Source organism: Vulpes vulpes, chromosome 10 (genome assembly GCF_048418805.1).
Source record: "Vulpes vulpes isolate BD-2025 chromosome 10, VulVul3, whole genome shotgun sequence".
NCBI classification, from domain to species: Eukaryota; Metazoa; Chordata; class Mammalia; order Carnivora; family Canidae; genus Vulpes; species Vulpes vulpes.
The window spans coordinates 35,851,243-35,968,379 of record NC_132789.1 but is presented as its reverse complement, the minus strand read 5'-3'; the positions used below and the strand labels follow the sequence as shown (position 1 = coordinate 35,968,379).

General features: G+C 44.1%; 1 protein-coding gene across 2 annotated transcripts; it reads right to left on the bottom strand.

The window, feature by feature from the left end:
- Positions 1-52,675: 52,675 nt before the first annotated feature.
- On the bottom strand, positions 52,676-100,953 carry MINPP1 (multiple inositol-polyphosphate phosphatase 1). Of its 2 annotated transcripts, XM_026014772.2 has the most exons (5): positions 99,760-100,953; positions 96,138-96,335; positions 91,440-91,537; positions 82,143-82,276; positions 52,676-56,308 (listed from the first exon to the last, which is right to left on the bottom strand). In XM_026014772.2, exons 1-5 carry the CDS (start codon positions 100,940-100,942, stop codon positions 55,912-55,914), a joined length of 2,010 nt encoding a protein of 669 aa, XP_025870557.2. In that variant the 5' UTR covers positions 100,943-100,953; the 3' UTR covers positions 52,676-55,911. The 2 variants fall into 2 exon arrangements, with proteins under 2 accessions (XP_025870557.2, XP_072579679.1); XM_072723578.1 differs by lacking the exons at positions 82,143-82,276; positions 91,440-91,537 and having other exon boundaries at positions 53,171-56,308.
- Positions 100,954-117,137: the final 16,184 nt, after the last annotated feature.

Below are 117,137 nucleotides of genomic sequence, written 5' to 3'. Positions count from 1 at the left end.
ACTTTTGTATCGCTTATCTCTGGAAAAATAAATAGAAAGCTATTAGCAGTGGTGACCTCTGTGTAGGCAAATCAGGGGTAGCGAGAAAGTTTAATTTCCATGGGATAGTCTTTTATACTATTCAAATTTTTTTTTCTACATACACATGCTTGTATTAAATTTTAAGAAATAAGACTGTGGAAGCCCGATCAGTAGGGAACTAAGAAAAATCTGCATCTCACCTGTATGAAAGCAGAGTCGTGAGTAATAGAACTCGTACTGCTCTTTGTTTTTTTGTGTTTTTTTTTTCCTAGCGAAAGACGTTTGCAATCAGTAAGCAAAGCAGCCCCCTTGGGATGGACAGTTTGCCACCTACGCTTGAGAGCAACGTGCCAAGGGCCTTGCGGAGGCCGCCGCACCGACCGTGGCCTGCCCGGAGTCACCACCGTCCTGCTCGTTCCAGGTCAACCCAGGAGAATTTCTCACTCGACCCTGAGAGAACGAATGTGTGGCAAAGGCTGGAGGGAAAATGAGCTCATCAATGTAGCTTCAGGCGTCTATCGGTGGCTGCGATTCAGCCAATCACTAAAAGCCGATGGGAGCCAGGACGTGCACAGTCGCGGAAACATGAGTCGGGAGGGCACCTGGCGGGCTGGAATCAGGTGTGAGTCTTGTTTTTCTGGGGGAGAAAAGTGACAGCGGATTGTTCCCCGGCTGCCCCCTGGGCCTGGAGTCCGGGACCCCAGGGGTGCCAGCGTCTGTGGGGCTGCCTGTGCGGAAGGCCTGGCCATGCGGTCGTGCGCGGGACCAGACGAGCAGCGAGCTGCACCCTCTGCCCAACTGCTGCTAGGACCGAGCTGTCCCCTCGGTGGCGGCCGCAGCCCGGAGAGTGTAAGCTCAAGGCGACCGGCCACAAACAGGCCACCTGCGGGGCCGAGAGACCCCGGGCCCGGGCGCCGTCATCTGGGTGTCGGACACCTGAAACCAGAGTGCACCTGACGCGGCTCGAGGGGCGCTGCGACAAAGTCTGGCCTGGCGCTGTGGGGACCGGACAGGCTCGAGGATGCGGTGGGTACAGGCCACAGGATCTTAGCGAAGAGCTGAACGCATCCTCTCATCCCAGCAGGCCGCACTCACCCAAGGGACGCGAGCTGGCTACCAGCTGTCCTCTACGGTCCTCTGCCCCTCCGGACGAAGAGCGATTTTTAAAACTATTTTTCCCCGATTACCAAAAATTAGACTTATTCATTGTCGAAAACTAAAAAAACTATTAGGAAAGGCCAAAGAAGACAGTAAAAATTACTCGGAATCCTCCATCATCAACCAAAGATAGTCACCGCGACAGTTTTGGTCAATACCCTTCCGATCTTTCTCCGTGAATTCTTTCATTTATTTTTATCTTTATTTTTTTTACAAAAATTGAATCACACCGTTTTGTAATCTGCCTCTTAAGCTCGACAGTGCATTACAACACTTGCCCATGTTTTTAGATGTTCTTCACAGACCCCGTAATCGGCCACGTAATTTATTTACCCAGGCTTCTCTTAGAGGCTTAGGCTGCTTCCAAATTCTAATCAGTATATGCAATACGGAGACGACGGGTGCGCCTCTGTGGCCACCCTGGTTATTTCCTTAGGACACGATTCCATCCATGTATTTGCCAGATCAAAGAGTTCACATATTTTATTTCTTTTTAAAGATCTATTTATTTATTTGAGAGAGAGAATGTACACGAGCTCACGTTTCAGTTTTATTTTTTATTTTTATTTTTTTAAAATATTATTTATTTATTTATTTATTTATTTATTTATTTATTTATTCATGAGAGACACAGAAGGAGAGAGAGGCAGAGACACAGGCAGAGGGAGAAGCAGGCTCCGTGCAGGGAGCCCAATGTGGGACTCGATCCCGGGATCCCAGGATCACGCACGCTAAGCCGCTGAGCCCCCCGGGCTGCCATCACGTTTCAATTTTAACCCCAGTAGGTGAATATTTTACAGCACACGCTTTACGTTCTGGGGGTGGGGGGCGGCGGGGGGCAAGAAACTCCAGGCCACTGGGAACCAGAAGCTGCTTGTGCTCTAGCTGGAGAGGTTAGGGCCCTAACGAGAGGGTGGGAGGGAGCGGGTTCAGCAGGTCGGGCAGGCCTGGCACCAGCAAGAAGGACCTGGGTACATGGCCTGCACGTGCTCAGGGGTCACCAGCTGCTGCCCCGGCAGCGAGGCATCGGGACAAACAGCAACCTGATGAAGCCTGCACTACCTTCTCCTACCTGGGGCCATCCATTGCGCCACCTGCGCCCAGGTGCACCCCCGACCCCGCCGTGTCCCTCCCAGAGCTCCTCGCGGCCCTCCACTGTCCCCCCAGGCAGCTGTCCCGTGGCCTCGTGCCCCGGTCAGGACCAGCCTCCGTGGCAGGAACGGCCCGCAGGCCCCGCTCTGTGCCTTGCTCCTCACTGTCCCGCGTCCCAGGGCGACATCCTCCTGCGGGGCCACCTGTGTCGCTGCGGCGGCTGGAGGCGGGATGCCCCTGGCACAGGTGTCCCCGGGGGGCCCTCGTCTCACTGAGCCCCCCCCCCCCAGCAACACGCCGGGTGCAGGTGTGTCCCCAAGCAAATGTTAGGGAATCGTCCTTTTCAGGCATTAAACCTGTGAGATGGCACAGCAGGAGGATCGCATTCAACGGAACCGGTCTCCTTGGCTGTGTCTGATTTTATTCTGTCCTGGAGCCCAAGCCCAGCCCTCCTCCAGGAGGAGGACGGGCTCCTGTCCTCGCGGGGGGGGTGGGGGGGTGGGGAGGGTCTGCAGCGGGCCTCAGCCTGCGTGCAGCTGGTCAGCATTTTCCTGAAAGGGAACAAGACTTTTACTTAAAAACAACAAAAAAGGTTGGGACACCGAGGTCTGGGCACCACGTCCTAGTCAGGGCGACACAGGAGATGACCCCCCCGTGGAGCTGCTCCTGCCAGGTGCCTGTTGGCAGCGCTCCCGCTTCCTGCGGGGACCGGTCCTCGCAGCACGTGCGCTGTCCCCACGGCACTGTGACCGTGGCCCCCCTGAAGCACCGCGGCCCAGGGCGCCCTCGTTAGGTTCTCCTCGATGGCGGCCCATCCGCACTGGGCTTCCTTCCCCGGGTCCTGACAGCGACCCCACGCCGCTGGAGGGTCGTCACCTGGAGGGGACCCGTCACCAGGGGCACCTGGGGGCACGCTTGGTTCAGCGTCTGGCTGGGCAATGGCTCTGGTCAGGCTTAGGTCCTGCGATGGAGCCCCCCACCCCCCACGCTGAGCGGGAAGCGGCCTCGAGCTCCCCCTCGGCACCCCCCGACCCCACACAGTCTCCCTCCCTCTGGGATAAATACATAAAATCCCAAGGTATTTCAGAGAGAGAGCGAGCACGAGTGGGGTGGGAGGGGCCAAGGGAGAAGCAGACTGCGTGCGGAGCAGGGCGCCCGATGCAGGACTTGATCCCGGGACTCGGGTCACAACCTGAGCCCAAGGCTTGCACTTCGCCCACAGAGCCACCTCCGTGCCCCTGAATGAATCTTTTTTTTTTTTTAAAGAAAGAATGTATGTAGGTAAGAAGGAGTAGGTAACGCAGCGCGACACACATCAGCCGCACTGGGCCACGCTCCCGGAGGGTGGGCCCCACGTCCCCCGTGGGCCGGGCCCGGTATCTGCTGGATGCCAACACGTATGAAGTGGGTGCGGGGCAAGTAGAATGTTGAAAGTCTTTCACGGTGTTATACGGTGACGACGGCCGCTGTACACGTTTACAGCTGTTGAGTCACCACGTTGTACCCCCGGAATTCACGTCACATGTGTGTCAGTTAAGGCCACAGGGCAGCCAGATGCGAGCGGGCGGCCCGACGCCTCCAAACACAATGCTGTGTTCGACGGGGACGGAGCGTTCCAAAAATGAAAATACTGAAACTAAACCTTACGGGTGCGGACAATGAGAAGATGAGCAGCTTTCTCGATAGTTCTAAAGAAAGAGGAAAAATGACCATGTAAGGAGCTTTTTGCTGAGGGGACACTTGAAAGAACAGGCACAGCAGAAACCCAGGAGGGGCCGGGCCCCAGGGGCGACGCAGCGCCTCGAACACCTCGAGGGAGGCCCTAGGCCAGGCTGGGCAGACGGAAGGATCATGGCCCACGACCCCGGAGCCAGAGAGCCAACGGGGGAGCCTGCGTGGGGACGGCACAGTTGCAGCCACTCGGGCACCACTTCGCGGTCCTCTTTCCAATGGGGGTGTGTGGAGTGCTCACTGCAAAGAGGGGACCTGAGGCTCCAGGTGCTGAAGGAAACCTGAGGCCGTGTGGCCACGTGAGCCCACAGACGGGAGGCCGAGACTGTGGCGCCGGGGCTTCAGGGCCGCTGCTGGTCACCTCTGTCATCTCGTCCGTCCTCAGCGGCCGTCCCGGCGCCCAGGACAGTACACACGGCCCTCTTACCCACGCGACCTCCCTGTGCCCAGAGGTCACACCTCCTCAGGAAGCCCTGCGCCCTCACGCCTGCTGGGTGCCCTCACCCGGTGTCCCGGGGACGTGGCCCTCTGGCACGGGCCGCCCGTGCGCCTGAAGCCTTTCCCCACCACCCGCGAGCACACACTGGGTCTTGCTCACAACCCCCCCCCCCCCCAGGTGCTCGGTCCACCCGGTCGTAAGAGCAGCGGCCATAATCATTGTCTGAGATGTTAGAGTAGGTTCCCAGGTCTCTCTGACAAAGCAGCGGAGACGAGTGGCTCAGAACAACAGAAATGTCGCGTCTCACAGTTCTGGGGACTGGCATCCGAAATCTCGGGGTTGGCAAGGCCACGGTCCCTCCAAAACCCGCAGGGGAGCCCTTCCTTGTCTCTGTCCTTCCGCGGCGGCCGTCTGTCCTCGGGGTCTGCTCCCTTGCAGCGGCACTCCTGCGATCCCTGCCTCGTCACCGCACAGCACTCTCCCTGAGCACCTTCCCGGGGCATCCTGATGAGGACGCTGGCCGCCCTGGGTAGAGCCCGCCCCAGCCACCTCTTGTTAGCTTGATCGCATCGGCAAAGGCGCTAGCTCCAGGTGAGGTCACATTCACAGATCCCAAGGGCCAGGACTTCGGTATATTGGGGGGGACACAACCCAGCGCAGATGCACCAGGGGCTTACTGCGGGTGGGGAGTGTGCTCAGCGCTTCACAGGCAGTAAGTCACTGCCTCCTTACAAAGCCCTTGTGAGGTCGCCTGGTCACCTTCCCCCTTTGATTGACAAAGACACTGAGGTGAAAGAGCCGAAATAATGTGCCCAAGTCCCAACCTCCAATGCACAGAGGGGACAGGACTTTCCTCTCCTCTCCTCTCCTCTCCTCTCCTCTCCCCATTCCTCTTCCTCCTTCCTCCCCCTCTTCCTTCTCCTTCTTAGAGTAATTAATTAGAGAGCTAACTTAGGGGAAAGGCTTAGACACTGTTCTGCAGACTTGAATGTGCCTACAAATCACCGGGAGATCTTTAGCTGCTGATCCAGCAGGTCTGAGGTGGGAACAAAGGCTCTGCCCTCCGACCAGCTCTCAGGTGCTGCTGCTACGGCTCATCTACAGGCCACACCTGGATCAGCAGGAGCCTTTGGTCCCCAGGTACTAGCCAGGGGACTATGAACTTAGAACCTACTGATGTAGAGTCTCTGAGGTGAAGCCCAAGACTCTGTATTATTTTTTTTTTTAAGATTTTATTTTTAAGTAATCTTTACAGCCAACACAGGGCTCAAACTCACAACCCCAAGATTAAAAGCCACATGCTTTACCAAATGAGCCTGCCAGGCTCCCCCAGGAATCTATGTTTTTAAAGATCTATTTATTTACTTGAGGGGGGTGCTGAAGGGGGCGGGGAGCAGAGGGAGAGGGAGAGAGGAGTCCCAAGCAGACTGTGTGCCAAGCACAGGGCTTGATCTCACGACTCTAGGATCAGGACCTGAACCAAAGTCAAGGGTCAGACACCTCAGCAACTGAGCCTCCCAGGCACCCCTAGGAATCTGGGTCTTAAGGGAGGTGATTCTGAACCAGGTGATTCCATCCCGGTTTGCAAACTGTTGCCCTGGAAAATTAAAGGTTGATTTGAAGTGGCCTGTCGCAAAGTACTTTCCGCTCACATCTGAGGTACGTGACGGCAGGTGGCACGCTGAAAACTGGTCGAGGGACTAGATCCAAAAAGTATGTCGACCCGGAGGCAAGTCCCTTAGATGAGTGGTCTGACCGTGCCCTAGGCGACACGTAAGGGAATGACTTGGATAAAACCAGGCGAAGTGGGCTCAGCAAGGCTTTCGATGGTGAAAGAGGCAGCTCACGTGGGGAATGATTTAATAGGCTGGGACACTGGGCTCCAAGTGGTAAGATCCGAAGTCGTCACCACCAGGGAAAGTCCTACGTTCAGGGTTGTAAAATGAATAGTAGAAGGAAAGGAGGAAGAAGGCCTGGCCTGATAATTCTGTACACAAAAAGGACCTAGAGAATTTAGTTGATCGCTGGTTTACTAGAAACCAATAGTATAAAGAAACCGATAGAACATCTCGAGCGAACTCAGCGTCTATTTGTTAATAGAGAGAGGGCAGGTGCCCAGACCAAAGGCGGTGACGGGTCAGGGCTCCCTGCCTGGGTCACAGCGCGGTGGGGAGCCGAGTGGCGGGAGCAGCCTTCGATTGTGCGGGGAGGAGGCTCAGGTTGGTGTGGGGTCAGCTTGTCGTGGGCCCTTGAGCATCAGTGAAAAGTAGGGAAACGATCTTGAAATACAGACAACAAATGAATACTCCACCTCCAGCTAAAAACACGTGGTGGCTTGTCTGGAGAAGAGCGACCCTGTGCTAAGTAGCTTTAGGGGGCGGAGGCGGGATCAACGGCCGGAGGTGGCAGGGAGGCGATGTCCTGGTCGGCGCAGGCGGGAAGGACAATCTCACCCTTGACCTGGCTGATGGCGTCAGAGGCACTTGATTGGAGAGGCAGCGCCCCCACGTTCCTGCAAGGGCTGGAGGTGCTGGGTTAGAGGAAGGATTCTTTCTGGAGCTCGGAGGGCAAGGCTAGATGGCCTCTTGGCGCTTCCACCTGAAAAGGGTCTGGGGCTTCGAGAACGTGTAGAAAAGGATACATTCCCATGTTATCAAAGGTTTGCCTCATCTCCCAGAGGGCTTTGGGTTTCTTTCTCTTTCTCAAAACTAGAAATAATTGGGCAGCCCAGGGGGCTCAACGGTTAGCGCCGCCTTCAGCCCAGGGCGTGACCCCGGGGTCCCGGGATCCAGTCTCGCGTCGGGCTCCCTGCAGGGAGCTGCTTCTCCCTCTGCCTGGCTCTCTGCCTCTCTCTCTCTGTATGTCTCTCATGAATAAATAAATAAAATCCTTAAAAAACCAAACTAGAAATGATTATGTCCAGATCTAAAATCCCTTTATGGTGGTTTGATGTTGCTGAAAATAACATCTTGGCATAAGAAGAATATTTGTCCTCTCATTCAATATATTTTGATTAAGTACCTAATATTGGCAATAATTAATAATGATAACAGCCAACATTTACCGTGCTCTGTGTCAGTCTCTGGCCTTAGCACAATTTAGCCCATTGAACCTGGGCCACGACCCGATAAACTATTTTACTCAGACGAGGAAACTGAGTCACAAAGACATGAGAGAAGTCTTTTGAGGGCACACAGCTAGAAATGGCAGGGACAGGATTTGAACCCAGACCGCCTGGCTCCGGGAATGCTACTACTGCGACCACTGCACCAAACTACCTCTTTCGTGCTACGTTATGAGATGCAGTCTCAGGGCTGACTGTCCACTAGGAATAATTTCTGGAGTTACAACACTTTTAGCGGTCAAACGGGGTTTAATTTCTTTTAAAAGCAGAAGAGAAAAAATGAATTTAGGGTTAAAATTTAAAAAAATTTTTTTCATTTTTTTTCTCATTCCATCCTTCCCCTCCCCCACCAAAAAGAAAAAAGAAAGAAAGGAAAATTGTAGGGCCCATGATGAGCCATTATAATGGTAGGAGGCCTGTGTGCCCAAACAGCACAAGGCCCTGAGAGTTTTACCTGTAGGAATTTTCAAAACACAAAATTTGTGCTTTTAAAAAAATATATGTATAATTTAAGCCTTTTTTTGGCAAAAAAAAAAAAAAAACCTATTACTATTTTTAAAAGCCTACAAGTCAGATCAGCTGCTGGCTGGGTACCAAGCTGTGTTCCTTTCCACCTCTACCTGCCAGCCTGGTGGTGCACTGGCTACAGCTGGAAATCTTTACCAGCCCGTGGCGACCTCTGTGCTGCTTTTCTGCGGGAATTCCAGGACGGGAGGCGGGGAGGCAGGGACAGGAGGACAGGAAGCAGTCCAGCGTGGGTTGCTCAGATGAGCTTGGCCTGCCAGAAGCGGCTTACTCAACCCCCTTGCTAGAATTGCAGCTCTCAGAGCAGGGGTGAGGTGGGGGGGGAGGGGGGGAAGTAGGCGATTTGAATTAGGGCAAAAGAGTGCAAAATCCATTTTGTCCTGGAGGAGACAAGCTTGTCTGGAAAGGAAAAGGGTTTCCATAGAGACTGATGCGCCGGCCTTGGGGTTTGGAAGGCGTCCAGGCGGCCGGTTGGGGAAAATAACATTTACCCTGAGCCCATGAGGCAGAAGGACGCAGGGCTGCTGCTCTGTGGTGCAGAGGTGAAACCCTTCCTGGAAATGGCAACGATACAGGCCCGGAAGGATCCTCCAGGAGAACTGGATCCGTTGAGCAGAGAAAAAATTCTAGGCACAGGGTTCGCAAATGTGCGAGACCCCAGAGCCTTAAATTCAAAGTGTGAAAGCTACCTAGAGTTGAACAACCCCAAGGATTGGGAAAGATAAGTCTTTTGTAGCACAGACCTTAAAAATCTCTATTTTTGCTGTACCCCGCTCTGCAGTTTAATTAGCATATACGCATAGAACTCCACACCGAGGGTAAGCGTTTGTGAAAGAAGCATCTTCTTGGTAGGTGCTATCTTGGTGGAAGGGGCCTCTACCGCAGCCCTACCCCACACTTTGAGGGCCTTCCTTGAAAGTCTGTAAGTCCCTTCTGGTCCGGGACCTCGACTCGAATCCCCTTGACCATGCACCCGTCTTCTCCCACGGGGAGTGTCCTCTGGCCTTCTGCCCCAGGCCCGCAGGGTCAACCAGATGCCCCTGGGAGCCCTACCCCTGGATTCCTCCCAGGGGCCTCTCTCTAGCTCCAGAAGAGTGGCCTGAAATGCTCCTACCTGGGTTCTTGCATGGAATTGTGCTAAATAGTGATAGCGCTGGGGAAGAAAGAAAAGAAAAAAAGAAAAGAAAAGACACAAAGAGATGTTCAATGGCTTGAGATAAAATTCACACACCACACAATTTAACCACTTAAAGTGTACAACAAAGTGTTCTTGCTTAGAGATCAGGAATATCAAAAAGTTAATGTGCAAATGGAGGCAACTGCTTGCCCATGGGGGTGGAGCAGGAAGTCAACGAACCCCTGAAAGACAGGCCGGGGTTTGCGTATCTACAGACAAGGATTACGTTGCACTGGGATCAGTTATCTGCAAATTACAGAGCCGTTCAAGTTGCTCCGCAGGTTCGTAATCAGAGGAGCCCTTAGCACCCTTGACTCTTCGGCGGCCTTGTCCTTATAACACCCCGGGGACGCCCCTAACTGAACATCTATTACATGCTGGCACGGTGCCAGATGCTTTAAAAACCTGAGCCCTGGAATTCTGGTGGTGAGGTAGTTTATGCTCATTTTGCAAATAATACCGCCGAGGCCAAGAGAGGAAACGACACACGCGAGGCCGTGGACCCAGCGGGGAGCAGAGGATATTCAGGGGTCCCGCGTCGCAGCGGTCGCTCCAGTCGTTTGTGCTCTGCGCGTCCTGCCTAAAAACACCGTGGCCTACTCCATGCTTGGGAAGCTCGACATCTGGGCTTCAGGCATAGCTCTTCTGTTTAGGCCTCTGATCCATTTTGAGGTAATTTTTGCACACGGCATGTGGCAGGCATTCAATTTTGTGTTTTTTCAATCTGACTCGCCAGTTGTCCTAGCACATTTGCTGAAGATACTACTCTCGGCTCCGCTGAGTTGTCGCGGTTCCTTCGTCAAAAACCAACTGACCATAAATGTTTGGGTTTACTTTTAAACTCTCTCTCTCTTTTTTTTTTTTAACTCTCAATTCTACTATAAAATAATAAAAAAAAATTCTCAATTTTAGTCTGTTGATCTGCATGTCCCAGGATTTGGTTTTTGTTTTTATAAAATCTTTATTTATTTATCCATGAGAGACACACACACACACAGAGAGGCAGAGACACAGGCAGAGGGAGAAGCAGGCTCCATGCAGGGAGCCCGATGCGGGACTCGATCCCGGGCCTCCAGGATCACGCCCTGGGTTGAAGGTGGCACTAAACCACTGAGCCATCCGGGGTGCCCCCCCATATTTGGTTTTTAATGTATGTCACAGCTGAAAAGATAGCTCACAGAAATTCTTAGATCAAATGGAAAAAAAAAAAGCATCACTGGCTCCATTTACTGCACATTTCCTAGCACGTCCACCAATTATACAAACCTCTGGTTAAAGACCTGACTACTGAGTTTCCATCTTTTCCGACATCTGTGAATTGATCTTGCAAACCAATAGTACAGTGTTGCTTTTTTTTTTTTTCCTTTTTAGCACACAGACACAACACTAACTAATACTCTTCATTTTAGAGCTATGTTGATCCATAAGCTATTTACTAGTGTGGTTTTAAAATTCCCAATATATGGGAGGGGAAGAGTCTTTATTTCTTGTGTTCATGCAAAACTTCCAATTGTCTTCTCTTATAGGGTCAGGACACATTAGCCCCCTGGCAGTGATTTGTGGCCGTGTGCACAGAGTACAGCCAAACACAGAAGTTCACCTGGGACTCAGTAGTCCAGGATTTCACTGGGCCTTCATTACGTACGCAAGACTGACTGCTTGACGATGGCCCAATGGCTGAAGCCAGTCTCCTACACCGTGTGACCCAAAGCCTCCGCTCGACATCACATAGTTGGTCTTTCTGGCATGACTAGCCCCTCACCCAAGACCAGGGGGTGCGGCCAGCCACGTCTACCCCAGACAAAGACCCCCCCATGATGTATGACACAGGCTACCCCTCAGAAGTCAGGGGGGAAAACCAGACCTCTCTTTGGCAAGGTCAAATTCTTTATTGCACGGTGCTCCTGCGTTTGAGAAAACTGCATTTCCTCCAGTTGCTGAGTCAAAGGTTCTGCATATGTCTAGTAGGCAGAGCTTGCTGATGTGCTGGGCAGTCCTTCCATAGCCTTAGACATTTCCATCTGATCTTAGCAACTGTTGAGAAGAGTAGATATTAACATTTCTCACAATAATGGTAGATACAGCTACTCCTCCTTTTAATTTTGCTTTTACCTCGTATACTTTGAAGCAATATTTATGTTATTAGGTACAATACACTTAGAATTATTATATTCTTCTGGTGAATAAGGCTTTTATCATTCAGTAATGACTTCCTGGCAACATTTTAAAATTCTAGAGGCACCTGGGTGGCTCAGTTGGTTAAGTGTCTGCCTTTGGCTCAGGTCATGACCCTGGGGTCCTGGGATCGAGCCCTATATTGGGCTCCCTGCTCAGCAGGGATCCTGCTTCTCCCTCTCCCACTATCCCTTCCCAATTGCTTGTGCTCTCACTTTAGCAAATAAATAACTAAAATCTTTAAAAAAAATTTTTTTTAAATTCTAGCCTGTTTTGACTGTGATGTCATGGCTATATCAACTTTCTCTTGGCTAGTATTTACCTGGTTGGCTTTGGTTTTCATTTTACATTTTTATTTAAGTTCCATGACCGTATGTAGTTAACATACAGTGTCATGTTAGTGTTGGGTGTATGATATAGTGATGCCTATGTCACCGCACGCTCATCCCAACAGTGCACTCCAGAATCCCCATCACCTGTTTAATTCATCTCCCTCCCATTTCCTTTCTTTACCTGCTTATTTTTTATCCAGTCTTTTACTTTCTACCTTCCTCTATTCTGCTGTTTCTGTTACGTCTTTTGAAAACAGCACATATCTGGATTTAATCTTTTATACAGCCTAACAGTCCATGACATTTAACTGAAAAGTTCACACCATTGACCTTTTTTATAATTACTGATTTATTCGGATTTATTTTTGCCCTCTTCTTATTTGCGTTTATTATATGGCTTTCTGCTTGCATTGCTTTTTTATTTTTCCTATTGTCCTTTTCTTGTCTTCTTTTGGATTGATGAAAGTGTTTTTCTTGTTCCATTTTTCTGTCCTTTATCAGTTTGGGGCACACTCATTCAATTTCTATTATTTGGGTGATTACTCCTAGAATTTAACCTACATACTTAGAGTAAATGTAATCAATGTATCTCTCTTTAAAAAGTGCCTTAGGATCCCTGACTCAAAACAGCCACCTCCAGCTATCTAAAGTCTCCGCAGGGTTGCTTCCATTGTTCCTGCTGCCTCTCATTCCCCGGTGGCTTATTTTCTTGAACATTCTTTGTGGGTTTTTGTTTTTGTTTTTGTATTGAGCCCAAATTTGTTGTGCTCTCTGTTGAGAATTGTGAGAGGCCTGACTTTGAGGACACATTCCCTAGGAAATCCTTTGCATTTGCTTCTCCTGGGGACCAGGGAGCACTCCATCCAAAGTTACCTTGTGTCTTCTCAGCCGTTGATAGTGATGTTCCTGCCTAGAAATACCTGAGGCCCTCAGCAGGACCATGTTTACTCACAGCGAGCCCTACAGAAGTCTTCCCCCATCACCACTGGGGCCAAAGGTATGTATGGCCAGACTGGCCCTGTGGTCCTTTATCGGGAGCCTGCCATGAAGGCGCACACACGGGTCGAATCTTTCTACAATGTCAGCTTTATTCAATCATAAAGCAAAATTAAATCACAATTATTAAGCAGGTTCTGGATTCTGAACTCAAATGACATTTCACTGTGTGATTACCCTTGGCTTCTCACATGGCACGCGGAGTGGGACAGAAGACAAACTGCACAACAAACAAGATAACAGGAGGATGTAGGAAGGAATGAACCAATGCGAAGTCCGTCTGTGGGTGTGGGGTAAGATAAGGCCTCGGCGGGTCCGGGTCAGCTCTTGGCACTCGCCGGTTCCTAGGTTCAAGCAGGGAAGGATCTCGGTTCTGTTCAGAGATTGATCGGGCAAAGCCTTTGGTGGCAGTTGCCTTTTTTATGTGGTCAGACACAGAGAGGTCAGGTCTGAAGAGTCCGATGGTTTCCTGCAAAATCCTCCCCTTTCTACAGGGATTTAGTTGGTTCGGGGCCCCCGCAGACCTTCCCTGGTTCTGCTCATTGTCGGTATTCGGGTGTCAGCAGATGCTGGTCCCGGCGACCTCTCCTAGCTGCAGGCCTGGAGCTGCTCACACCATTGTTCAAGCAGGCCCCTGCTGGACATGAGAGACTCCATCTTGCTCTCTACGCTCTTACTGCGGTTGGAGGACACAGCTCAGCAACACCATCAAGGAACCCCGAGGAACAGGATTTATTACTCACAGGGCTTGAGGGGTGCATGGCATGAATACTCAGAGGCCATGCAGTAAGGTCACAGATCCAGAAAGAGGAAGGGAGCATACACCTGGAGCTGTTTTTGTTTTTTGTTTTTTTAAGATTTTATTTATGTATTTAAGACAGAGAGAGAGCATGAGAGAGAGAGCATGAGCATGAGTGGGCTGTGGAAAGGAGCAGAGGGAGAAGCAGACTCCAAACTCAGTGTGGACCCTGACATGGGGCTCAATCCCAGGACCTGAGGTCACGACCTGAGCCAAAGGCAGATGTGTAACCAACTGAGCCACCCAAGTCCCCCACCTGGGGTTCTTTTTAACAGGATTTGAGAATGAGATGAGTAAAACTTCCCAAGGTCACCCTCTTGGCTAATTTCAAGCAGAAGAGCAGAAATTAGGGTGCAGGAAGGGAGAAGTGGGTCACTCAGGTGGCCAGCTAGCTAGGTGCCCAGGGGCCTCCTAAAAGGGGAATTTCATGGGTGGGGTGATATGCTTCCTTATCTAAGTGTTTGACTCACAGCTGCATCTTACTGCTTGCCGTGGATTCCTTTGAAATAAATGCCTTTCCAATAAAAAGCTTGAAGTCAGGCGCTTACAGTACAGAAGTTCTTGGGTGTTTTTCTATCCACTCTGGGGCACCAGCAGCCATCTCCCTTTAGAGAACACTGTATGCAAGTGAATTCCCATGTCACTGTCATCATGCAAATTTAAGAATCAAACATATTAGTAATAATGATATGTTCAGACACTATTTAATCAGTGCATCCTAAATTCCTAAACAGGGGGCACCTGGGTGGCTCAGTTGGTTGGGCGTCTGACTCTTGTTTGCAGCTCAGGTCATGCTCTCATGGGTCATGGGATCGAGCCCCGCATGGAGCCTGGTGCAGGGATTCTGTTTAATTAAAGATTCTGTCTCTGCCCCTCCCCTGGCTCTTGCTCTCTTTCTTTCTCTAAAATGGATAGATACATCTTTAAACATAAATAAATAAATTCCTAAACAAGAAGTAAAAAACCACTACCCTTTAGTATCTCTAAGTAGTAATTATAAGGAAAGTATGTTTTTAATAAACAGAACTTAGTGTCCCCTTCTGTCAAATGGAAAGTAGGTTTAAATGAGTCTTTACATGAGTCTATATCTTTTTCTAGCTATGTTTTTAAAAAGAGACATGGATTGGGGTGTGTGGGTGGCTCAGTCAGTCGGGCATCTGCCTTCGGCTCGGATCATGATTCCGGGGTCCTGGGATGGAGCCTCACATCTGGCTCCCTGCTCAGCAGGGAGTCTGCTTCTCCCTGTCCCTCTGCTTCTCCCCTGCTCATGCTCTCTCTCTTTCTATCTAACAAACAAAATCTTTCAAAAAAAGACATGGATTGCAGAAACTATGATTGAGCCTCAAGAATTTGCACAATCCATTGGCTGCCTCTACCCTGTAAACTGTGTCACACACTTAAAGATAATCTCCCTGTGGTATTTTCGAGCCTAAATTCTTCCTTTAAATTCTTTTTAAATTTCTTTCATTCTTTCTTTCTTTTTTTAAGATTTTATTTTTAAGTAATCTCTACACTCAACCTGGGGCTTGAACTCGCAGCCCTGAGCTCAAGAGTCCCATGCTCCACTGACTGAGTCAGCCAGGCGCCCCAAGCCTAAATTCTTATGGAAACACCAGCAATTGGGTCTAGATGAAATCTGTACCCAATGTGTCTTTACTTGCTCCTGCCAGTCTTCTGTATTTCACAGCTCCAGTCCACTCAAGACGGTAGTTACTACTCTGCGATGGGCTGTACCGGGGATATAAAGGTGAACAAGGCAGGAGCCCACAGTCTAGTAAGGAGTAAATAATCAGTAATCACGAGGAGAAACAGTCTGTGATAAGTGCTCTCACCCAGCAGCTAAGTTTTATGAAACAGAAAGGGAGGAGGGACTCATTCAAATGGAGGGTCAGGGAATGGGCTGCAGGAGAAGCTCGCTGAGAAGAACTAGACAGGAATTGGCTTTCCTGACAAAGATCCAGTTCCCTTATTGATCAGGCCCACAAAAGAGAGTGCTGCCCTCCAATCGAGAGTAGTTAAGAATTCAGGAGACCTTTTACCCACTGGGGAAAATGGGACCCGAGCCAGGGAAACTTTGGCTGGATTCAGTTGGCTAAACAGAGGTTTTCAGAAATGAGAAAATTGCAAGACTTAACTCCTGAGCTTTACTCCTGCCGTTTCACGGAACCCGTAGAATGGGGGCTTTGGGCCACAGGGGATCGGTCCAGCTGAATATCGCCTTCAACCAGGTGGGCAATTATCTATCAATCAATCATGTCCCCACAAAGGAGCCTCAGTAAAAATTCTGAACACTTACAAAGTCCAACTCATTCCTTTGGCTGATTTTAATCTGTCTCCTTCCCTTGTAAAAAAACCAAAACAAAACCAAAAACAAACAAACAAACAAACAAAATCCATAACCATAGAGCTTTCAGTAGGTTCTGGAAGTCCTTCCGGCAAATCAGTAACCTGAGGCTGGTTTGGGGAACCCCGTGAAGGCATAGTTGGTGTCAGAAATGAGGGCAAATTTGGAGACTATTCCTTTTAATGTCATAGTTGGCTGACACTCATTATATAGTTCCTGGTGTCAGACGTTTGTTTGGCTAACTCTGCACAAACATTCACAAAACTCCAAGTACCAAGCTATAGAATCTGTGTCAGTGAAGTTCAAGAATCAGTATTGTGCAGGGCTGCCCGGGGGGCTCAGTTGGTGGAGCATCTGCCTTCGGCTCAGGCCGTGATCTCAGGGTCCTGCTCAGCGGGGAGCCTGCTTCTCTCTCTGCCGCTCCTGCTCCCCTGGCTCATGTGCCCTCTTTCTCTTTCAAATAAATAAATAAAATCTTAAAAAAAAAAAAAAAAGAATCAGCAGTATGCAGATCACTTTTTCTGACAACAATGCAACTGACTAAAAAAAATCAACTGAAAAAAAAGGAAGGCCCTCCAATATATGGCAATTTTAAAATCACACTAATTAAATAGCTTACAGATCAAAACAGGAATCACATGGATATTTGAAAATATTTGAAGACAAATGGTAGTAAAAATAATACCCAAACATAGAGATGCAGCTAACACAGCTCTTAGAAGCAAATTTAAACACATTAGGGGAAAAAAGCTAAAAAATGAACATCATCCAACTTAGGAGTAGAAAGAAAGGTAGACGAAGTAACAAGTGACATAAAAAAAATCAACAGATTATATTATTAAGTCTTAATTAACATACTCTGCCAATATGGATGTGTAGCTTACAAATATTTGCTGCAAAGAAACCATACATAGGTTGAAGAGGATGCTAGTAATGTAATCACAAGTGAATAACAATAGAATCAAAGAGCTGACTTGTCTCACACTTCCTAGTACAGCTTTTAAGAAAGAAATTGAATCCTCCCTAACCAAGGAAACAAACATGAGCTATGGAAAGATCATTTTGTAAACAAATCTTTCAAAATGTTTTGATTATTCTGCAGTTTTTGTTGCTAAAATTACAAGAGTGCAATAGTACCTTCTAAAAACCCTCATCTTTGCACTTTTGAACATATGGAACAAAAATTTGCTAACCTGTTTTAAAAATATTCCGAATTAAGAGTTTTAATGAGTGTTGTATCTATGTGTTAAAAGGAGAAAAACCCGCAATACCTCACTATTGGTTTGCAAAATCATTTCACAGACATTGGAAAAAATGGAAGCTCACCAGCCGGATCTTTAACCAAACACTTGGGTAATTGGTGGATGTGATAGGAAATGCTTAGTAAAAGGAGCCAGTGATGCTTTTTTTTTTTTTTTTTCCATTTGATCTAAGAATCTCTGTGAGCTATCTTTTTAGCTGTGAAATACATTAAAAACCAAGCACTGGGGGGCACCTCAGTGGCTCATTCCATTGAGTCCAATTATTGATTTTGACTCAGGTCATGATCTCAGGGGCATGAGATCGAGCCCTACAGTGGGCTCCGTGCTGGGTGTGGAGCATGCTTGGGATTCTCTCTCTCCCTCTGCCCCTTCCCCCACCTTGTGCTTTCTCTCTCTCTCTCTCTCTCTCAAAATAAAAACAAAGTACTGGATGTATAGATCCAGAACATAACAGAACTGAGAAAGTACCATCATAATTCTACAGGGACAAGAATATTTCCCACAAATATGCTAGAATAATGCACTGTCCACATGAAAGAATGAAGTTGAACCCCTATAACAGGCCATGTACAAAAGTTAACACAAAATGGATCAAAGACTGAAACATAAGAACTAAAATTACAAAACTCTTTGAAGAAAACACAGATGTAAAGCTTCATGACCTTGGCTTAGGCAGTGGTTGTTTAGATATGACACCTAAAGTGCAAGCAACCTCCAAAAAATAATAGATAAATTGACTTCCTCAAAATAATACCTTTTGTGTTTCAGAGACCACTATCAGAAAGTGGAAAGGATAACCCACAGGATGAAAAAAATTTTTTTTCTGTAAATCATATATCTGATAAGGGTCTAGTATTCAGAATATACGAAGAACACTTATTACTCAGCAATAAAAAGATAAATAACTCATTGTAAACAGGGACAAATAATTTGAAGGATGTTTCCCCAAAGAAGATATGCAAAAGACCAACAAGACCATGAAGAGAGGGACACCTGGGTGGCTCAGGGGTTGAGCATCTGCCTTTGGCCCAGGCCGTGACCCCGGGGTCCTGGGATTGAGTCCCGCGTCGGGCTCCCTGCAGGGAGCCTGCTTCTCCCTCTGCCTGTGTCTCTGCCTCTCTCTCTGTGTCTCTCAGGAATAAGTAAATAAAATCTTTAAAAAAAACATGAAAGAACATGAAAAGATGGTCAACAACATTAGCAATCAGGGAAATATAAGTCAAAACTACAGTGAGATACCGTTCAAACCCACTGAGAGGGCTATAATAAAAGATGGACAGCGGCCAGTGTTGTTGGGGCTACAGAGAAACGGGAACCCCTGTAACATGCTGGCAGGATTGTAAAATGTGCAGCCACTTCAGAAAACAGTCTTTGAATGATTAAACACAAGGTCAGCGTATGACTCAGCAATCCCCAGGTTAGGCGTATGCTGTACAGGACAAGTGAAAACAGATCTCCTAGGACGTTGTCCGTGACACCCAAGTAGTGGCAACAACTCAAAAGGCCAGTGACTAAAGAAGAGATAAAGAAAAGATAGGATATCCATGCAATAGAGTATTATTTGGGCATGAAAAAGAACATGGTACTGATACGTGATACGACATGGACGGACCTTGAAAACACTGTGCCAAGTGGAAGAAGCCAGGCGCAAAAAGCCACATGTCGCATGATTCCATTTGCATGAAATATCCAGAACAGGCAAATCCATTGAGATGGAAAAATAGATTAGTGGTTGCCAGGGGCTGGGGAAGGAGGGCCTGGGGAGTGACTGCTAATAAGTGTGAGGTTTTTCAGAAGCACCGAAAATAACCTCAGGTTACTTGGTTGGCGCTGATGGTTGCCTCACTTTGAGAATGTCCTAAAAACAACAAAATTGTATACTTTTAAGTGGGGCAAATATTTACAGCACATAAATTACATCTTTCTCTCTCTCTTTTTAAAGATTTTATTTATTTATTCACTAGAGATACCCAGAAATAGGCAGAGACACAAGCAGAAGGAGAAGCAAGCTCCCTGCAGGGAGAGGGGACTCGATCCCGGGACCCTGGGATCATGCCCTCAGTGGAAGGCGGATGCTCCACGGCTGAGCCCCCCAGGTGCCCCTGAATTACATCTCAATGGAAAGAATGGTTAGAAGAAGACAAGTGTGGGGCCACTTGGCTGGGAAAAAAAAAAAAGACAAGTGTCGTAATAAACTGAACTAGCCCCAAATTCCGTACTACAGGATCATAGTCACAAGCCCTGTTCTCTTAAAGAGAAAGAAGTCTATTTAAATAACCATATTGTTGTCTCTAGCAAAAGCAACGGTTTTCATACTTTTACTAAATAGAACACAATTTAAAAGTGCTCTTAAAATAGTTTAATCTGGGAGCTCCTTTCCACTTGCTAGATGGGGTGCTGCCCCATTCACGAGTCATTGCATAAAGCCAGTGAGATCTTCAAATTCTCATGGTTGAATTTGTTTTTTAGCACATCTGGCGGCAGTGGAATCCGAAGCGAGCTCCCGATGGCACGCGGGGCTGAGGAGAGACACAGGCCCGGGCGGGGACCCGTCTTGGAGTGCTCTATCTTCCTCCGTGTTTCTGTGGGTCCAGGACAGGCCTCCCTGCGCTCTGTTCTCTCTGCCCCGAGCTCCTGCTGTAATGGCTTTCCAGCGAAGGGCAGGGCAGGCTGTCGCAATCAGCTGCAATCCAGGCCCAGCTGAGCCGGCAGGTGGCTTGGCCCAAAGCCACGCCCCCTCGCCTTGCAGACCACAATGCCCAGGTGTTGGAAAACCCCCAAGCCCATAATCCTGCCGGAAGATCCACCCTCGTGGAACTGTGGGTGGTGGTGCCCAGTTCCTGACCATCAGTGGGGAGTCCTCAGTCTGCAATCCCAGTTGTCGACGTCGGCTGCTTCAGTCCTTTCCCCAGGCCAAGGCGAAGGGGAACTTTGGTTGCAGGCTCTACGCAAAACAAACAAACAACAACAATAAAAAAAAAAAAAAAAACCCAGGACACATGGCAAGAATGGAACAAAACTGCCTGTGTGGTCTACAGACTTTGGATATTTTACTGGCCTCCGTGGCATCACTTTTCCAGTCTTGAGCTATAGAGTCACTTGGGAATTAGCAAGAGGCATTCACCACTTAGGATTCACTCCCTACTTCCCTGGTTAGGACTAAGTGTGAAATAATCAGGGACCTCTCCTTGACATCTCTTAAAAATACCGCAGAATCTGTTGCTAAAACAATAGTTGCTCAACAAAAATCCTTAGGCTCTCTGGCTGAAGTCATTCCTGATAATAGGATAGCAGTTATCTTTAGGTCGAGCAAGGAGGTGTCAGTGCTGTGTCCAACCACTTGCTACGCCTGGACAAACCCTCCTGGGGATGCTGGAAGTCAATCAGCTAAGATCCCTGAGCAAGCTATTTGGCTTAAAAGGATGATTCCTTCAGTGGGGTCTTCGACTTGTTTAATTTTGACTGGTTTAGGTCTGGGGGATGGTGGTCCCAAGGGACACTCTGGACATTGGGAATTATCCTGTTTATTTTATTATTTTTTAAAGATTTTATTTATTTATTCATGAGAGACACAGAGAGGCAGAGACACAGGCAGAGGGAGAAGCAGGCCCCATGCAGGGAGCCCGATGTGGGACTTGATCCCGGGTCTCCAGGATCATGCCCTGGGTCAAAGGCAGGCTCCGCGTTGGGGCGTCTGTGGTCAGCCCAGGCCGTGACCCTGGGGTCCCAAGATCGAGTCCCACGTTGAGTCCCTGCAGGGAGCCTGCTGCTCCCTCTGCCTGGGTCTCTGCCTCGCTCTGTGTATCTCTCATGAATAAATACATGAAATCTTAAAAAATAAATAAATAAAACAAAGATTTAAAAAAATCAGTATGCTGAGTGAAAGGAGCCAGACACAAAACAGTATAAAATAAGTAAAATCTTTAAAAAAAGAAATAGAAACAACTAGTTTTTAATGAAGCAATTCGTTTCACAGAGTAGAAGCACAGATTTGGGGAATGAGTAGATCTGAGGTTCTCAGGTTTCAAGGTAAGTTTTTGAAAAGCTGTGCTCTAACCTGGTATGTAAAAGTTTTTTTACACAATGGTTCACTTAAATAGATGAGAAGTATATATGTATTTAACATAGGCCTGTCATTTTTATTGTCATTTTGGACTAGCATTAGCAACTTTACTTTGTGGGGCTAACAAGATCTAGAAAACATTTTTGCTGATTCATTTGGCCACTAAAGGTTTCACCAGCACACAGTGAAAATCTACTTGTAAAACAGGTTTTCCAGTGAACAGATTTTGAACGTAATTCTGCTTATGACACAAAGGAAGCTCTGGGTTTCCTGATAAGTTTATTTTCACCATGACATCTTGATAGAACAATTCCTCCAGAGGACACACACGAAAACAAACTACCTAAGACTTATTTATTGCCTGCCAATTGATTGTTAGCAAGACGCATGACTCCTTAAAGTGCTGCGGGAGGGAAGCTCCTCAAACGGTATGTAAACTATGAGACTCTAAGCACAAGGAACAGGTTGGTGGCTTTGCATCACATGGATCAGGTTGGTGACTTTGCATTCACTCCGTGGGATTATCGAGTTGCCAAAGTTCCAATTTATCAATGATCATTTCAGAACATACTGCTTCTGAAAGAAGGAACAAATCAAACCCTAAGAAAAACAAACTTTACAGGGTAAAATATCATTTGGGGGCATACGGAGAAATGGAAAAAATACAATCAGCAATGATGAAATTATCAAAGCAACAGTTTGTCTTATTTTTTTGTGAAATTGGCCCATAATTGGATGCATCCACGGTAGTAGGCCTAAATGTCCGCCCTACCTCAGAACCAGCCGTTTCATATTTAGTTTTGTTCCATACTGAACAACAATCAAGCAAAACTCAAGGCTTCTCCATGTGGCCTAAAGAAACTCAAATTATTCATCCTCAGCCCTCCCAGCGAAGCTCAGGTTTCAGACTAGAATTACTAAGAGGGAGAGAAAAGCTCCGTCTCCTCTAAATCCAAATGACAACTTTAACCCAATTCACATTGAAATCTCAGATTTCAAATGTTGGAGACAGAGTTTACTCTCATTTCTTGTTACCGGTTTGTGCCACTGTTTAATTAGGCTTCAGATCGTTTGCCTGCAGATGCCAAGAGTCCTGGCCACTGTGACTCTGTAGGTGTATAGTCTGGGTCTGCCTTGTGAAAAGATTTCTCCATGAACCTTTCATCAAGACCAACAGTTCATGGTTGATGCACCCTCTGGGCTTTCTACACTAAAGCTTGAAGAGGAGGAAAAAGGGAAGTGACTTCCCAGCACCTCTCTAGAGGAATACACTTTCTTGTAACTATTTCTGAGCGTGTAAAATGCACTTTAGAAACCTCTCCATTTCCTTCCCATGTACTGTCCTTTGAGAAGATGGAAAGTAGAGAGAGGAGTGTTCTTGGTTCTCCTTCCCTGAGAAGCTTCTAGCTCTTAGGACATTTATTTCAATTTGATCCATTCATACACAAACACTTATTGTTCACTACCTATGAGTGCTGTGGTGAGAGTAAACTCCCCAAGGATGATATTCTCAAACTCCTCAAGGAAATAAATATTTTTAAAAGATTTTATTTATTTATTTATTTATTTATTTATTTATTTATTTACTTACTTACTTACTTACTTATTCATGAGACACACAGAGAGAGGCAGAGACACAGGCAGAGGGAGAAGCAGGCTCCATGTAGGGAGCCCGACGCGGGACTTGATCCCAGGACCCCAGGGTCACGCCCTGAGCCAAAGGCAGACGCTCAACTACTGAGCCACCCAGGCGTTCCAAGGAAATAAATTTAAGTGAAAATTTAAAAAGCCATAAGACGTGAAAGTTTGAAACAAGAACATGCTACAATTAGAATCAACTAGAAACATTAAAATGAAAGACACAGCTGTGGAAAGGAAGTATCCAATAGATGAGCTTCACTGCAGGCTCTTCCCTGCTAAAGAGTGAAGAGTGAACCAAAAGGTCAAAGTTTATCTACCGGAATGCAGCTCAAGGGGATAAAGAGAGTGAAACTATTAAGGAAAAGTTCAAGGAGAACAGGACAACACATCCAGACCCTTCAATATATATTTAAGAAGAGTGTCAGAAGCAGAGTAGAAGGAAGAGTGAAGAGGTGGTGTCAAAGAGAGACATACGAGTGAGAACATCCCAACCCTGAACAGAATAAAATGAGTCCTCGAATGGAATATTTCCATGAAGTGTGTAGCAGAATAAATAAAGAACACATTCTTGAATATATCACATAAAATTCCAGACTATTAGAGATAAGGTGAACATTCTAAAAGCTATCAGAGGGAAAAGGCATAACATCTAGAGGAAGTGAGAATGAGATTATCAGCAAGACTGAAGGCCAGGACCCAAAGTAATTTGGGACTCAAAGTCTCTATCTAGTCAAATTATCATCCACGGGCAAAGGCAAAATAAAGACATTTGCAGACAGATCCACAAATACCTAAAAAGTTTACTATCCAAAGATTGTCTCTGAAAGAACTACACTAGGGTGTACTCCCACAAGAAAAAAAGTGAATCTAAAGGAAGGATGCAAAAAGTCACTGCAGACAAATAAATCATTAAAAATATTGGTGAAAATCAAAATAAACTATAACTTTTTTAAATTCTGTGTTTAAAAACAAAGTGGAACCAAAATTTTATTTTATTTTTATTTTTTTAATTTTTTTAAAAGATTTATTTATTTATTTATTTATTTATTTATTTATTTATTTATTCATGATAGACAAAGAGAGAAAGAGAGGGGCAGAGACACAGGCAGACGGAGAAGCAGGCTCCATGCCGGGAACCTGACGTGGGACTTGATCCCAGGACTCCAGGATCGCGCCCTGGGCCAAAGGCAGGCGCTAAACTGCCGAGCCACCCAGGGATCCCCACAATATAATTTTAATTTTTAAGATTTTATTTATTTATTCATGAGAGACACGGAGAGAGAGGCAGAGACACAGGCAGAGGGAGAAGCAGGCTCCCTGCGGGGACCCAGGTGTGGGACTTGATACTGGAACTCCAGGATCACACCCTGAGCCGAAGACAGACACTCAACCGCTGAGCCCCCCAGGTGTCTCTGGAACCATTTTTTAGAGAGTAGTAACATGCAAGTTGGGAGCAGTAGGGAGAAAAGTAAAAGAAGCTAAGTGTCTTATTCTTTTTGTTTGGAGATACACTAGTTATATTTAGACTTTCAACAATTCTGCATAATATGCTGCATAACACGACTCCAAATGTTAGCAACTTAAAATTTAAAAAAAAAACTTTGGGATCCCTGGGTGGCGCAGCGGTTTGGCGCCTGCCTTTGACCCAGGGCGTGATCCTGGAGACCCGGGATCGAATCCCACGTCAGGCTCCCGGTGCATGGAGCCTGTTTCTCCCTCTGCCTGTGTCTCTGCCTCTCTCTCTCTCTCTCTCTGTGACTATCATAAATAAATAAAAATTAAAAAAAAATAAATAAATAAATAAAAATAAAAATAAAAAAAAAAACTTTTACTTTCTCATAACTTCCCGTGCATTATGAATGCCTCTGGCTCAGGCTGCTGTCAAGGTGTCTGATGGAGCTGCGTGCCTGCTGGAAGTACTATTTCTCAGCTCACTCATGTGCTTGATGGCAAGCCTCGGTCCTATTGGCTGTTGGCCAGAGATATTGCTGTGGGCCTCTCCACAAGGCCACATGCCACATGGAAGCTGGCTTTCGCCAGGGTGAGAAATCCAAGAGAGAGAGAGAGAGAAAGAGAGAGTGTCCAAGACTGAAGTCATGGTCTTTCTATAACCTGATCTCAGGTGTAACACCCCATTATTTCCACCATATTCTTTTTGGAGGTAAGTCACTGGGTCTGGAGCACACTCCAAGGGAAGACATGAAAAGCAGCACGTTGGGCCATGCTCCGACAAGCCTATTTATTACTGAAGAGTGATTGAGTAAACTGGTGCCATCTTAGGGGCCACCTAACAGGCCCCGCAAACCTAAGCATGTCTGGATCCCAGTGATGGGCACGGTGTAGCGACCCCTGCTACAGGCTGGTTGGTAGATTAAATAAGGAAACACCTGTGCACCTCCCTACCTTTATGTCTTTGCTGATACCCTTCCCTATACTTGGAGCACTAACCTTGTATCCTCTCATCCAAAACCAATCTATCTTACCCTTTCAAAGTCTTCCTTTTCCATGAAGCTTTTTTTAAAACAGATTTTTTTAAAAAGATTTTATTTATTTATTCACAATAGACACAGAGAGAGAGAGAGAGAGAGAGAGGCAGAGACAAGGCAGAGGGAGAAGCAGGCTCCATGCAGGGAGCCCCATGTGGGACTCGATCCCAGGTCTCCAGGATCAGGCCCTGGGCTGAAGGCGGCGCTAAACCGCTGAGCCACCCGGGCTGCCCAAAATGGATTTTATTTTTTAAGTAATCTCCACACCTGATGTGGGGCTCGAACTCACAACCCTGAGATCAAGAGTCACATGCTCGACCGACTGAGCCAGGTAGGCACCCCTTCCATGAAGCCTTTTGTAAACCCTTTGACCATATGTAAGTATTTCCTTGTACTTGTGTCATGTTCATAGTATTAATCATTTTCTGTCTTGTGCTTTAATTTCTGAATATTTATTTCTCATTCATAACCTGAATTCCATTTAGAACACTGCCTAACACATTGACGCTCAGTGCCTTCATTTTAATTAGGAGCCAAATCCTATGGGTAACAAAGCAGAGTATGCAGGACTCCTCCCTTCTCTGTTCCTCAGGAGATCTGGGAAGATGTACAGAAAGAAAGACCAAAAGGTCTTTTGGTAGCAAAAGGACTCCCCCTAACCCTTATGTCCCCCCAACAGTAATAAGCAGAACAGTACAGGGGCACCAAGGAATGAAAATACATGCCCTTACCTTAGAGGTAAGGACTAAAGTTCCAACCTGATGAAATGAGTGAGCTCAGCGACCAACAGAGAATGGAGATGTACAAGGGAGCTGCCCTGCAGGCAGATCAACCGCAGACTTTTCAGTCATATGGAACTACTAATGGAAGAGAACTAAGAGGGTGCCAGGAAGACTCAGGGCTGGATGCTTCCGTAGCACGACAAGGGTATTCAGAGCTTCCCATTTTTGAGTTCCTACTGCATGCCAGGTACACTAAATGCTTTCTTTATATTATCTCACTGAATCATTACAAGGCGAAGAAACTGCAGTTCATTCAGACAGACTAGCTACCTCCTCCCAGGTCCGCAGCTGGTAAGTGGCTGATCTGAGATTCTAGCACAGGTCTGTTGCTCTGGGAAGGGTGATACTTGTTTCATGTATGCATGCATTTATCTACCTCCCACCGTTTGTTTCCATTTTATTCCCATGATCTTTTCCTTGCATTTTTCTTCGTTCTCAATTACAACTTCCTCTTTCCATGTAAGAACTGGAGATGTTACAGACCTACGCTGGGTGTAGAGATTGCTTAAAAGATAATAATAAAACCTTAAAAAAAGAACTGAAGATATTGCTCATAAAACAGGCTACATTATCAAGAGAGTGAAAAGATGGCCCATGGAACGGGAGAAAATATTTGCAGGTGACATATCTGATAAAGATTTAATATCTAGAACATACAAAGAGCTCTTACAATTCAACAAAGACAAACGATCCAATTAAAAAATGGACAAAGGACTCAAATAGGCATTTTTCGAAAGAAAACAAACAAATGATCCAAGGTGCATGAAAAGATGCCCCATCATTTGTCATTAGTGAAATGCACATTGAAGCCACAATGAGAAAACATTTCCAACAACTGGGATATAATCCAAACATGGAAAATAACAAGAGTTGGTGAGGATGTGGAGAGACGGAAGCCCTTACACGTGACTGGTCGGAATGTGAAATTGGGGCAGCCATTGCAGAAAACAGGTGGTTCTTCCAAGAGCTGAACACAAAATTGCCATATAATCCATCAATTCCACTCCTAGGTATATACTCCAAAGAACTGAAAACAGGGCCTCAAACACTTGCATGCCAATGTTCACAGGAGCCTTATTTACAATAGTCAAAAGTTGGAAGCAACCCAAGTGTCCATCGACAGATAAATGGAAAAACAAAATGCAGCATATACATGCAATGGGGTGTTGTCAAGCCATAAAAGGAAAGAAAGTTCTCATACATGCTACAACACGAATGGACCTTGACAGCATTATGCTAAGTGAAACAAGGCACAAAAGGAAAGATATTGTATGACACCACTTACATGAAATATCTAGAAATATCTAGAATATTACATGAAATATCTAGAATAGACACATTCACAGAGAGAGAAGGTAGATTAGAGGTGACCAAGGTGCTGTCGGGAGAAGGGAATGAGGAACTATCACTTAATGGTACAGAGTTTCTGCTTGAGTCAATAAACAATTTTGGAACAATTAATGGTGACGGGTGCATGCATCATGAATGTAATTAATGTCACCGAATTGCACACTTACAAATGACTACAATGGCAAATCTTACATTTTGTATGTATTTTACCTAAAACATAGCTTACAAAATCCCCAGAGACGATATTGCTGTACAACGAAGACCGGATTAAAAGTCTACTAACAAAACAGACTTGAGGGTATCAGAGAAGACAGTCTGGTCTCATTGGTTCGGTCTCTGGAGGACGTAGGGGGCTGCCTCCTTCCCTCCTGGTGGTTGCTACAGGGTCCTGGCGATGTCAGATCCTCTGGCCTCTCCCACTTCTCGGGGGATGAGAACCAGCGGACAGGAGGGCCCCCGGCTTCTCCCAACGACTCGAGCACATGGTACGCGCATTCTGACTAGTGGCCTTCTCCATCCTGTGATGGTGTCACTCGTGTTATAACACAATGATGGGACCTCAGGCTGGATTGGAGGCCTCTTGCTCATCTGTAGAAGAGGCTTCAAGATGTAAGATGGAACTTGCAGTTGGCTGAAGCTGGCCCAGAAGACTAACAATCAACTCAAGACTCAAATCAACTTCGCTTGTTTGATCTTTCGACCATGATCTGGGATGGGGTCCCCTAAACATCCAGTTGATTTGAATCCTCTACATTAACATGACTCAATATTATAAAGCAACTTTTCCAGAAGAATAAAAGTAGTACAGATCTAGGCTGGTGACGGATGTGCTTGAGGCTTCATATTTGGAGAGAAGACTCACAATTGCGTTGGCCTCTGAGCTGCCGCCTCTCCCCACATCCGCACAGTAAGATTACACAGAAGCCCCATTAATTCCCCACCACTAAATAACTCAGGAGTCTCTGAGAATAAACTGGAGTCCGATTTAACTGCTCTGTACCACGTGAGTGTGAAATCCTGTGTCCCGTGTCCTCTCTCACGGGAGCGAGAGGAAATTCTCCGACATTTGACTCGGAGGGCACAAAACTAAAGCAGAAGTGAAGCCTGCTGTGTGCTGTCTATACAGTGTTTTCACACCCAGTTTGGTCTGAGATGACAGCTTGAGGACAACTAAGTAGCCACCACATGGATCCGCATCGGAGAGCCTATGTTCCCGTCTAACGTCCGTGGTATCTCCACGCAGGGAACTTCCAGATCTGTTGTGTTTGTGGAGGAGAAGCACTTCCAGGGCTGTTTTCTTCTGTCGCACTCGGCGGCCAGGACTGTCTCCCCGGCATCTGGACCCTAGAACGTGTTCCCTACACGAGTCGCTCTTTCTCTGTCTGGGGGAGACCTAGAGACTGTGAAACATTCCGTGCCGGCACCTGCCTCCTCGTGGGGCTGCTGGTCTCCCCTCTATTAGATGCCTGGCCCTTGGGGCCGGAGGCCGTATCCCGGCGCTATTTCAGTCCCATGCGCAGCTCAGGACCCGGCCCCGGGGTGGCTCAGTGAACGTGTGACACGTGGATGAACTGGGCCACATGCGTTTCCCCAAATCTACCCCAACGTGTCCACTTCCTCATGTGGCCCTTCCTTTAGCACCTCTTCCGGCCCCTCATGGTCCTCCTCGCTCTCGGTGTCTATGTACTCTTTCTTCGAGGCCATTTCCACCCTCACGTTTTCCAGGAAGGCTTCCCTAACTGTCCCGCCCCTGGGTGAACCTGCACCCCTCTGCTTCGGTGTGTGTCGCCTCTTGTCTATCTACAGATTTTCTCTATCAAGGGCTGTCACTAGGCTCCTTTGTGCAGATTAGAGAAAGGTGTCCTTCTGGACAGAAGCACTGGGGTACATGGATTTGGGGACAAAGAACAGACAGGTTTCCGCCCTGTTTCAGCCCCTAGCCCTGGGCCTTTGTGGGTGAACCATGTGCCCAGTGGGCGAGGGTGCTCTGCCACAGAGGCTCCTTCCAGAACCAGACCACCACTGGAGCAGCACTGTGTTGAACATCCCCTCACACCTTATAAATCTTTTTTGTCTTGTTTTGAACCCCTTTTTATATGGCCAGACTTTTGCCCACCACAGCCTCCGCTCTCTGTGATGAGCGTTGTTATAGCTGCCAGTAGTTGGTACATTAATTTGTTGAGTCTCATTAGGTACTAGGTTTCTGACTCAATAGGACGGTTAAATGAAATGCTGACAGTATCTGAAAAACAGAGACAAAATTATGTGAACCAGTACACCTCAGTACCTTCTACAACAGCTTTATTGAGACATAATTTGCATCGCATAAAACTCATACCCTTTTATTTTCTTTTAAATTTATTTGAGAGAGAGAGAGAAAGAGAAAGCAGGGCAGAGAGGGAGAGAGAAAATCCTCAAGCAGACTCAGTACTGAGCACAGGGCCTGATGTGGGACTCGATCGCATGACCCTAGATCATGACCTGAGTCCAAACCAAGAGTCAGATGCTTAATTAAGTGACTACACCACCCAGATACCCCAAAATTCACCCTTTGAAAGTATATAATTCAGTGATTTTTTTTAGCAAATTCATAGTTATGGAAGCATTTCCACCATATAGCTTCAGAATAAGAGTTGTATTTAAAAGAAGAAACCCCATATCCATTAATATCCAGTCTCCTTTCCCCTCTCCTTCCAGCCCTGAAAACCACTAATCTTCTTTCTGGATCTTTCTCTCTGGATTTGTCTATTCTGGACACTTCATACACATGAAATCACATGAAATGTGATCTTTTGTGCCTGGATCCTTTTCACCCAGCACAATGATCTCGAGGTCAATAAATACTGTACCACGTCTAAGTACTTCATTTCTTCTAAGGCTGAATAATAGTCCATTGTATGAATCTACCACATTTTATTCGTCCATTTACCAGTTGACAGATATTTGGGTTGTTTCCATTTTGGGGCTGTCATGAATAATGCTGCTATGAACGGTCAAGTACAAGTTTTGTGTGGACAGGTGTTTCTAATTTTCTTGGGTATTTCTAGGAGTGGAATTGCTGGGTCATATGGTAACTCCATGTTTGACTTTTTCAGCAACTTCCAAACTTTTTTCCAAAGTGGCTGCCACATTTTGCAAACCCACCAGCAATGAGGGTTTTTATTTCAGCACACGTTTCCCTATACTTGCTATTGTCTATCTTTTTAATTATAACTTTATCGGTGTTCGCAAAGTGGTTTTGATTTGTAGTTCCCTACAAATGCTGTCGGTCTTCATAAATACTCAGTACGAGGAGCGAGGCCTCAGAAACAACTAGACTCAGGGTCGCAGATGCGGCCAACACTCCCTCTCCCTCCTACCACTTGCTCTGCTTCCCTCTGCAGGTGAGCAAAGCAGACCACCTACTTGCACACGGCTGCTTCCAGCTCCTGCCACCAGAGAAGGCTTGTCCCTGTCCTCAGGAAGCTCTAACTCATCTGCCTTGGGTCAGGCACTCAGGATCAGATGAAGAGTGAACAGGAAATCCACGTAAGAGGAAAACGCAGCAGCTCCCAGTGGAGCCACATTTCTGGAATGGGGAAGAGGGAGACCAGTTCCCAAGAACAGGGAGGTATTCCCAGTAGAAAGAGGAGTCACTAATAAAAAGCTGTATGTGTCCATGTCACTATTGACTTTGAAGAGCAAATGGTATTAGATCTTTGACCTCTTAACCTTATATAATGGCCTTTGGGTCAAAAGTCTTAGAGTTCTTTACTGACCTGGATTATTGCCAAATATAAAGGACGGTATAGTTATCATCTTAATAATGCACATTAGTGATAGCGTTGGGGTTGGCTACTTCAATAATAATATCTTGGTGCAATTTAAGGTGATAACAGTTTTTCAAGGAAGCGCTGTTATACTAAACTACAGCATCATTCTGTTTGTATGTTAATTCTCATTAACTTTACTGAAAAGGATTCTGAGGAAGGACTTAACTCAGGAGTCACACTGGCAGCTCATAGGTCTGATGTCACCTTGATAGCATTTATTCTTTGACCTACAGAGTGTTGTTGTTTTCTTATTAAGTTTGAGTTAGTTTCCGATACTGAAAAATCTGGAAATTTCACATAGAAGTCTGGTTTTCTAGCTTCTCGCAAAAATCGCACAGTCTGGCGGCATTGGGCCCAAATCCCGCACAGAGATGGTGAGGAGCTGATGGTAGGAGAGATGACTACCTTAATCCAGAGCGTGCACATCCCAGCTCACGGGCACTGCCATTCCGCTCCTGCTCCTCTGCAGGCCCGGGAGGTCGTAACCCCCATTGGAGTTACTGCCTCACTAGGCACTAATGGTCTCTGAGGGACAGGATGCACGCGAGGGATTCGCTTCACACTTGAATGAGACAAAGATCTCTGTAGGCCCTTAAACTTTGTGATCATTCTACTTTCAAGCTCTTGGGTAACATGTAGGGAGACACCAGAGTCAACATAAATTCTCTGTGAGGATCCAGGAATCTCTGCATTAATTCTCCTTGCCACCTCTCAGAGCAGGCAAAACTTGGAACTTAGCAGAACTCAGTAGTTCTGACCTCTTAGCCCTGGACAATTGTAGGCATCTAATGCCAATCTCTATTTCCTCGCCAGTTGCCAACGATGGCTAATAATATAAATACACTTCCGATAATAGAAATGTGGTTAACAATACCACACAGCATATGTGAAAATTGCTAAGAGAGTAGATCTTTAAAGTTCTCATCACAAGGAAAACAACTTCCTTTTTGGTAGCTGTGTAAGGCGATGCGTGTTAACTAGACGTACTGTGGTGATCAGCTCACAGTGCACTCGAATCCGGCATCACGATGATGTACTCCTGACGCTCATGTGTTATATGTCAGCGTCAGTTATATCTTAATAAAAAATAAATTTAAAAAACACGTTTTTAGCTCGAAGAACTCTATGTGATCTAAGGCCATCTGGTTATTATCTTTCTCTAATCGACTGCAAGAAGTTTATAATCTCTCCCTTATAGCCGAGTCAACCCAACAAAGCTGGCAGTCTGTATATTCCAACATAGTTCCTTAAAATTTGAGAGGTCAAAGTCCCGGGCTGTCGTGTCCAAGGACTGCCCGGGGTAGACACTGCTATTCCCCCCAGATTCGCCTTCAGAATGAAGGATTTGCTCCCACAGAGGCTGGAGTGCTGCTGCGACAGGTCTTCACCATCAGCCCTAATCAAACTGCCTTACCCAAGGTCATGCCTCCTTCCAGGGCAGCCCACATCCAAAGTATGATCCGTGGGCCCCTTATCCCAACATGGGATATCTAAAGGGCCACCCCAGCCCAGGGCTCCTTGCAGAGTTGTCTGAGGCCCTTGTTGGGACTGTGCTCAAGTCCCCTTCCGCTTCCTCTTGCAGCCCTGCGACCCTTGCACAGGGGTGGATGGCGGTCTCTCCCTGTGCCTTATCGCTGTCTCGGTGTCAGCTGTGTGGGAGCCCAGCCTGTGGAGCTACTCTGGAGATGGTGGCCTTGGAGTGCCACTGCTACTTCAGAGAGGAGGGAAAGAAGCCAGGAGAGCCGTAGCCCGGGTTTGTATTTGGGAGTACGCAAATCGGAAAGCGCAGAAGGTTTCTGAAAGCCCAGCAGAGAAATCTCCACGGATTCTTGACCACAACTTCCAGGGAGCAGAAGCCAGGCAACCCTGATTACCCTTCTCCTACATCCTATTAAAATACTCATGAAGCAAAGAGAGCAGATAAAGACACTGCAGTGGCCTTCGAAACGGGAAGTGCCGCGGGGTTGTGTGCCAGACGCCCAAGTACCAAAGCCTGGAGTGAGGCTCCAGAGAACAGAGGGGCTGCAAGTGGGGGAAGGCGGGCGGGGCAAGTGTGGGCAGAACTTCTCCTCTGGGTGGTGGGGAGGATCAACAGTGAAGGCCAGGAGCTCTCTCTCTGGGAAGGGCCCAGGGCCTATCCCTTAGAGCGGACAGATTCGGAATAAAAAGAAATCACAAGCTCACAGAGAGAGGGACTAGGAGGTGTCCATATCCATCCTCCGGTCTAAGATGCAAATGGAAGGATTCTGACGCTGACCATTTCCCCATGGTTACAGGCATTGGCCCAAGCTGACTACAGCTCTCCGTTTTCGAGGATAATATTGAAAAAGTGATGAGAGAAACCCAGGAGTCATTATCTAACGTACAGAAGAGAGGCTGAGGCACTTGAGGTTTTCAGAATGACACGGGTTTGAAGAATATTTCTACAGGAAACCGAATTAATTTTGGGAAACACCAGGATCGAATTTTCCGTAAGGTTTAGGAAGATGTGGATCTTATGAAATGGAAGATCAAATACGGATAAGACAACAAACAGATGAAAAAGGAGCCGGTTGAGAGAGAATCAGAAATCAAAAGCTGTATGTGATAATGGGACCGTGGGGGAAAAAAGTTAGAAATACGGTCACACCATTAGCCACACATCGACAGGAAAGGGAACTGGGGCAGCGATTTGGAGAAGGAGTTGAGAAAGGGAAAGCATAACAAAAAAGATGACCTATTTTCTTGCGAACAGTGTGTTTTTCCTCTGCTTGTTTTGTCATTGTTGGCAGCCTCAACTCCCCTACCGGCTGGAGTTCGGGATCCGTGCTCCGCGCTCACCCGTCAAGCTTCCCTGGGGCTTTGGCTTTCCTGCCCAGGCGCAAGCGTGAACCTTGTGCTGCTGCCTTTGGGATGACCCAGCTGTCCCCTGGAATATCTGTTCTCCTCGATCTGTGGCCCTGGGGACTGGGGGACAGTGTATCCAACGAGGCTGACTCACGGGAGAGAAAGAAGGGAAAAAGTGAGAGGTGGAACTGTGAGAAACCCTAGGGCAGGGCCTGGCGATCCAGGACGGAGATAACAGCGCTCCCTGAGACACAAGCCGGAAGCAGGGGATTAACGAGAGGGGACAACTTTGCTGACAACAGGGGATAGAAAGAAAGTGTAGTACGTGGACTCCAAGAGCTCAGCCTATCACCGCAAATGAAAAAAAAAAAAAAAAAACAGAAAAGAAAAGAAAAAGAAAAAATTAACACCTAGATATAACCTGTTTGATTTTTTCTTTTTTAGTTTCAATTTTTTAATTTTTTTTTTTTTTTAGAGGTGTTCTACGTGCGGGAGCAACGACTGATACATGAAGGGGAAGCGCAGCCCGGGAGAGAAGTGTGTTACGTCTCCCACGGAGATGGAGGTGCTGAGAGCAAGGAGGGCTCTGGAGGGAAGACCGGGTCGAGCTGGAGGCACCGCGAGGCCTCCTTGCCAAAGCACATCCCGGCGCTGGGGCTCCGGCTACGGCTGGTGTCCTTCCAGAACTTCTTAGATTCCTTTGACCTGTTCAGCCCCCCCTCAGGGCTCTGCGAGCAAGGCCTCCCACCAGGGCCGCATGTCGGAGGGTCTGTCTGGGCCCGACGTGGGCACATGCGTCTGCTATTGCTGCTACGACGTGTAAGCTCACACTTGGGGGCGTGTAACAACTCCGATTTATTATCTTACAGTCCTGGAGGCCCGAAGTCTGAACCGGGTCTCACCGGGCTGCGGGCAAGGTGTGAGGTGGCACCGTCTCCCGGGGGCCCAAGGCAGGGACCTGGTCCCCTTCCTCCGGCACCCCGAGGCCTGCACTTGGCCCCTGCCCACCTGCCAAGCTGGCCGAGCCCCGCCACAGCACATGACCCCACCTTCCCCTCTGGGTGCCCGTCCTGGACAGAGGGCACTGCGGTGCCCGCTGTCGGGCCTACCCTGGGCCCTGGGAGGCAGCCGATGGGCCTCCGCTTAGCCCGCCGCCTGCGCTGCCCTTCGCCGTCCAGCCCGCAGCTTTGTGACCAGAACCGGGGGGCCTGCGGCTCACGGTTACGCGTCAGCAGCGGGCCTGGGGAGTGGCGCTTGGGGCCACCTTGAGCCCTCCCTGGTCCCTCGGGGAGGGGGGCTAAACCCGAAAAGCTGACATGCCTTCAAAACTGGCAACAGTTCAACGACGACGGAAGGCAATCAGCCAAAATAGAGACCTGGGGTTACAGGAGTGCTGATTACATCAGGTAAGGGGGGCGCCTGGGGTTCCCCGCTGGTGGAGCACCTGCCTTGGCCCAGGGCATGACCCCGGGTCCCGGGATCGAATCCCACACCGGGCTCCCTGCAGGGAGCCTGATTCTCCCTTGGCCTGGGTCTCTGCCCGTGTCTCTCTCTCTCTCTCTCTCTGTCTCATAAATAAATAAATAAAATCTTAAAACAAAATAAGATAAATCTCTCTCACACACTCTCTCTCTCATATAAATACATCTTAAAAAAAGAAATCTCCCAAACAGGCAGTTCCAGGTGTGTGTGGCAACTCCACAGAGAAGTCTGTACAAGGCAAGGCAAATTTTAATTCTTTCCTTTTAATGACCAATTTTCAAGGTAAGGTGTTACTGTGTGGGCTGCGCTCGGTGGTGAATGGTTTGGGTCGTACACCTCTTTTTTAAAGTGTCGTGATGCACTCCGTTTTCTATATTCGGTATGTTTGGATCGATGGCAGCCGTTGTGTCTGATGCTCCCATGGTCTCCTCTCTGGCCAGTGAGGCGCTTCTTCAGGTGGCTCTGGTCCTGTTGGCAGGACCCCATCAGGCTGAGATGCCTGAGACCTGCCCAGGGGCACCTGGGGGCCCAGTCGGAGAAGCGCCCGCCTTGGGCTCAGGCCAGGATCTCAGGGTCCTGGGATCGAGCCCCACATCGGGCTCCCTGCTCAGTGCGGAGCTTGCTTCTCCCTCACCCTCTGCCCCCTGTGTGTGCTCTCTCTCAAATAAATAATAAAATCTTTAAAAAAGAGAGAGAGAGAGAGAGAGAGAGAGAGAGAGGCAAAAAAATATCCCAGGCTGGTCTTGCACGTTCCTCCCCAGACCAGGACTGAGCCACTTCTCCGACATGCCCAGTCCCAGTTCCTTCCAGGGGGAAGCGGCACTTGGAGAACACAGCCTGGTCCTGGCTACTCCGCGGCTGTTGTTCTTATGCCTCACTACACAGAGCTATTAACTTGTGTGTTTTTGAGAAAAGTAGATCAAGGTCGCACAGTAATTTCAATTCAAATCTAAGATTGCAAAGATTTTACTTAACATCTTTTATATATATATATAAAAGCAGCTTTCTTAGGCTATAAGATTTGATTCCTAACAACATGATAAATCATATAAATAAATAATAATACCAAACATTTAAAAAACCAACATAACCATTAACAATAAGACTATTGGCTATGTGTTAAGTTTCTTTAAAGTTATTTTTGCCCTTAGAATATTTCCTGGGGTAACTGGGTGATGTGCATTAAGGAGACATGTGATGCGATGAGCATTGGGTGTTATATGCACCTGATGAATTATTGGAAACCACATCTGAAACTAATGATGTATTTATGTTGGCTAGTTGAATTTAAATTTTAAAAATTTTTAAAAAGAATATTTCCTAAGATATTGTGGGATTTTTTTTTCTGTTCTTTTCTCTTTTTTTTTAATGTAAGCTCTACACTCAACATGGGGCTTGAACTCACGACCTGAGATCGAGAGTCACACACGCCACAGACTGAGCCAGCCAGGTGCCCCAAAACACTGTGTTCTAAATTAATGTGAAATAATTCTGCTCAGTGTAAATATGTCACCGCCTTAATACCCAATTAGGTTTTCTTGTGTGTTTGCTTTTAAATTTTAGAGATCACGTATTTTTTTTGACTTAATTTACCTCATCACAAATGAAGTTTTAAATGAGGTATATTTAGAAAAGGCTACTTTCCTTTCCTTTCCTCATAGCTAATTATTTTTATAAGTTTTAGGTTTATCTTTCCATTCTTTCCTTTTTTTTTTTTTAAGATTTTATGTATTCATTCATCCCTCCCCGCACGCGCAAGGTGAAGGAGGAGGGGCAGAGAGAAAGAGACATAGACTCCCCATTGAGCAGGGAGCCAGATGTAGGGCACCATCCCAGGATCCTGAGATCACGACTTGAGCCAGAGTCAGATGCTTAACCCACGGAGCCACCCAGGTGCCTCTATCTTTCCATTATTTTAGAAAACATGAACAGATGCCTACAGACAGTCATATTTCCCTCCCCTTGTCACACAGAAAATATCACACTATAAAGATCTGCACTGTGATTTTTTCACTTAAAGTAATATCCTGGCGATTACTGCATACCAGTACATAGACGGCTTCCCCACTTTTTTTTTAATGGCTGCATAGACGGTCGTTGAGTACAACCAACCCCCTACTGCCAGATATTGGTGTTAGTCCTTCTCCTTTGCTATTATAAATGATGCTGCAATGAAAATCTTAAGTGTGTGTCATTATTTTTTACCAGCGGACCTTTGGGACAGATTCCTGGAACTGGCATGCGGGGACAAACAGTACGCGCAGACACAATACTGCAGACGCTGACAGCTGCCCTCTAAGTTAGTTTGCGTCCCACCAGGAATATATCAGAGGGGCCGCCCCCCTGTCGCCTTGCCACTAAAATGCACTGTCAAACTTCTGCATTTTTGCCATCTGATGGATGAGAAGTGATACCAGTAGTTACCATTTCAACGTCTCTTACTGGCTGAGCATCTCTTCGTGTTTAGAGGTCATGGAAAATGAATTTTAATTCAAATCTATCTGTTGCTTATGGTGGTATTTTCTCACTTTGAACGCTGGAAAGAACAAGAGCAAAGGAAAAAGAGCGAGAGAGGGAAACCAAGAAACAGTCTTTAAGTACAGAGAACACGCTGATGGTCGCCAGGGGGAGGTGGAGGCAGGGGAAACAGGGGACGGGGATGAAGAGAACATTTAGCATGGGGAGCACATAGTCAGGTACGGAATTGCTGAATCACTCTGCTGTGCACCTGCACCAACCAAAACACTGTATGTTAACTAGACTGGAATTAAAATAAAATGAAGTTGGAGAGAACATGATGGGTGATTAGAAACACCCAATAGAAACAAGTTTATACTGAGCAAAGGCCCTGGTCATTGTGTTTCTTAGAGAAGAGAAGGTTCTAGAAAGCTTTATTTGAAAGACTGCACAGAGGAGATTTCACAGAGATCTTAGCACGACGGGTCCACCTCCATTCCTTACAGGGACATGCCCTCTATGACGTCCTCATCTTTGGCTATGCAGTAAATTCATATACAGAATTTTTTTTTTAAAAAAAGAAAAGAAAAACATGTGTGGGCTCACCACTGTATGTTTGGATCCGGGAGCTCTGGGGCGAATCCTTGTCAGCTATGTTTTTTTTGTTTTTAGGCATTTTTTTGTTTGGTTGGTTGGTTGGGGTTTTTGTTTTTTTTTGGCTGAGGAGACTATTCTGTGCAGACAGTATTTACTGAGTGTCTCTACTAAGTGCCAGGGAATGAGCTGGCTGGTGGGTGCTGGGAGCACAGCAGTGATATCCCTGCCCTTGTGAATTGTAGAGGACAGACCAAAAATAATGAATAAATTCACATTCAGTTGTCATAAAAGCTATGAAGGAAGAGGGGGCTGAGAGAGAGACTAACAAGAAGGAATGCTTTCTGATAGGACGGTCAGGAAAGGTCTCTCTGCACGAGAAAAATGGACTTTTGGGCCGTATGGACCTAAGCTTTTAAGGGCACTGCAAACGTCTGAGCAGAGTTTACATAAACTACTTTGCTCAGTGCCTGGCGCACAGTACATGGCAGCTGCAGCGATGGTGACGAAGACAATCCCGGCTCAGCAAAATCTTCTAGGGGCCCATTTCAGACTCAACTACTATTCCCTAAGACCGTCCTTGGTGAGTCTGGCCCACACCGACTCATTTACCCACCAAACGGTTAAGAGGCCTCTAGTTTGTCCGGGACCGGCTGGGCTCTGAGGATACTGAGGCCGACATGGTCTGCACGCCGCCGATGTCACAGCAAGTGACTCAATTTAACAATGATCTTTCTTTCCTTTTCCAGACTCAAGAGCATCATCATAAACCCTTTTCCCTTCTTGAACTCTTAGAGTTCCTGGCACAAATGAAGTCTTCTGTAAAGTGCTAGACTCTGATCTTGCCCCTGGCCTGACGTCCACCATCCTCTCATTAGCCAAGGACACCATGACCCGGCCACGCGATTAGGAGAGGAGGTAGACAGACGTAGAGTCTGACTCAGTAAAGGCCAAGAGCTATCTTTATGGCTTGAAAACAGGTCAACAGCGATAGCATTCCAGTTTCTGAAGAAGTTTGAAGTTACAAAGTGCAGGGAGGCAACCCTGTTGATGTAGTCTCTAAACTGGACTTTTGACTGGATTTCAGACTTTAAACAGTTCTGTTGAACTTGTCGATTTTGTTGTTGTTGTTTTGTCTTCTTAAAGATTTTATTTATTTATTTATTCACAAGAGACCCAGAGAGAGGGAGAGAGAGAGAGAGACAGGCAGACAGAGAAGCAGGCTCCACGTGGGGAGCCCGATGCGGGATTCAATCCCAGGACCCCGGGGTCACGCCCTGAGCCGAAGGCAGATGCTCCACCGCTGAGCCACCCAGGCGTCCCTGTTGCTGTTGTTAACCAACATGAAAAAGAATTCTTAGTATAATTCATAAATCCCGGAGAAGCTTTTGAATTCCTTACATTTACTAATAGTTTTCCCACCCCTGTGTACTTCGTACATCCACATCCACATATTATGTAGAGTCCATACTTCCACTTCAAAACTCTTGCTTATTCCAGGTCAGTACTTCCTGGGATTAAAAAAGTACTCATTATGCAAATACGTTTTTTTTTTAAATGATTTTATATATTTATTCATGAGAGACAGAGAGAGAGAGAGGCACACAGGCAGAGGGAGAAGCAGGCTCTGTGCAGGGAGCCCGACGTGGGACTTGATCCCAGGACTCCAGGATCACTCCCTGGGCCGAAGGCAGGCACTAAACCGCTGAGCCACCAGGGATCCCTTATGCTAATAAGTTAACTGAGTTATAGCTCATTTATAATCAGAGATCATACTAGATGAAACAACACAGGATGCCCAGTTAAGTCTGAATTTCAGATAAACAACAAATAATTATTGAGCATAAGTACATCCCATGCAGTATTTGGGATATACATATGTTCAACAATTATTTGTTGTTTTATGAAATTCTAATTTAACTGGGCATCCTGTATTTTTATCTGCCAAACCCTACTCGCCATAGGTCTGTACATATGCTATCTCTTGTAACCCCCAAAAAACCTGCTCCCAAAGCATGCTAATCTTACAAATAAGGAAACTGAGGCTCAGACAGAGACAGTATACAGGAACCTCTGGATTGTAGTGGGTACATGACAGTATCAGGATGTGAAGCTAGATCTGCGTAAACCCAAAGGTTCCGCCTTCGTGCTTCTCGAGAAAGCCAATAATTGCTACAACTGTTTTGTTCAGACTTACATCCAGAGTAGCAGAGTTTTATGACTGTGATGTGCTTTCAGTTCCCTAAACGTAGCTCTCTGCCACACTGAGCCCCACCACCTGCCCCTGCTCACCAGGTGGGTGCTAATGGCCCTCACGGCTCAGCGCAGAGGTTACCCCCTTGAGGGAGCTTCTCTGGCCATCCCGGCGAGAGCTGCGCACTCTGTGCCTCCGTCTCAGCACTTGTACAACAAGGACCTTCTGCAGAGTCTGTCTCCCTCAGAAGACCAGGAGGTCTTGAGACAGGGGCTGTGTCATTTTTCCAGTGCCCGGCACAGGGGTAGAGCCTCAGGAAAGGCTCAGGAAGTACCTGGAAGATGAAGCATAGCTACCAGGCATCACTTTTTTTTTTTTTTAAGATTTATTTATTTGAGAGAGAGAGAGAGAGAGAGAGCAAGAGAGAGGAGGGGCAGAGAGAGACGGAGAATCTCAAGCAGACTCCGCGTTGAGCATGGGGTCAGATGTGGGCTTGATCTCATGCCCTTGAGATCACGACTGTAGCTGAAACCAAGAGTTGGACGCTCAATCAGCTGAGCCACCCAGGCACCCCTGGGCATCCAATTTAGACGACCTCTGCTAAAACACGTCTGGGATTACTGGCTGGGGATCAGTGGGTGTCCTGGCTCTCCTTGAAAAGTGTCATCAGAGAACGACACTGGCAACTACAGCAAGAAAGCCATAATCTCTTACCACTGAACTTGGGAACAACTCTACTCATTAATTTCTTTTCATGATCCCATTTTACTATGACCTTTGACACTCATATGACTTGTTACTGCACAACTACCTTGAAGAATGAATCAGCGTTAGTTAATGTCCATAAATCTATGGAAGGGAGGGAGGGAGAAGAAGGTGTGAGCCTCACCTTTCTAGCTCGGCAAAGTCCAAGCCAGTGATTTTATTTTATTTTATTTTATTTTATTTTTTATTTTTTAATTTTTAATAAGCCAGTGATTTTAAAAGGTGGATTTTTTCCCAGAGGGGAACACAGGCAACACCCTTTTTGAACTTGGCCACAGTAAGTGGCCTTTCTCTCCTTTCTTGCAAGAGAAACAAAAGCAAAAATGAACTATTGGGACTTCATCAAGATAAAAAGCTTCTGCACAGCAAAAGACACAGTCAACAAAACTCAAAGACAACCTACAGAATGGGAGAAGAGATTTGCAAATGACGTATCAGATAAAGGGCTAGTTTCCAAGATCTATAAAGAACTTATTAAACTCAACAGCAAATAAACAAACAATCCAATCATGAAATGGGCAAAAGACATGAAGAGAAATCTCACAGAGGAAGACATGGACATGGCCAACATGCACATGAGAAAATGCTCCGCATCACTGGCCATCAGGGAAATACAAATCAAAACCACAATGAGATCCCACTTCACACCAGTGAGAATGGGGAAAATGAACAAGGCAGGAAACCACAAATGTTGGAGAGGATGCGGAGAGAAGGGAACCCTCTTACACTGTTGGTGGGAATGGGAACTGGGGCAGCCACTCTAGAAAACTGTGTGGAGGTTCCTCAGAGTTAAAAACAGACCTGCCCTATGTCCCAGCAATTGCACTGTTGGGGATTTACCCCAAAGATACAGATGCAATGAAACGCTGGGATACCTGCGTTTCATTGCATCTTGTATCTTTGGGGTACAGATACGATGCATGGGGTACATGCTGCGATGTTTATAGCAGCAATGTCCACAATAGCCACGCTGTGGAAGGAGCCTCGGTGTCCATGACAAATGATGGATAAAGAAGATGTGGTTTATGTATACAATGGAATATTCCTCAGCCATTAGAAACGACAAATACCCACCATTGGCTTCAACGTGGATGGACCTGGAGGGTATTATGCTGAGTGAAGTAAGTCAACTGGAGAAGGACAAACATTGTATGGTCTCATTCATTTGGGGAATATAATAAATAGTGAAAGGGAATAAAGGGAAAAGGAGAAAAAATAAGTGGGAAATATCAGAAAGGGAGACAGAACATGAGAGACTCCTAACTCTGGGAAATGAACTAGGGGTGGTGGAAGGGGAGGAGGGCGGGGGGTGGGGGTGACTGGGTGACGGGCACTGAGGGGGGGCACTTGACGGGATGAGCACTGGGTGTTATTCTATATGTTGACAAATTGAACACCAATAAAAAATAAATTTATTTTTAAAAAAGGTGGATTTTTTTTGTGAAAAATGAAGTGATTTTATATGCTAAAGATACATGCACTTGGCATAGAAGGATGTTATTCCTTGAGGTAGCTCCTTGAATACATTCCAAATACCTTTTTTTTTTTTTAATCATCTAAAAGTGGATGGTAATTCTTGCGAATACAGGGCTTCTCTATGTCTTTCCTCCTCTGTGCACAGGCCTGGTGGTTTCCGAGGGCACCCAATTAGATTAGTGAAAAGAAATACGGTCCTCTTGTCCCTTGGCTGACCTGCTGGCCATCCTGAACTGACTTCACTTTTAGTGCCAAAAAGCACTATTTCCCTGAGAGCAGAAATACCCCATTCCCTCTGGCCTTCCGTCGTCCTACCATAACCAGGTCACATAGCTCTTTTGCTCAAATATTCCCGATAAGAATAATTATGGGCCAATGTCCTTTCCAAAAATGGCATGGAAATGCTACAAAAAGGAGCTTTTTACACTACTCAGTGCCTTAGGAATGATCAGCAAAGTCAGATTTTGATAGTTTCTCTTTGTTGTATTTTATTTATTTATTTGAGAGACAGAGAGAGAGCAGGAGCAGGGCAGGAGGGCCCGAGGGAGGAGCAGACTCCCCGCTGAGCAGGGGGCCCGATGCAGGCCTCGATCCCAGGACCCCAGGGCCACGACCTGAGCCGAAGGCAGATGCTCGGGCAGCCAAGCCCCCAGGCGCCCCAGATTTTGATGACTTCTATGAAGACGAATAGACCTACCTGGCAACTCTTCTTTGGCAGAAGCACGAATGTATGAATGAGCCGCTCAGAAACACAGAGAATTCATTCTTTCGTTCTGGGGAGACGATGACCAATGCGGTGTGGTGTGTCACCCGTGTCCTGCACAAAGCTGCAGGCCACAGGAAGGCTGTCGGGTGGACGGTGTGCTGGGAGCCCGGCGCCAGGCCTTGCTGGTGGCCGCCCGCTGCTGGCGCCCCGCTGTGCTGGGGGTGGGGGCACCGGGGGCAGAGCACGGGCTCCCTGTCCGGACCTTGGGCCGGGCCCCTCGCCCCGAGCTCACTGTCCTCGTCCGTAAGGTATAGACGACAACGGCGCCCAGCTCGCGGTTACCCGCGGGTCGGTGACTCGGGTGAGCAACTGCCCAGGGCTACGCAGTGCACGCTTGGCCCGCAGCTCCCCGGCTCCTGCCCGCCGCCGCCGCTTGCCTGGAAGTGGGGCCTGGGAAGCCGGCCTGTGGGGGCACGACGCGTTGGCTTCACAGCACAGCTTCCTCCAGACACAGTCTCATGAACAATGGAGGTCATATTAAGAAGTGCAGGATGGGGGCACCTGGGGGACTCAGGGGGGAGCGTCTGCCTTCGGCCCAGGCCATAACCCCAGGGTCCCGGGATCGAGTCCCCCATCAGGTCCCCGCGGGGAGCCTGCTTCTCACTCTGCCTGGGTCTCTGCCTCTCTCTGTGTCTCATGAATAAATAAATAAAATCAAATAAATAAATAAATAAATAAATAAATAAATAAATAAATAAATAAAATCTTATAAATACATACATACATACATACATACAAGCAAGATTTACAGAGGGGGAGATGAAGGGACTTGGGATTTCAGATGCTTCTCTCCTTCCCTTTCATCCTTGGCCTCCTTCCCACCTTAGCTTCTGGAGGGAAACAGAAACCAAAGCACAACAAACAGGGCCAGGCAAATGCATGTGCTGGGACTCCACCCCCCCCCCCCCCCCAGACTGCAGTGAGCGGGGCTGGCCCTGGGCAAGATCCCGTCCTCGGGATCCCTGGGTGGCACAGCGGTTTGGCGCCTGCCTTTGGCCCAGGGCGCGATCCTGGAGACCCGGGATCGAATCCCACGTCGGGCTCCCAGTGCATGGAGCCTGTTTCTCCTCCCTCTGCCTGTGTCTCTGCCTCTCTCTCTCTCTGTGTGACTATCATAAATAAATTAAAAAAAAAAAAAAAAAGATCCCGTCCTCGTGGCCTCGGAGCAGAGGTTCCGCATCCCTTCCTCTCCTGAAGTCCAAAGTCGGGGTTCCCTGGACCTGAGCACGGTACCAGCACAGAAGCATCACGTGTGCCCCCCACCGCTGGCACTCGGCGCCCCAGGCTGCCTCCTTTCCGGGGTGAGTGTGGGCCCCGGGACTGCGGTCTGCACACGCCCTGAGAGGAGGAGGAAGGCCAGCAGAGTCCAGAGCAACCACCTCCCGGCTCAGGCTAACTCGCTCGCTTCACTCAACATGTGCTTTACCGAGTCCCTGTGAGGCAGGGACCTTGGAGGATGCTGAAGTGCCCCCCCCCACCCCTCCCCGCCCCATTTATAAGTCATTTGGTTAGGGAGACACGGAGGGCACATGCAAGGCCTTGACCTCATGCTCATGCACTGCAAACCTGCCCTCCCCTCTCAGAGCCTCCCTCCCCCCTCGCCTATGGCTTTGCCCTTTACCCTGGGCTCCCTGAGCACACGGTGTGACAGAGCGGAGGAGCAGGAGGAGGAACAGGGGCAGGAGTAGGAGGAGAAGGAGGAGGAGGAGGAGGGGCAGGAGGAAGTTGGGGAGGAGGAGGAGGAAGAGGAAGAGGAAGACGGGAAGGAAGAGGAGGAGGAGAAAGAGAGGCAGGAGGAGGAGGAGGCAGGGCAGGAGGCAGCTTAAGCCCCAGGGGAGGTAGCAGGAGGCGGCCACGCCGGCGTCGGGGCGCGGAGGTCGGCTGTCCCAGGGTCCCCCAAGCCGGGGCGACCGCACCAAGCCCGGCATCTGGAGCCTCAGGGCCGCCTCGAGCCGCCGTGGCCTCTGCAGCTTGGCCTTGATTCCCACAGGCTCACTGTTACCGTCGTGGAAAGTCCCAGCCACTTCTAGGGATGCCTCCTTGGAGTTGTCACCCGGGGTTTTGAAATGAACCAACTGAGCTGATCGGGCCCCTCTGTGCTTAAGGAGCACAAACCAGAACCACCGAGAAAGGACCGAAGCGGCCAGGGGAGGGGCCCCCGCGCTGGGCCGTCGTGGCCCGGGCTGAGAAGCGGTCCCCCGAGCCCCTGAGCCCCTCCTCTCTGGAGGACGGTGGGCGGCTGAGGCGGCCGTGGGGCTCAGGCTGCTCGGGGCTGCGGGCGTCACCTGGGGCCCCAGGGCTCAGCTTCAGGCCAGGCGTGGTCTTGTCCCCAGACGTGGCCATGGCGGAGCCGGAGCCTGCGGTTCCCTAACTGGCTGAAAGACGTCATCAGTGTCTGGAAGTGTGACGTTTGGGGGCTTTTCCATCCATCTGGGGGGTCCAGTAGGTGCTGGTGGCAGGCCCCAGGCGCTCTGTCCCTGAGGTGTGGGGACCAGCGGGCGTCGAGGCCTGGCCACGCCCTGTCACCTGTCCCTGGGCCCCCCACATCCTCCCAGCCACCCCGGAAAGCCTCTTCCTCAGTTGCTACCCTTGGCTCCTGGCAGGAAAATCACCCTGCCCATCAGGAAGGTCCTGCCCGGGAAGCTGATCTGGTCACTGGGGCTGCGACAGCAGCAGCGGTGGCCGAGGGCACAGGCCGGGTCCCCTGCACCCTTGCCCAGAGGCCCAAGGTAGTGCCAAGTAGGCGACCTGGAAGCAGAAGAGACTGTACGGGCCTCGGCCCGAAGCCTGGTCTTGCAGAGGAGCCACCGGAGCTCCAGAGGCCTTGGCGAGTCCTCTCCACATTTGCAAATAGGCACCAAGATCAATAATCTACACGGTAATAGGATTTCTGGTCAGGACGGTGAGTAGGTCCTACTTTCACATACCCCTTCTGCCCAAAGGATACGGTGTAAAAAACCCCAGGACCAGGAGGCCTCACCCACTGGCTACGTAGCCCGGGAACCCGAGCAGACAAGCCACGGGATTGGTGAGGGGGCTGCTGCTGGACCAGGAAGCGGTCCAGACGATGGGCCCGTAACTTCCCAAATGTAACGGGAACTAAAAAGGTCCCAACTGAGATGAGAAATGAATGATTTGCTGCCTGAAACCAGGGTCTGGGGTTTGAAAAGATAAACTAAACTGCTGCACACCCACTCCCAGGAGACGTGTAGGCTCAGGCAACACGGGGTCGGAGCAATGCCCCTCGGGAAGCAGGAGGACAAGGTCAAGGACCAAGAGAGCTCGGTGACACAGCACCCCCCAGCATGGTCATAAGATGTGGTGGTCTGGGACAGGGAATTTCCATTGCAGCAACCCGAGGTGAGGGCAGAAAGCTTGAAAGAGGAGGAGAAAAAGCAAGCATAAACACACAACATCTATGCCAAACAGGGGTGCTGGACACACTTCCAAAACAAAATCGGATGCTAGGACAAGGAAAATAAACAGAATCAACAATGCAACCATGAATCCATTCGGGATAAAAGGAAAACTGATTTTACACTATGGGCTGACAAAGACTTAATCAATGTCCAGAATGACCAAGGAGATAAACTGAAGATTAACCTTCACTTTAAGAAAACAAAACAAAAAAGATAAAACAAAACCACAGAAATCAAACAGGTGAATATGAAAAAGAACCAATTCAAAGTATTGGAAATTATGTTTAAGTAATCACTGAAGTTTTTATTTTTATTTATTTTTATTTTTTAAAGATTTATTTATTTATTTATTCATTCATTCATGAGAGACAGAGAGAGGCAGAGACACAGGCAGAGCGAGAAGCAGGCCCCATGCAGGGAGCCCAACATGGGACTCGAGCCCGGGTCTCCAGGACTTTAGCCCGAAGGCAGGCACTAAACTGCTGAGCCACCCAGGGATCCCATCACTGAAGTCTTTAAAGAGTAGACATGAATTAAAAAAAAAAAAAAGAAAAAGAAAAAAAAGAAACCCACCTCCCCGGATTGGAATAGTAAGAATATTACTCAGAAAGCAGCACTGAGAGGGGCGCCTGGATGGCTCAGTCGGGTAAGCATCAGGCTCTTGATTTCAGCTCAGGTCATGATCTCAGAGTTGTGAGATTGAGCTCTGCTGGGCGTGGTGCCTGCTTAAAGTTCTCCCTCTCCCTCTCCCTGAGCCCCTTCCCATGTTTCCCTCTCTAAAACATTAAATGAATAATTTTTAAAAAGGAGTATTAAGAGATAAAGGGTTAAAAAAGCATAGAAAGCACTGAGGAAGCTTGTGGGATCAACTGACAGGTGAAGAGATGGAAAGATCCCACCTACAACTAACAGGAGTTCCAGTAGACGGAAACAGAAGAAATGGCAGAGAGATAATAACAGAAAGAAAAATCAAGATGTTTCCAGAACTGGGAAAAGACATGAGTTTTGAAGTCTTTCCTGTCATATGACACAAAGACAATTCCACATTTATGCTTCAGAATATCAGGATAAAGAGAAAAATCCTAAATCCTCTGCCAGAGCCTACAGATCAACACAAAAAAAAGGCGGACAATCCAATAGAAAATTGGGGGGAAAGACTCAAACATGCATGTTATGAAAGAAGCTGTGTGATGGCCATCCGACAAGGCACTCAATTTCACTAATTATCTGAGAAATTCAAAATTAAAACCACAATGAGGTAACACACTACGAAAAATGGTTAAAGTGAAAAAGAAAGATAAAAGATAAAACCCACCCCCCCGCAAAAAAAAAAAAAAAAAAAGATAAAACCAAGTAGAATGTCGGCCAGACAGCACTTCCATATACTGTCGTGGAGAGTGTGAATTGGTACGATTTCTTTGGGAAAAGGATTAGCAGTAAGTAGCAAAGCTGAACGTGTGCCTACCCTATGCCCAGCAATTCCGCTCCTCATGGAATTGTATACAGATTTGCTAGAAATGCACAGGTATGTTTATCAAAAGCATGAGAATGGGGCAGCCCTGGTGGCTCAGTGGTTTAGTGCCACCTTTGGCCCAGGGTGTGACCCTGGAGACCCAGGATCGAGTCTCACGTCGGGCTCCCTGCAGGGAGCCTGCTTCTCCCTCTGCCTCTCTCTCTCTCTCTCTGTGTCTCTCATGAATAAATAAATAAAATCTTTTTAAAAAAGAAAAGGCACGAGAATGCTAATAACAGCACCATGCTATAGCCAGAAACCTGAAGGTGCCCTAATGTCCATCAAGAGATGAGTGGGTAAGGTATGGTTTATTCATAAATAATAGACAGTGAGAGTGACTGAACCATACTTCATGAAACACCAGTGAATCTCACCACATACTGTTGACAGAAAGAAGCCACAGACTGGAAGAAAATATTTGCAAAACATTCATCTGGTAAAGAATCTATATCCGGAATGTGTCAAGGACCCTTACACATCTCAGTAAACGGAAGACAATCCACTTTGGGCAAAGTATGCGAATGAGTACTTCAAAAAAGAAGAGCTAGGAACGGTGGTGACCCTCCAAGAGACTTGGAAAGAATCTGGGAAGGTGGCAAATGACGGCATAATTCTTTAACTGTCCCTGACCCATCGCCTCCCATAAAAACAGAGCAGCAAAAATTTTAAGACCGACATCCCACAGACAACATCTACAGCACAAGCTCAAGTATCCCCAAGACTTCCCCAAAGTGGCAAGTAGGACAAGCCACCCATGGCCCGTCGCACGTAAGCGTCACCTCTATGGGAAGCAACAGGGTGGCTGACGGGCTCGGCCACGGCCCCTCACGGGAAAGCAGCAGCGACTGTGGCCGGGTTATCTTCCGCTCTGCAAGGCGCTGCGCGGGGCCCTGGGAGCCCTCGGACCTCTGCTGCTGACGCTCCCTGCTGGGGCTGGCCTACTTCGAGAAGAATCTCCTGGGAATAAAAATCCGTACAAAGTAGAACAGGAGCATAAAGGGTGAAGGAAGAAGGTCCCGATGAAAACGGGGCCTGGAAGAGGATCAGGAGGGCGGACCAAGGGCAAGGGACGGCCCATCCGACCACCTCTTCCTCTGACCCCCGCCGCCCCCACCCAGGGTCAGGAAAATGAATGAGCGGCAGGTCTATGGGAAAATCCCACCTGCCGGTGCCCAGGCTCCCAGGCGACGCCAAAGGCTGCCGGTGTGTGGGCCACACTTGGAGAGGTCGAGGCAGCCGGGAGCCCAGCCTTGTGCTCAGGTCCCCAGACTGGAAGCACCTGCTGGCAGTGCCGCCTGCAAGCGGAGTCCCCGGCCTAAGGCGCTGAGCAGCCCCGCGGTGCTTGCTGTAAGCCCCGCTGTTGCGCCAGGGGACCCAAAGTGGCACATCTCGGTGCCGGAGCGGGGCTTGAGTCCGCAGCCTGCAGGTCTCGCCTGTCAGCCCCGCTTAGAGCTCTGGCCCCGACACCTGCTGGGCACCTCCGGGCGCTGCTGTGCGCACCGAACCCCGGCCCTGGACCCTGCACAGCGAACCGCCTCGGGTCGGCAACACGGCCTGAACGGTGCTTCGCTTTGAACTACGACAGGGACGATTCTGGGGGATGGTCTGTGACCCAACAGCCCTCCCCCCCCCCCCCCCCCCCCCCGTCCCCCGGGAAGCGCGCCCGCTGGGTGCGCGGAGCCATCGACTGAGCCCGCGCACACACAAGGAAGCGCCGTCTCGGGCAGGGTGGCGTGGGACCCTCGGGGGACACCGGTCGCCCTCCCGTTCCTGCCGAGCGTGCCACTTCCGGGCCCCAGCAGTTAGGCCAATGGCTGGAGAGAAGGACAAGGGACGGCAGCGTTTCTGCTGCTCCGGGGGCAGAGCCATGGGGTCGGCGTGGTCTACCATCAGCTCGTGGAAGTGCCACCTCGCCCTGCTGGACACGCACATCGCAGCAGAGCTTAAAGCGTTTTAAAAGGGGAGAAAAAGGCACTTTCATTGTCCTTTTGTCATCTGCAAAATGGGGTTCCCACCACGCAGTTCACAGGCCGTGACGGAGACGCAGTGGGGCCACAGTAAAACACCTGCCACAGCAGGCAGGGGCCCCTTGCCCGCGGCAGCCAGCGCTCCCCGCACAGTTGTGCAGGGCACCTACCTAACACCGGGTACACGGGAATAGCAGGCATCCGTCAGATGACGACACTGAGCACGGGATGGTCTTTCTCCAACGACGAGATGCAACAAATCCATGCTTGAGCGAATCCTAACAGATGCAGGAACCCCTATCTACAGGGGCCTTATAACATAGTCAATAGAGCTTTTAGACCTGTTTTTGTTTTTTTTTAAAGATTTTATTTTTTATTTTTTTACTTTTTATTTATTTATGATAGTCACACACACACACACACACACAGAGAGAGAGAGAGAGAGAGAGAGAGAGAGGCAGAGACACAGGCAGAGGGAGAAGCAGGCTCCATGCACCGGGAGCCCGAAGTGGAATTTGATCCTGGGTCTCCAGGATCACGCCCTGGGCCAAAGGCAGGCACCAAACCACTGCGCCACCCAGGGATCCCATAGACCTGTTTTATTAACAGAGACAAAAGCACAACAGTCCTTCGACGCTCACGTGGGGCCCCCGGGTTGGAAGGACGTCTCCAGCCAGCCATCCAGTTTTTCAAGAGCGACCCTGGGAACCGCAGGACTTGAAAATCAAGTATTACTTCGTGTCGGGCCTCCAGCAGGCGACGGAGGCAAGAAGGCACAGCCCCAGCTCGAGAGGGTCCCAGTGTGGGCTGCGCAGCCCCATCGCCCGGAGCAGCAAGGCCTGCAGCCCCCCGGCCCCTGTGGGCCCGGCCGCTCTCCGTGCTGGCATCGCCCGGCTCACCCCTCAGGCTCTGCCCCAAGGCTCTCGATCCCCCCCCCCCCCCCCCCCCCCCGCACTCCACCCCGCCCCACAGTCATTAGCAGCCAGGGAGCCAGAAAAGCTGTGAAGCCCAATTGCTTCCCTCACCATCTGGATGAACTGGGGTGGGCCGAGGAGCCCACCAAACTCTCCCTAAGATAGTCCAGTGGGAACGTCGGGCTCCCCTAATCTCAACACGGAGTGACGGCAAGTTTCGGGGAGCAATGCTGCAGGCGGAAGGGAAAGCCCACGCGGGGGCTGGTGCTCACACGGACCCGGGAAGGCAGGGCCAAAACTAGTGTCCTTGCTTCCTCCATGCAGCAACGCTTCCTAGCAACTGAACACAACTTTCCCATCTGGATGCGTCCAAGGACACAGTTCATCAGTATTTATCAGTATAATTCATAACAAAACCAGATTCTCCATTTTACAGATTTGTTGAAAAGGTTTCCCAAAGTAGCCACATTGTTAATGTCTGGTCGAAGACCATCAGAACCAAGTTTGGCAGGATGAACTCTAATGAAAAAAGCAGAGAGAATCTACAGATTTCCATCTGTTTAATTTTCCAGTGGCTATTTCAGAAATCCTGTATAATATTCTAATGGCAAATTTTCTCCTTATAGGAGTATTATTTAATTTAGAAGGCCATTGTTTTAATGAATATTTGTTCTCCCAGTTCCTCAAACAAAAGCGTGTGCTCTGGGGACTAAATAATGGCTTAAGATCTGGGAATAGTACATGGAAGACACGGAATTGAAACTAGTTTTAGAATCAAAATGAAGAATCCTATCCTATAAGGCTCTACTTCAATGATGCTAGCTTTTTCATTTTGTTTTTAGGTAAACTCTACACCCAACACAGGACTGGAACTCACGACCCCGGGATCAGGAGTCACACGTTCCAATGACTGAGCCAGCTAGGCACCCCAAAATTGTTACAGCTCTAGAGGTTAGCCTCCTCCCAGGCTTCCAAGTAGGAGGCTCAAACTAATCATTTTTGAAGATTTTATTTATTTATGCATAAGAAACAGAGAGGCAGAGACATAGGCAGGGGGAGAAGCAGGCTCCCTGCAGGGAGCCCGATGTGGGACTCGATCCCAGGATCCCGGGATCCCATCTTGAGCTGAAGGCAGACAGACAACTACTGAGCCACCCAGGCGTCCCGTACAAGTCTTTTTTTAAAGTCTGTAATTATTTATATATTTGACAGAGAGAAAGCACAAGCAGGGAGAGAGAGAAGCCTACTCTCTCAATCCCAGGACCCTGCCTTGACCTGAGCCAAGGGCAGATGCTTCACCGACTGAGCCCCCCCAAAGGCGCCCCAACTACAAGTCTTTTAAATGGAAGAACAATCTCAACAGATTGGCGTGCAGGTGCTTAAGAGCGGACTGGGCTGCAAGGTGTGTGTAAGGAAACGCTAAGGGAGTGAGAGACCAAGGAATTGCCAGGAGAGAACACAGTAATCGGGGAAGTAAGTTCAGGCAAATTGTGGAGTAACGCAAATGTTTATTTTCAGCTTCCATCTGGCTGAAGACAGTCCGAATTCCAAGGATCATTAACGAACACCGTATGAAATATCCATCCTAGGGAAACATGTTCTGGTTTGTTTGTACGTGGCCCCCAAGTATTGAAGGGCATGCATCAGTTCTGCGGTTCACAAAAGGAAAGCAATCCAGTAAAGATAGAAAAGTTGATTATGGCTGAAAAAAACAAAACAGCTTTTTTTCTTTACAAATGGAGCTCTGCTTTCAGCATTAAAATTATGGTCAAGACTATATACAAAAAATAGTATCAGGTGAATGATTATGTGCTGGAGGACAGAACCTCCAAAATGAGACAACTGTAAAAAACAGTAGGTTCAATGCACCGCACACATCAAGTTGTAGATTAGACAGAAAAATGGCAAACGTCCACAGGCTGTTTATGAATTGATGGAAGTGTCAGAACCAGCAGTCATTAAAATTTGGCTTAACCGAGGGATCTGGTCATCTGCTCCGAATGAACTCTTGTCGGCCAAAGATCGTTTTTTGATGTTCAATTTTTTTTATCTATCCCAGAGAAGACTTTTAATTTTTCTCGTGAAATTCTTCTATTTCAGGCATATCCTAAATGAGATATGAGCACCAGAATAATAACACAATCTCTAGTATCAGCAAAAGATGGACCATACTTACCCTCCATCTTGAAATACTATCAAGATGATTATATGGTCCTATCTTAAAATAAAATTAAATAACTCCTATAAAACTTTCATAGTCTATAAGTTTGTGAATCAAAAATTATTTAGTGTTCAGACACCGAGTAAATTTAAGGTCTTTTGAGATAACCCCCTTGAAAGAACTAGGTCCATTCAATTTTGTACACCTATAGTCTGAGTCTAGTGTTTGTACATAGAAAGTACTCAAGTATTGATGAACTGACAATATTAATTTGCGACAATCTGGATCAAGAAAAGTCTTGAAAAAGAACACAGCAATTAAAAATAAATCCCTCATTCAAGAATGATATGACATTCAAGAATGGTATTTTATAGAAAATTTTAAAATCCCCACAACAATACTGTAAGTTTCCAGCGTTGAGCATGCAACGAACGGTGAATACCGAGTTTTCTGTTGGTTATCTCTAGGTGGGGAACACAAAAAAGCTCTCAGTTGTTCTTACTTGGATCTAAGCTACAAGTTACAATGTTATTTTGGTGAAACAGGATGATGGCCATAAATGTTTGTTATATTATTCTCTTCTTCTCTGCCCACTTACAAATTAAAAAAAAGAAAAAGGTAACAGCAGCCCATTGCAGGAACAACCAGCAGTATATAGTGTACCAGCCATGTGCACCAGCTAATCCCCTGTTTTATGGACATAATTCATTGGAAGATCAATGATCAACAGATGACCTATGCATCATCTTTTATAATTTCAATATGTAGTTGTGATATTTCTTATTTAGATTTTTAAAGAAAATACATTTCCATTTTTCTTAAAGAAGTGGAAATTTACTTGAGGAAATTTCTATTAGAAGAAAATTGCCTTATGTTGCCTGATTTAGTCAAAGCTGCTTGAAGTGTCAACCTTTTACCATCAATTACTGATTGTATATCAACACAGCAGAAAAGACCTGGTAGTGAGGTCACACAAGAATTCTGTTTATTATGATAGCAAACACTTTCATGGCATTTGACAAAACTCAGAAGTATCCCTGTGAGATGGTTTCAGATCTATGAAACTAACCCAGCCAGGATGAAGTTTTTACTTAGGGAAAAGAAAGAAAGAAAGAAAAGAAAGAAAGGAAAGAAAGGAAAGAAAGGAAAGAAAGGAAAGAAAGAAAGAAAGAAAAGAAGGGAAGAAAGAAAGGAAAAGTAATAAACAACCAAAAGATACACTTCACATAATAGCAAAATATAAAAACAGAAGCAAAGTGACAGAATGAAAAACACCGCAAAGCAATGGATTTAAGAAACTCTGATTCACCTCCCCCATTGAGAATGGTCATCTTTGTCCTCTCATAGTTGTAAATGTAAAACAGGTGGGAAAATAATTAAAGAAAGGCCTTGCAAGACTTCTAGGAGGTTAAAAGGAATTACTGAAAAAGTGTTCCAATACTTTATAAATAGTATTAACAAAAATATCTACTTTATTAGACTTTTTGTCTTCCTTCAGTGAAGGTGTCCTTTGAAAATCACACTGATTCTTAATACTGTTCCAGATTCTTAGCTAGAGAGATGTTAGCTTTCCTCCAGAGCAACAGTCCTGGGGCACCCGATAACTCTGCTGAAGAAGGATGACATCGGAACTGTGCCACATGATGGAGACACGGAGAAGGGAGGGCGTCACAACTGTCAAGGTTCTACACTTGGTCCCATCAAGTTACAGATCACCCGAATGATACATTTTGTGAGTACAGCACTTTCAAGTATCACTGTGAAATCATATTCTCAGTGTGAGATTTCTCATACAAATAGGAAGAATCTAATTTCTGTAAATGTCTGCAGGCCCAGCTATTTCTTTAAAAAGATTTCTTTTCCCCTTAAGAGAGCTGCTCCAGTGAAGAATAGTTGCTCACAGGTCCATGTCCAGATTCAAAAAGAAACTAAACATTTTTCTGTGAAAAGACAGAAATACTCAAGTACTGTGAAAGCTTTCTGTAACCGCGGATTGCCCACCTATTCCAAGCGCGTAATCACTCCCTATGAATCACTCCCTGATGAATGAAACATGTTCTGCAGCTACTCATAGCTCGTCAGACGTGTTGTTCAGCTTTGCTAACTCACACTCCTTGCTGGAATGACAGCTCTGAAGGATGTCCTTGTAGTGGGCCTTTAGATCCTCGTATAAGGAGGCGGTTTCTTGTGAGTGAGCCAATGGCAAGACCTTCTCATTCAACAGCATCTGCACTCGGAATTCCTCCTTCGGAGTCTTGGCATTTTTACAGTGGTAAAGCACGAATATCAGGTTGGAGGCGTAGGGCACGATGTGGCCGCTTCGGAACTTGCGATGCAATTGTTCCTTGTAATTGTAAGCCGTGAGGGGCTCCTTGTCTTTGAAGTAGCCCATGAGAGCGAGCAGTGGAAGAAGGGTCTCTGCATGACCAAACTGAAGGATGACCGGAGAGGAAACTGGCTGAGACCTTAAAGAACAAATGGAGAAAAAATATGTACATATGTTCATGTCATGTAAGATAACATCCACAGTAGTGAGAAGCAGTGTACAATGTTCTCATCCTATCTAGTCTTTACATACACAACTCAAGAATATGGCGAAAAATTCTGTGTGGCCGAGAACTGAACTGTTTACGCTCAAAGTTAAGTCCAAATTCAGGATCACTGTGGTATTGCAGATCCATCTAAAACACTGTGCACACTTGCTAATCTTTGAGTTCCCAGAGAGAAGACAGTCTTCATTAGGAGATCAACGAACTTGGGCAAATACGTATTTCAAAATTGTACTGCCTTTCCATGAATGAAACTGCACAAACTGGCCCTTAGGATCAGTTACTCCAGGGAGGGCTTTTAATTGAACTTCAAATGCTGTTTTACCTGTATCTAGGAAATAAGGACAAGCTGTATTCAGTAAATTTCCGGGTGAGAATCAAGACTGAACAGTGAATGCTAATTCATGCGATCCTTCAGGGTTTTATGAGACCTGATCTGGGCACTGAATTTGGAAGAGAGCCACAAAAGGGTAGAGATGCAATCCATTCTAGCTGATTTACTGTGTTTGTGGAGTGGGAGTGGAGTTTACACAAGCCAGAAATACAACGGCTTTCAACGCCATAAGCTAAGTCACCTTTCTTTAATTGCAAGTTTTCTTTGTCTCTACGGAGGGAGGGTAAAGGCTTCTTTTTTTTTTTTTTTTAAATCAGCAGCAGCAGATGACTGTTTAGTTTTTCCCTAACTTTAATAGAAAGAATATGAGCTGGTTCTAACACATAATTTGTAAATCTATTCAAAACAAGTCAGCATCTGATTTCTTGCTGCCACCCCACACATGAGATTACAAACTTCACGCACCTGGGTTTTGTGGGAGGCCAGCACAATTTGCAGCAGATTCCCCACAAGGAAACAGATGCAACTAGAGAGCAGGTCCAAAACCCAAGGGAAACATTTATGAATAACCATCTGGAAAAGTTTTCTCATGGAATCACCAATAGCCTCGAGACCTGAATATATGATCAGTGTCCGTGTGGAGCGTGCAGAGGGAAGCCACAGAGCATGCCAAGACCTAGGATTTGGTGAGTGTAAGAGAGGACCACCACAGGCCTCTTCAGAGCTGCAGAAATCTCGCCCCTCCAAGGGTCCGTTCCAGACAGAGGCCACAAATGCTAGAAACTGCTGGGAGCAGGGGAAGACTGAGCGGTCGGGGACAGCAAAGACAAAGTCAGGCAACGGGACCAAAGCCAGGAAAGCTCAGAAAGGAACCCACCAGGTTTCTGACCAGCACACACACCACACCAGAAAAGGGAGCTCCATGAGGTTAGAAAAGCAATCTGACAGGAGCCTTCTTCTAAATGTTCAGGGAAACCAAAGTCACATTAAAATGAGCAACCGAAAAGTAAATAGAAGAATACTGGGCAGAAAAAAATCCCTACAAAAAATAAAAGGATACAGTACTAGAAATGCATACTCAAAAAATACAGAGAAACTATAACATACTGTTACACAATCATCTGCTACTCTGAGATTAATATTCTCTAAAAAAGGAAATTTTAAAGCCATTCATCAACAGGTGACTATAAGCTCCTCTTTTTAACTGATATATTCTGATTAGGTCATTTAATGTACCTAAAACCTGTATTTATTTCTAAGAAGCGTCCCCATGGGCCAAAGTTACAAAGCAGTATCATTTAGAACACAATTATATTTGGTTTGACTTGCATAACTATTTTTAAATTTTGCATTACTTGTCGGTATATAAAGATAGGGTGATTTCAGATTCTTAAAAATCCAGATTTTTTGCTCCTTTTGAAAACCTGAAAGACCTGACAACATATACGCCCTTAAGGGAATAATGAGCTGAACAGGAATAAGGGTCACTCCGGAGAGGACATATACCCACTGCCCAGGACATATGTCACTGCACATTGTCTAACCAAGGACGGATCCATTCATTACTTGCCTGGTGCCTTTATGCATTGAGTACACGCAAGTCAAAGCTGACAACATTGTCATAATGTGAATATAATGGAATTTAATAGTAATTCAAGAAAGTATGTAAAATACAGTTGACCCTTGAAAATGCTGGTGTTAGGGGCGCCTGGGTGGCTCAGTGGTTGAGCGTCGGCCTTTGGCTCAGGTCATGATCCTGGGGTCCTAGGGCTAAGTCCTGCATCAGGCTCCCAAAGGGAGCCTGCTTCTCCCTCTGCCTAGGTCTCTGCCTCTTTCTCTGTGTCTCTTAAGAATAAATAAATAAATCTTTTTTAAAAAATTGTTAAGAGAAAGAAAATACATTCACAGTACTGTGAATTTATTTTTTTAAAAGCAAAAAAAAAAAAAAAAAAAAAAAAAAACCCAAAACAACCCTAAAAAAAATGCACATGTAAGTGAACCCGCAGTTAAAAGCTGTGTTGTTCAAGGATCAACTATACTGGTTTACATTTTAAGTCAAGCCAGGAACAACCCTCGGCCAATTACTTCCGTCTACGAGATCCACCAGGATGGGCAAGAGGTCAGGAAGGACAGCACAGCACCCCATGGTCTCATAGAAAGACCTGTCAGCAACATTCCTCTTTTCTGGACAGAGGAATCCCAACAAGCTGAGAACAGGATGTAAGACAATATATAATACAGAATATTCTAGTTTCAACAAGTTACATCAAAATTATTAATGAACTACTTTACATTCATTTTTTTCTAACGAGTCTTCAAAATGCAGTGTTTACACTTTCAGCACATCTCCATTCAGACCAACCACATTTTCAAGTGCTGAATAAACCACATGTGGCTGGTAGCCACTGTGCTGATAGTACAGGATACACAGCGGTGCAGAGAGCCGTACATACTGAGATTCAATAGTCAATCAAATAAAAAGAGAAAAAAAGATACAAGACAAATAACAAACATACATATTTTTAAAATGTACACTGGAAAAGAGAAGAAATCAACAAGCCTATGTAAAGTCATAAGACTCCAAAGTTCTAGTAATCACATCCAAGCTACAGAATAAATTAAATTTAGGTTGTGACCCGGTGAGGGTTGCTGGAGGGGAGGGGGGTGGAGAGACAGGGTAACTGGGTGACAGGCATGAAGGAGGGCACATGGTGTGATGAGCACTGGGTGTTCTGTAATACTGATAAATCACTGACCTCAACCTCTGACACCAATAATACATTATGTTAATAAACTGAATGTAAATACATTTTTAAAAAAGAAATGTAATTAACAACAAAAAAGTTTAGGTTGTGATCCACATTTAAGTTTTAAACCTGAAGATTGTTCAGGTTTATATATAAAAAGCAATAAACTTCATTTTCTCTTTTGACTTGCTTTACTATTAAAATCAGCTATTTTCAAGAAGGAAGTTGAGGAAAACTATACTTTAAAAATGCATAATAAGAATTTTATGGGAAATCAAATAAGTTTATATATTAGATTCACATAGAGAGCTGTATCAACACAAATAAGTGTCTCTCTGCCATTTGATACATTTAAATTTTTTTTATTTTATATTTATCACAGCATTATTTACAAAAGCCAAGAGATGGAAGCAGCCCAGTGTCCATCCATAGATGAATGGATAAAAGTGTGTTATACACACATGATGTATACATAAAATGGAATATTATTTAGCCATTAGAAAAGGACAAGATCTTGCCATTTGTGACAATATGAATGGGCCTAGAGGGTATTATGCTCAGTGAAATAAACCAGACAAAGACAAAGAGCATATGATTTCACTCATATGTGAAATTTAAGAAACAAATGAACAGAAAAAAAAAAAAAAAGATAAAAAACCAGACTCTTGAATACAGAGAACTGGTGTTTGCCAGGGGGAAGGTAACTGGGGGAATAGGTATGATAGATAAAGCAGATTAGGAGGTACAGACTTCCAGTTACAAAATAAATAAGCCACGGGGATGAAAAGTACAATGGAATACAGTCAATGAAATATAGGAATTTACAAAGGAATATAGTCAATGAAACAGTAATAATGTTGTTTGGTGATAGCGACTACACGTATCATAGTGAGCACCAAGTAATGTACAGAAATGTTGAATTAGTATGCTGTACATACTAACGTGTAACACTGCACATTAATTATACTTCAATAAAAATTTTCATTTTAGAATTCCAGGCAAATAGTAGGAAAAAGTCCAATTTTTAAATATATGCCATGACTACTATCTTCCTATAACAGATCAATCTTTATTACAGAAGCTAGCAACACACACAAAAAAATTGTATTTCTAAAGTTCTGGTTAAATTCACCACTAATAATAAGACAAGGATAAACTACAGATTACAGGGTGAAATCTAATATCTGTCTTCCCCAAAACAGTATTAAAAACTAAAAACACTAATTTGCTTAAAAATCCAAAAGTGCCTGCAGGAAATAAGGAACTTAAAATTATTTGTAGGTTGGATTTTCTACAATAACTACATAAAAATATTTTAAGTTGATGAGATAATACCAAATACAAAGGAGAAATGAGCACAATTTCACTTGTGATCATTTTTGTCTACATTTCCCTCTGTGCCTTAGAGTGCCTTGCACACAGAGCAGGCGCTGTTACAACTCCAGAGAAAGAAGCGGGCTGGCATTGCCTGTGTTCACACAGAAAGGCCCTGCACAAAACAGCTGTACCCAATTCTCCAAAACATAACAAAGAGGAGACTTTTTCAAAGTCCACTTGGTTCTCTTGCTTAGATGCCACAGGTTGAATCATTCCCTCCCATGTGCCAGGTACCATGCTGGTTTGTTTTGTTTTTAGAAGGAAGGGAGGAAAAAATAAGAAAGGTGATAAGGTGAAAGAACAAAGAAACCAAATAGAACTTATTCTTGGCTCTTGCAGACTAGCACCTGTGTAAGTGTTAGGGGAACCCAGAGAGGAGAGCAAGCCCTTCTGTCTGGGGAGGACCTGGCTGCACTCTGCTGAGGAGGTGGGGTCTGAGCCAGGTGACGAATGCATTTCCAGAATAGTCTTACTGCAGAAACATTGCCCACTGTGGCCTCAGGGAAGTCTAACAGCTGCTTTACTCCAGGATCTGGACACTCCCAACTCCTGGTCACAGATGAAAACACTGGGCTTAACTTGCCTGAGCTAGCTAGCTCCGAACTACTGATTAAAGTCACTACAAAAATAACCATTCATTGATTTGCTTCATCCACACCTGAAAAAAAGGATCACTTCATGGACTGTATGTAAATAAATCATAAATGTGTGTGTACAAATCTTATCGAGTATACAGTAAGGAGAGACTGAATTGTTTGGCTTATGGCTTTTCAAAAGTGTCAAGAAAGCAGACTATTAAAAATCTGGCTGAGAGAAATTTTATTTCATAAAAAGCTTATAAAATAGAAAAGAATGCCTCACTATATTTTATAAAATATGCTATCAATATGACCATAAAATCGAAACCTTAAAGTTGTCTTTAAAAACTAAGCACTTTCGGGATCCCTGGGTGGCGCAGCGGTTTGGCGCCTGCCTTTGGCCCGGGGCACGATCCTGGAGACCCGGGATCGAATCCCACGTCGGGCTCCCGGTGCATGGAGCCTGCTTCTCCCTCTACCTGTGTCTCTGGCTCTGTCTCCCCTTCTATCTCTCAAGAATAAATAAATAAAATCTTTAAAAAAAAAAAAAAAAAACTAAGCACTTTCATATTCTTTAGAGTTTTAAAAATCTTTCTTCTTGATTTCTGCACTTCAGAAAGAAAATTCAGGGCATACTAAATGTCTAGGTTGCGGTAAGGGCAAAAAAGAATTTAGCACACTCTTAAATAAGTTAAGAGATTTAAAAGAATGTTCAGTATTTTTTGCACTAACTCACAAGTATTTCCATTAAATTATAGGTCAGAATATAAATCTCTTCAGTCTCAAACATAACTGTTTTTCTTTATTATTTCATTTTTCCTAGCCAAACTCAACTTAGTAATCCTTAATGGTTCTGGTGTTAAAACTGAATAAAGCAATCTTCTACAGGCTCCCCAAGAAAGTAGAAGTAAAAAATCTAACTCATAATTATGAAGTATAAAATTGAAAAGCACTTAGCCCATAATTTTTCAGCCTTTTTACACTCTAGTTCAACACAGAGATCCACTTAGAGCTACGAATATTAAAATGCTTTTCTCATAAATAATGACTAAACGACATGTAAACTGATTTTTACTTTAATGTTGGAAACTCAACTGCCAAAATACCAAAATCTGGATATCTATACATGTTAAAAAAAAAAAAAAAAAACACCCCCAACTAGATCTTTACTGTTTCCAGTCAGCGAGGAGCTTAGAAACTACCACTCCACGGTAACAAAGATCTGAACAAACTGAAAAATCCACAGGTCTTCTTAGGTCCATCAGAGAAGCTCATAAGGCATTCTCTCCGCCACAAAAGAGAGAATCACCATGTACAAGAGCAGAAACTTCCGTGGAAGCCAGGGCGGGCCAGGAAAACCTCAACTGTAACTGACAAATTGCTAAAGGTTTGGTGTGGACAAGTCGGGGTTAAACACTCTGGGGGACCCCAGGCAGTACCCACACTTAGTGAGTTTTACCCAGAGGAACCATTCTGAAAGAAGCCAAAGCTTTCTGTCCCTCCTAACAAGGCCGGCCCTCAGGGGGCCAGAGGTTAGGTTAGGTTTTCCTAGAGCCTAACCTGCCTCATGGCAGGGCAACACCCAGCTCCAGCCACCTCCAGCCATCCTGTGCCATCTGAGGTTGGAAGATCCAGAAGCACTGGTGCAGTTCACAGCCCGGGCCATAGGCTCAGCAGGAGGCTGAGGCCTCATCACGGGACTCCAGTCTGGGCCCCTCAGCGCCCACATCACTGAAGCCTGTCTGCAATAGTTCCTTTCTCCCAGTACACCACGTCTACTTTAGACAAAACACTGACACGGCACACTAAAGGGCACTGAAAAGGATCAGAGCCAGGATCAGATAGGGCAGATGTGGGGGGAATGATCAGGCCAGGAATTTTTTTTTTAAAATATGATTAGTATGTAAGGGCTTTAAAAGAACAGCTAAATAACACGCAAAAATAGATGGATAGTGTAAGTAGAAAGGTGGAAATTCTAAGAAAGAATTACAAAAGCACTAGATATTAAAAACATGGTACAGAAGTGAGGACTACATCTGTAAGCTGGACAGGGCTCGGGAAACAATCTCTGAGCTTGAGCACAGAACAATGGAAACTTCCCGAACTGAAAAGCAGAGAATGACTGAAAAAAGCAGAATGGAATATCCAAGAACTGGGGACAACTGCCAAAGGTCTGATTGACATGTGTAATGGGAAGACCAGAGGGAGAAGATAGAGACAGAAAACAATGCAATCTTTAAAGCAATAATGACTGAGCTCTTCCCCCAAATTAATATTAGAACCCAAACCACTGATCCAGAAAGCTTAAGCACCAAGCAAATGAAGTAAAACAAGAATACTTAGGCATACCATATTCAAACTTCATAAAATCAAAGACAAAGAAAAAAATCTTGAAAGAGGCCATGCATGCAAGACGGTGAAGTGAAATATTTATGTGTTGAGAGAAAAAAGCTGACCAACCTAGTATTTTGTATCATGCAAAATTATCCCTCAGAAGTGACAAACAGAAACAGGGAGTCTGTTGCCAGTGGAAAGGCCTCACAAGAAATGTTAAAAGAAGTTCTTTCAGAGAGAAGGAAAATGCTGTAGGTCAGAAACTCAGAGCTACATAAAGAACAGTGGAGATGAGTAAGTGAAGATAAAATAAAAACGTTTACATTTTTAATTCTTAACTGACCTAACAGATAAAATTTGTTCAAAATAATAGCAATAATGCACTTGATTATGTATGCGTATACATGTGTGTGTACACACACTTGTATGTTTATATGCAAGTAAAATGAATGATGGCAATGATAAACAAGGGACAGGAAGGATTAGAAATATTTTGTTATTATGAGGTACTTGCACTACCCATGAAGTGTTATGGTGTTATCTGAAAGTAGACTTAGGTTAGTTGTAAAGACATATTGCAAATTCTAGGGCAATCACCAAAAAAAAAAAAAAAAAGAAATGTATCTGATATGTTAAGAAACGACAGGAAATGGGAAGATATAAAATGCTCAAGTGAAACCACAAAAGGCAAGTGTTTTTCAAGTGTGGAAGACAAAAACAGGGACAAAGATCAAGGCAACAGGGATCCCTGGGTGGCGCAGCGGTTTGGCGCCTGCCTTTGGCCCAGGGCGCGATCCTGGAGATCCGGGATCGAATCCCACATCAGGCTCCCGGCGCATGGAGCCTGCTTCTCCCTCTGCCTGTGTCTCTGCCTCTCTCTCTTTCTCTCTGTATGACTATCATAAATAAATAAAATTTAAAAAAAATTAAATTTAAAAAAAAAAAAAAAAAAGATCAAGGCAACAAATAGATAATAGTAACAAACATGGCAGATATTAATCCAATCATATCAATAAACACTATCAGAGTCAATGGACAAACTATACCAATTAAAAGATAGAGATTATCAGGGTGGATCAAATCTAAGATGAAATGATATGTTGCCTATAAGAATCCCCTTTCAACGTAAAGATGCACCCCCAATTAAAAGTAAAGTAATGGAGAAAGAACATCCTAATTAACACTAATCACAAGAAAGCAGGAGTAGCTTATAAATTTCAGACATGACCAACTGCAGAGCAAGGGAAATTATTAGGGATAAAGGGGTCAATACCCAAGAAGAAATAATACTCCTTAATGTATATTCTCTTTCAGAAATGGTCAGATCCAGCAGGCAAAAAATCAATAAGGATACAGTTAAACTCAACAAGACCGTTAATCAACTGGATATAATTGACATCTATTGACTTCACAATAGCAGATTACACATTCTTTTCAAGCTCATATGGAACATTCACCAAGAGACCACATTCTGTGACATAAATCACATCTCAAAAAATTTAAAAGAATAGAAATCATGCAACATTTGCTCAGTTGATAAATCAGTAACAGAAAGATAACTGGAAAATCCCCAAATACTTGGAGATTACACAACATACTTCTAAATAACACATGGGTCAAAGAAGAAATCTCAAAAGAAAAAACATTTTGAACTAAATGAAAATGAAAACACAACTTATCAAAAATTTGTGGGATGCAGTGAAAGCAGTGCTTATAGGAAATTTCATAGCACCTAACGTATATATTAGAAAAGAGGAAAGACCTAAAATCAACTATCTAAGCTTCCATTTTAGGAATGTAGAAAAAGAAAAGCAGATCAAACCCAAAGTAAGCAGAAGAAAATAAATTTAATAAAAGCAGAAAACCATGAAATTTAAAACAAAAAAGCAACAAAGAAAACTCAATAATATCAAAAACCAGTTCTTTGAAAAGATCAATAAAATCAATAAGCCTCTAGCCAGGTTAAGAAAAAGGAGAGAAGGCACAAATTACTCGTATCAGAAAAGAGATCACCACAGATTCTATGAACATTAAAAAGATAATAAAGGAATATTATGAACAACTCTGTGCCCACATGTTTGATAACCTAGATGAAATGGACCAATTCCTTGAAAGACACAATTGCCAAAACTAACACTAGAATGGATGATCTAAATAAGCCAGTATCTATTAAGAAACTGTAGGGCAGCCCCAGTAGGGCAGCCCCAGTGGCGCAGCGGTTTAGCGCTGCCTGCAGCCCAGGGCGTGATCCTGGAGACCCTGGATCGAGTCTCACGTCAGGCTCTCTGTATGGTGCCTGCTTCTCCCTCTGCCCGTGTCTCTGCCTCTCTCTCTCTGTCTCTATGAATAAATAAAATCTTAAAAAAAAAAAAAGGAAATTGAATCAGTAATTAATAACCTTCCAAAATAGCACTGGCCGAGAAGGATTCACCAGTGAACTCTACCAATTCCAAGGAAGAAATTCTACCAGTTTTCTACAAACTCTTCCAGAAAACAGAAGCAAAGGGAATACTTTTAACTAATTCTATGAGACCAATATTATCCTAATACAAAAGCCAAGCAAAGACACTACTAAAAAACTATATATACACAACCAATATACATGAAGATAGATGCACACAAAAATCCTAAGCAAAATATTAACAAATGGAATCCAACAGTGTATAAAAAGAATTATACACCCCAACCAAGTAGGATTTATCTCAAGTGTCAAGGCTGGCTCAACATTCAAACATCAATTAATGTAAACAATCACATCAACAGGCTTTAAGAAAAATCGTATTATCAATAGATTCAGAAAAAGCACCAGACAAAATTCAACATTTATTCATGATAAAATTCTCAGCAAACTAGGAATAGAGGAACTTCTTCCACTGGATAAAGGACATATACAAAAAGCTATAGCTGGGGCACACGGGGGGCTCAGTGGTTGAGCATCTGCCTTCGGCCCAGGGCATGAACCCGGGGTCCTGGGATCGAGTCCCACATCTGGCTCCCTGCAGGGAGCATGCTTCTCCCTCTGCCTGTGTCTCTGCCTCTCTCTGTGTCTCCATGAATAAATAAATAAAATCTTTAAAAAATCAAAAAAGCTATAGTTAATGACATCATACTTAGTGGTAAAAAATGCAAAGCTTTCCTGCTGAGATCAGGTACAAGGTAAGGATGTCTCCTCTCACCACTGAAAGTCCTAGGGTAACACAATGAGACCCCTCCCAAAAAAAGGTATACTTATTGGGAAGGAAGAAATAAAACTTTGGCTTTGCTGATGACATGTTTGTCCATGTAGAAAATCTAAATAATCAACAACAACAAAAAAACTCTCCTGGAACAAATAAGTACATATAGCCAAGTGCAGGATATAAAGTTCATATATAAAAGTCAATTGCTTTTCTATATACCAACAATAAACAACTGGAAATCTGAAATTAAAAACATATTTTTTACTAGTCCCTCCAAAATTAAATACTTAGGTATAAAATAACAAAATATGTACAAGATCTATATGAGAAAACTACACAACTCTTACGGAAGAAATCAAAGAACTGAATTAATGGAGAGATATTCCATGTTTATGGATAGGAGGGCTCAATACTGTCCAAGTGTCAGTTCTTCCCACCTTGATCTATGGATTCAATACAATCCAAAAAAAAATCCCAGTAAGTGATTCTGTAGATTTCAACAAATGGACTTCTAAAGTTTATATGGAGAAGCAAGAGACCCAGATAAGCCAACACAATATTGAAAGAGAAGAACACAGCTGAAGGACTACCACTTTTCAAAACCTACTGCAAAGTTACAGTGATCAAGATACTGTGGTCTTGGTGAAAATACAGATAGGCAGACCAACAGAACAGAAAAGAGAGCCCAGAATAGATCCCCATATATATAGAGTCAACTAATGTCTGACAAAGCAAAGATGATACAATAGAGCAAAAACAATCCTTTCAATACATGGTGCTAGAGCACGGGACATCCACATGGAAAAAAAAAAAAGCATCTAGACACAGACCTTATACCCTTCACAAAGAAGGATCATAGACCCAAATGTAAACCTTAAACTATATAAAACTCCTCGAAAATAACCTGGGGGAAAACCTTGGTGACTGACTCCGGCTATGGCAAGGACTGTTTAGATGCAACACCAGAGGCATGACCAAGGAAAGATAAAATTAATAAGCTGGACTTCATTAAAATTAAAAACTTCTGCTCTACTAAAGACAATGTCTAGAGAATAAAAAGACAAGTCAGAGGCTGTGAGAAAAGTATTTGCAAAAGACGTATCTTATAAAGGACTGTTATCTAAAATATACAAAGAACTCTTATGGGTCAACAATAAGAAAACATCCAACCCTAAATTAAAAAGTGAGTAAAAGGCCTGAACACACACCTCACCAAAAAAGACAAATGGATGTTAAGTATATGAAAGGTATTCAACATCATACATCATTATGTATTGCAAATTAAAACAAGGAGATACCACTACACTCCTATTAGAAGAGTGAAAAATCCAGAACATTGACAATACCAAATGTTGTCAACAGAAACTCTCATTCATTGCTGGTGGGAAAGCAAAATGATACAGCCACTGTGGAAGTCAGTTTGGAAGTTTCTTACAAAACTAAACATTTTTACCATATAACATTTCTGCTTCTTGGTATTTATGCAAATGAATTAAAAACAATTTAAAAATTTATGTTCACACAAAACCTAAACATGGATGTTAACAGCAGCTCTATTCCTAACTGTCAGAACTTGAAACCAACCAAGATGCCCTTTAATAGGTAAAAATGGGGAAATAAACTATGGCACATCCAGACAATGAAGTATCAGTGCTAAACTATCAGACCATCAGAAGACGTGGAGGAAACTTAAATGCATATTACTAAGTAAAGGAAGCTAATCTGAAAAGGCTACATATTATAGGATTCCAATACATGGCATTCTGGGAAAGACAAAACTCTGAAGACAGTATAATGTGTCCAAACCCAGAGAATGTGCAACACCAAGAGTGAACCCTAACGTCAAGCGCAGACTCTGGTGATGATGCTGTGTCAGTATAAGTCTTTAGTTATAATAAAGGTACCACTGTGGTGTGGGGTGGCAACAGTAAGAAAGGTTGTGCTGGGGCAGCAGAGGGAGTTTATGGGAACTCTGCTTTCTGCTCAGTTTTGCTGTGAACCTAACACTGCTCCAAAAAGTAAAGTTCATTACAAAGAAACAAACTATGCTGCCATGGGAATATACGTGACCAGAAAGAGTACACTCTCCCTCCAAAGAGTTAATATAATCCCTCTTAAGCAGCTGTTCAAGCTTATACCTGTTTGTCCTCTTTTAAGACTCACTCACATTTCAATTTTCTTTGACGGAGTTAAGTAGCATTAGATTAAGTGGAAAAACATATTGTATTTCTGTCCTACCTCACATCTGCATGCTAAGAGTGGGGACTTGGAGATCTTCAATTAGTGGAGGCTAAGGAGTTGTGGAGTGTGTGTGTATACACATAAAAAAGGTTTTTTGTCTGTTTTTCTAACTCTAACGATGTCAAAGCAAATACATAAAGAGGATTTATTTATGGTCCATATTTCATCAGAAGCCATTAAAGGTACGTGCCAGGTTCTATACAGTCAACCAGTAGTTTCTCTGAAGTAAGCTGGTTTTATTTCAAAAACACACTGCCCTTTGCTCTATCTTGTAACAATAAATCTTACAAGTGTCCTAGGCCATCTGCTAGGAAGTGATTTACTCTAGTCAGTACAGGCCCAATTGATATTTGAAACAATCAAATCAGCTTCTCCTTGAACATACCTTAAGTCCTACGGGTGGCGTAAGAACGTTTCTGGGTTTCATTCCCAAGCTTCAAAGCAAAGCTGCTCTATGATTAAGCCCAAAATACTGGCAACAGAACACAGGTAGGAACGTGTGTGTGTCTGACTGAGGAAGGGAGCGTGTGTGTTGGCGTGGAGGGCCAGAATAACAGAGAATATAATGTATGGGAGGATAAAAGGAGAAAGAATGTGGAAAAAAAAAATCACTCCTCAGTTTATTCAACTCCTAATGTAAGATCACTGCACATAATTTTTTTTTCAGAAGATTGCTGAAAGCATAAAGATGGCCACATTCCACTCTATGACCCCATCCCTGTAGCTCTCTCCATAAACAAAGTCAGGAAGTCCGGAATGTCAGGACAGAAAGAACCAAGTTTTTATCTTTAAGAATGCAATCTTTTGCCGGAAAGATGTAAACGTTTTTTAGGAGGAGCTGCCAAGACAACCAGAGGTGAGCAGGTTCAAGACCTACCACACCGGGCAGCCCCTGTGGCGCAGCGGTTTAGCGCCGCCTGCAGCCTGGGGTGTGATCCTGGAGACCCGGGATTGAGTCCCACGTCGGGCTTCCTGCATGGAGCCTGCTTCTCCTTCTGCCTGTGTCTCTGCCTCTCTCTTTACTCTCTGAATGAATGAATAAATAAATCTTAAAAAAAAAAAAAAAAAAAAAGACCTACCACACCTGTAGCTTTTAACTTTTGGGGACATAAAACCCCTGAGACTCTGCCTAAAGGAATGGGACTTCTCCCCAGAGAAATGCACGTGCCCATAAAAATACGAACACAGCTGTGGGAGTTCAGACTCTAGCATCCCCAGGATCTCTGTGGACCGTATCACAGCCTGCTGTCCTGGGGACAGCCGGCGAAACTTCCATCCCACATCTGTATCTCCTGCATCAATCCCATGCACGGAAGTCTAATAATTTTACCCCAGTGAGCCCTATATTTAAAGTGTCTAAACAAATAGATGTTTAATATTTACATACTTAATTTCAAGTTAATAATGCAGATGTTTTTAAATTTGCTTTGAACTTACCTATTTTCCTGCATTCTGACTGTATATTCTGATCCATCAATGAACACAGATTTCTAACACATTCCTCAAATTCACTCATATCCCCAGACTTGTAAGGACAATTTTTTCTTTAAAACTCTTAGCAGAACAGTCTCCCACAAAGACATGAAATAGGACACTTTTAACTCTGCTCTCTCTTTCTGATAAAATGCATTAAACTTGGAATGTCACATTTTCCAAATGTGACAAAACCACTTTAAGAGATAGGCACATTAGCTTAAAAAAAAAACCTGGAAAATGTAAACCATTAATACAAATATAAGAACACAAATGAGTAATCTGTGCTAATGTATTTCAGAAATACACAATTGGGACCCTAACGTTTGAGGGTTGAGATGTGGTCAAGCCCTCTCATTTTAAAAATTAGAAAAAGACATGTGTGTTACTGAAAGCTATCTAGCAGGATAAGAATGGAGGTCTCCAAACAGCCCCTTTTGCTTATGTAAGTCGTTAAGAAGATTTTATCAAATCTTCAATAAAAAATGAAATTTAATTTGAAGTCTACAATTATGTTGTTAAATGAGGACTGATGACTATGTATGTGTTCCATTTAGGTAAAATATCTTAAGAAGGTACTTAGAGTCATTCAAAAAGCTCACCCAGAAAAACAACTAATAATTGTATGTTTTTGCTCTAAATGTACTCAGCTTAGATCTTTCTAAGCTCTTAATTCACGTTTCACATTTAACTAATATTACACAAAGTGTGTTTTTAAACACGATCCAGGAATATCAAATCAAACTTTAGACGACTCAGACAATTCCCATACTTAACGTAACAAATAAATGTGAAGTGCCAGAGGCAGGAGATGCTCTGGGAAGAAAATTACCAGGAAAAAAAAATATTTTTTAAGTTTTCTTACACATCTGACTGAAGCATCAGCTCCAATGAGGAATTCGGAGAAGCATCAGTTGGACAGCTTAGGACAAATGTAGAACTACAATGACTTAAGCATAAAGTTTTTTCTCCAGCAAAAATACAATACAAATAACTTCTTCCAGCCACAGGGTCTGGGTTTACCTTCCTGCCTTCAATTCCTCTAAAGCCAGAAAGAACAAAGGAGGCAGCAGTTCTGGGGGAGGGAAGGTAAACCCTAAGGACTCTCGCAGCTCATCACCTAGCTTCCAGGCAGCAGCACAGCGGAGGGGAGCCCGGACGAACAGAGCCTGACGTCCTTCCTGAGCAGATGAGACGGGACTGAGAACCTAGGGAGGCCACACTGGCTGGAGTTCATAGGGCAGAGTTCCAGAGAAGAGAGATGTGCAGGGATTCCCCTCGACTTTCGGCTGGTTCCAATCCACACATGCTTGCGAGAAACTATCCAAATCCAGGGAAAACACCAGAAGAGGACAGGTGCGAAAACTTACCAAAGCTAACACAGGGCCAGGAAGAGTCTACATCCCATAAGTCAGACCAGGAAAACCTCAAACTGTACAGGGTATCAAACAGATGTTCAGGAGAAACTGCCTCCATTGGGGGGGTGGGGCAAAATCAGCCCCCAAAAGACACGATCACAGAAACAAAAAGGTGAACCCAAACTAGAAGAATATATTTGTAAGGCATAAGCCTGAAAAGGACTTGTACCTAGAATATATACAAAGAAGTCTTCCAAAAATAAAAGATGATAACCCGATTACAAAATGGCAAAAGAGGGATCCCTGGGTGGCACAGCGGTTTGGCGCCTGCCTTTGGCCCGGGGCGCGATCCTGGAGACCCGGGATCGAATCCCACGTCGGGCTCCCGGTGCATGAAGCCTGCTTCTCCCTCTGCCTGTGTCTCTGCCCCTCTCTCTCTCTCTCTGTGTGTGACTATCGTAGATAAATAAAAATTAAAAAAAATAAAATAAAAAAAAAAATGGCAAAAGATGGGAACAGACCCTTCACCCAAGGAAACACAGGGACGGTAAATGAGCTCACGGAAACCTGCCCAACATCAGGAATGTTTAGGGAAATGCAAACTAAAACTACAGTGAGGAGCTACTATACACCCACCAGAACCGCGCAAGCCAAAAAGCCCTCCCCTATCAAGTGTGGCCAGGACGGAGAATAACTGAACTCTCGCATGTGGATCTGTCTTAAGAATGTGAACAGTCACCTACACATGACGCAGCTGGCCTACCTCCAAGTGCTACCCAAGAGAAACGAAAGCAGAGGTCCCACCAAGACAACCAAAAGTCACCGCAGCCTCATGTGTAACAGCCTTAAACTGCAACCAACCTAAATGTCTATCGCAAGCAGAATGGATGAACCAACTGTGGTGTATCTGTATTGTGGAAGACTATTCGACTTTTTTTTTTATCTTTTTTTTTTTTTAATTTTTAAAGGTTTATTTATTTATTAATAAATAAATGGGGCAGAGACACAGGCAAAGGGAGAAGCAGGCTCCACGCAGGGAGCCCGACGTGGGACTCGATCCCAGGACTCCAGGATCACACCCTGGGCTGAAGGCAGCACTAAACTGCTGAGCCACCTGGGCTGCCCACTATTCGGCTTTAAAAAGGAGTGACTATGGACACCCACAACAACGTGGATCAATCTCATAACCATTATGCTGAGTGAAAGAAGCCAAACCAAAAACTGTACCCAGCATACGGTCCCATATTCTGTAAGAGCCCAGGAAGAGTCATCTGTAGGGAGAGGAAGCAGATCAGGACTGTGTTCCAGGGAGCAGGAGCCACAAAGAAATCTTCACACGTGATGCATAGTCTGTTATCTTGCGATAGCTTCGTGTATACATACACACGCAAAAACTCAGCAAACTGCACACTTGAAATGGTGCCATTTACTTTACATCAATGCTACGTCAGTAAAACTGCTTTTAAGAAACTGAAACAAGAGTGGACATGCTAAGGTTAGTGAAAGTCTTCTGTGACCAACCTCAAGGATTCCTCCCATCAAGCCTTTACCAAACTCCACAGTTCAAATTAATTTTCTCCTTTAGTACTTTTTTTTTTTTTTAACAAGCATGTTTTAGTGCTATCACATAAATATCCTCCAAACTAGGACATGGGATCCTTGAGACAGTAATTAAATGTTTACCCTCAACTGCCTAAGACACTGGAGTAGAGTCTGAGTACACAGATCAGGGAAGCACACAGGAGGCAGTTGCTGCAATCCAGGACGAAGGTATTAGCCTGAATCCTGTTCCCTGCAGTTGGGGGTGGAGGGGGGTAAAGAAAAGTGGAAGGACCAGACAGAAAACTGGAAGCAAAAGCAAACCAAAACACACGGGGTGAGGGGATGTAGGTGACGGAGGCAGAGTCCAGCACGATACAGTTTGTGGGAGGACGATGGTAGCGAGGGCGAGCACAGGGACACGGGAGAACAGGGAGGAGTTCAGATGTTCCTTTAATGCTTCCCGACCACAACTGCACCCCAGGCGCCGGTTCTCAGCACCAAGGAGGGAACGCTGAAAGACAGTACCAGGCATCACAGGCCTGAGGTCCCCTGACAGTCAGAAAGTCTTTCCAGAAGTCAGCTGGACATTTGAAACTGGACTCAGAGCACAGCCAGGGAGCCCCAGTTTTAACCTTTACTTAGACCGTTTCTTCTGACAGGCAGCACCAGCAGAGCTCCCCAGGATACCTCCTGAGGCTCCGTGGAACCTTGATGTCAGAAAAGGAAAAAAAAGACCAGCAAACAGGTTCTGAGGACTTGAGATCTGCACACATTTCTAAGAACATTAAAAGACAGAATGCCCCCATTCCTATGGTCTAAGTAATTGACCAAAAAGCTATTTAAAAAACCAAAAACCACTTGTTGCCACCACAGGTGTATTTCAATGCTGCCATCTAATGTTAAAATGTGGAACTACACAACATCAAAAAACCATACTCATTCAACAATGAGATCTCAAAGTATCAAAGATTTGAGAGTCAATGAAAAGATAAGACAAAAAAATTAATGAGACTTTAATGGCAGTAACAAGTATTTACAGCAGTTGGTTTTGGTGTCTGAGAGTACCCATGATAAAATGAAAGCCCTCATGAGGCTAGCAATTTCAGTTCAGAATGTAAACCTTACTTTAAAAAAAGCAGGACACTTCCTGTGGATTGAATTCCTTACTGAATTGCCCCAATCTAGAAAGGAGAGAAAATTGAGTGGGAAATATCAGAGAGGGAGCCAGAACATGAGAGACTCCTAACTCTGGGAAACGAACAAGGGGTAGTGGAAGGGGAGGTGGGTGGAGGACGGGGTGACTGGGTGACGGGCACTGAGCGGGGCACTTGACGGGATGGGCACTGGGTGTTATGCTGTATGTTGGCATACAGAACTCCAATTAAAAAAATATTCAAAAAAATTCCCACAATCTAGAAATATAAAAATACATCAACAGAGATAATGGGGAAGGGAAGAATAGAATGAAATACGATAGGTCTTATCTCTTCTGTAAATCCAATCTGCTTTTCTTTCTTAAAAGATTTTATTTATTTCTTTGAGTGAGAGACCACGAGCAGGGGGAGGGGCAGAAGGAAAAGCAGACCCCTAGCTGAGCAGAGATCCCCCATGTGGGACTCAATCCCAGGATCCTGGGATCGTGACCTGAGCCTAAGGCAGATGCTTCACTGAAGGAGCCACCCAGACGCCCTCCAATCTGCTTTTCTAATCACAGCTGCCTAATTGCAAAAGCTGCTTAAATCTGCTTAAATAGTAGATGCGCTGGTTTAAACTTTAATCCCATCACTGTAGTGATGGTTCAAGAAGGAAAATAAAATTCAAGGTCCTAATAAGAGTCGAGGACCATGAACTCAAAGCACAGTTACACTCAGCCAAAATGCTGCCAATCAACATTTCTGTGAAAAGTAAAACCAAGCTCTTAAAACTATGCTGAAGAAATATTCAGAAACACTGAAGAGCATCTCTGTTTTAACATCAATATAACAAGGCAGACAGTAGCACATCAGTGTGGGGTGGAGGAGGGACTGGAGCGCAAGGGTAACCTGGGGACTCTGGAATTAGGTGAAGACATTTCACTCAAACAGCAATGACAAAATATTGCTCATATATAAACACACTCACAGACTCTAAATCCAAACACGAGAAATATTTTAAGAGTCACAGGAAAAAAAGGTTAATGTTTTGATAGAACAGATCAGAGAAAGTACAAAGATAAAAGACTATTACAGTCTTACTCTACCACACTGGCATGTGGTATTACTGTTGAGGGAGGCTGTGTAGGTAGAGGAGGGAATGGTACACGGGAACTCGAGAATTTTGGTGTGTACTTAAAACTGCTTTGAAAAACAAAGTCTATTAATTTTTAAAAATTATACTATATTCTCTTTGCTGAGTCTATGTCAGTTTTCTTTAGAAGTACTCTTAACTTGAGCACTGCTCATAAAATCCATATCAATCTGTTTTTGGACAGAAATCTAATAGAAGTCTCTAAAAACGCTTTCTTCCTTTATCTATTTAAGATGATTTAATCTTGAATCAGCTACACAAATATTTGTTAAAACCTCATCCGTCTTTTAGTACAGAGATAACCCGTCCCTGAAAAGCACCTGCTACTGTCTTCACAATTACGGATTCTCTTTCCATCAGTAGAAAACAAGATGAGGGATCCCTGGGTGGCACAGTGGTTTGGCACCTGCCTTTGGCCCAGGGCGCGATCCTGGAGACCCGGGATCGAATCCCACGTCGAGCTCCCTGCATGGAGCCTGCTTCTCCCTCTGCCTGTGTCTCTGCCTCTCTCTCTCTCTCTCTCTGTGACTATCATGAATAAATAAATAAAATCTTTAAAAAAAAAAAAAAAAGAAAACAAGATGACTTCCTGTCGTACAAGGTCAAACCATCCTTCAACGTTTTACACTGTTTCACAATCTCACACAGTTATACAATTACGTGGGGCTTTTATATGCATTTCTGTTTTCTCTAGATAATAAAGGTCACAAGTGCAATGAGTCTGGTCTTACTCATCACCATTTCCAGGTCCTATAACATTGCCTGACATATATCAGCAGGTGTTTTAAAATACTGTCGAATGAATCTTTTCAATTCACAAAGTTGAAATCATCCAAAAGGAGTAGACTTTCTTCATCTTACTGATGAAAGCATCTCATTATATAAGTGCTTTAAAGACATCATCTCATTTCATTATCACAACCATCCTGTATGTTAAGGAGACGCAACTCCTTTCACAAGGTTGGAATCTGCAGCATCAATAAATCAGAACCAGGACCCAAACTAAAGTCCAATTATCTGCCTACAGCATCACACTACCTCTGTATTATTGCATCTGATTCCACAAGCCATGCACAAAAATTAGCTTCATTAGCTTCTAAGTATAGAGAGTCAGCTGCTACCTAATATAATGAAGCAATCAATTAGTTGCATTTTTCCCTCTGTGTTTCAACTGTGAGATAAGCAAATTATAAGAAGATAAGCTAAGTGGGCGGCTCAGTCAGATAAGCATCTGACTTCAGCTCAGCTCATGATCTCAGGGTCCTGGGATCAAGCCCCACATCAGCTCCCTGCTCAGCAGGGGAGTATGCTTCTCCCTCCTTTTACACCCCTCTCCCCCACTCATGCTTGAGCACACTCTCTCTCTCTCTCAAATAAATAAATAAAATCTTAAAAAAAAAAAAAAAGCTAAAAACTACAATTTCACTTTAAGATAAAAACAAATAAAATTTCCTAGAGAGGGGAGCCTGGGTGGTTCAGTCAGTTAAGCGACTGACTCTTTGATTTTTGGCTCAAGGCGTGATCTTAGGGTGGTGCAACAGAGCCCTACATCAGGCTCCAAGCTGAGTGGGAAGTCTGCTTGAGATTCTCTCTCTCTGCCCCCCACCCATCAGCTCACACATGCTCTAAATCAATCAATCCTTCAAAAAATAGTGGTGATGGTTGCACCACTCTGAATGTACTAAAAAGCCACAGAATCATACAGTTTAGAAGGGTGAACTAACTGTATGGTGTATGAACTATTTCTCAAAACTGTTTTTAAAAAGGAACTCTGGCATGAGACCATGGTAGTGGGGAAGGCTGTGCACATGTGGGGGCAAGGAGTATGTGGGCAATTTCTATACCTTCTACTCAATTTTGCTGTGAACCAGAAAGTGCTCTAAAAAATAAACTCTGTTTAAAAAATAAAATGAAGTTGTCCTGTTTATAGGAATCCTGATCACCTCCACATAACTGCAAGAACCCTAATTTTTAAAAAATATTCAATTATTTTACAATGTATTTAAGGCAGAGAAGTGAACTAATAATTTTAAAACACATTTTTAGTAATCACATCATAAACATTTTAGAGTCATCTTGTAAAAAAAATTCTAATGAAGGACTATTTTTCTGAATTAGTAAATTCTTTAAAAATTACTTACACTTTTGCCAAAAGATTATTTCATTTCCATCCCCTTTTTCCTTTTACTAAATACCTATATTGTTTGACTAGAAACAGCTATGTGTACAATCCTCACAATCCAGTTTGGGACACTTCTATGCCCTAAAAACTTCCTGGTACCCATGTGGAGTCAATCTCTGCTTCCACATCCAGATCCAGGCAGCCATTAAAAAACTTTCAACTGTAAAGTTTGGCTTTTTCTAGAAATTTCAAACAAGCAGAATCATTCAAAGTATAGTGCAACCAACTTCTTTCAGTTAGAATAATGTTTGTGAAGTCATTCATTTTGTTGTACCTGTCAGTAGTTCATTCTTTTTCATCGTCGAGTGAGTAGTATCCTATCATACGGACATACCACATTGTGTTTATCCATTTATTAGCTGGTGGACATTTGAATTATTTTCAGTCTTTAGCTATTACAAATAATACTGCAGTAAGCAGTCACATAAAAGTCTGTGTAGACATGTATTTCATTTTTGTAAGGGACTTAGAACTAAATTTGCTAAGTCATATGGTAGATGTTTGACTTTTTAAGAAGCTGCCAAACTTTTCCAAAATGGCTGTATAAATTTTACATTCCCACCAGCAATGTATATATAAGGTTTCCAATTTCTATACATCTTGCCAACAGTTAGGACAATTTTTTTTTTTTTTTTTTGCTTTAATTTAAATTTTAGCCAGTGAATAAGAAGAACATCCAGCCTTTTCCTCCTGTGTTTCTGCTGTACTCTCCCACTCTATCACACTCATACCACTTCTGGTCACCAAACATGGGGCATCTTTCCCGCACCAAGCAATTCACTGAGATACCAGCGAGGTATCCGGCCATTTAACTCACCTCTGACACTGTGTACCTGTAGACAGCGTCACAGTCCAGGAAGGCCTCAGTCCCAGGAGATTGTCCACCACTCACCCCCCTCTAGGAGGAGGTCCCAGGCTATCCACTTCTGTTCAACTTTTTTTAATTTTTTTTTTTAATTTTTATTTATTTATGATAGTCACAGAGAGAGAGAGAGAGGCAGAGACACAGGCGGAGGGAGAAGTTGAACAGAACTTTGGCTACAAATCAAAGGTTCCCTCGACCTCCCCCTCAGTTTATTAACTTGCCAGAGCAGATCACAAAACTCAGGGAAACACATTTACCAGTTTATTATAAAAGGATATGAAGGACACAGAAGAATGTCCACATGGAAGAGATGGGAAGGGCCAGGTACATGGAACGGGGCACAGAGCTTCCACGCCCTCTTCAGGCCAAGTCACTCTCGGCACCACTACTTCTTTTTCTACATCAACCCAGAAATGCCATAAACCTCAAACTTTTTTGGAATTTTATGACATCTTCATCACAAAGGCAGGACTGATCATTAGCTCCATTTCCAGTCCTTCTCCCTTCTCAAAAAATTGGGACTCAGGTCTGAAAATTCCAAGCTTCTATCATGGCTTGGTCTCTCTCAGTGACAAGCTCTCATCCTGGAGCTCTCCAGGGTCCCACCCAAAGCTGCCTCATTAGAACAAAAGACATTCGGATCACCCAGGAAATTACATGGTTTCAGGAGCCCTATGTCAAGAATCTGGGGCAGAGATCAATATATATTTTTCCTATTACTTCACACCCAGTTTAGGGGGCATACTGGTGGCATTTCACTGTGATATTAATACCTAACGATGGGGAGTGTCTTTTCACGTGCTTATTTGCCAGAGTTATCTTAACTGTCTGTTAAAATCTCAGGCCCTTCTTAAAAACTGGGTTGGGGGGATCCCTGGGTGGCGCAGCGGTTTAGCGCCTGCCTTTGACCCAGGGCGCGATCCTGGAGACCCGGGATCGAATCCCACGTCGGGCTCCCGGTGCATGGAGCCTGCTTCTCCCTCTGCCTGTGTCTCTGCCTCTCTCTCTTTCTCTATGTGTGACTATCATAAATAATAATAAAAAAAAATTTAAAAAAAACTGGGTTGGTCTCTTTATTGAGATGTAATGTCTCTATACATTCCAGATTCAAATCCTTAATCAAATATGTATATTTTGCAAATATTTTCTCCACATCTACGGCTTATCTTCTTATTTTCCAGATAGTGTTTTTAGAACTGCAAAATGTTTTGTTTTGATGAAGTCCATTTTATCAAATTTTTTGATGGATCAAGCTTTTGAGTGTTTTAGCTACAAAATCTTGACCTAATCCAAGATTTATTCCCACGTTTTCTTCTAAGAGTTTCATAGTTTTATCTCTTATATTTAGGTCACTGATCCTCCATTTTCTTCCAAAATATTTCCAATTTTACATTTAAATCTATGACCCATTTTTGTGTGTAGCAGGATGTAAGCGTCTAAGTGTCATTTTTTAACATACGGATATCCAATTGTTCCAGCACCATCTGTTGAAGACTATCCTTTTTTTCCAATGCATTACCCCCTGGCATCTTTGTCGAAAATTGACTATATATGAGTCTATTACTGACTTGGTTATTGACACTGATTTATTTCTCTATGGCTATAGTTTTATAGTAAGTTCTGAAGTGAGATATTTATGAGTTTTTGTTGCTTTGTTCTTTTTCAAAATTGTTTCAGCTCTTCAAGGTACTTTGCATTTCTGTATAAATTTTAGAATAAACCTCTCATTTTCTATAAAGAGACCTATTGAGACTGTAATAGGGATTGCATTCAGTCTATAGATGATCGACCTGTTTTCCAATTCATAAAGATAGTATATCTCTCCATTTATTTGGGTCATCTTTAACTTCTCTCTGTAATGTTTCATAGCTTCCAGTGTACATAAATACTCATTTTGAAACACCAATAATAAATATCTTACTTAAACTTTAAACCTGGTATCAAATTATAATAGTAAATACTAATTATATTACTAATAATAATACTGTTTACTAAGTTTTTACAAAAATTATTTAAGAACCTTTCCAACACAATTTTCAGTTTGCCATTCAACAATGGCATAAATAACAATGAACAGATAGAGTAAGAATCTGTTACCTTATGAAATCTACAGGTTATAAACCACTCATAAAACTAAATAGGAAAGAAGTTAATACCTACCTCAAAGATGGAAACTGCTTTCACTATTCTATCCACAAAGTGTCTACCACAAAGGTAGCAGAAACTAAACAGTCTAGTTTTCTTCCCTAACTCCCATCAAACCCAACAAAATTCCATAAACTAGAGTCTCTCTCACTCACTCACACACACACACACACACACACACACACACAACACAAACACAAATTCTCTCTACATGTATGAGAAAGATAATACTGAAAACACAATCAAATAGACAATCTTCAGTCTCTCTCTTAATCTTTATAGCATTTTTTGTCTCTAATTTTGAATGTATAAGCTTTCACAGAAGCATATCTGTCAAATAATATAGGGCTCAGGTTCTATCACAGGTTTAAATTATAAAAAGTTTTTTTTTTATTTTAAACGTTGAAAAGTATGTTAACAAAGGCTTTTCCATGAGAAACCCTCATTCCAAATAAAAACATTCTGCAATTCCTACGAGAAGCCATGTATAATTATGCTATTTATAATAGGAAAAAAAAACCTACCCAAATGTCCAGTGACCAGATGCTATAAACTGTGGTACTTCTTTACTGAGTATCATACACTACTGAATATTGTATTATAGTAAAAATGTCTATTTTTTTACTTTATAGTATATACAGCATGATGAAAATGTTAACTGTAACACTGAAGGAAGAAAAAAAGAAAATCCAGTCCCAGAAGACAATGAGCATCTGACTCTGAGCAAAACTAAACGTACTTTTTGCACACATACATTTATAATAAAAATAATCTTTAAAGAGGCAAAGCAATGATATCTGCCAACTTGAGAGGAACAAATTATATGGGATGAGGAGCAGAGGGGGCAAGAGGAGACAGGAATAGGAACCACTGCACATAGGAATTATTAGTAATGCTCTAGTTCCTGGGTTGCACAAAGGATTTAAACATATTATAATTCACATTATGTCATCAAATTCATTCATAAGCCTAGTGATTATATTAAAATATTTTAAAAATTACAAGCAATACTTATTTTTTTTTAAATCACCCATTATAAAACATCTTCCAGAAGCTTAACTAGGCACTCAAGAGAATACACATCAAAAACAACTTTTTTAAGTTTTTACCTTTGTTTCTGTTCAATTGCTTTGTCCAAGTGCTGGAAGATATCCTGAAACAGGGTGCAGCTGGATCGACTATTAATAGTATACCCATAGCCTCTCTTCCAATATTGCTTCAGGTCATTTAAATATTCTAATACCTAAAAATAAAGATTTCAAGAATCATTAATATTACGTTTCTTTATGTTGAGATTCCTAATTTAATAATGATTCTAGGAAAGTTTACATTGTTTAATTATCGTTCTACACAAAGTACAGTAGAATCTTAGCATTCATCAAGTTTCTATTTGCCATTTCAAGCTTTTAAGAGTGCCCCAAAGGTCCATGACACAGAGAGATTTAGGGTAAGACACAAATCTGAACTGTGGGAATGTAGAGGCTGGCATGCAAGAGCAAGTTAGTAGTACTCATGGCCAATAATCCAGCATCCGTGACAGTTCAGGACTGTCAGAGGTTTAAAGACATGTGCTCACTTCCTCTTTCTGCCAAAATTATATTGAAGTGATAGCAAAAAAATATACAGAAAAAAAGATACAACAGAAGAATATTCACTATAGCGTGGAAAGACACTAGCAATGGATAGAGAACTGTTAAGAATTTTATGAAGCTAGAAACTAGACAAAAACAAGTTGCTTTGATTCATGTACCAGTTTTGCAAAAATAGTAATAATTTAGATCAAGGATATAGAAAAGGAATGTATATTGCTACAGATGTTCTAATGGGCAAATTGGCGAGATCCATAAAAACACACATTTCTATGGCCCATTTCTTATGAAGTCATAGTCACAGATGAACCTAAGAGAGAATGTCTAAGAATGTTTTACAGCAGCACTGCTTATAGATAGAGCAGAAAAAAGAGATTCCTGGAAATATCGAAATTTGGTTTCAATGGTTGACTAAACTATGGTATACACATACTATGGAATACTATGTAGTTATTTAAAACTTCTATATCATAGATCTACGTGTACTAATGTGGAAAGATCTCCAAGACATACTGCATGAGAAGGGCAGGTTAAGAATAATAAATACAATATAAAACCATTTATCACCAAGACACGCATACCCACAACACACACTATACTGTTTATAGTTCTAAGAATGATATAGATTATAAATAGCACAGAAAAATGTTGAAAGAGACACATCACAGGGACTGATCTCTATGGAGAGGTCTTGAATTGGAATTGGTGATTAACGTAGACTTTCTTTGAATGTTAAACTTCATACTCATGTATCACATGGTCAAACACCCAAACTAGAGGACTAAAACACCAATGAAAAGAGGTACAGCGGGCGCCTGGCTGGCTCAGTTGGTAGATCAAGAGAACTCTTGATCTTGGGAGTGTTGAGTTCAAGCCCAACGTTGGGACAGAGCTTACATAAAAATAAAAATAAACATAAAAATAGGTACAAGGCTCTGTAGTAATTACGAGTTATTCTTCCCCGAAGAAGCCCCTAGAGAAACTAAGCACAAGCCATAAGTTTAAATGCAGGAGCAAGGGCACCTGAGCAAGGGCTCAGTGGCCAAGCGTCTGCTTTGGGTTCAGGTTGTGATCTCAGGATCCCAGGACTGAGGCCCGCACTGGGTTCCCTGCTCCATGGGGAATCTGCTTCTCTCTCTCCCTCTGCCCCTGTCCACCAAATCTCTCCTCCTCGCTCTACTCTCTCTCAAATAAATTAATTAAATAAGTAAATAAAAATTTTAAAAAAATTTTTTTTTAATCTTGAAGATTTTTTAAAAATCACACATGCACTATTGAAACCTTATCTTAAAAGAATTTGAAAATGTAAATAAGAAGTTTTTCTAGGAAAATCTAAAATTACCCAAATTGATGCAGAAAAATCTGACTATACCAAATACCCAGAGACAAAGATCTACCTGAAAGACACCACGCATACTCAGTTTTAAGTAGGAGTTCTACCCAACCTTCAAGAAGAATTAGTTCCTAATATTTAAACCATTCCAGGCACAGGAGAGGATGGAGAGCTTCTTAACTCACTTTAGGGGGATGATGGAAGCCTGTACCCAAAACCCAACAGAGAAAGCACAAAGGAAAGGGGCGAGGAGCGAAACTGCAGCCCACTGCACTACAATTCCTGTCCTCTCAACTGTGGCTCACACAAACATCCCCCCTACCTTCTAACCCCTCTTCCAGGAAAAGGAATAGTGTCAGGCCAGTAGTACCATCACAGATGAGCCCGGGCCCTAAGCCAACCTCACTGTAAACATAATTTACTGAATGTGAAATACATCGCTGCCCCCTCCCCAAATTCAGCAGTATACTGAAAGAATGCACCGTCTGCCAGGATGGAGTGACTGACATTAGGCATGCCCTCCAGACATAAACAAGTAGAAAACAGGACAAAATATGTACAATAAATGTTTTCAGTCACTGAGTAATGAGCACCGAACTGAGATAACGGAGACAAGGGGAACAAAACAAACCCTACAACTGCCCCAGGTTTCTGCCTGGAGGCAACTGCAAAACTGTGGCACAGGAGGGGGGTGGCGATCAGGGTAAGGGTGGGGGTGGGGGTGGGGGAAGGGGATGATGTGCAGAATCCTGCAGTCTTGCTGAATTGAGGAATCAGAAAGCAGTCTTAAGGGGCTGGAATCAGCAGGGCAGTGTGCCGGGAAGGAGGAAGCTACACAGGAAAACCATTCCAGAAACCTGGGGTCCTCTTGATTTTGCTGCTAATGTTGTGAATAAGTTGAATCCCAGACCTATCACAAAGCTGGGAGATATTCAAGTTCCAAGCAACTGAGGTAGGAGAATTTCAGTAGACACCCAGACATCCACAATTTCAATACAGACCCCAGAAGGGTCACACTTGAATAGTAAAGGCATTTTTACGAATAAAGGATTAGGGTTTTGTGGGTCAGAATTGGATTATGAAACTCAGAAATAAACCTCAAAAGGATCAAGCTGACCCACAAAAGTAAACTGCAAAATAAAACAAAATTTGAAACTCTTTAAAGGAAGGCAACAGAGGTGTCTGGGTGGCTCAGATGGTTAAGTGTCTGCTTCAGCTCAGGTCTGATCTCAGGGTCCTGGATGGGGCCCCATGTGGGGTTCCCTGCTCAGTGGGGTGTTTGCTTCCCTCTCCCTCTGCTCCTCCCACCCGCTTGTGCGCTCGCGCTCTCTCTCTCTCTCTCTCTCTCTCTCACACACACACACACACAAATGAGTAAAAAAGAAATCTTTAAAAAATATAAACTAAAGGAATGCAAAAAAATTTAGGCATTCAACAACATAATATTCACAATGTCCAGCAGTTAATAAAAAAATTGCTAGAAACACATGAACAGGAAATGTAAGCTCTAACTAGGAGAAAAAGCAGTCTGTAAAAGTATTTATCTTAAGAAAGAAAATATGCAAGCATGATTCAATACTAGAAAATGTACTATCATAATTTACTATGTTGGAAGATTAAAGAAGAAAAAACCACAATCATCTTCCTAGATGACAAAATTCAACACACATTCCTGATTTTAAAAACACTAAATAAGTAGAAGGCTTCAGTAAGCAAGAAATAAATTTCCTTAATTGGTAATGATAACTGATGTAGGAAACAAAGGCAGAAGGAAATACAAATAAAATTAAATATCCTTAGTAACCTGCAGCCCACTGATGAATACCTGAGATGGGGAGAGTGTAATGTCCTCCAGAAAGCTCCCAACTTAATGTCTTAGCAGTAATGCCTTGTTAGAGGGAAAAACCACCTGAGCTTGACAAAAGCAAGGCCTCTGGTATCCAGCAGGTCCTCTTTACATATGAAAGTTCTCTGAAAACCTCCCCCAACTTCCAAGTCTACCATCAGCCACCCCTCACAACCCTGTCCTGTCCCAGAGCTTTAATAAAACCACCTTTTTGTACCAAAGATGTCTCAAGAATTCTTTCTTGGTCGTCAACTCCAGACCTTACCCCACCAAACATCACCTATATTCCAAAACTATATCACAGGGTACACTTGGAGGAGCAAAATCAACAATTTTTTTGTCTGAAACCAAGACCTTCAGAATGAAGCCAGAGGGGAGCCTCTCCAGACTGTACAGGATACGCTAGCAGGCGACAGACAGGTATTCCATGTTGCAAGGATCTCAGAAGACAGCAGCTCTAAAATGGAAGAAACGCTACTCATCCCCGAATAGCAGCTCATCCGACTGGCTGGCTAGGGAGCAAGAAAAGCTAAACTCCAAAGATAAGTAATAATTAGAAAAGGGGACTAGCAGAGCATCCCAAAAAGCAAAGGAAAAAGATAAGAAACATAAGCTCGGGGCAGCCCGGGTGGCTCAGCGATTTAGCGCTGCCTTCAGCCCAGAGTGTGATCCTGGAGACCAGGGATCCAAGTCCCACATCGGGCTCCCTGCATGGAGCCTGCTTCTCCCTCTCTCTATGTCTCTCATGAATAAATAAAATCTTAAAAAAAAAAAATAAAAGAAAGAAACATAAGCTGGCATAACAACAAAAACAGTAAAATTTGAAGTTCTACATAACCTGTGATCCAGCAACTCTACCACAGACACAGACCTCCAGAAATGTCTGTGTGTGCCCCAAGAGACCTACATGATAAGGTTAATACCCCCAAACTGCAAACAGCCCAAATGTCTACCAAAAAGATAATGGACTAAAGAAAAAAACCCTGATAATTCATAAAATAGAATGTTATGCAGCAATGAAAATACATTAACTACTGTGACATGCAGCATCATAGGTGAATCTTAAAAACATGATGTTGAAGAGAGACATCTGGGTGACTTAGTTAAGTCCCTGAGCAGGGAGCCTGCTTCTCCCTCTCCGTCTGCCCCTCACCCTGCTCGTGCTCCCTTTGTCTTTCTCAAATAAATAAATATATATTTTTAAAAAACATAATGCTGAAAACTAGGTACAAAAAAAAGTGTGTTGGAACACTTGGGTGGTTCAGTGGCTAAGTGTCTGCCTTCGGCTCAGGGCGTGATCCCAGGGTCCTGGGATGGAGTCCCGCATCAGGTTCCCTGCAGGCAGCCTGTGTCTCTGCCTCTCTTTCTGGGTCTCTCATGAAAAAATAAAATCTTAAAAAAAAGGGGGGGCATGATTTCATTAAAGTTAAGGTAAATCATTACTTGTGAAAAAATTAAAAATCAGTAAACACTAAATTAGTGTAATGAAGAAAACCATGAAAATACAAATACAGGGGCACGTGGGTGGCTCAGTCAGTTAAGCATCTGCCTTCAGCTCAGGTCATGATCTCAGGGTCCTAGGGTAGAGCCCTGCATCCAACTCTGCTCAGGAGGGAGAGCCTGCTTCTCCCTCTTCCTCTGCCCCCACCCCCACTTGTGTTACCACATGCTCTCTCTAATAAATAACCTTTAAGAAAAAGAAAAAAAAGAAAATACAAATACACAAGTAATAATAATGGGGAAATAATCTCCTATACAGAGAGAAAATATTTTGTTTAAAAAATTGCAAGATAGGAGCCCCTGGGTAGCTCAGTCTGCCTTCAGTTCAGGTCATAGGTCTTGATCTCAGGGTCCTGAGATCCAGCCCAGAGTCAGGCCCCACACAGGGCATGGAGTCAGCTAGCAATTCTCCTCCCCCTCCTCTCCATCCCCCTGCCACTCGTGCACACATTCTCTCTAAAATAAATATATCTTTTTAAAAAAATGTTGAGATAAATCTACTAAACTCTATAAATAAATCTGAAAACCTGAATTTTTTTTTATTTATTTTTTTTTTAGAGAAAGAAAAAGAGAGTGAGCACATGCGTGAGAGACAGCGTGCAACTGGATGGGGGCAGAGTGAGAGAGAAAGAGAATCTAATCTTAAGCAGGCTCCACATCCAGCTCAGAGCTCACAATCCTGAGATCAAGACCTGAGTGGAAATCAAGTCAGACTTTTAACTCACTGAGTCACCCAGGTACTTCAAACCTGAATGATTTTTATAAGAAAATATTAAATACCGGGATCCCTGGGTGGCGCAGCGGTTTAGCGCCTGCCTTTGGCCCAGGGCGCGATCCTGGAGACCCGGGATCGAATCCTACATCGGGCTCCGGGTGCATGGAGCCTGCTTCTCCCTCTGCCTGTGTCTCTGCCTCTCTCTCTCTCTCTCTCTCTCTCTCTCTGTGTGACTAATAAATAAATAAAAATTAAAAAAAATAAATTAACCAAAAAAAAAATAAAAAAAGAAAATATTAAATACCAAAACTGACTCCAGAAGAGACAGAAAATCAAGATACACTCATTACAGTATAAAATATATACAAAGTTGCAAAAAACTATCCAGCATAAAAGTACTAGTTCATGTGTCATTTCTTTTCTAAAAGTTGACTGCCATCAACTTTCTCCTTTATGTATCCCTATACCTTATTCATATCTCTTATAGCCACACTGTCTTACTGCGGGTTGTGTCTTTCACTCCCTAGAAGACAATGCCTATATTATGTTAGAATCTTTAGTTCCAACCAAGTGCCTAGCACCAAGCAGGCCCCAAACAATATTTGCTTAATGAAGGCACATATGGTCCAGCATTTCACAAGGTTTTGGGTATCTAAAAATCTCTGTGATTCTCAGAATTTCATAAATGTCTATTCATTTTCAATTTTTAAAAAATATCCTGATAAACAATTTCAAACGTAAAAAATAGTGAACAGTAATATAATGAATCCCTGTGTACCCATCATCCAACTTCAATAATAATCAATATTTGGCCAATCCCATTTTAGTTATCCTCCACTATCACCACTGGATTATTTTAAAGCAAATCCCAGACATTTTGTTTCATCTGTAAATTTTTCAGTATATAAACCTATTTCACAGTGTAAAGTTCTAAGCATAATTTATTTTCTGTCAAATCTTTAAAAAAGAAAATCACAGAAAACATAAATAAATCAAAAGAGAACTTTGTATTTTTAAATAAAAATTATTTGCTCTCTGTATATATAAAGAAAGCTCTTATTCAATTAATTTAATAAACATGTATTTCAAATTTTCAGATCATAAGAAGTTATTTATTTACAAAGGAAAAAAAGTATCTCCACAATGGAGAAATCTGCCAGGTATCCCTTTACTCAAATGATCACACAAATCATCATCAATAAGGTGACAAAAAAAACATGCACCGGAGGACACATCACTTACAGAGCATTCTTGTCAAAAATGCTGAAACCTTAATCTAATCAAAAGTTGAAAATCAAACACAAAGGCATTCTGGCAGAAAAAAGGGCAGGGGGGGTGGCGCTGGACGTCTGCAAAAGGCCAATGTATAAAAGAGAAAAGAAAGGCTGGGGTACTTTTCTAGATTAAAGGAAACTAAAAAGACATGTGACAAGTAAATACAATGAGTGATCCTTCAATAGGCCTTGAATTTAAAGGGAAAAAAAAAAAACCCTCTAAATAAGACAAATGTGAAAGCTTCAGTAGTGGCTATATACTAGACAATTATTGTACTATTACATATATATATAATTATATTTTATCTATGTAGCAGAATGTTATTTTTTAGATACAAGGGTGAAGTGCTTTCATGTCTGCAAAGAAAAAAGATTACATACATGAGGTAGACAGAATAAATGGCCCCCCCAAAGATGTCTACATCCTTATCTCTAGAACCTATGAATATGTTCTCTTTCATGACAAAAGGGAATTTGCCAGTGTGATTAAGGATAGTAAAATGAGAAAAATTATTCTGGGCTACTTAGGTGTGCTAATGTAACCAAAAAGATCCTTATAAGAAGGAGTTAGGAAGGACGGTCAGAGTAGGAGCTATAAGCATAGAAGCAGAGGTCAGAGTGATTTAAAAAAAAGAGGATGAGCAAGGGGAAGTCGGCTTGGATGTGAGGGGTGAGTCCTCAGCACAGGGAAAGCAGCTTGCGCTTGAATCAGAAGCTGTCGGTACTTGCAAGAGACCACCTGGCCAGAGCTGCTCCGAACAGAGGGGCAGAGAGCAGAGGCCAGGGGAGCATGGGCCAGACATTCCACCAATGGCAGGAACCTGGGCAAACGAAGTTGTTGTTCTGCTAAGACGTGAATTTCCCTTGCCAGCATGCATCAGCAAGGTACTCAAAGTTGCTTCTCTATCAACTTTTTTCCCTAGAGTAATCTGGGTGGGGAGACAAGGGAGGTGAGTAATTTGACCCATGTGACCCCAAGTTTCAGTCTACACCTATACTGGCATAATTACTAATTCTGTGGTCAGGAGGTTTCTAAGTGATGGGCTGGGGCAGTCAGAGGGGAGCAGCAGACAGAGGAAATACCACGCACCGTTACCCCTGGGGCTCAGTGACTGAGAGGAGTCGTCCACTGAGGGTCCTGTCTTCTTCCAGCTCACCTGCTGAGTCCCGTTCCCACATGAGCACAGGAATACACAAAACCACCTTTGGCCAAACCACCTGGTTGTGGTCACTTTGGTCTTTGAGCAACGAAATAAAGCACTCGCTTACCCTCAAATAGTACATTAGCCCTCGGCCTGCAAGCCTGACTGTATCTGGCAAACAGGAAGTACACTTCTTTTAAGAACTTGATGTTAAGTTTTGAAGTTAATCATTGATTTTCATGTGGAATACTGAACGTTTCATATGTATGCAAGAGATGACTGAAGTTTCAAAAGTCCACATTCCTGAATGCTCCCTACAGACACCAGGATTCTATTCAATGCTGCTATCCTCGGTGCTCAGGAAGACAACGGACACTCCCTAACCCTACCTCTCTGGCTCCCCACATCCCGGAAATGACCAGAATTTGCCTGCCTTAAGGTCATCTGAGGCTGGTCTGGCCTTCTCTGTCTAGACTCTAAAAGAAGTAATATGACTGAAGACAGAAAAAAGGAAATATGAGGCAGGCAGACAAACTGTAGAGGAATGATGGCCACCGCCAGGTAGAACACGGGGCTCAGTTTATCACGAAAACTATTTAAAAAAAACAAGTTAGGTATCTGAGAAACCATTCGTCCTCTCTGAGCTCTGGCTTCCTATAAAAAGAAGAATTTGGATTTTAAGAGCTCTACAATCCTTTCCAGCAATAAAATCTGATGGGTAAAATAGGGTTTTGACTGGGTGGACCTAGAAATCAAATCGCCATGGAAAAATGTTTTCCAGAATTTTCTGAACCCAAACTATTTAGAAGCACCCCATCTGACCGCATCTCAACAATTTACCCCTATGCAAGGAGAGTTACCCGTTAGTCAAAGACAGTCCATGTTCTCTGCTCTGGTTATTTTTTTAAAAAACTGCTTCAAATAACAACAACAAAAATCATGCCAAAAAAAAAAAAAAAAAAAAACCCACAAAAAACAACCAAAGAAACTGCAATAGTAATACTTACCTTTGCGTCATCTATGTCAAAAACATCACACCAAGGAGATTTAACACCTTTAATTGCCAGGTCAAATGAACAGGTGAAAAAAGCTACCTGAATTAAATCTGGGGGGGGAAAGAGAAAGGTAAAGTTTGTGAGTCACTATTCTCTGTAATCCTCCAAAGGCTAAATACCCACAGAATGCCACGTGCAGCACAGTTCAAGGACCCGGGCAGGTTGAACACCGAGAAAAGATGATTCAGCTTTTTCCTACTAAAGAATGAAGACCCACTGTGTACAGCCTGAACAGGAGGATCTAGGACGGCCAGGAAGAAACCATGTGGAGGCACAGATTTCAGTCCAATGAAACTAAGTTAACTGGTAACTACCATTGTTCTGGTTTCAAAAGTAATGTGTTTGTTAAAAGCACGATTGCCTACCAAATCCAACAAAAAGTTCAACTGAAGAACTCGCTAAACGTAACCTGAATTTCTCCCTTTTGGAGGGCTGGAGGAGGGAAGAGAAAGGTAGGGAAGCTTTCAGTCCCCATCTCGAAAATGAGCAGTAAGCAACAGCTCTCTCAACCACACAGCACTTCGTATTCTAACTGTGCGGAAGGAGTAGAGAGGGGACACAGAAACGCGAGAAGACTGCAGCCAGTGGCAGGGGCAGAGTCAAGCTGGGACAGGAAGGCAGAGAAACCAAGGGTCAAGAGGGAGAGAAACAAAGAGGGAAAAACCCCACTGGGGAAAGCGCGTGCTAACAGCATACGTTTTTCAAACTTGTTGCTCAGCCAGGCAGCAGATTTCAGAAGTTCCCTGGGATTTTCACACTGGAATGAGCTGATTATAGTGCTTTTAGCTACCTCGGGTTTGCAGAGACGGGCGGGGCCCCAGGAGCCTGGGCTAGGGGAGCTGGTTGGGCAGTGGCGCACGGCTGCGCTCTCTGGCCAGAGGCAAGCTGCAGACAGAACGGTCGCGTTGCCTCCTGTGCTTTGCTTTCTCAACGTCAGTGTCTTGCCTCGTTCCCAAGGAACCAGGCTTGAGTTTAAAGAACTCCCCTAAGCAGTATACAGTACAAAAGGAATACTTGAGGATACAAGTAAAAGCCATTTAAAAACTTAGTTCGTATAAACGAAAGGGTGGATAATCCTAATACCTAATAGGATATAGTGACTTACAAGCCCCATGGATGTATGTTTGCGAAAGAACCTGACTTATTCACACGCCAAGTTCTAGTTCTGAAACTATGAACGCCAATCCTAATGGTCTATTCTTTAACTGGATGGGAGTTGACAGAAAAATTTCACCAAAAACATGTAAGGACTACAGGCGATGAGACCTAACTCTGCCACTAATCATCCTGAGCAACTGACTCCAGCCTCTTGGGTCTCAATGCTCCCATCTACAAAATAGGAAGGACAGACGGTCTCTCACGAGGAGTTACCGCTCTGACCCGTCTATTATGATCATGCTGACTTTCTGGGCAGATTTTTAGAACCTCTGGTTATTTTAGTTATTTCAGAGATTTAAGTGTAAAAAAACTAAAATAAAATAAAGGAGGACATGGGAAAATCTAAAAATCTTGGGTAAGAGGATTCCTAGGCAGAATACAGCATTGAACAGCCATGATGATGACAGACTTGGCCATATAAACACGCAACGGGTACAATCAACAACACCATAAACAGACCTAAAAAGTGAGGAACAAATTAAGAGAAAAATGTTAGCAACATACAATAAGCAAAGGATTTATACTTTGTCAAGCAAAATTAAAGGTTATATAATTAGTATATCTATAACACATAAAGAGTCCCTAAGAACTGTAAGAAAAACATAAAAATAATCTAAGAAATGGACAAGATAGGAAAGAGGCAAACCGAAGAAGGAATGCAAGTAGCTAGCACACATAGGGAGACATGCTTATCTTCACAAATAACCAAAGAAATGCAAACAAAAGCTAGATATCATTTTTCATTAATCAAATTGGCAAAAATCAAAACGATTAACAATCACTGTTGGATAAGAGAAGGGGAAAACGGGCATTCTCACATATTGTTTATATTAATCCCTACACTTTCAGAGAAGAATTTGGAAGTACATGTCAAGGTGTAAAACATTCATTGTCCTTAGCCCAGCAATTCCACCCACAGCTATTCACCTTATAAATTCTTGAGAGCAAAAATCAAGACTATAAAAATGTTCACTGCACCATCACTTGAAAGGGTGAAAATCTAAGAAAAACCTCAGTAGGAAAATGATTTGCTACAAAAAAAATTTGCGCTGTATTGGCTCCAACCCCCCCACCAGTAAAATCCGATGGGTTCAGTAAGTTTTTAACTATCATTGACTTAGAAACCGAATCACACATCCTATGAAATCACAGAGAATTCAAAAGAACGAGACAGAGCTACGTAAGACAGATATACTACTGAGTAAAAATGAGTTATAGAAAATACATACATCATCATCCCTCCATATTAAAAAAAAAAGTATTTAAACAGCTACAATAGTTTTGAGAAATTCCTCCGCCAGGCATTGTGCTAACTTTGCATGAATTAATCTCATCTAATCCTAAAAGAAAGGTACTATTCCTATACCCATTTTACAGAAAACAAAACAAAACAAAACACAAAAACTATGGCCTATGGATAGTACTGAACTTGTAAAGACCACAGAGTTAGTAGTACAACAGTGTCAAGATTCAAACACAAACCGTCCAATTGCAGAACATGATTATAACCACGATGCTTATTTTGCCTCCAAAAAGAAGCCACTCTCAGCTACCCCATCAGTAAAGCACAAATAATCAATGACTAAAAATTATGTCTTAAAAAATTTTCAACATCTAACCAGTCACTAACCAAATAATAGCCAGACTGATATCATAGTTTGACATCTTTCATAAAAGTTTTAAAACCTGCAAAACAATAACCCAATTACGTGTAGAAACATAAATATTAAAGCTGGCGTGGGATGACTTAAATGCCCAATTCATGACAACGGCTACTGCTGGGAAGATGAGGAAGATGAGGAATAAGTCCCAGAGAGGGACCAAGGGACTTCAACTCATTTAAACCAACTAACTGCTGCATGTGAAAATTTGATAAAACTGAGTTATGGGTATATCAACATTCATTATCAGCTTTTATTATTATCTACAGGCTTAAATTACTTCACATTAAAATAAATAACTTTTTTAAAAGATTTTATTTTTAAGTCATCTCCACACCCAATGTGGACTCACAACCCTGATATCAAGAGTCACAGGCCTTACCAAATAAGCAGCCAGGTGCCCCTAAAATAAATAGTTTTTAAAGTTCTGTTGGTAAAAAAAATAAAAAATAAAAAAAAAAATAAAGTTCTGTTGGTAAAAAAAAAATAAAAATAATAAAAATAAAGCTCTGTAGGTGACCACAATGTTTAGCCATTTTGGGGAAAGAAAAAAATTCAATTTTACTTATTTATTTTTTTAAAGATTTTTGGATTTATTTATTCATGAGAGACACACAGAGAGAGAGGCAGAGACACAGGCAGAGGGAGAAGCAGGCTCCATGCAGGGAGCGCAATGTGGGACTGAATCTGGGGACCCCAGGATCACACCCTGAGCCAAAGACAGATGCTCAACTGCTGAGCCACCCAGACGTCCTCAATTTTAGAGGCTAGTCCAGGTATCTTCACTCTTTTGATGTTTATGAAGCATTCAAAATCCATGATTCTAGTCTATTGTTTTCCTTACATCTCCTACTTCTAGACTTTTGGAAATTTACTCTCAATATAAGAAATCCAAAATTTGTATGTATGTTTGTCAACATTTGCTGTACAAATTATAAATTCTTAGAAATCAGAGAAAAATCTCATTTTTTCTTTCTTTCTTTTTTTTAAAAGATTTTATTTATTTATTCATGAGAGATATACAGAGAAAGAGAGAGAGAGAGAGGCAGAGACACAGGCAGAGGAAGAAGCAGGCTCCATGCAGGGAGCCCGACGTGGGACTTGATCCCGGGACCCAGGATTGTGCCCTGGGCTGCAGGCGGTGCTAAACCGCTGTGCCACCAGGGCTGCCCTCATTATTTTTTCTTAATTTCCTATTGGTAGGTGAGCATATGCCCTGGCTTTCCACCTGATATCCCAGCATAATTATTAACAATGCCCCCTTTCACTCTCCAGTGTACGGGGTTGATTGACAAATTGCAACAGGTAGCCCGTCCATCACAATACCTTTTGACAGACACAAACGCTAATTTTTTTTAGTATCTCTAGGCTTAAAAGCCTCAAATAAATGAAATACACTACTTTGCTTTTCACTTTCTAATACCCCATCTCAAAACATTAACAGGTTCACATTTCTGATCAGCTTCAAAGCTAAAGAATTTTATGTAATTTCCCACTTTTATCATTTTATGGGGTAATAATTCAAAAAAATGTCTTTTATATAAATAATGCTAGAGTTGAAGATTTATATACCTCTCCCCTCAAAAAAAATTCCATGATATATATAGAAGGAATCTTGTACCTTAATTTACATAAAGCTCAAAGAATATGAATCTAAAAACAGTAAGCATGAGATACACAATTTTCTCAACCGAGAATATATTCTTTTCTTAACATAAAATCAACTGTGAACCTTTAAAAAGAATTATTTTATGCTTCCATATTTTTTCTCCAGAGTTCGAGAACCATTTAAATCATTTCAAAGTTCAAATGAAAAACAAATGCACATTACCTGCATTTAAACTGTGGACTGGCACTTGCAAAGTAGCGGCAACCTTTTTTAAAATGTTCTGCATTTCTGGTCCAGTTTTGAAGGCTTCTACATGATAAAGAGCCGTAGCATTCTTTTCCACTTCAGTTAAAAACTTCTCACAATGATCAAAGAACCTCATTAGTTTATCATTAATTCTTGGAGGTCCACATTCCATGTCTGAAAGAGAACAATATTTTGTTTATATATACATATATATAAACAGATATATATATATTATATACCATCAATACAAGTGATAATTTCAGATTATTGAAAATTTTGCTTCAAGTGTGAAAAGGAACACAAAAGCTGTTTATTGGTGTGTCTGAAATAAGCACACACTGATCACGAAAGACAGGGAAAGCTATTCCCCATTTGTAATGACTAATTCATGGGTTTATATCCTAGAAAAAACTAAAGAAACAGAGAATCGGAGATAATACGTTACTGCTATACTACACAGTGAAAAAAAGGTGGTTGAAATAGTTTCTTAAAGCAAAAATAATTAGCATGAAAATCCTAAGAAGTGCAGAAATGTGTTGTAAGTACTGTTTCTGTCATGTACAAAAAACTAGCAACGCTCCTCATTACACCGTGAAAGACTAATTCAGCAGATCAAATGTTTTTCTACTCTAAGCAAAGTCTACACAGTGTGTTTTATTTTCTCTTTAACTTTTCCAATGCTGTGTTACTTTATAAAAGACTCTGCTTTGGACAAAAACTACTGACAACAGCACAAACACATCGACGCTTCAGGTCTCCTGTATTTGGTGCTGGTTGGTGCTTCTGTTTTTGATTTATAACTAAAGCTCCCAGACACTTTCTATTTAGAGTTACTAAGTCCTATTATTTCCCCAACTTGGCAGCAAATATATGTATTATAAAAGTATCCACAATCGTGCCTCAACTACCAGGGGGCCTTTTTAAGTTTCTTCAGTCATGTTTGGAACTCATCGGTTCCAATCATTTCTCTGATAATTTACCACGAAAAGAACACCAAGAACACTACTTCTATATACAAAATGATAAAATCAAGTCAGTTACACCATTTTGCTTTGGATGTGGGGGTGAAAAAACACATTTACATTTACGTATGTGTGTCTCCATTTCAGGATCTCCTGAAACGGAGAACTCTGCCCACGGTCACTGCCAACTGGATTATAGTTTGTAAAACATCTTGGCTTGGAAAATAAGTGACTTTTATCATCTTTCTCTGTGGCCTCAAAAAACAATTTCCCAGGTGGATCTGGATTTTTCATCCTCGCTGTGAACTCATTACTGCTGCTCTTCAAACAGAAACAAAGGTACTGTCCTGAGTTGCTGGAAGAATACAAAATCTAATTCAGTGGCATCCCGTGAAAGCCAGGGGTGCACAAGAGGCAAAACGACGGTTTATAGATAATAAAGTAGCCAGGCAAAGGGCTCAACCTCTATAACCTCATCCCAGGAGGGCCAGTAGCCCCTTTCTGGCCTACGCTATACATACCGTACTATAATGAAATGCATTTTGCTTTGAACGGTCACGTAACTTAACTCGTGGGGGATTTTCACTTCTATTAATCACTACAAAGCACAACAAGTGACTAAACAGAAGTCAGCCAAGAGAATGACCCACGTAGCGGGAACGTGACACACATTCAGCGGAAAGGCCTCCTGGAGCCGCTGCACTGGGTACGCGAGAATGCTACGGGAGAAAGGACAACCCAGTCTACTTCTAATTCACTGTTCACTTGGGTTTAAGGCTCAACAATGTCTCACTCCATCTCTGATCTTAGAAACGGGCAACAAAATATTAACACTTGCTCTTCTCTCTGGAACAAACATGTTACATGTTTTTATCCTTATTCCTGAATTACAGGAGAAGGGAAGCTGTAGTTAAGGGTTGGGTCCAAGCGCTAAGTCATTTCCTGGGTCCATCCCTAGCCATAGGAAATTGGGAGGATCATCCAGTGTTTCTGTGGCTCAAGCCCCTCTGCTGGGCAGGGAGAAAACACCACCAACGTCAGAGGGCTTTGGCAAGGATTTAGGGAAACAAATGTCAGGCATGCCTGGCGCAAAGCCACATAGCGGGCGTTAAGTGTCTGTTAGTATTAGTATCCGTGGCTAGGACACATTTTCTGTGCGGTGGGGAGGGCGCACCATGGGGTGGGGGGAAGACATGGATTCCAGGCTGACTCTGCTCCTCAAAGTAACCAGGGACAGTCAAGAGGGTATACTCTTGGGCTGTTTCTCCACCTGTGGCACACGAGCCCCCCTCCCCCCCCCAACTAGATGATCTCTCCCATTCTGCAAAAGTAACGGAATAAATTAAAGTCGTGTGACCGTGAGCCACAGCTGGGTGGGGGGGAGGGGGGGGGTTAGTTCACATCACACACAACAGCAACACAGAGAGAAAACAGCCCAGCAGTGGAGAAAGCTTGAGAGCAGCTTCCTAAAACAGGATGTGGCTCCAGAACCAACATGTTATTTAAAAAAAAAAAAAGTTGGTAAGCGGAAAAAAACCTAAACAGCATGAGAAGCAAAGCCTGCAGAAGAAAAGTCCTGGAAGCAGCTGCCAGGGCGGAAGGAAAGGCAGGGCTGGCGCCTGCCTGGGGTCAGGAGGTGGACCACCGCGCTCCCGCCCCGTCCTGCCCCCCCCCCCCAGTGGGCCTGCGCACACCTGGGTGAGGGCCGAGCGCGCACCCCAGGGGCACACCTGGGTTAGGGCCGAGCGCGCACCCCAGGGGCACACCTGGGTTAGGGCCGAGCGCGCACCCCCAGGGCACACCTGGGGAAGGGAAGAGCGCGCACCCTCGGGGCACACCTGGGTTAGGGCCGAGCGCGCACCCCAGGGGCACACCTGGGTTAGGGCCGAGCGCGCACCCTCGGGGCACCCCTGGGTTAGGGCCGAGCGCGCACCCCAGGGGCACACCTGGGGAAGGGAAGAGCGCGCACCCTCGGGGCACACCTGGGTTAGGGCCGAGCGCTCACCCTCGGGGCACACCTGGGTTAGGGCCGAGCGCGTACCCCCGGGGCACACCTGGGTTAGGGCCGAGCGCGCACCCTCGGGGCACACCTGGGTTAGGGCCGAGCGCGCACCCCAGGGGCACACCTGGGAAAGGGAAGAGCGCGCACCCCAGGGGCACACCTGGGTTAGGGCCGAGCGCGCACCCTCGGGGCACCCCTGGGTTAGGGCCGAGCGCGCACCCCAGGGGCACACCTGGGAAAGGGAAGAGCGCGCACCCCAGGGGCACACCTGGGTTAGGGCCGAGCGCGCACCCTCGGGGCACCCCTGGGTTAGGGCCGAGCGCGCACCCCAGGGGCACACCTGGGGAAGGGAAGAGCGCGCACCCCAGGGGCACACCTGGGGAAGGGAAGAGCGCGCACCCCAGGGGCACACCTGGGTTAGGGCCGAGCGCGCACCCTCGGGGCACACCTGGGGATGGGAAGAGCGCGTACCCCCGGGGCACACCTGGGTTAGGGCCGAGCGCGCACCCCAGGGGCACACCTGGGGAAGGGAAGAGCGCGCACCCTCGGGGCACACCTGGGTTAGGGCCGAGCGCGCACCCCCGGGGGGCTCGGGGCAGGGCGGGGGCGCCGAGGCCCCGGCATCAGGCGTCACCTGCGACGTCGGGCGGCGGCAGGCCGGGGTGCAGGTGCTGCCACAGCCCCTGCAGGAAGGCGGCGCCGCTGTCCACGCAGCGGTGCTTGGAGCTGGTGACCAGCTGCAGGCGGCCGTAGTTCTCGCGGCTGAAGAGAGCCGGGAAGAGGGCGGCCAGGCGCAGCGCCAGCCGCCGCATGTCCTGCCGGCCCTTGTCCACCAGCTGCCCGTCCATCCAGTCCGCGTACCACAGCGGCCAGTCGGCCAGCGCGGCGCCCAGGTCACGGCCGCCCGCCGAGGCCGAGCCCGCGCCCCCGCCCGCGCCCCGCCGGGCCTGCAGCAGCCCGTGCAGCTGCCGCAGCCGGCGGATCTGCTTGGCCGTCGGGTAGCGGGTGCCGTGGCGGATGAGGGCCACCAGCTGCACCGGGGTGCAGGCGTCCTGCAGCAGCTCGGGGTCCCTCCGCGGCGCCTCGGGGTCCCGCAGCAGCCCGGGGTTGGCATCCTCGTAGCGCGTCTTGGTGCCGAAGTAGGGGCTGAGCGCCGAGGCCGCGGGGTCGTCGGGCTCCAGGAGGGAGCAGCGCGACAGCGACGACAGCAGCGCCACCGCCAGGGCCGCGACCGGCGCCACGGACACCGGGGGCAGGCGCGGGCGGCCGCGGAGCATGGTGCGGCGCGGCCCGCGGAGGGCGACGGGCGGCCCGGGCGCGACTTCCGGCTCCGGCGGGCGGGGGCGGGCCCGAGGGCGCTTCCGGCCTACGCCCGAGCCCCCAGGAGGCGCTGCGCCGCGCGTGCGCTCTGGCGGCGGGGCGGGGCGGGGCGGGGCAGGCCTGGGGCGCGCACTTGCGGCTCCGGCGGCGCCCGCGCTAAGGCCCGAGGCGCTCGGGGCCGTGGAGGCGGAGGTGCAGCTGGCGTCCCCGGGCCGCCCGCGTGGGCGCGGGGCTGACTCCGCCAAGCCGCGCCGGCTTTTGGGGACGCTCCGGGGCCCGGACCCGCCCCGCCCCGAGCAGCCGGCGGGGCTGAAACCCGCCGCCCGCGGCGCCCAGAGGCCGCGTTCTGGGCGTGGGCGTCCGGGCCCCGCACCCCAGCGGGCCTCCCCGGGGCCGAGCCTGCGCCCCGCTCGCGGTTTGCGGAAAGGCCCAGCCTGCGCCCCGCTCCCGGTTTGCGGAAAGGCCGAGCCTGCGCCACGCTCGCAGGAAGCGTGCATCCGCCGGGCCGAGCCGAGCCGAGGGGCCCTGCCCTCCCCCAGGGAAGCCCGCTCCGCGCCCCGGCGGTCCCCGGAGCTGGGCCCCCGGACAGCGCACCGCGAAGCGCCAGCGCCTGGCCGTGCAGGGAGCCCGCACCCCGAGTGCTGCTCTGCTGCAGGGAGCGCTCGTGCCCTTCGCGCCCCCCAAGCTGGGACTGCCCCAGCGCACTTCCGCACTCCGTGGGCTCGTGTGTTCGTGCTCATGGCTCAGAATCCTTGGCCCCAGGGACAAGAAGGACCCGTCATAAATCCGAACGATGCCTCCCTGTCTCCCCTCGAACACCGTTCTGTAGGCTCGTTGGGAAAAGAGTAGAGATGAGAGGAGTCCCCTGGTGATCCGGACTCGGGAGTTTGGGTCCAGTTCTATGTGATGGAGCTTCTCCTTCAGAGACCCTACTCGGTTGCTCTGGGTCAGCCGTCTCCGTCTTGACCACTTTCCTCCTTGCTTAGGCGGCTCCGGCTCAGAGAGGCGTCTCTGTATGTGAACCCTCAACAAGACGGTGAAAAACCAAGACCAGGTCCCCCACTTGGACGCCGCCAATTTTTTTTTATTTATGATAGTCACAGAGAGAGAGAGAGAGACCTAGGCAGAGGGAGAAGCAGGCTCCATGCACCGGGAGCCCGACGTGGGATTCGATCCCAGGTCTCCAGGATCGCGCCCTGGGCCAAAGGCAGGCGCTAAACCGCTGCGCCACCCAGGGATCCCGGACGCTGCCAATTTTAAGACGTTCTGTAGCAGGAAGCCAGCTCTCCGTGACATGCTCTTTTCCCGATAGGCCGTCTTGCAGAATGGATATTTGGGGGCCGTGATAGTTTTACAGAACCTTGCTCAAAGCGATGTTTGGTGAAATCTACCTTTTCTTCATGAGCTTCCTAACCCTTACATTTTATAGGCTGAAATGCTGGATGATATTTCTAAGTGTATTCAGCAAGCATTTGTGCCAGTTGCATGTTTCTTGCTTAATATGTGTGCCTGATCTTTTGCAAGCTCAGGAGGCACCAAATCTTCCCAAAGGCATCAACTTTCCTAATGAAGTGACCTTTAGAGACCCTGTCTACCTACTTACAAAGTCAATGGCATACATTCTTATACGCTAAATTTACCCTTAGCTTGATTTTTTCCCTTTCTTTCATTCCCCATCTCTCTCTCTCTCTTTTTTTTTTTTTAAAGATTATTTTATTTATTCATGACAGACAGACACACAGGCAGAGGGAGAAACAGGCTCCTTGCAGGGAGCCCAATGCAGGACTCGATCCCAGGTTTCCAGGATCACACCCTGGGCTGAAGACAGCACTAAATCACTGAGCCACCGGGGCTGCCGCCATCTCTTAATGTTATACCGTTTTATATATTTATTAAACACACTCCAATCATTCTGTTGTTATGGCGAAGATAACATAAAATTAAGCAATGCCTTCATGTTTTTCTCTCTCTTTTTTTTTAAGATTTTATTTATTTATTGATGAGAGACAGAGAGACAGAGACACGGGCAGAGGGAGAAGCAGGCTCCATGCAGGGAGCCCGATGTGGGACTGGATCCTGGGACTCTAGGATTACGCCCTGGACCAAAGGCAGGTGCTAAACCACTGAGCCACCCAGGGATCCCCCCTTCATGTTTTTCATTAGGAAAAAGCCAGACATAGTTAGAAGAGGGCAAAGAGGAAATAAGCCTTGGATCGTGACACCAACCTCTTCCAATCATTCACTGAGTGTCCTTGGGAGGTAACTCAAGTTCTCGGAGACAGCTAAGTCTCCTTATTTGAAAATTAGGAATATTAGAACTGACATTGTGGAATTACTGTGAGAATTACAGATGACATTTGAAATTCATAGGACAGGCTACCATGAATGGTATTTTTATCAATAAAGTTCAGTAATATTATCTGCTATTCCTGTGCTTAGACACATAGCTCTCTAGCAGCTGTACTAGGTATAAACCTCCACTGGCCATTCAAAGGACTGACTTTCACAAGCCAGACATGCATCAAAGATCATTTCATGACTTTGTTTAAAGATTTTATTTATTAGAGAGCAAGTGAGAGAGAGAACGAGTGGCAGAGAGGGGCAGAGGGAAAGGGAGAAGCAGACTCCCCACTGAGCAGGGAACCCAACATGGGACTCGATCCCAGGATCCTGAGATCATGACCTGAGCCAAAGGCAGATGCTTAACCAACAGAGCGCCCCCCCCACAGGAATCCCATAATTTTTCTAATAATAACAATCCACTCATCCTACTTAAATTGAGTTTCTCATTCTTAAAGCAGTGAGAAGTTTTAAATAGACAACAGGTCCTGCTCATCTTTTCATGTCAGGCCATGTCTTAATCCTCTGGCCAGTCTGTAAGTTGGGTGCCCTTTGAGATAATTGCCCACCTTGTCCAATCAACTAGTACCCAGGAGTCTGTGTGGTATAAGACATGGTTGCCTCTTGGTAAAGACCATGGATAGATTGCCTTCCCTGTTGTGAGGTTCTGAGCATGATAGCAGTGTATTCGACAAATCTACCATAACATGAGAGGTAGGATGGAAAATTAATGGTTCAGATTCCTTGAAGAGATGAGAGCATGGAACCAAGACCATAGAGAATTTGATCTGGACCAGAACCAGAGGAGGCCTTATTTTCTGAGAGAAGACTGGCAGGGTGGATGCACATGTAGATACATTTGATGGTCTAGCAGGACGGAATTCATGGAATCCAAGCCTGATGGCCTCAGGTTCTTCAGTGACAGGAGCAAGATTGTCTGAAGAGATAGGAGAATTGGATTTCGGTCGTTGGAATGTAAAAATGGCTTGGATTTAGAACTGAGAGAAATGGGAAAGTAGTGGGAAAGGATTTGCAACCAAACGTAATAGGAAAAAAGAAAAAAGTTGGATGACCAGCTCTGGGGAAGGACTTGAATTGCTAATGGTTATGCAATTTTATCCAGAAGTGGACATTATCTGTTGTGTCTTTCAGAGTGGAAAAGGAAAAAATTGAATTCTATCGTTTTACATTATTCTAATTTGTCTTAAGTAGAACTTTTCTATTCAATCCACTATATTAAAGAATACGCTATTTTTGCCAGATAATTTATTCGTAGGACTTCTAAAATAGTTGTTCCACTCTTAAGATTGCATGGTGTCAAATATAGTACTTTAAGTTACAGACATCTATAATACTTTTCTGATGGTTACTAAAGAAGAGGCTTTCTGGTGAGGAAATAATAAAGGAAAAGGCGAAATTCTTTGGGGTAAAGGGTAGGCTGTCCATGTGAGCATAGAAAATACTGATTAAAAACATGGTATCGGAAGTTAGACTTTCTGGTTATCAAATTCCGGCTTCATCGCGTAATATATGTGAGACTTTGAGCCAGTTAAACTGTTGCCTCGGGACGCCTGGGTGGTTCAGCGGTTGAGTGTCTGCCTTTGGTTCAGGGCCTGATCCCAGATTCCCAGGATCAAGTCCCACATCGAGCTCCTTGCGTGGAGCCTGCTTCTCCCTCTGCCTGTGTTTCTGCCTCTCTTTCTGTGTCTCTTATGAATAAATAAATAAAATCTTTTAATTTTTTAAAAAAATAAACTGTTGCCTCAATTTGTTTTATTCTGTAAATTGGGGATAATACCTATGCTATATGGCTGTTGATGGAAGGAGGCAGTTTACATAGAGACTCTCTATAGTTCTGGCCCCAAATCACTTTGTAAGTTTTATTGAGCATAATTAAAATGTTTCTTGTTAACACTTTTCCTTTAACCGAGTAAACAGACAATGGCTAGTTTGTCATAGATACTTGTTATCTTACAACTACATTAAGCAACTAACCTTGTACCTATTTCAAGAAAGTTTTAACTCTAGTATCTTGCTGCCCTGCTGTTTCATCTTTCCATTCCTACTTATAGATTTAGTGCTTATTTGTTTTTTATTGCAGTAGAAACAGCCAACAGAAGAAGGGTCCACGTGTGTGGACAGGGCAGGGGTGACCCATGCTTCAACAGAAGTCCCTTCAACCTCACTTGAATGTGGAGATTGCATAGATCACCAGACTCCACTGATAAGATACCTTTGCTCAAAAGAAACAATCACTGATAGCAAACCCCTACATTGTTCCCCACCATCTACAAGCCAAGCTGAACTGTTTAAAGTTGTGTTCCAGTTGATGAGTAGAACTTTGCTGAACTGCGCACAGTGATGGAGGGGACTTGCTATTTTTACACTCTCTATCCTGCCTTGCTAAGGGGGTTATTTTGTGGTGACAAAGGTTCTCTTTTGGTGTCTTGACACGCCTAGGACTTTGATGGGAGTTCTTCCTTCCTATCACATGTGGGTTTTAAAGCCACTGAACTGTTTCAGAAACTAGATACAATGGTTTTTAAAAATTTTTTTTTAATTTTTATTTATGATAGTCAGAGAGAGAGAGGCAGAGACACAGGCAGAGGGAGAAGCAGGCTCCATGCAGGGAGCCCGATGTGGGATTTGATCCCAGGGCTCCAGGATCGCACCATGGGCCAAAGGCAGGCGCTAAACCGTTGCACCACCCAGGGATCCCTAGATACAATGTTTAAATTGGCAGGATTCTTACTTCCATTTAACAGGGGGAAACTGGAGCTATTCACTTTCTAGTCATGTTCTGTAATGATTTTCCTGTACATGCCAGTACTGTTGCTCAGAGGCAAAATTTCCTCCAGAAGTCCCCTCCAAAATATCTTGTTATCCATCACAAAGATGAATAATATGTTCTAAATTTGGGGGAAAAATTTCTCTTCTTCCCTGTATTTTTCAAGAACAAGCATGGATAATCACAGTTGTTTAAACATCTTGTTTTTTTTTTTTTTTTCTGAAATGTTAGTTTTCCAAAATTGGAAAATCTCTTTGAGCGATTAGACCTTTAAGACAAGTGGTTAGTTGACTTTAAAGCCATCATTATTTCCTTATTCCCAAGAATAGAGAATTTTCAGAGAAGTTATTCATCAGTTCTTTATCAGGAAGAGTGTTTGTTACTTAGTACATTAATGTTCATTTCATGCTTTCTCACTAGCCCACATATGAACCAATCTTTCAGTTTTTGTTCACTATTTTCTTGTAACATGAATCTATTTTTCTTGGGTTGAGTTGCTTTGCCTATATCGTATATCAGTAAGTATTAAAATCCAACGATACCTAAGCTAGAAAAGCAATGTTGGCATCTATGGACTCACACTGAGCAGCAACTTTAGTAAACAGGACAGTTCACATTCCATAAACAACACCCTGCATTACCCCACCTTTCTTGTCTTATATCCTCTAATGCCTTGACTGATTCTGTACTCCAAGGGACAAAGCAGCCGCTGCTAAATCATTCACTAGTTAGTACCTTAGACATAAGAGCCATGGTGAAAACTTTTTGATACTCAAATATTCATCCCTTACATCAGGTAGACTGTCAGCAATTATTTGTTAAAAGGGTGTATGTATGAATGAATAAATGAGATAGAACAAACAGTGTGGGAAGATAAAAGGTGGAAATAATATTGCTTCATATTTAAGCAACGTAATTATTTTACCTTCCCAGGTATCCCATGACCTGTGAGGAACAGTTTGTATATCACGTTGTGGAGGTGGAAATCAAAACAGAGAGGTTAGATGCCCTTGCCAAAAGTCATCTCCTCTAACAAGTACTTAGTAGAAGCAGTTCTAGAATATGATTAGTGAAAAGCGAGCTATCTTTGTATTTTTTTTTCCTGATACCTCCCTATTCTTGACAAATGAACAGTGACCTCAAAAAGTGACATTTGTGGGTGAGACTAAAATAATAAATATTGCACATGATACTATAGCAGTTTTATTAGGTAACCACTCAACATTTATTCTCCCTTGTTTCTTGGAATCAGGGTGTACGCATGCATCTTTTAGGAAGATCATTCTGTCCCCACTTAAAGAAAAAGGCTGGTTTAAAACAATCCTGGTAACTTATTTTTCTTCCCAGTTTTGGTTTAGGAAAGAGCATGTAACTCAATTCTAGTCACTGAGATAGAAGGGGAAGTCTACTTAGCAGTTTCTGAGAAAGTTTTTTGGTTCTAAAAAAGACAAACGGTGGGGTAACAAGCAGTCAAAACTTCATAGGATCAGTGGATCAGAGATCCTGATGACGCAAAGAAATATTGTAATTGGCACAGTTAAATATTTTGGAAGGGAAGGAGATTCAGTAAATGAAATGCCTAAAATGGATATTTCAAAGATGGTAGAGTACTTGTTATTGATTAAATGAGAGAGTTTAGAATATAAGAGTAAGAAAATTTAGCCATGGCAAGTTATAGAATACAATTCTTTTAGAATTAAGAAGGTATAAACAAACAAAAAATGGAGAGGCCAAGAAGTCCTAGGTGAAAACTTTTTCTCCTGGTTCTAAACCTCTGTTCCTACAGGGTTTAAGCCCCACTAGATTCTCACCCTCTAGTCTATGTACCTCTTTATCCAACTCTTAAAAATCCCCAGCTTACTCGGCATCTATTCCATGAAATTTATTTTAAAAATTTTATTGTACACAACATTTTGTTTTTAATAGATATGATTGATGGTTTGTAGAGATGAAAGAGATTGACAGCACAGAGATGCTGATAATTTTAAATATAATCTTAAAAAAAACTTCATTCTTAAAATGAGAGAGAATGATACATATAAGGAAGAGGCAACTGCCCTGGACATTAATATGTCCAAATGTGATGACTAGACCTGCTGCAGTCATCTTGCAACCAGTGAGGGGCCAGCATGAAAACAAAGCCAACACAGTGAGATGACACAGCCAAATGTGGAAAGAACTTGAGTCCTTCATGATACCATTGAGCTGATGAATTAAACTGGGAGTGTGCCTCCTGTGGGCTTCCTGTCACTTAAGGTAATAACTATCTTTACTGTTTGAACTAGTGTTTCATTATTTTCCATAGAAAGTCTCCTAATTGGTATAAGTAATTATTAGCTTCATTTAACCCCTTTGGTTAAACCTGTCATGCCTCTCTTGATTTTGCTGGAGTCACCTGATCCCATATCCTCAGACCTGACCTTGAGTCTCTCAGAATGATCATGTTTTATGAAGCATGGGAAACATATGGAAGAGTAGGAGGTAGATGGGCAGGATGAGATATCTGGTGATGGTGATCTGGGTCAGACAAGGTGAAGTGGGAAAGCTATGTAAGAAATGCAAATGAAAATCAGAAAGAAGGCAACTCTTCCAAGCACAACCATAAAAAGCTAGTCTTACAGACTCAGGAGCACATCTATGGGGAGAGTTGTAGTCATCATTATAGTAATGATGTCAATTAGATCTGTGTTTTTTTCCCAAGGGAAGAAATAATTGTTCATAGGCTATCAGAGGATTCTTGTCATGCCTGTTTTCTACAGAAACATACCAAGTTCTGATGTGTTTCATGATGATGCCATAGTCTAAAAATGAGAGGCTTGATTTCAGGTTTTCCTGTAGGTGCCAGAGAGGCTCATGGTAGTGCTCCCTTCCAGGCTGACACAATTCTTGAAAACTAGAGGATGGCCTTAACATTCAGTTTAGGATAGATCTCCCTCATGACCTTAAGCTTTTTGTGAACATCTTTGTAAAGATATACGAATACTCTGTTATTACATGAGATCTGTTCATGTGGATTTAAACAGTAAATCTAACAAGTAGGCTATTCTTTGCGTGATGGCACAGAGGTACTTATTTATTTTTACATTTTAGGAATTTGAGGAAAAAAAACTATTTCTCAGTTACAATAAATTGAATTTGAAGCCATAAAAAGGAAGAAAATAATAAGGATTAGAGCAGAAATAAATAAAGTAGAGAATACAAAAGCAATAAAATCAATGAAACCAAAACTGGTTCTTTGGAAAGATCAACATATTGATAACCTTTAGTTACATTAATAAAAAAGAGAATACTTATACTACTAAAATCAGAAGGTAAAGAGGGGATGTTACTACTGAATACAGGAATAAAAAGCATTATAAGAGAATACTATAAACAGCTGTATACCAAACAAATTAGGATATCCTGGAAGAAATGGACAAATCCTTAGAAACAAAACTACCAAAAAACGGACTCAGGAAGACATAGAAAATCTGAATAGACCCATAACAAGTAAGAAGACTGGATCAGTAATCAAAAATCTCCCAACGACTTCCATTCTGTAATTAGGGCAAGGTGATAGACTAGTATAAGATTTGAAGGCAAAGTCCCATTCTGGAAGCAACTACTGATGTGGGTAGAACAGAAATCAAAAGAAAAAGCTAATCAAAGGCATTAGTGTGAAGGTGCTAATCCTTTCTATTATTATGTGAATGAAAAAGGCTTTCTGTGGCCCTCTTGAATTATCGCCTCTCATTATTCACTATAACAAATGAAATTATGTGGTTTCTATTTATGAAAAAAATAACACATTAATTTTAAAAAATATCTCCCAACAAAGAAAAGCTTTCTATTTAATAAAAAGAAGAAAAGAAAATACTTCTCAACTCATATGAGGCCAGCATTACCTTGATACCAAAGCCTGACAAGACACTACAAGAAAACTAGAGACTAATATCCTTTCTGAATCTAGAAACAATAATCTCCAACAGATGCTAGCAAATAGAATTCAGCAGCATATAGAAAAGATCATATACCATGACCAAGAGGAATTTATCCCAGAAATGGAATAGTGGTTCAGCATAAAAAAATCAATCAATGTACACACCATGTGAATAGAATGAAGGTGGGGGGAGCCACATGGTCCTTTCAAATGATGTTGAAAAAGCACTTGACAACATCTGACATTCCTTCATACTCAATAAACTAGAAATGGAAGGGAACCTTCTCAGCATGATAAAGGCTATATATAAAAAACCCACAGCTAACATCATACTCAATGGGGAAGAATAGAAAACTTTTCCCCTAATCCCAGGAACAAGACAAGGATGCCTGTTTTTGCCATGTCACATAATATTGGCAGTTCCAGAGCAATTAGACAAGAAAAAAGAAATAAAGTGCAGCCAAATTGGAAAAGAGAAGTAAAACTATAACAGATTACATAAATGTAGAAAACATTAAGAATACATGTAAATATGCATACATACACACACCCCCGACAAACACACACATTCCTTTTAGAGCTAATTAACAAATTTAGTAAATTTACAGGACACACAAAAATCAGTTTAATTTTGCACTTGCAGTGAAAAATCTGAAAAGGAAATTAAGCACCCAAAAGATGCTTTTTGCGATAGCATCCAAAAGAATAAAATACTTAGGAATAAATTTAACCAATGAGGCACAAAACTTTTACACTGAAAATTACAAAATACTGCTGAAAGAATTAGAGAAAACCTAAATAAATGGAAAGTCATCCTATGTTCATAGATTGGAAGACTTAATATTGTTAAGAGAACAATATTACCCAGAGTAATACGCACATTCAGTGTAATCACTATCAAAGTCCCAACAGTACTTTTTATACTTCTTCTGTATTTTCACCACCACTAGTTATGGAAAAGCCCATCTTAAAATTCATATGAAATTTCAAGGGACCCAGAATAACCAAAACAATCTGAAAAAGAACAAAGCTATGGGGCTCACGTTTCCCAATGTCAAAACTTGCTATGCAGCTACAATACTCCAAACAGTGTGGTACTGGCATAAGAAAGACATATAAACCAAGGGACTTGAGAGAATTGAGAACTCAGAAATAACCTTCACATCTATGACCAATTGATTTTCAACAAAGTTGTCAAGACCATTCAGTGAGGAAAGGATAGTCTTTTAACAAGGGGTGCTGGGATATCCACATTCAAAAGTATGAAATTGGACCCTTACTTTATACCATATATAAATATCAACTCAAAATGAATCAAAGACCTAAATTTAAAAGCTATAAAAGATAAAAATTAAACACTATAAACTCTGGGGAAAAATAGGAAAACTTGGGTTTGGCAATGGTTTCTTAAATATGATACCAAAGCACAAGTGACAAAAGAAATAATTAGGTTGGACTTTAAGAGAGTAAAAAAGCAACCCATAGAATGGGAGAAAATATTAGCAAATCATATACCTGATAAGTGGCAAACATCCAAACTATATAGAGAATCATGTAACTCAACCACAAGAACACAACCTAATTTTTTAAATAGGCAAAGGACATGAATAGACATTTCTCCCCAAAAAAGATATGCCACTCTTCAATGAGCACATGAAGAGATGCAAATCAAAACCACAGGAAATGTCACATCACACCTACCAGGATGGCTAAAATTAAAAGCAAAATAATAACTAGTGGTGGTGAAAATACAGAGAAAGTATAACTGTAGTACATTGCTTGTGGGAATGTAAAATGGAACAACTAGTGTGGAAAATAGTTTGGCAATTCCTCAAAAAGTGACACATAGAACGCCTTATCATCCAGCGATTCCACTCCCAGACATAAACCCCAAACATGGGCTCAAACCAATACTCCTACACCAGTAGTTGTAGCAGCATTAGTCACAACAGCCAGAATGTGGGAACAACCCAAGTGTCCTCAACAGATCAGTGGGTAAACAAATGTGTTATTATGTGCATAATGGAATATCATTCAGCCATAAAAAAGAACGAGGCACTGGGGCACCTGGGTGACTCCATCAGTTAAGTGATCAACTCTTGATTTCGGCTCAGGTCATGATCTCAGGGTCGTGCGATGAAGCCCCCACATCAGGCTCCAGTCAGCTTGGAGTCTGCTTGAGATTCTCTCTCCCCCTCTTCCTCTCCCTCTGCCTCCCCCCACTTACATGTGTGCTCTGTCCTTCACATAAATAAGTAAATAAATCTTTTTTTAAAAAGGGGGACCTTTAAAAAAAATAAAAAATAAATTAAAAAAATTTAAAAAAAGGGGGGGGACCTTTGTTCCTTAGATGTACTTACACATCCTACAACATGGTTGAACCTTGAAAAATATTATGGCCAGTAAAATAAACTAGACAGAAAAGGACAAATATCATAATGCACCACTTAAATAAAATATCTAAAGTGGGCAAATTTATGGAGACAAAAAGTAGGTTTGAGATTCGCAGGGGCTGGGAGGAGGAAATGGGAGTTATTCCTCTGTGGGTACAGGGTTTTGTTTGGGGTGACAAGAGAACTTTGGAAATGGTGTGCTGGTTGCACAATGTTAGCAACACTAGATTGCTCAACTGCAGTTAAAATAGAAGTTAAAATAGTCATACATGTTTTAGCACAATAAAAAAAATAATTTATCTTGCACGCTGGCAAGTACATTGTTTGGGACTATGAAATAATTCACCCAGAAGATAAATGTCATGATAGCTGTTTGTGTCTCAATTTATCTCATGTACACAGAATACACATTTGTAGCACACTAGTCTACCAAAACATTGATGATTAGCCAAAATAGAAAAACATATTGAATCAGAAATAGCATTATTTATATCCACTGGTTACACCAAAAAAAAAAAAAAAAAAGCCTGATTTTATTCGTGAAAAATGAGAGAATGGAAAGTTTTCTATAGATTTTGGCAAAATTTCAGGGCAGTTTCCAGAAGGTTAAATGGCCTGATAATTTTAAATGACTCTGGTAGGCTAAATAATCGCCCCAGTGAGGTCCACGTCCAAATCCCTGGGACCTGTGACTATGTGACCTTGCACAATAAAAGGGGCTTTGTGGATGCAGTTAAGGATCTTGAGATGAGAAGATTATCCTGAAGGATCTGATGTAAGCAAGTAATCAGGGTCCCTCTCGGGAGGCAGGAGGGTCACCGAGAGGAGAGGCGATGTGAGCCTGCGGCTGTGGGACAGGAGGCACCGTGACGACAGGCCCAGAGGTCCGAGCGATGTGGGGCCACTCACCAAGGAGAGCGGGCAGCCCCTGGAAGGCGCCGGAAACACGCAAGGCCAGGAGCCTCCACCAGGAAAGCTGCCCTGCGGCCCCCTGTTGAAGTTCCAATCTCCAGACCTTACGACAATCAACTTGTATCATTTTAAGCCACCAAGTTCGTCATAATTTGTTCCAGCAGCAACACAATTCATGCAATGACAAATTTTACTTCCTAAGTCATTGTTACTTTTTTGAGAGACCATTTTATCCCAAGCACTATTTTTATATCACGCAGTTAAGATTATGGGTTTGAGAAGGACTGTCCTCCTCGCTGAAGACTGATGCAGACGGTACCTTTGCCAACAAAGCATCGCGCTAAGAGCTCTGCGTGCTTTACTTCGGAAATTCTCACCACCTTTCAGGGAAGTACTTTATCTCCTTTTATAGGTGAGGAAATGGGCCCTATAAGGTCAACCTATTTAAGGTCACATAGTAGTAGTGTCACCGGGCACGTGCTGATAGAGAATAGACAGGAGCCAAGCTATTTCTGTTTCTCGTGATAGATTAAAGGCAATGGTACCAGCAAGAGAATGCAGAGTCCGAGAGAAAAGAAAGAAGAGAGAGATGTGGGTATTCGGGAAAGTGTAGTTCAGGTTAGCTTGCCCCTGGGTCACACGGGGAGTTTAGGAAGCAGGAAGCAACTGGCCATTTCTGTGTGGGCTTTTGAAAGCCAAATATTCACACCTTAGATGTTCACAAAACAAAGACCCATTTTCTTACGGCTTCTGGAAAAAATATTCTCTGTATTATAAGAACTTACAGGGCACCTGGGTGGCTCAGTGGCTGAGCATCTGCCTTGGGCTCAGGTTGTGACCCCGGGGTCCGGGGATCGAGTTCCCCATCCGGCCCTCCACAGGGATCCTGCTTCTCCCTCTGCCTGTGTCTCTGCCTCTCTCTGTGTCTCTCATGAATAAATAAATACAATCTTTAAAAAAAAAAAACCACTTCATAATGAACGTTGCTGCGTGGTTTATTAGGCACAAGAATTGTTTGTTGAAGCTTTACATAATTGTTGCTCCTATATTTAATGTAGATTTTACTTATTTGTTTTGCAAACAATAGCAAATCCAGACATTCTTTGAAGTAAGCAGCAGTGATGTTTAATACTGGGCCACTTTTACTTATTATGTTTTACATATAAATACAATAAAACCTTTTTTAAGAAGTTGAAAATTTTCCAAGGGAGTGGATAAAAATATTTGATGATGTGGGATGCAGTTGAGGGATGGCTGGCATATATATTTTTTAAAAAGAATAAAAGCTTTGCTGGACTCTTAAACGTTTGGGCTCTTGACTGCAGAGGGGTTTCTGCCCTCGGGTCAAATCCCAGTGATAAGGTATCTGCCTGTGACATGAGCAGTAACTGAAGTATTTAGGATTAAACAAACTATTTCATGTCACAGAATAGAGGAGGTGAGGAAAATGTGAAGTGATAAGGCGCTAGTTGGCGCAGGGTGCTGGTTTCAGATAGGAAGGGGGCTGGGCAGAGACGAGTGTGTGCCCACACCGGCCCGTGTCACAAGCTGAAAACACTATTTTGAATTTTTATCCTGAAGATGGAAATAGCATTCTTAGGAAAAATCGAATGTTAGGTAGAAATGTGTTAAACTGATTTGGCTTATTGACACATCAGTCCATTGGTTTGTGAGACAGTCACTGGGCAGCTGCTTGGTTGTGTTTAGACCTCAGAATGAACTCAGGGCAAAAATCGTGCAGTAGGAAGTTTTATTTTTCAGTCTCCCTGCCACGCTTGTTCTCAAGCCTTCAGCCCTCCGGCTCCCCGCTCAGGCTTGGGGGCTCAGAAACGAGGCCCCGGGCGGCTCCGGAGACAGGGATGCAGGTTGTGGAGGATACGGGTGGTTGGGTGTGTTCAGAGGAAGACGCGAATGTGGGTTTAGGAAAGAAGTAGCACCAAGCTGTGAAATTCTGTTCCCTGTGGGTCAGTAGAACTATGATCTTCTTTGCGTTCTTTTTCTAATTCTTTTTACCTTTTTCTGGGAATTATATGCCTTGCTTTCAGAGTAAGAAAAAAACAAAGTATATATAAGACAAGAAACAATAAAAAGAAAGTATTAAAATTTTTTCCTACTATGTCAGTGTTTTTCTTTCTGATTCATTTGCAGTTTATCAGGCCTGCTTGGCTTATTTGGCTATGTCGTTTAAATTGTTTAAAAACTTTTTTTCCCCCAAATTGGTCAAAACAATGTTTCCAATTGCTACAGATTTTTACAACTTCTTTCTTTAAGATTTTATTTATTTATTCATGAGAGACACACAGAGAGAGGCAGAGACACAGGTAGAGGGAGAAGCAGGCTCCCTGCTGGGCACCAGCTAGAGGACTCAATCCCACGACCCCAGGGTCACGCCCTGAACCCAAGGTAAACGCTCAACCACTGAGCCACCCAGGTGCCCAACTTTGTAGTTTCTAAGGAAACAGGATGCCAGTCCTGCTCAGACCTGACGTTGACCTCTGATTTGCTTTAAGTCTATCCAATCACTGCTCCATTTATATTTCACTCAAATTTTACTCTTACCCCAAATCATATAATATATCTTTTCTTGGTTTGGCAAGATGCCTCAGAATCTTCTGTGTGCAATCTTCCTCACTGCAATGAGTCAATAAAGCTGACGAGTACAGGATGGTCCCTTGTAGGCTGTTAGGCCAAATGACACCTCTTCAGAGAGGCCTGCTCTGATGTTTATCTCAGGATAAAGTGGCATTCCTACTGTGCTCCACAATAAACACATTCTGCTTTTCTTTTTTTCTTTTAATATTTTATTTATTTATTCATGAGATAGAGAGAGAGAGGCTGAGACACAGGCAGAAGGGGGAGCAGGCTCCATGCAGGGAGCCCGACGTGGGACTCAATCCTGGGTCTCTAGGATCACACACACCCTGGATTGAAGGCAGCACTAAACCACTGAGACACCCAGGCTGCCCAACGTTCTGCTTTTTTTTCATGGTTTACTAGGTCCTTTAAGACTCCTAAGTGATGCAGTGATTTAGTCAAAATATCTGATTAGAAACATTAACTAGTCACATTGTTCTACTCTACCGGTAACTGTATAAAGTATAGAGCAGGGCACCTGAGTGGCTAAGTTGGTTAGGCTCAGTCAGTGAAGCGGCTGCCTTTGGTTCAGGTCATGACCTCAGGGTCCTGGGATTGAGCCCCACATTGGGCTCCCTGCTTAGTGGGGAATCTGCTTCTCTCCTCCCTTCTCATCCTCTCTCCCTCAAATAAATAAATAAAATTGATTTTTTTATTTTTTATTTTTTAAAGATTTTTTTTAAAGATTTATTTATTTATTCATTCATGAGAATACAGAAATGAGAGAGAGAGAGAGAGAGAGAGAGAGAGAGAGAGAGAGAGAGAGGCAGAGACACAGGCAGAGGGAGAAGCAGGCTCCATGCAGGGAGCCCGACGTGGGACTCGATCCTAGGTCTCCAGGATCAGGCCCTGGGCTGAAGGCAGGCGCTAAACTGCTGAGCCACCGGGGCTGCCCCATAAATAAAATTTTAAAAAATAAAATACAGTCTTTTAAAAAGTAAATAAAATAGAGAGCAACCTAAATGTTCACAACTTAAAGTCTGAAGCAATTTAAAATATTCATTGCCTCATACCATACCTCAGGATGTTTGCATGGTGCATAAAAGTTGTAAAGACCAGGGCACCTGAGTGGGTCAGTGGTTGAAAGAAAGAAACTAAAAATTAAGATAGATGCAGAGTGTTGTATCCAGAACCCCCTTATCTTACATGGGTTGGAAATCAAGGCTGACTATCAGTGTCAAATTGTCTTAGAATCTCCAGACAAGAGCGAGATATTTTATTCTCAACATATAGTTTCAAGCAACAAAGCTTCTTACAGTCTGGTTTTAGAGAACAAAGCTTTTCGGCAAGTAATCACTCAACGAGTTTGTTATGACGCTTGTCCTTGGGAGAAATCGCACGTTCTTGGGAGAAGTAGTTTCCCGTAAACTTTGTGACTGGCTTTACCCATGTTTAGTATTCCAGCCTGATAAGTGGATGGAGCTGATTTTCACTGTGTACACTTAAGCTAAAGCTTAGCCTAAAAGAGGCAACCAGCCAAGAGAGTGGAAAAGATCATCCCAGCCAGGAAAGACAAGTGTGAATGTTATGAACTGGAAAGACGTAACACCAGTAAGTAACCTAGCAAATGATTAGAAATGAGACGGGAGAGATGCAGAAAGCTGCTAGTTTTATTAAGGACTTTGCATGTTATCAAAAGCAAAGAAGAACCATGAAAGGGACTTAATCAGAGGAATTACCCAATCTTGTCATTCTCGGGTGGAGAA

Coding starts and splice junctions, on each gene's coding strand:
- MINPP1 (XM_026014772.2), bottom strand. CDS start 100,942: ATGCACGCTTCCTGCGAGCGTGGCGCAGGCTCGGCCTTTCCGCAAACC. Junction 96,336..99,759: donor GCCGCCGCCCGACGTCGCAG/GTGACGCCTGAT, acceptor GTTCTCTTTCAG/ACATGGAATGTGGACCTCCA. Junction 91,538..96,137: donor AGTCCACAGTTTAAATGCAG/GTAATGTGCATT, acceptor TTCCCCCCCCAG/ATTTAATTCAGGTAGCTTTT.